The following is a 144179-nucleotide window of genomic DNA, read 5'->3' as shown; positions in this document are numbered from 1 at the left end:
TTTATAACCCTTTGACCCGGCCACCCCTCTCTTAATTAATTAATTTCCCTATATCACGGTTCAGGTTCTTACAACCTCCTCTCCTTACAAAAATTTCGTCCTCGAAATTTGCAATCTCTCATTCCTGAACTCATTCATGAAATCAATTACACACTCGACTTTAGGAAGAAAATCGGAGACTAGTATAATGCAGCCCCATCACAACATATACATACCCTCACTTATGGTGGAGGAATACCGTGGTTACAAACATAAATCGTCTCAGGAGTTCATAAATACACACACTGTAGAGACCCAAACCTATATAAGCTGGGTTCGTTGACGAAGGGTCACGTTCGTCGACGAAGTCCTTCAGATCCTCGCCTACGAAATTCAGAGCCTCGTCGACGAGCAAATACCGAGTGGATAAGAGAAATATCCAGAACTTGAACTCGGCGACGAAGGGATGGCCTCGTCGACGAGCTGTGTGGTGGATTCGTTGACTTAGACGCCGCCTCGTCGACGAGTTGGACTTGGTCAAAGGCCCTATCAATATCCATTGTTAGTTGCTTAGAAGCTAAGTTTGTTTTCAAAATCTCTCTCTCTCTACCAACGAAATTCCTCTCTCTCTCTCTCTCTCTCTCTAAGATTCTTCACTGTTTGTCGTCTATTTCCAAAAACGGAGGGTATTGCGTGGATCAGAAGAGGAAACTCTACAATCTTAGTGGATCGTAGTTTCGGAGATTTTCGGAGTTTCCCAAAAAAATCAAGGTAAGGATCTGATTTCAGTTTTGATTGGATATTTGGATAGTAGTAGAAAATATAGTAAGATTATATTATGTTGTTTTTAGGTTTTGAGGATCCCGAGTTGTTGATTTGGACTGTATTCGTACGAAGTTTCGTTTTGAGTTGAAGGTAAGGGGAAATTGATTACAACAACATTTTTGGAAAACTAAACCGCTAAAAAGCTAATTTATATTTATATATATGATTTAACTGCTTATTTGTTAAATTCTACCGAGAAGAAATGCCGGTTTTACAATTTTACGATTTTTGGTAGAAACGAAGATTTTGGCATATGATCTCCAAATTTTATGAAAATCATTTGTTTGCACTTATATTGTAGTAGGAGATGCTTAAATCCTTTACTTTTTCATTTAAATGATGTTTACTAAATTTTATCATTTGGCAGATTTTTGGACTAAACTCGTGTGATATACGTTAAGATGGAAATGTACGAATTTCTATACCATTTAATGTTGATTATGGGAACAGAGTTCCAATTTTTTTATACTGAGTATGTGAAAAACAGAGGTCGGTGATACACCGAGCTGTATCAGTAAACAAAAATGGGTAAACTGAGTGGAAAGACACCGGTTTGAACCCAATGTGATTATCTGAATTTATGAAAATACTGAAATTACATAGATTACTATATTTTGTTATAAATTGTATATATGATACTGGAACCACAGCTTGTGACCAAAATAAGTTGAAAGAAACTTTAGAAAAAGAAGTTGAAAGAAACTTCAGAAAAAGGGGTTGAAAGATACTCCAGTTCGGGGGTTGAAATAAACTCCTAGGGCTAGGTACCAATGCTGGTAGTGCAACCATACATGTTAAAAATCAGTATGAGTATATTAGATGGTTGACCTACGAGGAGTTAGTAAGCTGCTAGTAAAAATAAACCAGGGGGCGGTCGAACTATAAAGATGCTCGGTTTTTTCTGCACGAACAGGATACTATTAGAGGCAATCAGTGCACAACCCGTGCCACGGGGTAAACAGACAAATTGTCATACCAAGCTGGAGGTGTTCTAATAATCATATGCATGATTTAAATACTTGATGTGCAGATATATGTTACATGATACAATATTATAAACAAATGTTTCAAACGTATGAGTTTGTATGAAAATGTGCATATATGCAGTCACACACTGTTGTAACACTTTCTTCCTTACTGAGAGGTGTCTCACCCTATTATATAACCTTTGTTTTCAGGCCCATCAGTACATCGGTCTTAATAGCTAAAGGGCTCGGGGAGACCATTTTTCGTTTAGCTTACGTAAGCCTTTGAATCCTGTATTAAACATAGATGAAGTTATTTTTTGAAGGATTGTAATAAAAAGATTTATTATATGTCTGGATTTATGTAATTGTGGATGTATTAGTAAGCTCTGGTATAAAACTAATAGAAATCCCAATGGATGTTTATGTTTTTTCGCGACATTTACATCGATATTATGTATGATTTATACCCGTATGTCCCTGGTTAGGGTGGGTCGTTTACGTATCTTGAATAGATACATGTACTTAGTACGAGTGAGTGACACCTGGGTCCGTATAAAGGGTCGGGTCGTTACAAACACTCCTCAAGACCAACCACCTATTCCAATACAAATTAGGGTAATGTACGTAACTCAGAACAACTGTGGATACTTCCGACGTATTTATGCTTACAATTCCCAAGAAGCTTCCTCAACCTCGTGATTCCGCCACAATACCTTCACCAAAGATATGTCCTTGGTACGTAGTTTCTGAACTTTATGGTTTAGAATCTGAACAGGTATCTCCTTATACGCTAAAGTATCCCCAATCTCCACATTCTCGTAGCTAGTAACATGTGAAGGATCCAACACGTACCTCCTCAACATGAATACATGAAACACATCATGGACCCTCGAGAGTGTTGGGGGTAGTGCAATCATGTAGGCTACCAGACCCACTCGCTCTCAAATGGTCCGATATACCTCAGGCTCAGCTTGTCCTTCTTTCTAAATCTCATCACCCCTTTCATCGGAGCAATCCTCAAAAATACCTTTCCCCCCACCTCAAACTCCAACTCACGGCGGCGAACATCTGCGTAGCTCTTCTGCCGACTCTAAGCTGATTTAATCCTTTCTCAGATCAAACCTACCTTCTCAGATGCCTGCTGCACAAGTTTAGGTCCTAACACCTGATGTTCACTAACCTCACTCCAATACAGAGGAGATTGAAACCTCCAACCATACAGAGGCTCGAACGGTGCCATCCCGATACTAGCCTGGAAGTTGTTGTTATAAGCGAATTCTACTAGTGGCATAAATTGTATCCAGCTACTGCCGAAATCTAACACACAAGCTCGCAACATATCCTCCAAGATCTATATCGTCCTCTCTAACTGTCCATCAGTCTGGGGGTGGAATGCTGTACTAAAAGTAAGCTTCGTCCCCAATGCTTCCTGCAAGCTCGTCTAGAATTGAGAAGTAAACCTCGGGTCTCGATCTGATACAATGGACACCGGTACCCCATGCGTTCTAACTATCTCATGCACATACATGTCTACTAGCCTACTCAAAGGGTAGCAAACCTTCATCGGTAAGAAGTGAGCAGATTTTGTCAACCTGTCCACAATCACCCAAATAGCATTCTTCCCGTGAAGTGCTTGCGGCAATCCAGTCACAAAGTCCATGGAAATATGCTCCCATTTTCACACTGGAATAGATAAGGGTTGTAACGGCCCTGCCGACTTCTGATGTTCAGCTTTCACCTATTGACACGTCAGACACTGCTCCATGAACTGAGCAATCTGCCTCTTCATACCACTCCACCAGAAAGTATCGCGCAAGTCCTGATACATCTTTGTACTACCTGGATGTACCGTATACAAAGAGCGATGCGCTTCCTCCAGAATCGTCCTTCTAATCTCATCATCGTTCGGAACACATAATCTGGTCCCAAACCTCAACACAACTTCCTCAGAGATGTTGAACGTTGTGATCAATCCCTACTGTACCTTTCCCACAACCTATGTCAACTCCGCATCACTAGCCTGCACGGCTTTTATACACTCAAACAAAGTCGGCTGGACCACCAAACTAGCAAGGAAAACCTGATGATCACCACACACTAACTCTATACCTGAGCTCTCCAGATCCTGTATGATGTGATGTTGAGCTACAACTACAGATACTGCCACGTGATCTGATTTCTGACTCAACGCATCAAGTACCATATTAACTTTTCCCAGGTGATAACTGATGGTGCAATCGTAGTCCTTGATCAACTCAAGCCACTGTCTCTGCCTTATATTCAACTCCTTCTGCGTGAAAAATACCTGAGGCTTTTGTGATTAGTGAAAATCTCGCATTGCACACCATACAAATAGTGTCTCTAGATCTTCAGTGCATATACAATAGCAGCCAACTCCAGATCATGCGTAGGGTAATTGTTCTCATAATCCTTAAGTTGTCAAGAAGCAAAAGCTATTACCTTACCCTGCTGCATAATCACGCAACCCAAACCTTTTAGAGACGCGTCATTATAAATCACAAAACCGCCATCCCCAGAAGGAATGCTTAACACTTGAGCAGTAACCAGCCGATGCTTCAACTCCTGAAAACACTGTTTGCAATCACTAGTCCATTCAAACTTGACCCCCTTCCTAGTCAATCAAGTCAGAGGCCCAGACAACTTAGAAAACCCTTCCACAAACCGACGATAATAACCCGCCAGTCTCAGAAAACTCCGAATCTCCTACACACTCTTCGGCCTCACCCAGTTGACCACAACTTCGATCTTACTACAACTGAAATATCGTCTCCAGACACCACATGGCCTAAGAATGCAACCTGATTCAACTAGAACTCACACTTATTCAGTTTAGCATACAACTTCTTCTCCCGTAGAATCTATAATACTAACCTCCAATGGTTCTCGTGCTCCTCTGAACTCTTCGAGTACACTAGAATTTCATCAATAAACACCACTACGAATTGGTCCAAGTACTAATGGAAAACCCTATTCATTAGATCCATAAATACCGCTGGAGCATTTGTTAATCCAAATGGCATGACTAAGAACTCATAGTGGCAATATCTAGTTCGAAAAGCAGTCTTCGCCACATCCTCAGATCGAACCCTCACCTGATGACATCCTGATAGCAGGTTAATCTTCGAAAAGACCTGAGTCCTTTGCAGTTGGCTGAAGAGATCATCAATATGAGGCAACGGGTAGCGATTCTTCACAGTCACCTTTTTGATGTCACGGTAATCAATGCACATACGCATTGACCCATCCTTCTTCTTCACAAAAAGTACTGGAGCTCCCCAAGGCGAAACACTAGGTCGAATGAAACCCTTGTAATTCCTATAACTACTCCTTCAACTCCTAAAGTTCTATTGAAGCCATCCAGTACGGAGCTTTAGAGATCGGTGCCTTACCAGGCAGCAACTCTATCGCAAACTCCACCTCATGATCTAGAGGTAAATCGGGTAAATCTTCTAGAAACACGTTTAGGAATTCACTGACTACTCGAATATCCTCGAGCCTCAACTCATCCCGTGGAGGTTCCCTTACGCAAGCTAGGTACCCTTTATATCCATCCAAGAGTAACCTCCTCACCTGTAGTGCCGATAGAACCTATGGCGTCGAACGCACACACAATCCCACAAATTCGTACTCTTGATCCGCCTCATCCTCTTGGATACCAGTCTCGATCACAGTGGCCTTATCCACCAAAATCAAAAACTCCCGGATCTGAAGCATACCCACTAATCTATGGATGTCCTTCCTCAGGTTCTTCTCAAACCTATGAGTCTTCTTGTACTCATTCGAGATCAAACACGGCACGAATTGGGATAGCTCTATATACCGAGCAGCATACCCCTACATCGTCATACTCCCTTGAGTCAGCACAGAAAACTCATCTGCCTTAGCGTCACGTACAGAAGCCGGGAAGTATCTGTCAAAGAACACTTCCTTGAAACCACTCCAAGACTTCTCCACAGGACCAGCCCTCTACTTCTCCAGCAAACTCACGGTAGTCCACCATCACCCTGCCTCCCTAGATAATTGGAAGGTAGCATAGAGGACTCTCTGCCTATTTGCGTAGTGTAAGACCTCCAGAATCCTCTCGATTTTCTCAACCCAGTCCTCAACTATCATCAGACCAGGCCCTCCTAAGAACATCATAGGATGCATGCGTGTGAACCTTTCAACGGTGTTCCTCACCGCAGTAGGAAAGCGTTCGCATCTCCTGACACTCAGCCCGATCTCCTGTAGGACTTGTCCCGTCATTCCTCGAGGCACAGTAGGAGACTCATCACTCTCCGTATCCTTGGAGCCACTTCCCAGGTTGTTATCCTTGGGCTCCATTCTGAAAGTACAATAGGAATCTATCAATATCCCTACTACATGTACCGTTGACACAGTCATCTACGATTAAACATGTTAACTACCACCCCACGGGTCCAGGTCTGTCCTATCACACCGACACAAATATCATCAATGGTTTGCCATGATTTTACTGAAATCGTCATTCCAGGAAAAACACAGAACACCGCCAATAAGTCCCTGTCTAGCAATAAAACAACCCTCGACCTACTCTACCCATTCCCAACATCCTGTACTCTGGTATGTACACACAGCTATGCCTAACCAAGTCTGCAATACCTAGCAACCTGGTCAGCTTTGATACCAAGCTGTCACGCCTTGAACCCTGTAATGGGACGTAGGGGTGAAATAGTAATCTAACCTGTCCCTGTATCATACAAATCACCCAAAGATATAGTACGATGAATGAGGTTCCGACCCCGTGGAATTCCCAGGCACCCTATAAACATTCATATACACAATAAAAACACAGCGGAAGATAAGTCTTTCTATACACAATATGTACCATACCAGAGTCTGTACAAAGGAATCAAACTCCAAAAAATACAATACAACCCTGGGTGTCAGCCAATACCACCAAAAGACCACCTAGTACAGTCCTAGTACTTACCCAAGTACTTCTCGCAGTACACCGACCACTACGCTCCCAACAATAGGACGTTAGTTTCGGTTACTCGAAGGACCTAAAAAATATGTACGTACAGTAGGGGTGAGACACCTCTCAGTAAGGCAGATATAGGTTATATCGGTGTGTGGCATTTGAGTGTTATCATGACAGCAAAACATATACAGTTAAATGCAATTCCTATATTTTCAAAAAACGGTTCTAGTACAGTGCATACACGCACACACACACATGATCAACTTGGTGTTGTCACACCCTTCAGCCTGTAGCCGGCCCGCAATATTCAGCGTTGGCCCGTAGCTAGCCTACAATACATAGCGTCCCCGGCACATGGCAAGCCCCAGGCTCACATGGCATCGTACTGGTACAAACTGGTGGATCCATACCCTTCGGTGATCAGCCGGTAAGGCTCACGCCCTCGGATATAGAGCTGGACACTCTTGCCAAACATGGCCTAGTGATTTCATATGCCCATGGACATAGAGTCGGACACTCTTCCAGTACTCGGAACAACTCAAAACCCAGTTCCTATTGCATTTCAATAAAACACAACCATGTAAGCTCATATAACCAAACAAACCACACACAATTGGAAATCTAAAAATAATATTTTCCAAACATATACAGTTTAATATAAAGTCAAGGCACGACCATGCCTATTACACAGTATAAATCACCATATACTGCGGTTTTCAACAAAATCAGGGATGCAACCCAATACCCCATTTTTCCCAAAATTGTAACATGAAAAATCCATAATTTTACCCGTTAGATCCCCCAATATGAGTAACCAAAACGTACACAAGACCGTGAACCACAGTTCTACCGAGTCTGATTTCAAAAATAACTAACATAAACTGAATCCTCTTACCTTTCCCCAAATGACAAATTCCGAACTCCAAGACCCTTAAACAGCGAATCGAGTTCCAAAACCTACATACTACAATACAAAAAATGCTCACAAACCTATTCTTTACACAACTACCAGATCAGATTTGAAAATCGAGCCTTACCTTAATTCCGAGCCAAAACCTGAAGATTCCAGAATCAACGATCCGATCCATAGAACTTGTAGAGAATCCTTCCCTGATCCTTGTGGTAACGTCAGATCTACGATTCCCGCTACATACGATGAAGAAATTTAGAGAGATAGAGAGTAGGTTGAGTTTTTTTAGCTGAGAAGTAATGAAAATTTCTATTTATAACCAAATTTGAGTTTTCTTAGTTGAGAAGTAATGAAAATATCTATTCATAACCCTTTGACTCGGCCACCCCTCTCTTAATTAATTAATTTCCCTATATCATGGTTCGGGTTCTTACAGGTGCTCTGCCAAAATTTTTCAAAAACTTTCCAAAACTTATAATGTATAAATATTATATTTACACTTTGCCTAGAGTTGTTAATACTTATGGCCCTTTTTGCTGTCGCCAAAATGGTAGATGGAGAGGCAAAAATAATGGGGTTAAAAATTGATTTTCCTTAATGCATATTGATAGGGGAGCCTTCTTAGGCTATACTATATTTTTGCTTGATTTATTTGTCATCATCAAAAAGGGGGAGAATGTTGACCTTATAGGTCACGCCCGATTTTGATAATGACAAATACCTGTTATATTTAATGGGTGTTTGAGGTTATATGCAGGAATTCAAATTGGCAGATCATAATGCACAAAGAGAGAGTAAAGTTGAAGACCCAAGTTTTATTGTATTTCATTTTTATTCATAGGGTCTATAATAGTAATTAGGTTCTATGGTTTGTAATAATCACACACACATCACATGCATGATCTAATAAGTAAGCTCAAACAAAAAATAATTGAAATAGGACCAAGAAATGACCCTAGGACACTCACTCACTCACTTGTATGTGTTAGTCATTTTAATAGGGTGTTTGTTGGCTGAAACAGGACCGAAATGCACTAAATGTGCACACTCGGTCGACCGGTATTTCATGTACAATTTGCCCTCGGTTGATCGACCAAGGACCGGGTCAACTAGTTGACCACAGCCCGATCGACCGAACTTTGGCAGTTCATTTGACCCCGGTCGGCCGAAGTCCCCTGAAGTCAATTTTATTGACTTTCTGGTCGACTGAGCACATTTTGTATATCACCATCCTAGTCAATCTGGGAAATCAACGGTCTGGTCGACCGACCGACTCAGTTCAAAATGGTCCCGATCGACCGAACCTCGCAAAACTAGAAAATCGCATTTCGACATACGAGTCCGGTTGACCGAACTCACAGTTCATTTCATGCCCGGTCAACTGAACCCCAAGAACTTCGGTCAACCAAACTTGTCCTAGTCGATAGGTGCTCTCAGGTTGGTCCGAATTTTTTGCCACGGTTAACTCTGTTAAATGGGGTTAATTCAATTATATAATAGTAAATCTTTTCTAATAATTCCACTTAAGTCCTTAATGGTTATAATCCAGGGGAAGTCTATATATACCCCTTCATTTGGAATTGTGACGATCTGCTTAATTTCTTCATTTTTTTTATAATAATAAAATCAATATCACAAATCCCAGTTCAATAGATCATAATCCACCTGGACCCATGGGTATCAGGGAGACATCAGAACACATAACGGAAGCCTAAGTAGCAGGAAACATACAATCATATACATCTCATTATACCATACATCAAAATACCATAGTTACTACAATCACTATATACATATATACCCAACACTCAACCCAAAAAGATGTCATAGGGCCATTTTCACAAAATACATCCGACCCTATCAAAATACTTACCCTTCTGGAAGGGCAGACCAACCGTACTAGATTAGCGGGGTTTTACCCGCTCTCCTATCAAGGGCTCTTAAAATATTTATAAAATTTTGGGGTGAGACACCTCTTAGTAAGGGAAATAAACTAAAACCAGTGTGTGGCAACATGGGTATTCTGTGTTATACATATACCATATAGAACATATTCAATAACTATTTTGTCAAATCTGGGAAAACATATATATCATCAAAACATGGTAGAATATACTGCATTTTCATAAACATATTTCATCTCATATAATAATAATACAAAAAACATTCCTGGTAGGTTAGCTGGCTGTTGTCATGTATTACCCCCACATGACTGGGTTGTGTGGCCCGTAGGTGGGACCTGATAATGGTTGGCCGACCACTGCCAAGTCAAAAGTACAGTCTGTAAGTCTAATGGGTCTGCCAGACCTGGTCCATACACTAGGGGCGCTCACACACTTCTTAAAAACCACATCAACCATCTAATCTCACACCACTCTGTACAGCGGTGTTAACACAAATATCATGATCATGATGACCATGGACACATAGCAGCGGTACCGTGCAAGTGCTAGCCTAGACCAAGCCAACTAGGTTCTGATATCATATAACATATACTGAAACTGTGATACATGGATATCTCATATCATTAATTATCAAATCAATCATGTCATTTTGCATATATACGTATATCATGAAAATCATTGACTCGTATTCCGGTATTACACAAAATATATCCATAGCTTAGCCCGTACGCTGGCAAATCATACACATAGCACAACCCGTACGCCGAAAAAACATATAAAAATATCAGCCAGTATGCCGGTTTTCCATTATAAAAATCTGTATCATAATCACATTTCCAGAAAACAGTATTTCAAAACAATTTCTACTCATGCCACACTAACAGGTTTTCTGCATATTTAACATACCATCATTTTTAACAATATTTTCCCAAATATAAATCATATATAAACATATATTTATTTCCTGATATCAAATGCTATAACAATATACATATTTTTATAAAATATTGGCTTAGTTTATCCCCTTACATGATTCTTGAAAAGCCCTTAAGAAAATATGTCCTGCACCCACAGGGTTCCCTACTCAACTCCCTAAAAACAACATTCCCTAGAACTAAAGTTCAGTATTTCTACGTGTATAACACTTTCTATAACTGTCAAATAACCAAATACTGAGTAGAAAGCCTTACCCTGGATTTGGGATGGTTTCCACCTCAACCCCACTGACGATCCGCTCCGATAGACTTGCAAAGAACTTTTCCAAGAGCGTCGTAATGACCTTAGATCATCGATCCGACAAAGATCCGGCCCAAAATCGAAGAAAGAAGGAGGAGGGACCGAAGGGTAGGAGAGAGAGAAACTCTGCGCAAAAAATTCCGTCCAAAAATGAACTTTAGGCCTATTTAAACTGTGGCCTTCGTCAACGAGCCATGTCACCTTGTCGACGAGGTCAATACAAAATTTGTCGACGAACTCTCCCCTTCATCGATGAAATTCAGAAACCCCAAAATCATCGCCTTGGTATTTCCTCGTTGACGAGCCACGTCACCTCATTGACAAGCCCAATTATCTTTTCGTCGACGAACTCCAACCCTCATCTACGAGCTCCTGTTATACCCTCGTCGACGAGTCCCCTATATTCATTGACGAGGAGCTGAAAAATTCCTCGAGATTTATCCTTTTCAAAATGCAATGTCATCGATGAATGTGAAGCGTTCGTCGATGAAGTCGACTGCCTCCTTTTGTTTCCGGTTTTCATTTCCCTTTCTTTTATTATTTAAATACCATTATTCTTCGGGTCGTTACAAGAATAATTAGCAACGAGATTAGAAAATCAGATTAGAAAATTTTCTCTCAATTCCAAAATCCATTCTACTCATTCCTAAACTCCATACACTCGTTCTTACCTTCCCATATTGCCGAAAATCATTTGTAAGTTGATTTGAGTGTTAAGTAAGGTTGCTCTTCTAAGTGTTGTGTTTGTTTGAGACGATTCTTTTCGAGAGCAAATCCTTAAGTATTCTTAGGGGACTTTGTTAATAAGTCTCTCCTAAGAAGACTTCTATTGAACTTCTGAGTATTGCATACTTATTGCAACATTTTGAGAAGTTCACATTTGATTTTGGTTGCAAAAATTCTTTTCAAAGCATTTTCAATAATCTAGTGTGTTCTATCTTGATAAATCTTTGAAGAGATATTTGTTTTTGTGATAAAAATTTTTGTTGCTATATTCATTGATTTATATCATTTGCTGAATATAAAGATTAAACTCTTTTTGTAAACCAAACGTATACACTACTTGAGCATCAAACGACTGAGAAAATATGCTGATTGAAATATCTATATTGTTTGTTTGATATCTTTGTTTGAGCGTTTAGATTGAATACATCTTGTAATATAAAGATCATACTGGTTTGCACTCTCACACAATGATTACATCTATAGAAAATATATTTAAGAGTAGATATATTAAACCACATTAAGCTTACTTATTATTTCATTTGGTGGTGTATGTGATTGCACGTAACAAGGTACATATCTGCTTTACATGAAAGCACAATCACTGTAGCAATATCATTGTTGTAAAATTTGAGTATTTCCAGGCGTGGCTTGAGGGGGCGATAATCCAGCCCAGTAAGGATTGGTTGTAAAGGTTGAGGTCAGCTCTGTGCTAATTGACCTTGTTTGTTTAGGTGCCGCACCACCCATTTAAGTGAGCAAGTATAGTGGTAATCCTTGTGCTTGTTAGCCAAGGCGGGGATGTAGGCAATTAGCCGAATCTCGATAACATTTATGCGTGTCACTCTCCTTTACAACTTTCTGGTGCATGTGTTGTTGATTAAATTCCTCTACTTAATTTCTGGTACATATTTGACCATAGGGTTGTAAATATACCGCTGTTAGGAGATTTACCTAGGGATTAAATTTTAAAAGTACCAATTCACCCCCCCTTTTGGGATCACGGTAAAGCTAACAAATTGCTCTACTTAACAAGAAAGGGTCTTTATTCAGCATATTTTTTAGGAAATTTACTTCTTTACGAACTAGTGTTTGAGGGAAAGTTATTGGAACAATTATCTTTAGTTCTTCAGAAGCATTAGCATTAAAAGTTTTACCTGGTTCCTTGAAAATTAGACTCTCACCAATCTACTCAACCTTTTTAACGGGTGTACCGATTATCTTACCACTGTAGGGATTTGCTTTAGCATTGGGCTCTTTAACATTGAATTCAGTTGGGAGTCATGGTTCAACGGTTGCCAAGCTCTAAGGATGATGTACCATAGGTTGGTACTCCTTATTAATATCAGCCTCCTCATTAACTGAGGGTTGTAAATATACCGCTGTTAGGAGATTTACCTAGGGCTTAAATTTTAAAAGTACCAATTCACCCCCCTCTTAGGATCATGGTAAAGCTAAAAAAACTTGTCAAAATACCAGATAGTACGTGTACAGATCGACTTTCTTATTTTAACAAGAAAGGGTCTTTATTCAACATATTTTTTAGGAAATTTACTTCTTTACGAACTAGTGTTTGATGGAAAGTTATTGCAACAATTATCTTTAGTTCTTCAGAAGCATTAGCATTAAAAGTTTTACCTGGTTCCTTGAAAATTAGACTCTCACCAATCTGCTCAACCTTTTTAACGGGTGTACCGATTATCTTACCACTGTAGGGATTTGCTTTAGCATTGGGCTCTTTAACATTTAATTCAGTTGGGAGTCATGGTTCAACGGTTGCCAAGCTCTAAGGATGATGTACCATAGGTTGGTACTCCTTATTAATATCAGCCTCCTCATTAACTGACTGCTTCACTTCTAGGCCAGTCTCCTCTAATTTTTCTTGGACTTCATCTATTTCAGCCGTACTTTCAGGTGCGGGGACAACTGGTTGTCCGGCGATGAGCATCTCAGGTTGGGGAACTTTTTCCCGCTTCTTGAAGTGATGGAAGCCTCCTCTATCTCAAGAGAAACATCATGTATTTGTTGTTATGGCAGCTGGTATTCTTGAGAACTAGGCTAAAGTTCCACGGGCAATTTCTCTTTTTCAAAGATGTCCAACTGCGTGCTCATCGCATTAATGGTGTCCCGTAATTCATTTAAGTCTTGAGTATGCTGAGTATACTGATTGATCTGAATTCGCATGAACTGTTGGAGCATATTCACCATCTGTGTCATGCTATCATCAAGAAGTCCTGACGTTGCACAGCTCTGAGGGGTCTGTTGTGGCTGATATTGAGGAGGAAGATTGTTTGGGTAATATGTTGGCTCATATGCATCTCCACCACTGATTGCGCTGATGGGGTGTACTGTCATGGGTTCTTGATTGTATCGTGTATTCCACTGTGGGACACTTTCAGTTAGGTAATCAAAGAATGTTAGTACTTGATCTGGATCCTCGTTGAAGGGTTCTCCATTGCACATGGTCTGGACAAAGTGCTTGCAATCAGGGGTAAGAGCAGCATAAAAACAATTAGCTAACCTCCATGAGTCAAACCCGTGATGTGGACAAGTACTTAACAGATCCTTGAATCGCTCCTAGCAAGCCCAAAATATCTCGTCACCCTGTTGCACAAATTGAATAATTTGTTCCTACAAAAATTGAGTTCTCTGTGAGGGAAAAAATATATGTAGAAATCCGCGCTCCATATAAGTCCAATTAGTGATAGAGTGAGGTCTCAAGGAATGATACACATTTGTGCCCCATCCTGCAAAGAAGTAAGAAATAAACGCAGTCTAGCATGAGAGAAAAACATATTGCAGGTTAACTCGAACTTTGACAGGTGCTGATAAGGGCACTCAGATTCCGTCCCATAGAACTGGAGTAGTAATGACATCCTCTTGCGCTGCATCATAAAATCAAGCTCTTCATTAGGAAAAGTAGTGGAAAAGGGTGCAGTGGTGTATTCAAGCCGCAAAAGGTCCATTATCGTGCGCGGTGCAGGTGTAACCATATTTATCTGCTTTATTTTTTTTTTCAAAATTCATTTTTTTTCTTTTCTTGTTTTTTTTTTCATAAGACTAGTTAAAATGACGGGAAAAATGCTAATTTGATACTAAGACCGACATTCCCCGGCAACGGCCCCAAAAACTTGACTCACTCAAAAAATGAGCAGCTCGGAAGCTATCCCAAGTATAGAAGTTACATCATGTAATATTCAGCTTAAGGGCTAGATCGTCTCCTCAGGGAATGCGTTTTAATCTCAAATTTTACGTTCTCCCAATCGAAAAATAAAAGTTACTGAACTTAGTTCAGATTCGGGATTTTCAAGATTAGTTGAGATTTCCTTCGACAAATTAAACGAACACGCGAATTAAAACCCTAATCCTAGCATGCACTGAACTAAAGACGGTAACTTTAAACACATAATTAAAACATGCAAGAATGAAAACTCAATCAGACACATACACAGACAATAAAAAAAATGAACCTTTAACAAAATTTCGAAATTGAATCAAGCATCACAATTTAAACACAAACACTAACTCAACAAAAATTTAACACTCAAACAATAACGGAACACAATAAAAATACGAGCTTTAATAAAAAGGACCCTAAACTAAGTCAAGCTTCGACAAAAAAAATTAAATTTTGAAAAGAACAACTATTTTAATTCCTTAAAAACAAAAACACTTTTTTTTTTTCTTTTTTGTAGTCTATTTTTTTAATTTTATTTTCAAACCACTGGACTTAACGGAAGTAAATAAATCTACCACTAAATTAAGTAAAATAAATAACTACTGCAATAATAATAAAACATTTAAAATTCAAAATTTTCAAATAACATTAATAAATAAAAAGAAACAATAATATTCAACTTACTAATAAAAGAAAGAAAAGAAAAGAAGAGAGAAGGAGAGGGAGAGAGAGAGAGAGAGAGAGAGAGAGAGAGAGAGAGAGAGAGAGAGAGAGAGAGTCGTGGCTTTGCTGTTGTTTGCAGGAGGGTCTTCGGAACTGAGGTACTGGTGCTATCGGCTGGAGCTGGTGACCGTAGGTGGTATGAAACTAGAGTAGCGGTGGAGTGGCTCGGGAAGGTGTTGTGAAGTTCTATTGCTAGTGCGGTACTGGTGTTGGAGAAGATGGAGCTTCTGTAGGAGCCTTCGGCTGCTGGAGAAGATGGAGGTCTTTGAGACAGAGGGCTGTCTACCTGAGGGAGGAGCAGGAAGAGAGATAGAGAGAGAGACAGAGTGAGGAAGAGAGAATGAGAGAAAGAATGTAGAGAAGCAGAGGAAGAGAGGGAGACTGAAAGAGAGGGAGAGATTGAGGGAAGGTCGAAAACATAGAGAAAAAGAGAGAGTGAGGGAGGAGAAGAGGGGGAAAGAGTGGGAGAGAAGAGGGTGTGTGGGGGCACACTCCAGCACAAGGAAAAAAGAAAGGGTTAAATAAGGAGGGGGGAAAACAGCCCTATGACCCACGAGCTGACTCGACTTGGCCTGCATGGCCGGGTCACATCAAGTTGTTTTAATATTTTTTTTCTTTTTTTTATCTGCGAATACGGTCCGTTTTGGTTTTCTTGGAGCCCTTTTCTCTTGAAACTTAAACCATAGAATTTGTAGATAATCTTCTCATCTTTCTTTAGAAATTTGAATCGTATCGATTGGAGCTCGTACGGGAAAGTTATGCGCGAATTACGAATTGATGCCAGTTTTAGCTCCCGAGAATTTTCCTGTGATAAAAAAATGTCAAAATTTCATAAATTACTCAATAAAACTCAAAAATTATAAATAGGGCACTTTGTTAAAATATTGAGAGTAATTGGGTATTTAATTAAAATTATAAGCTCTAATGACCAGATTAAAACGCCTAATTACGCAATTTAAGCGCGTAATCATTTGATCATTAGGATGATTCTTTATGTACTTCTATTCTCTAGGTAGTTCATTAGCCTCATTTTCAATTTGATTAGTTTCAGCGGATGGTTCCTTAATTTCATTTTTATTTTCTAAATCATCTTTAATGGACAGTTTTTCAAATTCCTTATTTATTTCAATTTCATCTTCATCAGTCCTTTTAGAGAAGGGATTTGACTCATCGAACACTACATGAATGGATTCTATAACGGTTAATGTTCGTTTGTTATATACTCTATAGGCTTTACTATTTAAGGCATACCCTAGGAAGATACCTTCATCTGATTTCACATCAAACTTTCCTAAATGTTCATTGTCTCTAAACACAAAACATTTACAGCCAAAAACATGAAAATATGATATGTTTAGTCTATGGCCATTCTATAACTCGTAAGGAGTCTTATTTAGAGATGGTCTAATAAAAAATCTATTCAGAACATAACAGGCGGTATTTACTGCCTCAGCCCAGAAGTACTTAGGTAATTTATGTTCGTTAAGTATAGTTCTGGCCATTTCTTGTATAGACCTATTCTTCCTTTCAACTACACCATTTTACTGTGGGATTCTAGGAGCCGAAAAATTATGAGTTATTCCTAATGAATTGCAGTAATCATCCATGCTTTGATTTTTAAATTCTCTACCCCTATCACTTCAGATTTTAGTGATAGCATAACCCTTTTCATTTTGAATTTTCTTACACAGATTTATGAATTGTTCACACGCTTCATCTTTGTGACCTAAGAATAGTACCCATGTATATCTTGAATAATCATCAACTATAATGAATGTGTATGATTTTCCTCCTAAACTTTGAGTTGGGTTTGGACCAAATAAATCTAAGTGTAGCATTTGAAGCGGCCTAGTAATAGAGATTACTTTCTTTTTCTTAAAGCTCGTTCTTGCTTGTTTTCCTAGTTTGCATGCATCACAGGTTTTATCTTTCACGAATTTAGTCTTAAGCACTCCCTTAACTAATTCTTCCTTAACAAGTTTAGATATTAAGTCCATGTTTGCGTGTCCTAGTCTCCTATACTAAATCCAACTAATCTCATTTATAGCAAAAAAACAAGTACATGTTGAGAAGTAAGGTTATCAAGGCTAGTGATGTATACATTTTCATGACGATCAACAGTAAACAATATTTTGTTTTCAAATTTGTTCTCTACAGTGCATTTCTCATGTTCAAATGAGACTTTATAACCTTTGTCACATAGTTGACTTGTACTCAATAAGTTATGTTTTAATCCATCAACTAACAACACATTATCAATGACAAGTGAAGGTTCCTTACCAACTTGACTAACTCTAATGATTTTACCTTTAGAGTTATCCCCAAATGTAATGAATCATTCATCTTTGGATATGATAGATGTGAATTTAGCTTTATCTCCTATCATGTGTCGTGAGCATCCACTGTCCATATACCACTTGTCCTTCGAGGAGGACGATCTTAAGTACATCTGCAGGACATAATCAGATAACTACTTTTGGTACCCAAATTTTTTTGGGTCCATGGGGGTTAGTACTAGATTCTCCTTTGACTTTCTAGACTTTTTTAAGTTTGACATCTTTATTTTTGAAAGGAAAATTAAATTTTATGTGACCCAACCTCTTACATTTAAAACATGTAATATTTCTATGATAGTCTTTAGTTGGAACATATGATTTTGACTCTCTTACAAAATATCCCATGTAAAGATGTTTTTGTTTTAGATTCTCCTTTCCATTAAAACCAAGACCTTCCTTCTCTAGGGAATTTCTTTGAGCTCCTAGGAGTTTTTCAAAATTATTTTGACCTTCAGTAAATTTACAAATAATTTTAGTTTTATCTTTCAAATTCTTTTATAACTCCTCAATTTTCAAATCCTTGTCTTTCATGAGAGATGCATGAGATTCATTTTGACATTCAACTAACTTTGAAAATTCTTTCAATTTTAATTTCAAACCATAATTTTTCTTATTCATTTTCTCAAGCATTTTAAGGGTGTACAAATATTCTTGATGCAATTCATCATATGAAAGCATGCTATTTTCATTTTCTGAATCACTTGAATAGTAAGATGAAGTAGAACAAAAGGATTGTACCTTGTGGTCATTGTGTACCATCTGACATAGATTTGCCATCTCGTCATCACTAGATTCAGATTCCAAACTACTGCTACTGTGTGCGTCCCAGCCCACTTTTAGAGCCTTATTCTTCTTCTTCTTCTTAGACCCTTTCTTTAGCTGGGTACAATCCAGCTTGATGTGTCCAAATTCTCTACAGTTATAACACATGGGAGGATCATCTTTTTGCTTCCTTCTGCTAGACTCTCCCTTTTCTGCTTTTGACCCCTTGAATTTTCTGGTGTATTTCTTGTTCTTTCTCATGAATTCTCCAAATTTCTTAGTGATGAGTGCCATGTTGTCATCCGATTTTGAATCACTTCCCTCACTGGAGTAATGAGATAATGCCTTAAGTGCTGTAGTTTTCTTTGCTTTAATTTGCTCATTCTTCCTTTTATTTATTGTAAGCTCATAGGTGATGAGCGATCCAATTAGTTCGTCAATCGACATCTCCTTGTGATTTCTCTCTTATGCTATTGTAGTAGCTTTAGCTTCCCAAACTGGAGGTAGTCCCCTAAGTATTTTCATAATTAACTCATAAGTAGGGTAAGATTTACCAAGAGCATTCGTGATGTGAGTGAATCTAGTGTACATGGATTGAATAGATTCATCAGCAGTCATTTTAAATGCTTCATACTCACTGGTGAGCATGTCTATCCTACTATCTTTTACTTCCTTAGTACCTTCATATGTAACTTCTAATTTTTCCTAAATCTCTTTAGTAGAGTTACATGTCATTACCCTATTAAACTCATTTACATCTAGTGCACATAATAACAGATTCATTGCATTAGCATTTATTTGCACTGATTTCCAGTCCTCTTTAGTATACTCATCTTTAGTTTTGGGTACATTAACCTTATCAACTACTTTCATAGGGACATGGTTTCCTTTGGAAACAATTTTCCACACTTTCCAATTTACATTTAACAGATATATACTCATCATTCTTTTCCAGTAAGTGTAATTTACACTGTAGTAATTAGGTGGTCTAGTGGACGAGTGTCCCTCACCGAATGGAGTTACACCGATGTGTGCCATGTGATCTTTTTACAAATGAACAATTAAGTCTATGTGAACCCGTTCTAATACCAAATGTTAATTTAGGTGTAATCCCAAGAGGGGGGGGGGGGTGAATTGGATATTTTTAAAAACCTTTAATATTATTTAACACTTAATCCCTATTTTTATATTTAAAAAATTAATTGCAGGGGTTTAAGACTGATTTAAATTATCATATCAATTAATTCTTTTTACCCAATTAATTTTCAAGTGCGAGTCAGATTATTCAACATACACATGCAAGATAGATAATGAAATACGTTGCGGAAAAAAAAAAAAGAGTAAAGGAAGAGAGAAGGCAAACACAATTTTTATGAGGTTCAGCCAACACGACCTATGTCCTCGCCTTGAGCAATCCATTCAAGGATTCCACTAAATCCCTGCTCCTTTAACCGCGACAGAGCTTCCCTTACATCCGCTGCTTACAAGAGGCACAACTTCCTCCTCACCTGGTTCACAACCCGAACCGTGATTACAATATAGAATTTCAAATCTGTAAAACAACTTAAGATTTGCTTCTAACAAAGCTAGTGAGTACAATTGAAAACCTAACACATATTCATATGATGAAACTTGAAGTTCAGTATGTAAGTAACGATATAATCGTTATATGAATGATATGTTTCAACACAAATTCCCTTTTATCAAATCTCCTAAGTAATAATATAAGTAGAAGCTTTGGAGAAATTAGGGTTCTAGTTCAACTTACTGGATGCACGAATACTAAATGTGATCTTATTAAAAAAAATTGTCTTGTATATTATAAAGATCTAAATCAATAAGTTTTCTTCCAAGTATCCAAACACAATATGCTTTTTATACTATGCAAATATATATATACGATATGATTTCCAAATATCAAAAACCTAATATAATAATTTTAAGAAAATGTCCTTCAATAATATATATAGTTATGAACTCTATGGATATTTAATCAAGTGGTTTTGTAATATCGAAAATATGGAGTCTTTAACTGAATACACACTTGAATCAAAACCGTTTAACCAATGGCGAAAACTTTTCTCAAGTAGTGATCTTGTCAAAATAATTTAATATAAGCACACTCAAGATCAATCTCTCAACCAATATTCAATAATGGACTTTGAGATGAAAAACTCTTTGAGAATAAATATTAACAAGCAAATCGATTTAGATGAAAAGCTCTATAAGAGTGAATATTAACAAGCAAATCGATTTACCAAACCTCAATACCAAAATGAAAGCACAATGATTGCTAGATTGCCTTTTGAAGATCAAGATAACCTTAGCTCAGATTTGAGGTATAAAATTTGAAATCCCAAGAAAAAACTTCAGCAGTGTGTTCAAAGTTCTCCCAAGTTGTGCTAAACGTACAATATCCTCAATTGTATGCCAAAGGTTCGTTGTCTTTGGGGCACTAGGGTTTAGATGTTGATTATATAGGTAACCTTGCCCTTAGGATGATTTCTAACTGTTGGATCAACTAGATTGTGAAAATAATTCGCGTGTTCTCTCATTAAAAATCAAAATTTTAATCTTCCCGTAAGTTCAGACGACTAAGGATTAGAGCTCAGACGACTGAAGTTCCTTAGAGCTTCAAAAAATTAACTTGGACACAGGGTCAGATGTCTGAAGTTTGTCTGAAGTTTGGGTTTAGACTTCTAAAGTTGCGGGTTCAGATGACTAAAGTCAGGGTTCAGTCTTCTGGTGTGCTTCTGCCTATTTCTGTGTTTCTCCAATAATTCTTCAGATGACTGAACTTAATCTTCGGTCTTCTAAAGAAATTCTTCAGACGACTGAGCTTAATTTCGGTCTTCTGAAGTTAAATCTTTAGACGACCGAGCGTACACTTCAGTCTTCTGAAGTTGACACTTTAGTCTTCTGATCAGGGAGTTCGATCTTCTGAACAGAACATTTTTTGGATTTTTCTTTTTAGTTTCAAAAATTTGTTTTTGCTCCCTTTCTTTGCTATTTTATAAAATATTTTCTGGAGTTTTTAAAAAATCTCTAAGTCCATAAATATTCCTTAAAAATGTTCATGAGATGCATGAGTCCTAAGGTCATTCTAGGGTATATTTTGAGTTTCAAATTAAATCATATGAAATATGTAAATACATTCAGTTCTAAATACCCATTCCCATGACGATCTTGAACTTGCCGCTTGTATCTTCATTCTTCAACTCTTTTAATTCCCTGGATTTTGCCAAGATGGATATAGTTTAGTCTTCATGTCTTTCCATGACTTTCTATCCTTCCGTGCATGTTAAATATTGTTCCTATTCACAATCTCAATGCACAGATTAAATACCAAGTGATTAGTTATTATCAAAACAGGATTGGACTCATAGAGTCAACAAAAACATCTGTCTTGTTCAAACCAACTAGACTTACCTTCTTGACCACTTTGTTAAGTAGCGATGCTTCTACACTTAGGACCTTAGTCCACTTTAATGATATACTCCTATAAAAAAAGAACCATAAACTCTTATTTCAATTCACAATTTAAAGTTCTCACTTGTAAATCTAAAGTTATTTCAACCAATTGCTAGATACTACAATCAATACACAAGGGATTGAAAATATAGTATGAAATGAGGATCAATTAGACTAGTGCTCATCTGTTTCTTAGATATATGTATTTTTGAAAAAATCTTTAGCTTGAATGAACCCTTAGATAGACGTTCAATAGCTATTAATTTTGCACTAATGAACGACGATTACTTTTCCCATTTTTAGTTATACAACCCTAACAATAGCAACTTATCAAATCTAAAATTGGGTGAGTAGTTTTGCAAGGAAATTTGAAATTATTTAAGAATATTCAAAATTTTGATTTAGCACTAATCTAATAATTTGAATCTTCCATGTTTCCTATATTAACCTAACAAATATAAAGTATTTCTCATATTTAATCATCATAAAATAATATTACATAAACCATTTCAATACTCTTGCATTTGCATATGCATCCGACATTGATTCTATGATTGCATTTGTATATTCATTTATATCTGTATCTATATATGCAATTGTAATTGCACCTATGCTTGCATCTAATTGTACATCTATTATTACATTTACTGTTGCATCTGTTATTACATTTACTGCTGCATCTGTTGCTATTGTGTGTATATATATACACATGTATCATTATATTTGTGCATGCCTCCCGAAAGCTAGGTATGCTCCAATACCACTTGTCATCCTAGGTGTATAGAGTCAAGAGGGGGGGGGGGGGGTGAATGAATTCTTTTGCGTATTTACAACTTTCTCTATTAAATAAAATTCTTCGTAAGATGCAATCAATTATATCACAGTATATCAAATGTAAATCATGCACAAGACAAATAAATTAAAGAGTAAGGTAGAGAAGTTTAACACCAGTATTTTAACATGGTTTGGCACCAACCCTACGTCCATGCTTTGAGACCAGCTCAAGGATTCCACAATCCACTAAGGAACTCCTTCACTGGTGGAAAAGCCTTACAATGAGAGAAAAAATCGCTCAATGCTCACCAAGAGCCTTCACTCGGGAACAAATCCCTACCGCTCACCAGGAGCTGCAAGGTTCACCACGAAGCCTTGCAAATTGGTTCACCAAGAACCTTCACCAATTTGGTTCACAAAGAACCTTTTACAAGAAGATGGGTATACAAAAGCAAATGCTCCTCAAATGAGCTGATATCAAATACAAAACAATATCACACTATTCTCTCAAGGAATGAATTAAACATGATTTAGAGAGTAAGAGGGAATTGAGCACTTATGAATATGAACTAAGATGCAAAGTGTTTAGGGTTGATGTTCAGGATATGTTTTTCACTAAAAACTTGTAAACCCTAAAAGACTTGTTTAATCAAGTCTATCGACTTGTATTTATAGCCAAAGGGCCATCATAGCTGTTACCTAACTATTGGGAGTGATCCCCATTTGATTGGCTCGAGATCTAGTAGTTTTCTAGCCGTTGGTGTTTAGGTCTCGATTTTAATCATCAACAAGTCTACCCTCAATGTTCGATGAATCATGCCTTTTCGTCGATGAGTCACCTTGGTTGAAAACTCATTTTGGCTATTGGAAAAATTCGTTGATGAGTCAATACTCATTCATCGATGAGTCCCTACAATTCATCGATGATTCAATGCCATTCATCAACGATTGCCCTGTTTCTTAAACTAGTAAGCCTTTTCATGTTTTAAATCATTCTTGGACAAAGAATATGAAACATATTAAGTCTAATGAAGATTAATATTTTTCCAAAAGAAGTTTCTATCGAATATAAGATATCTTGTTAATGAAAACGCATTTGAAAGCTCATTTGATATTTTATATGCTTCTATGTCATTTTATAAAAAATATACTTGACTTTCTTGAAACTTCAAGACAAAAAGGCTTGTTATGACAAAATCAGGACTAAGTATGCAAGTGTTCATAAGTAAAAGCATTCTGTGACTCTTTTCTACAAGCTCCGTGGCCTTCAGCCCAATCATGCATAGTCCAACTTGCTTGCTTTGATATTTCCCATGAGATTAAAGCTTGCATTTTCTACATTCCTTTTGTTCTCGAAGGTTTTGTTCTTATCAAGTAGCTTGGTCTTCCTTTGATAGCTAAAATAGTCGAACAAAATGATCGCACCCCACTAACTTTACCCCACTAATTGTTAGCTAGGGTGGGTTGCATGCACGCTTGCATGTGCCTCTCATATTTTACCCTCATCAATGTGCTATATCATCAAATCACTAACTTTTTTTCATTTACAATTCAACCTACTAACTTACCAATTAAATATCCAAATATACCAACAAGTTAACCTATATATTATCTTGTTAATTTTGAATAGTTTATTTTTATAATATTAACCATTTTGGACAAAAACGTTTTTTTGATAGCCATATAATTATTCTTAAACTCATTTCTCCAATTAAAATATTCTTTATTTAGCAACTTGTATCAAACAAATTATGATAATATTGTGCTTTGCTAAAGATATTTGTCAAAACTCATGAGATTGTTCTTTTCTTTCCATGTAATAAATTGTACAAAATTTTGTTCAAGTTTGATATTAGTTTCACACATGGCCTGCGCCTGCTTAATTAAGAAATTTTTTAAATTTAAGAATATCTATAAAACTTGTTGGCCTAATGAGGCTTACAATTCTTATTTTGATGATAACAAATAAAATGATGTGTTTAGTATGTTTCAAGTAAAAGTTTTTTTTCAAGAAAACAATACAGCTCAAGTGTAAAGGGAGGTTTATGAATCACACAGAATCCTTGGAGTATACAAAGAAAGGCTTATGAGTTATAAAGAGCATGAAGAACAAAAGTTACATTGTGAAAAGTTCAAAGGAAAGATTGCAACCACAAAGTTGATGGAAGAACATATTTAAAGACTAAAAGAGTTATATTAAGGACATTCTAAAAATGTAAGTACTTCAAAGCTAAACTTAAATATAAAAAGATTTGAAGCTCATAGAAAAGTAAAAGAAAATATTTTTTTATAAATAAAAAAGAACTTAAAAAGAAAAGATTTTCTGAAATAATGAAGGGCCAGGCAACTGCTAAAATAAGGCAGACGACTGCCACATTAAGAAAATGATTTCTCACAAAGTCAGTAGCTAGACAAGCGACTGCCTAACTAGCTAGGCGCCTGCATGAACTTGCTAGGTGACTGCCTTGGTTCTGGCAGGCGACTGCCTGCATTCTGTGTTGAGAGTTGCTTTGTGACAGGCGACTACCAAGTCGTGGCAGGCGATTGCCACTCGAACGTTGGCAATAAATTTCTCAACAAGAAGATTTTTTGAACCACGTTTTTGAATATATTTATTTCCAAATATTTGGAAATGAATTTTAGAAAATTTTGGGAGTAATGGATGATTTCTAAAGTCTCTATAAATAGTCTTAATCTCAACATTTTAAAATAGAGAAAAAGAAAGCATAGAGAGAACATTCATGAGATATTCAAAAGAGTTTTGAAATTGAGCAATTTTCTAAAGTTTCCAGATCTAGTGATTTTCAACAAATTTTTTGATTCAGAAATATTCAAAGGCTTTTAGATCAAAGTAAGTTTTCAAAGGTTTTAGATCGACCTATCTTCAAGTATTCAAAATTTTGTTTTCAAAGGATCTAAAATTCTTTCAAGGATAAATCTCTGATCTGAAATTGATTTACATTTTGAAGCTAAGTTTTCCAACAATCAGAATCTTTCTTTTTCTTTTGAAAATTATTTGGTAATCCATACTAAGTATTGAGTTTGAAATTTCTTATATTTGAATTACTTTGAGGTATAAAATGAGTTGATCCTTGTACTAATTTACTCTATTGTGAGAGTTCTTTTTTGTACACAAATTTCTTTATTATCTTTCCTAAGTGATTCGGAGTTGTTGAATCATTGAGTCGAATAAGGGGTTATTATTTGGAGAGGCGGGCTCTAGCCTAATCAAAGGAGTGTTTTGTAAGTTGGTATTGTTCCACCAGGTAACGGAACTGATATAGTGGAATCCTTTGGTGTTTTTGCCAAAGGCGAGGACGTATGCTGTGTTGAAGTCGAACCTCATAAAAATTCTTGTCTCTTTCTCTCTGCTTTATTTTACATACTTTACTTGCTATTGTTATAAGATTTTTTAAGTGCAGGTTGCAGGATCTATATCGAGAAGGTTACAGAGACACTTGATAAATAGAAAGTACGTTTTGATTAATTGTTTGCAGAAATTCAAAAGGGGAGTACGTTGATTAATCTGCAGAAATCTTAATCAAGTAAAGTGTATAATAAAAGGCTTCAGGGAAAGTAACGAAAGCCTAAATACTTTTTGATTGATTGATTCCATTGATTGAATTATAATCTTAAATTGCAATTTTCTTAAGTGTGGTGATTGTTATTATATGATTGTGTTTTCTGGGTTATTAAAATCAGAAAGTCTTAAGAATTATTAAAAATTAAAAAGAATCCAATTCACCCCCCCCCTCTTGGGAAGCTATTCCTCATTTTAATTGGTATCAGATCCTAGTTATAGAAATTCCTAACAAGAACCTATAAAAAGATCAAATGACAAATATTGGAGTAGCACCTTTTGGTGAAGGACAATCCTCAACTCGTCCACCAATCTTTTGTGGACACAATTACACTTTTTGGAAGAAGAGAATGGAAATATATCTCCAACACATGGATTGGAAAGTTTGGGAAGTTGTCATGGATGGAAACCTTATTCCCTCTAAGTTAGTTGATGGAAAACATATTCCAAAAGAAAAGAAAGACATGACCAACTCAGATTATAAAATGCTTCAAATAAATGCAAGTGCTATAAACGCATTATATTGTGCACTTGATGCGAATGAGTTTAATCGAGTCATGACCTGCAAAACAACTAAGGAGATTTGGGATAAACTAGAGGTAACTTATGAAGGAACGATTGATGTTAGAGACAATAGGATAGACATGCTAACAAGTGAATACGAAGCTTTTAAAATGAATTCTGAAGAAACAATATCAAGCACGTATACCAGATTTACCCACATAATAAACTCTCTAAGTGCCTTAGGAAAAACCTATACTACATATGAAATGATCAGGAAAATTCTAAGAGGACTACCTCCTATTTGGGAACCAAAGGCCACAACTATCACGGAAGCAAGAAATCTTAAGACTATTTCTTTGGATGAACTTATAGGCTCACTTCTTACATATGAAATGACACAGAAATAAAGGAATCCCGAACCAAAGCATAAAAAATCCATAGCTCTAAAAGCATCTAGCCATAGTTCTAGTGAAGAAGAAAGTGAAACAAGTGACCTAGATCAAGATGAATTGGCATTTATTACTAAAAGATTAGGAAAATTCTATAGAAGAAATAAAAGGTTTCCTAGAAAATTCTATAAAAAGAAAACTGAAAAAGGAGATACAAGTAGAAAGGAAAATAAAGGTAAAAATGAACCAATCTGTTATCATTGCAAAAAGCCAGGGCATATTAAACTAGAGTGTCCATTATTCAAGAAAGACAAGAAGAAAAAGAAGGAAGCAATGAAAGCTACTTGGGATGATTCAAGCTCCAGCGAAACTAAAACTAAATCAAGTGAGCAAGAGATGGCAAATATATGCTTCATGGCAAACGATGAAAAGGAAAAGTCTTATTACTCTTCAACAGAATCTCAAAATGTGTCGTGTGATGAGTCATGTGATAGTTTACCTTCTTATAAGGAATTACAAATTGAATTATTTTCACTACATAAAAGATTTATAAAAGTGTCTAAAAGAAATATAACTTTGAAAAATCAGAATCAAAAACTAGCAAAGCAACTAGAATCATTCAAAGTTATTGAAGAAGAAAGAAATAATTATATTAAGAAGTTGGAAGAAGAAATAAAACAAGAGTTAGATAAAACTCATATAGATGGTTTGAATAAGAAAGAGTTAGAAATAAATGAACTCAAAAAGATAGTAAAGGATAAAGAAAAGATTATTTATAACTTCACTAAAGGTAAAGAGAACTTTGAAAAGATGATTAGACAGCAAAGGCTTCATGAAAACAAAGAAGGAATATGCTACAATGGTAAAACAAATAAAAAGAATAACAAGCTATACATGGGATACTTTAATAAGGAAGCTAGGTTCTATGCTAGCACTTCATCAAATAACAAACATGAACACACTACTTGCTATATGTGCAAGACTAAAGGTTATATAATGTTTAATTGTCCATTAAAGAGAAAATATGTTAAAGTCCAAGGAGAATGGAAGACAAATAATGGAACTAACAGTAAAACAATAAAAGTCAAAAGAATTTGGGTTCCAAAAAACTAACACTTAGTGTCCCTCATTATAGGTTTGCCTTAGGACAACAACGACAACAGACAAATGGTACTTGGATAGCGGATGCTCAAGGCATATGACCGGTGACAAGACTAAGTTCACTACCTTAAAACAAAAGGATGGGGGATACGTCACCTTCGGCGACAATGCCAAAGGTAAAATTGTTGGTATTGGTAAAATTGGTAAGGAACCTTCACTTACTATAGATAATGTGTTATTAGTAGAAGGACTAAAACATAATCTATTAAGTATCAGTCAATTAAGTGATAAAGGGTTCGAAGTAATGTTCATTAAAGAAAAATGTGTCATCCAGAATCCCAAAAATAAAGAAACCTTGTTTATGGCTCATAGAATAAATAATGTTTACTGTATAAATCTTGAGAAAATAACATATCAAAACATAACTTGTTTAACAGCCATGAATGAAGCAAGTTGGTTATGACATAGGAAATTAGGACATGCTAGCATGGACCTACTATCTAAATTATCTAAGAAAAATCTTGTAAAAGGATTACCAAATATTAAGTATGTAAAAGACAAGATATGTGATGCTTGTCAAAAGGAAAAACAAGTAAAAACAAGTTTTAAAAAGAAAAAATTCATATCCACCAAAAGACCCCTAGAACTCCTACACTTAGACTTATTTGGTCCAACTAGAACCTTAAGCTTAGGTGGAAAACAATATGCTTTTGTAATAGTAGATGATTTTTCAAGATTTACTTGGGTAATATTCTTAGCAAACAAAGATGAAACTTGCAATCAATTAATAACCTTATGCAAGAAACTACAAAATGAGAAAGGTTATAATGTAACGAGCTTTAGAAGTGACCAAGGAAGAGAGTTTAAAAATAAGGAAGTTGATAAATTTTGTAATGAATAAGGAATAACTCACAATTTTTCAGCTCCTAGAACTCCACAGCAAAATGAAGTTGTTGAAAGGAAAAATAGAACTTTGCAAGAAATGACAAGAATAATGCTTAATGAAAATAGTTTACCTAAATATTTTTGGGCAGAAGCTGTAAATACAGCATGTTATATTGTACACAGGGTATCAATAAGATCAAAAATAGACAAAACACCATATGAACTTTGGAAAGATAGAAAACCAAATATATCCTACTTTCATGTATTCGGTTGCAAATGTTTTATATTAACTACTAAAGATGACCTAGAAAAATTTGATGCAAAGTCAGATGAAGGTATTTATAACTACTAGAGCCACACTAAAAAATATTTGCAATCATTATGCTTTTTTATCCCAAGATGAACCAAAAAATATTGAAGATGTCTTAAGTGATGACTCTTGGATCATAGCTATGCAAGAGGAATTAAATCAATTCGAAAGAAGTCAAGTATGAGAACTAATACCAAAACCCAAAGATAAATCAATTGTAGGAACCAAATGGGTGTTTAGAAATAAGAAGGATGAAAATGGAGTTGTTGTAAGAAATAAAGCTAGGTTAGTGGCGCAAGGATATAATCAAAAAGAAGGAATTGACTATGATGAAACTTTTGCACCTATGGCAAGGATGGAAGCCGTTAGGATGCTTTTAGCCTATGTAGCCCATAAGGATTTTAAGCTATATCAAATGGATGTGAAGAGTGCATTTTTGAGTGGATATATAAACGAAGAGGTATATGTCAAACAACCTCTAGGGTTTGAGAATTCTAAAAATCCAAACCATGTATTCAAATTGACAAAAGTTCTTTATGGTTTGAAACAAGCTCCAAGAGCTTGGTAAGAGAGATTAAGTAAATTCTTACTTAAAAATGAATTTACAAGAGGAAAAGTTGATAGTACCTTATTCATTAAAACTAAAAACAAAGATTTGTTATTAGTTCAAATATATGTGGATGATATTATATTTGGAGCTACAAATAAAGATCTATGTAAAGTATTTGCCACATGTATGCAAAAAGAATTTGAGATGAGTATGATGAGAGAATTAAATTACTTTCTTGGATTACAAATCAAACAAGCAGAAAATGGGATCTTTATAAACCAAACTAAATACATTAAAGATATGTTAAAAGTTTGATATGGAAGAAAGTAAACCCATAGGAACTTCTATGAGTACTTCAACTAGTCTTGACAAAGATGAAAAAGGGAAACAAGTTGATACTAAGCCTTATCGAGGAATGATAGGAAGCCTACTCTATTTAATAGCAAGTAGGCCAGATATTATGTTTAGTGTATGTATGTGTGTAAGATTTCAGTCAGCCCTAAAGGAATCACATCAAACAGTAGTCAAAAGAATTCTTAGGTATCTCCTAGGTACATTTGAACTAGGTTTATGGTATCTAAAGGAATCTGGATTTGAAATGTTTAGTTATTCAGACGCAGACTTTGCTGGATGTAAAATAGATAGAAAAAGCACAAGTGGAACATGTCATTTTCTAGGACATTCTCTAGTTTCATGGTCTTCAAAGAAACAAAATTTTGTAGCATTATCCACAGCAGAAGCAGAATACATTGCTGCAGGAAGCTGTTGTGCTCGAACATTATATATGAAACAACAGTTAAAAGATTTTCAAATACAATATCAAACTATCCCTGTCAAATGTGATAACACAAGTGCTATTAATATTTTAAAAATCCAGTATCTCACTCAAGAACAAAACACATCGATATAAGACATCATTTCTTGAGAGATCATGTACAAAATGAAGATATAGTACTAGAATTTGTAAATACACATGATCAATTAGCAAATATTTTTACAAAACTGTTGTCGGAAGAAAGATTCATATTTATAAGAAGAGAATTGGGCATACTTCACAGTCGTGAAGTAATCTAGAAACTGTTCTGGTTGGCAGGCGACTGCCTGGTTACTGTCTTTCAAAATTCCACAAAGACAGGCACCTGCCACATTGAAGCAGGCGACTGCCTTGCGGCGGGTAGGGTTTAAAACCTTATTTTAAGTCATTATAGAACCCACCAGTCTCCTGACCATTCATTTTTCTCTAAGAAACCTTTCGTCTTCATCATTTTTCATACAAAAATCTTGCTCAAATATCAAATCCTTCTTCCACACAAAAACCGAGCTTAAGCTTAAAGTCTCCTTGATTTTTTTTTCTTTCAAACATGCCTAGATCAAAATCCATTGGTGTTAAAGGATCTTCCTCTTCCACAAGAATCAATAATGATGAAGTGGAGAAATGGTTAGTCACTCCACACGCCAAGCAACTTTACCGAAATCAAATTGCTTCAGCTGAACCGCTATTAGGTAAAGTTCTCAACGTAACATTTTTCAATACTGATTTTCCCGAAATCATGGAACTTTTCAAAAACGTCGGGTGGGATAAGTTTATCACTTACCAAGCTAAAGGCTATTATCCAAATGTTGTGCATATTTTTTATGCAAACATGGAGCGATGCGATAATGGAATCAAAACAAATTTGCTTGGGAAAGACATCCATCTAAATCCCATATCTTTGGGAAAGATTCTTCGAATTAAGCCAGGGGATTTTGAGATTCATATTATTGAGAAACAATGGATTATGGCTCAAGGTTTTACACCACAAGAGTTTTTGCCACTGGTTATGACTGACACTCTAGTAAATTTTGGTCATCCTCCACTTTATAAGCAACTTAGTTTGAAAGCCCTAATTTTGCACAAGATCATTACACACAATATTTTACCACGATCTGGTTCTCACGATCACATTTCATTTTTGGACTATTTTGTAATGTGGTGCATTTTGAAAGGGAAGAAGATGGATCTCTCGAGTTTGATCATACAGCGGATTATCATGAAAGTCGATGCTCCTTGTATTGTTTTAACCTATGCTGGAATGTTGAATATGGTCTTTGCTCATTTTAATGTTTTAACACCATCATTCAATTTCACTAGCAAGACTCACTATGATATCTTTTCTGATACCGTTCTCAAACGGATGGGGTATAAGAATTCTCCACAAGGGTGGTTTCATAAAGGCCATAGGAATGTCTCATCTGCTCCACCACCTCCTTCATTTTCTTTTTCAACACCTTCAGTTCAGCTTGCTCCAGACACTCCTTCATGGTTTGCTCCATTTTTTAACCATTACATGACATTTAGTGATGGTATGAAGTCTGGCCTCAGTACTTTACAAGAGAAGGTTATAGCAATAGAAACTCATTGTTCACAAATTGATAAGCGAGTTGAAAAGATTGAGCAACAGTTGACTAGTTCCTCTAAAGGAAAATCTCTAATGAGTATCAGTTCTACTACATCTAGTGAGGATGAATCTGCAGAACAAGAAGAAGGAGAGGATGAATTTGGAGAACAAGAAGAAGAAGGAGAAGATGACAGTGAACAAGAGGAAGGAAATCATAACTCTGAAGAACAAGAAGAAGAAGATGATGAAAGTGAAAGTATGGAAGCCTCAGACTGATGTGCCTTTACCTATTACTTTTATATGTTTATATGTGTTCTTTTCTGTGTTTTTATGGGTTTTTATCGGCTAAGCTATCTTTGGTGTTCTAAAACTAGTACTTTGACTTGCAGCATATGTTTTGTTTTTTGTTTTCTCCTTTTTGATTGATGTCCAAAGGGGGAGAATGTTTGAGAGGAAGTTGTATGTGCAAAAATATGATACAATATGAGAGTATGTATGGTTTGTGAAATTTTACATTGTTAATGTATTTTCCCTTATGTATACCTTTAAATATACCATGCTTATTGATAGGGGGAGCCATGAATATTAAAAGCTTATTATTTTTGCTCTCGATTTGTCATCATCAAAAAGGGGGAGATAGTTGGCCTAATGAGGCTTATAATTCTTATTTTAATGATAACAAATAAAATGACGTGTTTAATATGTTTCAAGTAAAAGTTTTTTTTTTCAGGAAAACAGTACGACTCAAGTGTAAAAGGAGGTTTATGAATTACACAGAATCCTTGGAGTATACAAAGAAAGGCTTATGGGTTATAAAGAGCATGAAGAACAAAAGTTACACTGTGAAAAGCTCAAAGGAAAGATTGCAACCACAAAGCTGATGGAAGAACATATTTGAAGACTAAAAGAGTTATATTAAGGACATTCTTAAAATGTAAGTACTTCAAAGCTAAACTTAAATATAAAGAGGTTTGAAGCTCATAGAAAATTAAAAGAAAATATTTTTTTATAAATAAAAAAGAACTTAAAAAGAAAAGATTTTCTGAAATAATGAAGGGCCAAGCGACTGCTAAAATAAGGCAGGCGACTGCCACATTAAGAAAATGATTTCTCACAAAGTCAGTAGCTAGACAGGCGACTGCTTAACTAGCCAAGCACCTGCATGAACTTGCCAGGCGACTGCCTTGGTTCTGGCAGGCGATTGCCTGCATACTGTGTTGAGAGTTATTTTGTGACAGGCGACTGCCAAGTCGTGGCAGGCGACTGCCAGTCGAACGTTGGCAATAAATTTCTTAACAAGAAGATTTTTTGAACCATGTTTTTGAATATATTTATTTTAAAATATTTGGAAATGAATTTTAGAAATCTTTGGGAGTAATGGATGATTTCTAAAGTCTCTATAAATAGTCTTAATCTCAACATTTTAAAATAGAGAAAAAGAAAGCATAGAGAGAACATTGATGAGATATTCAAAAGAGTTTTGAAATTGAGCAATCTTCTAAAGTTTCCAGATCTAGTGATTTTCAACAAATTTTCTGATTCAGAAATATTCAAAGGTTTTTAGATCAAAGTAAGTTTTCAAAGGTTTTAGATCGACGTATCTTCAAGTATTCAAAATTTTGTTTTCAAAGGATCTAAAATTCTTTCAAGGATAATTCTCTGATCTGAAATTGATTTACATTTTGAAGCTAAGTTTTCCAACAATCAGAATCTTTTTTTTTTTTTTTTCTTTTGAAAATTATTTGGTAATCCATACTAAGTATTGAGCTTGAAATTTCTTATATTTGAATTACTTTGAGGTATAAAGTGAGCTGATTGTTGTACTAATTTACTCTATTGTGAGAGTTCTCTTTTGTACACAAATTTCTTTATTATCTTTCCTAAGCGATTCGGAGTTGTTGAATCGTTGAGCCGAATAAGGGGTTATTATTTGGAGAGGAGGGCTCTAACCTAATCGAAGGTGTGTTTTGTAAGTTGGTATTGTTCCACCAGGTAACGGAACTAATATAGTGGAATCCTTTGGTGTTTTTGCCAAAGGCGAGGACGTAGGCTGTGTTGAAGCCGAACCTCGTAAAAATTCTTGTCTCTTTCTCTCTGCTTTATTTTACATACTTTACTTGCTATTGTTATAAGATTTTTTAAGTGCAGGTTGCAGGATCTAAATCGAGAAGGTTACAGAGACACTTGATAAATAGAAAGTACGTTTTGATTAATTGTTTGCAAAAACCCAAAAGGAGAGTACGTTGATTAATTTGCGGAAATCTTAATCAAGTAAAGTATATAATAAAAGGCTTCAGGGAAAGCAACGAAAGCCTAAATACTTTTTGATTGATTGTTTCCATTGATTGAATTATAATCTTATTTTCTTAAGTTTGGTGATTGTTATTATATGATTGTGTTTTCTAGGTTATTAAAATCAGAAAGTCTTAAGAATTATTAAAAATTAAAAAGAATCCAATTCACCCCCCTCTTGGGAAGCTATTCCTCATTTGAAAACTATTTCTAAATATATTTTAAAAATATTTATACCTACTGATAAATTAAATTTAAGAAAATCAAATTTTCTTCATTTTTTTTTGATATTTTATTTCAAAAAATTTCTTAAGATAAATAATGTAATTAATATAAAATTCATTTACAGTGGATTAAAAGATTTTTTTTTTTTTTTTCTGATTCACAAGCTTATATTTCTGTAAAGAAACTCATATAACAAGGTCAATTTTGTTGTGCAATTTAATAAGATTATTTCCTTTAAATTAAGAGTTAGTACACTACAAATCATCATAAATAAATAAATAATTTTATTTATTTAATTAAAAACATTGTGTTTGTGAAAACATATCTTAAAAATTGACATTTCATTTAAAGGTGATGGAACTAAATTTTAATAGACATATTCATATATAATTATATTTATAATTTTTATAAAATAATTAATAGCACTTAGACATAATTTTAGATTAAATTAGTAACTTCAAATGTCTAATAGATCTTTGTTAAAGGAATGACGGAAACTCAGAAAGCAAAATTTAGGCGATATTAATTGTTACTGTTAAAAACTTAAAATTGTGTTTGAAAATACACATTTCAAAACTTGAATTCGAATTAGTGCGAATTTAAACAAAATTAATTATAATTTTGCATTGCATTGTATTTAAACTCACAATTTTAAAATTGAAGTCCATATCTAAGCTTAGGATTATAATCCCTTAAACATGGCAGCCGATAAAATTTAACTATGTAGGTGCATAATAGCAAAACTGCCCTCCCCAAGAGCTTCCGCTTTAGATCCAACCCTAACTTAGTTTCAATTGAAACATCAACACACGGGACTCATGCGGCAGACATGTTTCAGAAAATAAGCTTATAATAAATTTTTATTTAAAAAAAAAAATCGAATTTCAGAATACTAAAATCCCAACAAGAATATACATATGTAGGCATGGCCCATTAAAATGTGAGACAATGTTTAGCTGCCGTCATCTCTTTGCATGCCAGTTTTTATCAAATTTGACACAACAATCTCCTGACACCTTAAAATTCCAGCTGCTCCCCCAGAGCACAGCCATCTCCCGCTGCCTTTGTTCATGTTCCATCTTACTCTATGCATTGCTACAATCTTGGGAGGAAAAACTTCCATCTTGGTTTCTTTCATCGGCATCTTCTCTGGACCTACTAACATGTCCTCGGACTCAAATTCCTTCCCAGCATCATCTCCATAGCACAGGGCTGCAAGAACTAGACAGCTTCATTGAAGTGCTTAATGAATTTTATTGTGTTTTATTTTTCCACAGAAAGAAGGGAACCAGAACATCTAAAAGAAACAAAAAAAAAAAAAAAACCAGAGAAACTTAAAATGATTTGAAAAACTAACTAAATTTACCTAGAGGTTGATCTGAATTTTGACCATTGCCTTTCAGTTCACTAGCTCTTTTTGCTTGATTTGACTCGTATATGAACCCACGAATTGTCCTAGGGGTGTTGCCCCACTCATTGAGCGATTGCTTCATTGGGAAAGGAGTACCTGGTAACGGAGTGTTGACTGTAAGGGCGGAATCCTCCTCCGTCAGTGATCCACATAGAAAATGTGGGGCCCGATATCGCGAAGGATTTTTCTCCACTGCTTTGTTTGTAAGCTGATCAGATAGATGACATTATCATGTTATGTAAAGCCCTAAAGCATCTTAAAACTCCGATAATTTGCTTAATAATATCTGCAATTCATATGACATATTTTTTCAGTCAATTATAAGACTTGGAAGTCAAACCCTTCTGAATGTGTTTTTATCACTGATATTATTCTGGCAACATATGTTTTTACCACAGAAGCTAATTTATGTTTTAAGAAGATTAATGAAAAAGTTTAAAAAAAAAAAGAGGGACTTGCATATGATATTTATTGATCTTGAGAAGGCATATGATAGAACTAGAGCACGATGGAGTAATGACTAGTGTAACGACTATAGATGGAGAAATTAGAGAATTTCCAATCACCATAGGTGTGCATCAAGGATCTGCTTTGAGTCATTGTCTTTTTACTTTAGTGATGAACCAATTGACTAAGAGTATTCAAAAGGAGGTCCTATGGTGTATGCTGTTTGCAGATGATATTGTATTAATTGACGAAATTAGGGATGAAGTAGAGGCTGAGTTAGAATTATGGAAAGAAGTTTTGGAATCTAGAAGTTTTAAGATAAGTAGAAAGAAGACAGAATATATGAAATGTAATTTTAGTAATGATAGGCGGAATATTGGAGACAAAGTTAAACTTAATGATGAAGAAATAAATAACACTTGTAGATTTCGATACCTTGGATCTAATGCAAGCTGAAGGAGAAATCGAAGATGATGTAATGCATAGAGTAAAAGCAGGTTAGGTAAAATGGAGAAGTGTTTCAAGTGTGCTTTGTGATTGTAGAATACCCTTAAAATTGAAAGAGATGTTTTATAGGACAGCTATAAGACCAACTATGCTATATGGATCATAATGTTGGACAATGAAGAAACATAATATCGAAAAAGTAAAAGTTGCCAAGATGAGAATGCTTAGATGGATGAGTGGTATAACATTGAAAAATAAATTAAGGAATGAACATATTCGTGGTAAGTTAGGTGTAATTCTTATAGAAGATAAGATAAGGGAGGAACGACTCAAATGGTATGGACACTTGTAACGTAGGCCACATAGTGCACCTACGAGGAAGAGTGACTTAGTTACTATGGGGGGTAGTAGAAGGGGTAGGGGTAGGCCTAAAATAACTTAGTAAGAGATAATAAATAAGGATTCATATAGCCGACCCCATCTAGTGGGACTAAGATTTGGTTTTTTTTTTGTTGTTGTTGTTGTTGTACGTTGCCTATCAGTGTCAAGACAGACCCAAGAGTTCTGGACTAGCAGTAGAGCAGGTGGTTTATGTGAAAGTGCTACAGAGGAACTAGATGAGATGGCCCCAAATTATAAGGTTTTCATTGTGATATCTATGGACCACAAAATTTAAACAGGTTATGGTTAAAATTAACCTAGTAGTGGTGGGTTCATAAACATTTGAGCATCTAAAAGTTTCAAGTATTAGAGGAACTGAAGAACTCCTTGTTGGGCCAAATCCATCTACTTCAAATCTATGTAATGACAGAAATGGTAAACACAAGGTTAAAGGCAATAGAGGTGAAAATGTAATTATATACAAGATTTTTCCTTCAGGAACTGAAAATAATATAAGCACAACAATCAATACAAGTAAGAAAGAAAATGTTAGGACAAGTTTCAAGTTGTTAAACCCACCTGAAAATGGAGAACAGAACCATCCGCACTACAATATGCAACCATGCCTACAATTGAAAAGGAAATTCAATAAATGATCAATGATTAAAAAATGAAGGGTTTCGGAATACAATAGTTCAATTCACCATTTGATAGGTTTCACGCATTATGGGATTTAATTAGGAAAAGTACTCTGTAATTGTTTATTGAAATTCTTATCAAATAGGTGTTCGCCCACAAGATAAAATACAGACAATAGGAATCAGCTTTCAGCTTTCATCCCAAATGATCAACAAGTAAAGCACTTATCAAAATCAATCAATGAGGATGAGAACATATAGCACATGATACCCAAATACTATAGTCATAAGGACCAATAGATCATATCCCAGTTGTCAAAATCAGGTTTTGGATAGTAAAATCATTCAATTTTTCCGTTAGGCTGAGTTCTATTCCGTTTTTTCTGAAAACAAGAAACAGAAGCAAAACCACTGTTTCTAGAGCATCAAAGCTGGCTTTTGGATCAAATCCTCAAAGAGGGTTTATATTTTGCATTGTGTTGTGGTAGCTCATTGCCTCACGGCTCATCTTCCCCCTCTCTGCTCCTCTCTAAGAGCTAGGAAGTCTGACCAGAATAGACTGATTTATGTCTCATTTGGAGGCTCCTCACTGCTTCAATTGTGCGTGCAAGTCTGAGATAAACAGCTTGGTTTTTCTTGATTCTGCATGGAAGACTGAGGTAAACAGAATTAAAGGATGATTTTGATTCGAACTTGATGCTGCAAGATTTTTTTTTGGGGGGGGTGGCGCGTGAGAAAAAATATATTTTTCTGCTGACTGCTTGATTACCTCTCAACTCCATGCATGCTGGGAACATGGAATGCTTACTGTTCAATTTTTTTTAAAAAAAAAATTTCCTTCATTTCTTGAATTTTGATTTCTATTACTGAGAATATTTTTCATATTCATGATGGTACAACTGCTTTTTAAGATAGAATTATAAGGGGAGAAAGGCTTTGTCATGATTAGAGGTTCTGTCTTCAACAATAAAGCGCCAAAAGAAGTTTTCAAAGCAGGACATTATAAGAGGTTCCTATAACAAAGTTTTGACTTACTAATGCTCATTAGGTTCAATACCTGACATGCATTAGGTTTTGTGCTGTAAATGGACATCATTCTAAAAAAAACTGCAGATGATAACAACTTTCTTTTAAAAAATTAATTTACCAAATCATTTACATCATTGCAAACTCATCGTAATTTTCTTTGCTTAAACCAACCTTCTTTAGAGATGATTAATTGAATTCTTTTCAGCAGCATTAGATAAAAATTCTACTATGATTATTATTTTTTAATAATAGGAAACTCACTGTAAAGTTAGACCAATAACTCTAGGTGCATGAACAAACCCTTCACCTTACCATGAAAGTGAGGCCAGGCAGCTTAGGTGGGATTTTGAATGTCCATGCATATGGCTCAATGCCAGCGTAAAACTTGTCAGATAACTATGATATGAATCCTTACCAATTATTTGCTAGGGCGTCCCCTACAAGTTATGCAATGCACTTACACCACCCAAGTGCAGCAAAAAGTGAGCAGGGTGGGTTAGGTCGTCGCCTCGAAGCAACATGCCATATCGGCACTTGACTACCATGTCATATATGTGAGGGTTCCGACATCATTCTGGATGTGGGCAGTTAAATAAGTTAGTTCAGGAGACTAGGATTAGATTCGCAACTTGGAATATAAGGACACTTACGGGTAAAAGCATAAAAATTGTGGACACAATGATTAAAAGAAAATTTTATATAATCAGTTATCAAAGAAACTAAGTGGGTGGAGGAGAAAGCTAAAGAATTTGAAAAATTAGGATTTGAACTTTGGTACATTGGAAAGAAAAACAAAAGAATGGGGTAGCAATTATTTTAGATAAAAGACTTAAAAATAGTGTTGTAAATGGCTAAAGAGTAGGGGATAAAATTATAAAAATTACAATGATCTTAGGCCAAGAGATAATAAATGTCATTAGGGTTTATGTTCCTCAAGTAGGCATTGTAGAAAACCTTAAGAGATAATTTTGAGAAGATATGGATAGTACTATACAAGGGATATCAAGAACTGAGAAAATACTCATAGAAGCATATTTGGATGGACACGTTGGAAGGGATAATAAAGGTTATGAGAGGATACATGGAGAATATGGAGATGAAAAACAAAAATGTTTGGAGAGATGATCTTAGACTTCGTCATGTCATATGATTTTATTACAATGAATACTTGCTTTAAAAAAAGAGAACATTTAATAACCTTCAAAAGTGGACAAAATAAGAGTCAAATAAATTTTTTTTTAACTAAGAGGGTAGATTGATCTTAAACTTTGCCATGTCATATGATTTTATTACAATGAATACTTTAAAAAGAGAGAAAAACGCTTAATAACCTTCAAAAGTGGACACAATAAAAGTCAAATAATTTTTTCTTAATTAGGAGGATAGATTGTTTATCCTGTAAGGATTGTAGAGTTATCTCAGGTGAAAGCTTAACCACACAATATAAGGCTTTAGTGCTAAATATACGTATTAAAAAAATGGAAGAGAAAAGATAAAATAAATTAGGCAAAAGAACTAGGTGGTGGAACTTAAAAAGAGAAAATATAATAAAATTTAAAGATATCAAAGATGGTGATTGGACTATAGAGAATGGTGTATACAAACACTCTTTGAAGTAAGATAGCTAACTTTATTAAAGAGATAGCAAAAGAGATTTTAGGTGAATCAAGAGGAAGATTTTCGGATAGCAAAGAAGTTGATAGTGGGATTAAGATGTCCAAAAAGTTGTAAAGATAAAAAAAATATTAGTATAAAACATGACAAAAATGTAGAAACATAGAAAAATTTAAAAAGCATAAAAAGGCGAGAAAAGATGCAAAAAGGCTGTTAGTGAAGCTAAAAATAGATCATTTAATAATTTGTATGCTAGATTAAATACAAAAGACCAGGAAAGAGACATATTTTAACTTTCTAGAGCTAGAGAAAGAGTAAGGACTTCGGTAATGTAAAATCTAAAAAAAAAAGTGAGGATGATATTGTCTTTGTTAAGGAAGAAGACTTAAAAGAAAGTGGCAAAGTAACTTTAATAAGCTATTTAATGAAAACCAAGTAGAATGCTTAAACTTAGAATCAACAAATATGGAAAAGGTTAAAAATATGAGATTTATTCGCAAAATTAGAGTTGGAGAAGTTAAGTCTGCACTAAAAAATGATAAAAAATAGAAAAGCCATAAGATTGGATAACATGTTAATTGAAGTTTGGAAATGCCAAGGTGATTATGGAATTATATGGTTTACTAATTTATTTAATACAATTATAAAACTAAGACAATGTCGAATGAATGGAGAAAAAAATACTTTAATACTTATATACAAAAATAAAGGATATATTCAAAATTGTAATAATTATCATTGAAGTAAATTTATGAGTCATACAAAAAAATTGTGGGAAAGAGTAGCAGAACAAAGATTGAGGTTAGAAATGAAGGTCTTAAAAAATCAATTTGGTTTTATGCTTGTGAGATTTACTAGAGAAGCTATATATATATATTTTAAGAAGATTAATGGAAAATTTTTAGGAAAATAGCGATTTGCAAATCATATTTATTGATTTAGAGAAAGCGTATGATAGGGTACCTAGGAAAGTTATATTGTGGGTTTTAGGAAAAAAATAAAATAAAAGTGTGTATGTAGCAGGTATATTATGTCATTAAGAATATTTTTATGATAAAATAATGACTAGCATTATGATTATAGGTGGAGAGACTAGAGAATTTCCAAACACAATAGGTGTACATAAAAAATTTACCTTAAGCCCTTATCTTTTTACTTTAATGATGGATCAACTAAATAGGAGTATCCAAAAATGAGGTTTCATGATTTATGTTGTTTGCAAATGATATTGTCTTGATATTGATGAAACTAGGGATGGAGTAGAATCTAAGTTAAAATTATGGAGAGAATCTTTAGAATTTAGAGATTTTAGGATAAGTAGAAATAAGACAAAATATATAAAAAGTAATTTTAGTCATAGTAGGAGGAATATTAGAGAAAAAGTTAAACTTGATGATAAAGAAATCAATAGCACTAGTAGATTTTTTATACATGGGTCTATTATGTAAGCTGAAGGAGAAATAGAAGAGGATGTAATGCTTAGGGTTAAAGAAGGTTGGGTAAAATGGAGAAGTGTTTTGAGTGCGCTGTTGATTATAGAATGCTCTTAAAATTAAAAAAGAAGTTTTATACGATGGCTATAAGACCAACTATCTTATATGGATCAGCATGTTAGGCAACTAAGAAACAACATACAGAAAAAGTAAAAGCTATTGTGATGAGAATGCTAAGATGGATGAATGATATGAAGTTAAAAAATAAATTAAGAAATGAACATATTCATGGTAAGTTAGGCGTAACTTTTGTAGAAGATAAGATATGGAAGGGACGACTTAGCTGGATTGGGAACTTGCAACATAGGTCACATAATGCGTCAATGAGGAAGAGTGAGTGAGTTACTATGAGGGACAGTAGAAGGGGTAGAGATAGACCTAAAATAACTTAAAATGAGATAGTGAGTAAGGATTTTAAAAGCCCTGAATTTGTCGAAAGAAATTGTCCATGCTTAAAATGAGATAGTGAGTAAGGATTTTAAAAGCCCTGAATTTGTCGAAAGAAATTGTCCATGATCACATAGATTGGTGGAAAAGGATTCATGTAGCCGACTCCACCTAGTGGGACTTAAAGCTTGTTTTGTTGTTGTGGTTGTATTGCAGAACATACCAAATTAATAATCTAAATGTACTCATATTGCAATTGATGATTTTGATCAACAGTCAGCTCTCCAGAGGATTTTGACAATCATGGAATTTTCTTCTATATTTCAGAACTAACCTGCTTTTCCTCCATACTTTGCAAACAGAGAAAATTGCATTTAACTAAAATGTCAAATACTCAATGATTTGTGACTGAGTTTCAAATCAACCATCAATGGCCTTAGAAGCTGCAGCATAGCAGCTGTCCACACTTGTGCACTGTCATACCTTAGAGGCAGGCCACCCTAAACACTAACTGCCACAACATCCTTTCACTTTATTTCTTACTGTATTGCATCCTATTATACAGTTTGTACCTGATTGCATCCTATCATATAGTGTCTTTATCTAAAAGACAGATTCAAATCTCAAAGCAACTCATAGGTTTACCCCACTTGGAAGTTGAACATTGTTATCTTGGATTACCTCTAAGCTCTTTGTGATCATTTACGATGTGTTTTAGCAATGAAACAAGGGCAGTAGGATCTACCTCTCAATGTGCTGATTAAGCATATTAGAGCTATTTTAAATTATACATGGAATATATATATATGAATACAGATAGAGGACCACAATAATTTGCTATACAATGATTGAAGATGACCAAAAAACGAAAGAATAGAAAAAGAAATTAAAAAACAAAATGGTAGAATCATCTATAAGCTATCTTAAGTTACACTATGGGAGATGGAAGCCTAGTGAGTAGGGTATAGGAAAAAGGCGGATTGTGATGGGTCTATAGTCTGCAACCTTACCTTGCATTGCAAAAGACTGTTTCCACGCCTTGAACTTGTGAACTTCAAAGCAAACGGCGAAAACTCTATTATTGCTTCAAGGCTGAGCAAAAGTAGTAATAATAATCAAATATAGAAGTGGCTGAGCAAAATTTTGATGGAGATTAGCTCTAATATTTATGAAACAACGACAACAACAAAACCAAGCCTTAGTCCCACTAAGTGGGGTCGGCTATATGACTCTTTCTCCGCTAATTTATGCGATCATGGACTATTTCTTTTGATAGATTCAAGGATATTAAATCCTTACTCACTATATCCTCCCAAGTTATTTTAGGTCTACCCATACCCGTTTACTGCCCCCCACAGTAACTAAGTCACTCTTTCTCACAGGTGCACTATGTGGCCTACGTTGGAAGTATCCATACCATCTGAGTCGTCCCTCCCTTATCTTATCTTCTAAAGGAGCTATACCTAAGTTACCACAAATATGTTCATTCCTTAATATATCTTTCAATGTTATACCACTCATCCATCTAAGCATTCTCATCTCGGCAACTTTTGCTTTTTGGATATTATGTTTCTTCGTCGCCTAACATTCCGATCCATATAGCATAGCTAGTCTTATAGCTGTCCTATAAAACTTCCCCTTCAATTTTAAGGGTATTCTACTATCACATAGCACACTCGAAACACTTCTTCATTTTACCCAACCTGCTTTAACTCTATGCATTACATCATCTTCAATTTCTCTTTCAGCTTGCATAATACATCCAAGGCATCGAAATCTACAAGTGCTATTTATTTCTACATCATCAAGTTTAACTTTGTCTCCAATATTCCTCCTATCATTACTAAAATTACATTTCATATATTCTGTTTTATTTCTACTTATCCTAAAGCCTCTAGATTCCAAAGCTTCTCTCAATAATCCTAACTTAGCCTCTACTTCGTCCCTAATTTCATCAATTAATACAATATCATCTGCAAACAACATACACCATGGAACCTCCTTTTGAATACTCTTAGTCAATTGGTCCATCACTAAAGCAAAAAGATAAGGACTCAAATCAGATTCTTGATGTACACCTATGGCAATTGGAAATTCTCTAGTTTCTCCTTTTATAGTCCTTACACTAGTCATTACTCCATCATACATATTCTTAATGACATCGGTATACCTACAACATACACCTTTTTTTTTTTTTAAACCTACCATAGAACTTCCCTATGTATTTATCATATGCTTTCTCAAGGTCAATAAATATCATATGCAAGTCCCTCTTCTTTTCCCTGAACTTTCCCATTAATCTTCTTAAAAGATAAATAGCTTCTGTGGTAGATCTCCCAGGCATAAAACCAAAGTGATTTTCTGAGATCTTCATTTCTAACCTTAATCTTTGTTTAACTAGCCTTTCCCATAGTTTCATCGTATGACTCATAAGTTTAATTCCACGATAGTTATTACAATTTTGAATATCTCCTTTATTTTTGTATATAGGTATTAAAGTGCTTTTCCTCCATTAATCTGGCATTTTCTTAGTTTTTACAATTGTATTAAATAAATTAGTTAACCATATAATTCCTTTATCACCCAAGCATTTCCAAACTTCAATTGGTATGTTATCTGGTCTCATAGCTTTCCCATTTTTCATCTTTTTTAGTGCAAACTTAACTTCGTTAACTCTAATTTTGCGAATAAATCTTATATTTTTAGTCTTTTCCTCATTTGACAATTCTAAGTTTAAGCATTTTATTTGGTTTTCATTAAACAACTTACTAAAGTAACTTCATCATCTTTCCTTAATATCTTCGTCCTTAACAAAGACAATATCATCCTCACTTTTTATACATTTTACATTTTCTAAGTCATTGCTCTTCCTTTCTTTACCTTTAGCAAGTTTAAATATATCTCTTTCCCCTTCTTTTGTACCTAATCAATCATACAAACTATTAAATGATCTATATTTAACTTCACTAACGGTCTTTTTTGCATCTTTTCTTGCATCCTTATATTTTTCAAAGTTATCTCTTTGTTTCTACATTTTTACCACATTTTATACCAAATTCTTTTTGTCTTTATGATTTTTTGTACATCTTTATCCCACCACCAACTTTCTTTGCTATTCAAGAATCTTCCCCTTAATTCACCTAAAATCTCTTTTGCTATCTTTTTAATAGAGCTAGCTAATCTATTCAAAAGAGTTTTTGTATCTATCCCATCCTCTATGGTCCAATCCCCATCTTTGATCATTTTATCTTTAAATTTTATTATATTTTCTCCTTTAGGTTCCACCATCTAGTTCTCTTACACTGATTTATTTTATCCTTTTTCTTCCATTTTTTAATACATATATCTAACACTAAGACTCTATGTTGTGTGGTTAGGCTTTCACCTGGAATAATTTTACAATTCTTCCATGATAAACGATCTACCCTCCTAGTTAAAAGAAAATCTATTTGACCTCTATTTTGTCTACTTTTGAAGGTTATTAAGTGTTCTTCTCTCTTATTAAAGCAAGTATTCATTATACTAAAATCATATGATATAGCGAAGTCTAAGATCATCTCCCCAGACTCATTTTTGTCTCCATATCCATATCCTCTACGTATCCTCTCATCATTTTTATTATCTCTTCCAACGTGTTCATTCAGATCTCCTCCTATAAATATTTTCTCAGTCCCTGGTATGCCTTGTATAATACTATCCATGTCTTCCCAAAATTGTTTCTTAAGGTTTTGTATTAAGCCAACTTGAGGGGCATAAGCACTAATGATATTTATTATCTCTTGTCCTAATACCATCTTGATTTTTATAATTCTATCCCTTACTCTAGTTACATCCACAATGCTATCTTTTAAGTTTTTGTCTATAATAATGCCTACTCCATTCTTATGTTTTTCTTTTCCAGTGTACCAAAGTTTAAATCCTAATTTATTGATTTTTCTAGCTTTCTCCCCCACCCACTTAGTTTTTTGAAGGAAAATTATATTAATTCTTTTTCTAATCATTGTATCCACAATTTCCATACTTTTACCCATAAGTGTCCCTATATTCCAAGTTGCTAATCTAATCTTAGTTTCCTGAACTAACGTCTTTACCTACCCACGTCCAAAATGATACAGGAACCCTCGCATATTTGACACCGTACCCGAGCGCCGACACGGCGCGTTGCTTTGGGGCGACGACCTAGCCCACCGTCGCCCACTTTTCGCTACATCAGGGTGGTTCAAGTGCAACGCGTTGCTCGTAGGGGACGCCCTAATAAATATTCGGTAAGGATTCATATCATAGAAATCTAACAAATTTTACGCTTGCTGTCAGCTACCTAATGCAACCCTCCTCCTTTACCTGGGCTTGGGACCAGCTGTGTGTGAAAAAATTAGGACATTAAGTGCATCATAGGCGGAGTAAAATTTATGAAAATATAATCAAATTCCAATGATTGAAGATGACTACAAAAATAAAGCAATGAGGATTTATTTGAGATAGCTAACAACAAGGTGTAAAATTTTGATTTCAATAGAAATTGGGGTCTCAAGATACCAAAATTTTGATTTCCACAAAAAATTTTGATTTCAATTCAAAGAAACGTTGGAAACCTAATCAAACTTATAGTACATTCTGAAAATTATGAACAAAGCTTTTGGGAGCTATTAAGATAGATGATAGTGAATTAAACTAAATGACAAGACCTCAATTTGTTTATTCACTATATAAAAACAGAAAAATAAAACAGAAAATAACAACAATAACCTTCACTATATAAAAACAGAAAATAACAACAATAGCAAACAGACCCTTAAGCTTTTAGATAAATTAGTAATCTAACATGGTATCAAAGCTGCTTTCTAGGAGGTCCTAGGTTCTAGTTTTCTTGCTCGCATTTATTGTGTGGCATTTAGAAGTTATTGTATCCTCTATAATAGGTGTTATTTATCAATTGTTTCTCTCTCCACATGTTGTCGGGCTGCACATGGGGGAAGTGTTAAAGTTTAATGTACATTGTTGGTCCACAACCTAACAACTTCTTCTTTTAGGTAAAGGGGTAACAAACATATTCAGATATTAGTTATAAATAATTATAATAATTCAGTACTCAGATTCAATGACTAGTTCGAGTTAAAATTCAAAACTGTTTCACAAGTCAAATTTGAATTTGGTGTCCGCATTAACATTTAAGTTTACAGCACTTAACACGCCCTCAATGAAGAAAATACAGCACTTAGGGTTAGAAATGGAGAAGAGAAGAAGATAAGAAGAGAATAGAGGGAGAAGGCCCAGTTAGCTTGGAGCATACATACAACTCCAGACCTGCCCTCTTTATACACTCATAATAAAAAACCACGGGCAACAATAACCCACACTCGCACAACCTAAATACTAAAATAAGATACTCTTCCATCACCCACCCTCAAGTTTAAAATAAACCAGTGTAAGAGAACTAGGTGGTAGAACCTAAAATGAAAAGATATAATAAAATTTAAAGATAAAATGATCAAAGATAGGGATTGAACTATAGAGGATGAAAAAGATACAAATACTCTTTGGAGTACATTAGCTAACTCTATTAAAAAGATAGCAAAAGAGATTTTAGGTAAATCAAGGGAAATATTCTCAAATAGCAAAGAAAGTTGGTGGTGGGATAAAGATGTACAAAAAGTCATAAAGACAAAAAGAATTTGGTATAAAACGTGGAAAAAATGTACAAACAGAGATAACTTTGAAAAGTATAAGGAGGCAAGAAAAGATGCAAAAAAATCCGTTAGTGAAGCTAAATACAGATCATTTAATAGTTTGTATGATAGATTAGATACAAAAGAAAGGGAAAGAGATATATTTAAACTTGCTAAAGTTATAAATAGGAAGAGTAAAGACTTAGGAAATGTAAAATGTATAAAAAGTGAGGATGATATGGTCTTGGTTAAGGATGAAGACATTAAAGAAAGATGGCGAAGTTACTTTAGTAAGTTGTTCAAGGAAAATCAAATTGAAGACTTAAACTTAGAATTGTCAAATGAAAAATATGAGATTTATTCGCAAAATTAAAGTTAACGAAGATAAGTTTGCACTAAAAAAGAAGAAAAATGGGAAAGCTATAGGACCAGATAATATCCCAATTGAAGTTTGGAAATGCTTAGGTGATAACCGAATTATATAGTTAACTAATTTATTTAATACAATTATAAAAACTAAGAAAATTTCAGATGAACGGAGGAAAGACACTTTAATACCTATACAAAAATAAAGGAGATATTTAAGATTGTAATAACTATCGTAAAATTAAACGTTTGAGTCATACGTTGAAACCATGGGAAAGGGTAGTTGAACAAAGATTAAAGTTAGAAACAAAGGTCTCAGAAAATCAATTGGGTTTTATGCATATGACATTTACCACAAAAGCTATATATCTTTTGAGAAGATTAATGCAAAAGTTTAGGGAAACTAAGAGGGGCTTGCATATAGTATTTATTGACCTAGAGAAAGCATATGATAGGATACTTAGGAAAGTTCTATGGTGGGTTTTAGAAAAAAAAAAGGGTGTATGTAGCAAGTATATTGATGTCATTAAGGATATGTACGATGGAGTAATGATTAGTGTAAGGACTATAGATGGAGAAACTAGAGAATTTCCAATCACCATAGGTGTACATCAAGGATCTACTTTGAGCCCTTATCTTTTTGCTTTAGTGATGGACCAACTGACTAAAAGTATTCAAAAGGAGGTTCCATGGTGTATGTTGTTTGCCGATGATATTGTATTAATTGATGAAACTAGGGACGAAGTAGAGGCTAAGTTAGAATTATGGCGAGAAGCTTTGGAATCTAGAGGTTTTAGGATAAGAAGAAATAAGACAGAATATATGAAATGTAATTTTAGCAATGGTAAGAGGAATATTGGAGACAAAGTTAAACTTGATGATGAAGAAATAAATAGCACTTGTAGATTTTGATACCTTGGATCTATTATGCAAGTTGAAGGAGAAATTGAAGATAATGTAATGCATAAAATTAAAGCAAACTAGGTAAAATAGAAAAGTGCTTTAAGTGTGCTTTGTGATCGTAGAATACCCTCAAAATTAAAAGGGAAGTCTTATAGGACAGCTATAAGACTAGCTATACTATATGGATCAGAATGTTGGGCGACGCAGAAATAGAAAATTCAAAAAGTAAAATTTGCCTAGATGAGAATGCATAGATGGATGAGTGGTATAACATTGAAAGAAAAAATAAGGAATGAACATATTCACGGTAAGTTAGGTGTAGCTCCTATAGAAGATAAGATAAGGGAGGGATAACTCAGATGATATAGACACTTGCAACGTAGGCCACATAGGGCGCTAGTCAGGAAGAGTGAGTTAGTTACTGTGGTGGGCAGTAGAATATGTATAGGTAGGGATAGACCTAAAATAACTTGAAAGGAGATAATGAGCAAGGATTTAATATCCTTGAATCTGTCAAAAGAAATGGTTTATGATCGCATAAATTGGCGGAAAAGAATTAATATAGCCAACCCCACCTAGTGGGACTTAAGGCTTGGTTTTGTTGTGTTGTTGTTGTACCAAACCTTAGCTTCTTGCAATAATTAGACAAGGCAGGTTTAAATAAAGCCTTCATGAAAATATCACGTGACTAATCTACTTGTAACAAATTTCACAAATGGAGTCCTTCAACACAACATCCCCTACAAATTGATATTTCAACATCAATGTCCTTTGTCCTCTTATGAAGCACCCATAGCTTGATTATCACAAAGCATATCTATAAGCTTTGTTACCAATATTTGACATGAAGAGACTTCAACCGCATAAGCTCAATACCAATATGACCCATGCCTAGTATCTTACCATATTACTAGATCTTGCTACAAATTTGTTTCTTGCTGCACCAGGCAACAAGATTACTTCCACAAATTTGCAGCATCCAATAGTAGACATTTGATCTTTAGCTAAGCTAGCCCAATGAGAGTATTTCACGATCTTACAATTTCTATTGCATTTATATATGAATCCTCTACCAAAGAGCCTTTTAGATACTGCATAACCCTACAAACTGCATCCCCTGTGACGGATTTTTCCATAAGCCAAGTCACAACCCCACAACAAAGGATATGCCAGGTCTAATCAGTCAAGTACATCAACTTGCCAACCAATTGCCTATATCAATGTTTATCTCCAAAGCTTGGTCCAACATCCCTAGACAACTTCATGTTGGTCTATAGGAGTATTAATAGGACAACTTCCTACATAACAAGCTCATTTAGCAAGTCTAGTATATTTTATGGGTTCAACCCTTTCTTGCACCATGCAATCTCAAAACCAAGAAAATCTCAATGCCAAGAAAGTAGAGCACTCAAGTCCTTGATTTGAAATTTTTCTTGAAGTCGCTACTTGGCATTTGCAACCCCATGAAGCACATACACAAACATGGATGTCAGACAAGATATGTGTCAAACATTGTGGCAAATCAAATATTAGAAATTCAAGATACGACATGGCAAGGACAAGATGATGACACACACACACACACACACACACACAAATGGACAAACACACACATAGATTGGCATCACTATGTTAATAAGACATTTTGAAATTCAAATTTGATGCTTAAATAAGTAGTAATAAAGCATCATTAAATTTGCATCTAATGTTGATAATTTGTTCCGTTAGATTTTTAGAATTTTTATTTACTGATGCAAGTTACAAGTTTTAGCTTAATTTAGACACTATATCTTTTTCGAAAATATAAAAAAATAATAAAAATCAAAAATCATAATTTGATAATATTACAAAATAGTTCGTAATATTTTTACTATTTTTGTTTTTATAATAATACACGATGTGCCATGTAAGTTTCAGACAATTTAGATGTTCTGTCCAACATGTGTCTACAAATAAAAATAACTCCAATACTCCTAAGAAGTCTTAGACGCTTGTCGGGGGTGTGTTAAGAAGCATTAGTGCCCGACACGCATCAGACACGACACTTACCCCTTCTTTGAAGTGTTGATGCTTTAGAGCTTCAATCCTGCTCTAGCAACTATCATCAACTTAAGTAGACAACCTACTAGAAGTAACACATTTGTATCCGTTTAGGGATGAAGACTGAATGATCAAGATGCATTGACCACCATATTCAATTTTCCAAACTAGGCTTAAGGAGACTACTTAAGTCCATATATGGACTCATGCAACGTATATACCTTACCCTCCTTCCCTAGAGAAGTAACATGCCTAGGAGGCCGCTCCATATATACCTCTTCATGCAAATCTCCATATAGGAAAGCATTGTTCATATACAACACATATAAGGGCCCTTTATAATTAGTTTCCAATGAGATCAATACACAAATAATCTTTTGTCAAACAACAGAGAGGTGGTCACAAAATAATCAACAGCAAATGTTTGGTGGTGCCCTTGTCAGTCAATCGAGCCTTAAGCCATTAGTTGTCAAAAAGATATTTGATGGCATAGATCCAACAACACCTAACCAACCCCTTTATCAAGAGAAAGATCCATTAAGTCCCATGTCCCTTGAGTGGTCAAAGCATCCATTTTTTCATCCATTGCGTGTTTCTGCTCAGGGTCAGAAAGCGATTCAACATATGAGAGGCATATAAACAGAGGAAACAAACTAGGCAAAAGAACTCAGTACGAGGAACTGAAACATAATGAGCAATAGGACTATTAATTACAAGTTCGAGTACCTTAACATAATAACTTATTGAACAAGCAATTAATGACTACTAATTACAAGTCTACGTGCCTTTTCAATGAGGAAGTGGAAAATCCAAGTCACACTTAGATGGATCTTTAGAACTAGATGTGGACCCATGGTGGTATTGATGTCTTCATTTTCTTTCCATCATTCATAAACCCTAAATTGTTTCTCCGATTCAGTAACTAATGGATTTAAAAGAGTGAAAGGGATATGGGAAGGAAAAAGCTAGCTCGTGGTAGTAGAAGGCGTAAAGGGAGACCTAAATAACATGGAATGAGAAAATAAATATATACTTTTTCCGTTCAGCAACTCCAGAGGTATGCACAAAAAATATTTGCTAAATAACCCCTTTTGCCAAGCAAGAAAACTAAACATTTTGAACAAATTCTAGTGCATTATCGGATTCAAAATTTAGCATACAATGATAAAGTGAGTTTTTATTCACCAATAGAATTGAGTGAATACATTAAGAAATTTAGACCACTCAAGGTCATACACAAAAAATAATTTATAGAAGACCCAAAATATTAATCACTAGTCAAATTCTTGACCTCACATGGACACAACAGATTTGAATGAATGGAGAAAACAATGATTTACTATGAGACTTGACTCCAGGGCTATACGGAAAAGAGGTCCTAATATGCTTTCAAAATTGATGCATAATGCTCACACTAAAAAGCAAACTTGAACACTGAATAAATTTATCGCAATTTTTGAAGGAATAGATGACTCAAACTAGCATGAGTAGAAAAATTAAGAATTCATTTGACAAGAACTAGATCTATCACCACCACCATCAAAATAGCACATTTGTACATGCCATCTTTCTCACCCTTGACCAATTATCTTCCTCCTCTAGAGATCCTAAATAACACAATGAAAAGGAAGAAAGTTACAGAGTAGCTTAAAGCTAAGGAAATTTAGGCACATATAACCAAAGAAAGAGGAATAGAAGGAAATGAAAGAATATTGCCACACCATTAGCAAAAGTAACCTTATAGTGTAAAGTAGCGGGTTTTGAGGACTAAAATAAACTAGGAGTATCAATCGAGAGAAGCACTGGAATCAATAACCCAGGGTGAGGATGAAGAGGTGAGAAGACCAACTCTGCATAAATGGGCCAAAGTAGCACTAGATGTAGAAGACTAAGTTTGGAGTTGTTAAACCATGCGGACAAGATTATTATAATCCTCTCAAGACACAATAGATCATGTTTTGAACTCCTCAATAAAGTGACCAAGTACACTTGATGTGTCAACAATGTAATCACCTATGATAATAGACTCATTGGCCCTAGTTGGATTCCTATACAGATCCCAAAAAGAAGGGTACTGGGCACAATGTGTACAAATGTGCAAATTTCCATGACGAACTCCTTGTCCTAATATACTAGCTCTACCACAGTTGCCATCCAAACCTCACCCTTATCCATGTCTTGTCCTCCTAACACTTCCCGTACCATGGTTAAAGGAGTGCCAACCAAGCTAAACTATCAAAACAAGAAAATTGAGATAGTCATCTTTGGAGATCTGTTGGATTCTATCATATGCTTCATTCACGTATGGTATTGATTCACCAACAAGAATCAGAATATGAATAAGTTAAACTTCCGAATCAAACAAAAACCTGGCAACCAAAAGCAACTCTGTTTTTTGCTACTTAACCATCTCAACATTGGAAGTTTATAGACATTGAGTTCCTTCTATATACCCTTCAAAGTGCTATAATGCTCATTGATGGACCAATATTGTTAGTCATAGATGAAAAAATTCTCGTACAAGTCAATAAACATGAATTTAATTTATATCTTATGAGAAGCTTTCATGAAGATCACCCCACATGGCTTTGGCTGTTGCATAGTATAACGCATTAACAATAATTTATGGCTCCATGTTATTCCACAGCCACACAATAAATGTGCCATTCTCTTTTATCCAATCTTCATAATCAAGTTTAGAGACAGAGAAGAAACATTACTATGAACATGCACTAATTGGAAGATCCAACCAATTTGATGCTTGGGATTTGTATGTTAATAGTCCCAACAACTTTCTTCGTAGAGACCATTAGAACCCACCCTCAATACTACACAATCAGCACAAACTAGTATTGGGAACAAAGAACACAACAAGATGTAGAATCAGGCAGCACACGCTAGCACAAAACAGCAGTCTAGAACTTCGAGAAGCAACTACAACCATAGAACTAAAGTTTGACTATCAAGGAGGAATGACAAACTTAAATAGTCTCTCACTCATCCTACCAAAGTTGGCTTTTCACAAAGAACAAGGCAGACCACGCATTGGCCACACAAGATCACTTGGAACAACTTATAAAAATATACTTCTCTAAAAAAGTACTTAACTTGATAAGTATTGATAACAAGTAAACTAGAAATGAGCTGAAAGTCATAAATACTGTTTGGTTCGCTTTTATTATAAGTATTATATGAATTTATTTGGGAACTCACTTTTATTATAAGTATCACATGAATTTATTATTATAATAACATTATACTGCTCATCATTTAACTAATATTACAAGTTAACAAATACTATTAGATTAATATTAATATTATTAAATAAACTAATTTTTTAGTTAATTTTTATTAAAATTTTAAATATTTTCAAATTAACTGTTTAATAAATTTAGGTTAATTAACATTTTTATTTAACATTTTAATGTTTTCTATTAACTAAAAAATAATTATGATTCTTTTCTAATTAAAAATATTATTATTATTATTTTATGTCTACAATATTGCTAGTTTTATAATATTTTTATAATATATAATTTTAATTCCTAATTCATAAAATTAAAATCCAATAAAGGAGAAGGGCATTGGGGTCAGATATCTCGCTAAAGAGAATTAGGGTCTTGCCAAAACGACGCCTTTTCAGTGCAGGAGAAGGATAGATCCACCCAAGTATGAATCTAACTTTGTAAGGATTCTTCACAAAAGAGATTGGCATCAATGGTGACATTCGATGGGACTTTGAGCTTTGGATGTTTAGAGAGAGAGACGAGATGAGGGTGGCAACCAGTGGAGAAGGAAGGAGACAATGCGGCATAAAAAGAGATCGGGAAAAGGTCAACGAGGGCAAAGGAGGTGATGGTAGTGAAGAAGCAACTAACTCAATAAGTTACTTGGGAAAGAAGGAGAAAGGAAGGAAGTTTTTCAACATGTACGAAATTGCCATCAAAATTTGTCAAAATTACAAGTTTGCCACACCTCTCTAAAGTAACCACTTATAATGGTCAACAAGCAATCCCTCATTACTTCTCAAAAAAGTAGTTATATTTCCCTAAAGAAAGGTAGTTGAAAAAGTAATTTTGGCAATAAGTACTTATTTTGGTTCAAGCCAAATGTAATATTTAAGTACTTATTCCTGACACCCAATTTTTTCTTGGGTCATTTCAATTAAAATTTAGAAATCACTCAACTAATTTGGCAAACAATGGACAAAGAAGACTAGGAAACAATTAATTGAGGGTCATCTCCCTCTCTTTCTATACCCTTGCTGACATGTTCAAAGTTTGAGGCTATGTTGGGGCTTCAATTTTGTATTTTTGAGGTTTAAATCACCTTTATTTTTATTGATATAGGAGGATATCCCTAGCCTAGTTAGCAGTTTTGCATTAAGGTGAAACTAATGCCCAAACACCCTTATAGGACAAGGAAAGGATATTCCCTGAGCTTTAAGGGCATTCTTGGAAAGGTTCTATTAGGGCAAAACATAGCTTTTACACTTTATAAAAGGAGCCTTGCAGGCTCTCTAAGGGGGCCACAAGGAAAACAGGTTTACTCTATTGGGAGCATATGTGGAGAGAGAAGCACATTGAAGAGGCTATGAAGCATACGTTGAGGGGCAAGGAAGGAAAATCTTAGGGGATTACATGTTTAAGGAGGAGAAAGCAAGGCTTAAAAGGTTTATGGTTGGAAAATCATACGATAGCGGGGATTTGTTGTTCTTCTTTTGGCTTCCATTGATGGGCATGCTCCTTGATCCTTATTCTTTTATAATATATACATGTATGTACATACTTTGTGTGATAGTTGTGCATGTGATTGCATCTTCTCAAAGTTCATATGAAGTATTTGGTATAGATATGATAGAATCACTAACTTTCTGTGAAAGCTACAATTTTTACCTTCTTCTTCTAATCTCTCTCGACTTTTCCTCTTTATGCTTTGTTGACTTGTTTATGACATGTGCATGGATTCTAAAGAGAAGAAGTGATGAATGAGAGAAAGTTCATCCTTTGAGTTAAGAAAGAAGCCTAAAGAGAACACAACTGTGTGTGTGTGTGAGAGAGAGAGAGAGAGAGAGAGAAGAAGAAGAAGAAGAAGAAGATGAAGAAGAAGAAGAAAGGGCTGAGAAAATTAGCATGAAGCCATAAAGGAGCTTTCTATGCTTTTCTCACCTTGGCACTAGGAAACATCAATATGACTGAGGAATCATACTCCCCTTTTTAGCCTAGGGAAAAACTATCTCTGAAAAATAACCCTACACTAGTATTTACATGATGGGAACCCATTCCAAATGCACGAGACAAGCGATCACAGGCAAGCATAATGCCCTGAACAAGCTCGGCTCATGTCGCCCCCCCCCCCCCAAAAAAAAAACTTATGCGTTCAACTTCTTCATAGACTTTGATGCTAGGTACACATAAACTTTCTCTACAAACGGTTGCATATCATCTGCAAAAACCCAACTGATTTCTTCATTGCCGCCTTTCCACTTCAATAAGAACTCCTACCGCTTCTTCCTTAAGGATGTGAACTTTCTATCTGCAAGGATGTCTTTAATTTCTCGTCTAACGGGTTGCACTGTCTTCAATTTTGCTCTAACTGATTGACTTCTGCTTGGATCTTCGATGTCGGCGTTGAACGGCTTGAGGCAGTTGACGTGAAAGACAGGATGCACTTTCATCCAAGTCGGAGGGTCAATTCTATAAGAGACCTTCCCAACTTTGGACAAGATGGAGACTAGTCCTTTAAATTAACCAGGTTGGTTTGATTCGGCTAGGTTGATCAGGTTGGTTGGTCTTCTTATTTTTATTTTTATTTTAATTTAATTTTCTTTTTAACTAGTTCAAAATTAAGGAAAAATCTATAAAAATGTATTAAAATCAAGAAAAAATTATTTTCATTTTAAAAATATTTTCTGATTTTATAAATTTCTCTTTTTTATTATTATTATTCTTATAAATATTATTATTATTATTACTATTATTATTATTATTATTTCTAAATAATTCAAAAATAAAATAATAGAAAACAAAAAAAAAATATAGTTTATACCTTGGCTTATTCCATTATCTATAATTTTTTTAATCAATATTATTAGTAAATTTTGTCATTTATCATTTTTAATTAAATCATTAGAATTCCATTGAAATGATTGTCAAAAAATTCTCCAAAAGTTTTAGGGTACTTTATAGGGTTTCTATAGTTTCTAGGTTTCCTTTTTGAGATATTTTATTAAATAATTAGAGTTTTAAGCGCATTAAAATCCAAACAATTAAAAAAATAAAAAGTAAAATGTAGAAACATAGAAAACCTTGAAAAGTATATAGGCAAGAAACGATGCAAAAAAAAAAACCATTAGTTAAGCTAAACATAAAGCTTATGATAATTTATATACTAGCCTAGATACAAAAGATGGCAAAAGAGACATATATAAATTTTTTAGAGCTAGAGATAGAAAGTGCAAAGGTTTAGGTAATATAAAATGTATAAAGTATGAGAATGATAATGTCTTGATTAAAAAAGAAGACAAAAAAAAAAAAGCGAAGTAGCAAAATACTTTAATAAGTTGTTTAATGAAAAACAAATTGAAAGTTTGAACTCAAAAGTGGCAAATAAGGAAAAAGACTAAAAATATGAGATTTCTCCGCAAATTAGAGTCAGTGAATTAATACAACATTAAAAAAGATGAAAAGTGGGAAAACTATAGGACCAGATAACATCTCAATTGAAGTTTGGTAATGTTTAGGAGATATTAGAAGTATATGATTAACAAATCTATTCAACACTAATATAAAAGCCAAGAAAATGTTAAGAGGATTGGAGGAAAACAACATTAATACTTAATACCTATATACAAAACAAGGTAATCTTCAAAATTGTAATAACTATCATGAAACTGTGGAAAAGGGTAATTGAACAAAAAAAAAAATTATAAACAAGGGCAAAACTTGCGAGGTCAACGATAGAAGCTTTTCATCTTTTAAGAAAATTCATGAAAAATTTTAAGGAAAAGAAGAGGGACTTGCATATGGTTTTATTGACCTTGAGAAAGCCTATGATAAAGTACCTAGGGAAGTCCTTTGGTGGGTTTTGGAAAAGGAGGGAGTATGCAGCAGATATATTGATGTCATAGGATATGTATGACATAGTAACGCCTAGTGTTAGGACTGAAGGGGGAGAGTCTAGAGAATTTCCAATCACAATAGGGGAACACCAAGGTTCTACTCTGCATCCTTATCTTTCTCTTTAGCGATTATGAGATCACAAGGAATATCCAAAACAAGATCCCCCATGGCGCATATTTTTTCGCAAATGATACTATTCTAATTTATGAAAATAGGATTGTAAATGAATATAAGTTAGAACTATAGAGATCAACTTTAGAGTCTAGAGGACTTAGGGTAAGTAGAAATAAGACTGAATATATGAAATGCAACTTTAGCCACGTAAGGGGGAATATTGGAGATAAGATTAAACTTGATAATCAAGAAATTAATAGCACAAGCAAATTTCGAAACCTTGGATCTATCATGCAAGCTAAAGGAGAGATTGAAGAGGATGAAATATAGAGAGTTACAGTGGGTTGAGTGAAATGGAGGAGTGCATCAGGTGTGCTATGTGATCATAGAATAACCTTAAAATTAGAAAGAGAATTCTTTAGAATGGCTATAAATCCAGCTATTCTATATGGGTCAAAATGTTGAGGAACTAAGAAACAACATATAAAAAAATAAATAAAGGTTTCCGAAGTACAAATACAAAAGTAGATGAGTGATATAACATTAAAAGATAAATTAAGGAACAAAAATATTAACAATAAGTTAGGCTAAAAGATAAGATAAGGGCGGCTTAGATGGTTTTAGCATTTGAAACACAGGTCAAGTAGTGCACCAAAAAGGAGGAATGAGTTAGTTATTATTACTTGTGAAGTGATAGAGGTAGACCTAAAATAACTTGGAATATGATAGTGAGAAAGGATTTAATAACTCTGAAGCTAGTTGAGGAAAATGCCCTTGATCATGTGAATTGCTGGAAAAGGATTCATATAGTTGACCCTACCTAGTAGGACTTAAGGCTTGTTGTTGGAATTCTGCCAATGTACATAAAGGATTGACCTCAATTCCTTTCTTCTTCTTTTTTTAGTTTTTTTTTTTGGTTTAATGGAATTACATACCTCCTTATTGAATAATATTGCTCATGTGAATCTCATGTTTGTGTATGCATAGTCACTTAGTAAGTTGATTTGTTTGCATGTGCTTAACTTGGTCATTTTGACATCACGAGTTGATATGCATGTTTGGTGAGTTTTGTATTCTATCTTTAACCATGACATGGATTATGGTTCTCTTGAAACATATTTGCATGTATAAACTTTGTAGGTTCTTAAAAATACATAACTTAATTAATATGATGACGAAACCCGAAAGTGGCATGATAACGTCCTCTTATGATACTTGAGGCTGCGACGTCCTATACTCCAATGTTCTTAATTGGGATTCAGATGGTCATAAGGGTGGACCAATACTTAAGGGAGGTAACCTAATATCAAAATGAAAAATCAAAGGTCATTCATGATTCACGTTTTAAATTCCAAAATGATTATGGTACTGTTCGTGGAACGAGCGTGTATAGGACACTAGTACCTTACCCTCACATAACTGTACTCTCGAACTTAACTTTGGCACGCAAACCTTAGACTATTGGTTTCTTTGCCCTAAGGATATCTAAGAGGCCAGATAACCAATAGCAATTAATTAGGTGTTCTAACCTCACCTCGGATAAAAATAGGTTAGTAGCAACTCCATTGACTTATTTTAGACCCACATCGTATCCCCATTTGGTATTTCTCATCTCGAGTTCACCATCCAGGTCGAGGCAGTTTAAAAATTCACCTAGCAGGTGGTGGCCCTCTAGCACATTGCGGCACTTACTTTAAGTATTTGCAATAAAAACTTTTTTTAATTGGTTCCAAACAGAGGTCTTAATAAAGAAGCTCATAACTAAGCATTGCAAGCACTCATTGACCAATCTGGCAGCATCTAGAAGCATGTACAGGCATGGAAACATCAACCACAACATCATAACAGTATCGTCATTCAACCATCAGTCACAGGAAGCATCACAACAGCAACAGCAGGACACTAGAAACAGTAAATTTCTATCTTTACATAAGCAAACTACCAGGAGCCACACAGCAGCTACAACAATGGCTCATGGTTGAGATAAAAGGATACGAAACCCTAAACAACTCTCAGGCAAGACAATATATGTGTGTGTGTGTTTATATACTTTGAGTTGACATGGGAGAGAAATAGAGAAAGGAGGAGGGCTGCAACTGCATCAGATTAATCAGGTTTAGAGAAGCTTAGTGCTCTGATACAATGTTGTAGATCTAAAAAAAATTGAAATTTCAACTGATTCAACAAAGAACTTAAGGTTAGACATGGAGAAGAGAAAAGCAGAAGAAAAAAGAAGAAATTAGAGGGAGAAGGCCCATTCAGCAGTCTCCTGGAGCATACAGCCCCAGGCCTGTCCTCTTTATATACTTATGATAAAAATAAAAATAAAAAAATGAAGGGAAAAAATAGCCCCACTCACACCACCTAATTACTAAAGGAAGATATTCTCTATTAACATGGTCTATTCAAACTTTACATGGGCAAGAATTTTTTGTCTCATATAAGATGCTGTAGGTACAATGTCTCACTTGAATTTGCAGAAATCAGAGGTAGTAGTTCAGATATTTAAATGGAAGCATCACAGATTAAATAAAAAGTGCATCTGCATGGTCCACTACCCTTTACATCAAGTAATACCATTCTATAAAATAGAAATTGGAGAATTTATCCAGACTATTTACCAGTTTGCATAATTTGGAAGGGAGAAGAATTTCGCTCAGTAACTAATCAGCAGAAATATATAAAAGCATAGCATCAGAGGAGCAGCCTATAAAATTAACCTTTTTTTTCTTTCCTGGCATGCTTAAGGTACTATTCAAAAGGGCTTGCAAAATTGTGTCCAGATTAGAAACCACTGCAGCACAGCAGAAGATATTACAAATTTTCACAGTTTTGCGTATCATTACTCTGCGCCTGATCATGTTATTCCTTTTTGCCCCTTCCTCCAGAAAATTCCTCACTTATCAAATAAAAAATAGCAAAAAATATGAATCATGATTTATATCACAATGATGATCATACTGAAGCACTTCTGTTCAAACAGTTTAAACCTTGACAGAGACAGATTCAATACAGGAGAAGTATTAACAGAGGTTGCTAGACAATTAGAAAACAAAATACACCATGCACCAGTATACTGCACGGCCTTGTATATGCCAATTTTTGCAAAGCAGTAGTATGAATAATTTAATGACAAGAGCATATAAAAGAGAGGGTACCTGTTCGTCGGGACACTTGCACACTCCAAATAGAAAATGATGAGCAGTAATAACTGCTCAATCCTTGCTGTTGTGTCCCAACAAAAGGTTTTCCTGTAACAGGGATATCACATGCTGCCTTTGCCAAACTGAGGACCCTCAGTGTTCCATCATCAAAGGATAAAATAACACACCTAGTAACAGAAACAGCCAATAAACGAACAGTGATTGGGTGTGGATGGGAGACTAATCAATTATAGAAGCTTGACTTGTGTTTTGCTCCCCTAGAACAGATCAGATAGTACCTTGGATTTGGCAGCCAGTCCAAACTATATATGATCCTCCGGACTGGATTGAGGTCCCATAAGGGTCGGAATGGATCACTGCATGCAACAAGACGAGTTCATACTCAGAATCAGAAAGTAATAAAGCTATACAACAAGAAAACCTGTGGATTAGGTATATACTCTGTAATCTGTATACACCTTTTTGACTCTCAACTGAGGACTCCTAGCTCAGTATTTTCTTTTGCCCTTGAAAATCAACTTAAGTCTAGTGGAGGTAAAAATTGATGTAAAATTAAATATTTTCCAAAAAGTGGCAGTATTTAAGCCAATAACATGTCAACTTTAATTTAGCATTCAAACAAGTTACAAGACTGATGTGGAACAGATTAGAGAATGACCTGCCTATGTGGCTTAACTGGGCAAGGGATAGGAAAAATAAAGGATTTTAGAGTTTCGATTATGGTATTTGTTTGCCATTCAATCACAAGAACTGGAACAGATGGAAAAGGTAGCTGAAAATTTTGAGCAGCAAGAAGACCAGGAGTTTATTTTTTGGGAAAATTGAGGAAATAGGAATGGAACAAAACTAAAAAACAGAAACTGATGGTAGAAACTAGGAAATTCACCCAGATAATAAAGTGATAAAGAAATTTTATTTACAGAGAAAGGGAGAAAACACATCCTCAAAACTGAGAACATAAAAACGAAAAACAGAAAACCAAAGCAACCTGCTCAAGATACCCTTCTTCGAACCCATGCTGTCACAGTTAATGGTGTGAGAGATGTCAATAGTCACCTTTTGACCTAACAACTTTTAACCCAAATGAAGATACAAAAATTCAAGGAAATATAAAGGAAAGTACAACTTTTTCACTGGGCAGTCGACTAGTCCCTTAGAGCGGTCAACTAGCCTTCCCTCCAAAACTAGCTGTTGATGCCACCTACAGACGGTCAATCGGCCTCGAAAGGCAATCGACCAGTCCAGCCATTATTCAATCTTTTGAGTCGCATGCGATTGGTTGGAGATTTTAGGCCAAGAACGTGTCCCATTGATGTCACATGTCAACTTCCGACATTGACAATTAATGATATGTAATTATAGGTAGTTATTTTCAACTTTGAAGAAATTCAAATTCAAAAGAGATTTTTCCTCCGTTCCATTGAAGGTTTATAAAAAGACTTCCTATGGAACACTTTAGGGCACGTCCAAGTGGGGCCAAGGTGACGTTTTAAAGACAAATCATGGGTTTCAAGGGGACTTCCATTTGAAGGAGAGAAAGATGAGAAACTACAATCCACTTCTTTTGAAAGGGACTTTGGGAGTGCGATTTGAAGTGGGGGACCTTCCACTTCATCTACGAAGGGTTTTTCTTCAAAGAGGTCAGTGTCAAACCCTTTACTTCTGTTGACTTTATAGGTCATTCCCGATTTTGATAATAACAAATACTCTTTGTATTTGATGACCTTCAAGTTTGTGTGCAGGATTATATTAACTGGATCATATTGATGGAATGCGGCGACTTGAAGAGAAGCAAAGACCCGACATATTTATTCGTTGTATTTTTCTATTTGGGTCTGTAATTTTAATTAAGAAAAGGTCTGTAATAATCTGCATATCATGCATGTAGCATCTATAAGCTTAAGACCTTAGAGAAACCTTAGAGATCACCCTTCGGTCGACCGACGCCAGGTCTTTTTGGCATACTTAAAAAGGCCTTAGAAAAGACCTTAGGTCCTCCAACAAATGCACAAACAGTCCCCATATCACTTACATAATCAGGGGAATCAATTGGTTTAAAATTGGACTTAAAGAAGCAAAATATGTGAGAGGTCGGGCAACCAAACCCTAGGTGTTCAAAACACCTCAGGCGCCCGAACCGCTGGGAAGTCAGCGAGTTGACCTAGACTCGGGCGACCGAACCAGTAATGAACGTATTGCCCTTGGGCGACCGAATCCCTGACCTGACACCTTTTCACCATCCCGGGCGACCGAACTTAGCGTTCAAAATGGCCTGGGGCAACCGAACACATGAGTTTGGTCAACCAAACTTAGACCCGGGCACCCGAATCGCGGACAGAAAGTTTCTATCTTTTATTCAACCAACCGAACCTGACTTCGGGCACCCGAACCTCAAACCGGGCACCCGAATCTCTCGGATGAAATTAATTTTTACCGAAAATTAAAAGGGATAAACTGGGTTAATTTTTCTAAACTTGTTTTAATCTTTTCTAAGTATCCCCATTGAGTCCCCAACGGTCAAAAATTTCCCCTTGTCTATATATACATGTTCATTTGCTTAGATTAGCAAGGATTAGCAAAAATAATTAAAACCAAATTCTCTCAAAATCAAAAATCCTATTTTAGCCTATACTACTCCCAAACACTCTAGAACTTCATTTTCCTTGATCTTTCAAGTGTTGTAAGTATATTTAGAGTGCTTGTGCTTAATCCTCATTTACTCATACTCTCATTGTTGTGCTTATTGTTTGATTTTATTATTGAGGGTAAAGCTTAAAGTTCTGCCACTGATTTTATTTGATAAATCTTGTGTGGAAAGACTTAAAAGGTTGTGGTTCTTGCATTGTCATTGCAAGACACCTAAGCCTATATTTTGTGTGCAAAATCATTTTTCAATGCTTGCATTCAAACACTCCTTGTGCTTAGTATATTGAGAACATCTTGTTAAGTTTGTTTGAATCATCTTGCTTAGCATATTTGAAACCTTGATCTAATTTTGTGATATTCACATACTGTGTTTCAAATTTTGCTTTGATATACACTCTTGATCTAGATTGATTATCTATACTTATTTGAGTGTTTAGCACACATTAGAGCACCAAGCTTATAGTTCATACATCATTGAGGTGCATTGATTATATTATGCGTAGTGGTACATATCAGCTTATGTAAGAAGCGTTTGTACGTAAAATTTTACATCTGTTGTATTCCAGACGTGGGCCTGAAGAGGGAGACTCGCCCTATTGAATAGTCTTGGATTGGCTTTGACCCGGTTAGGAAAGTTAGGTGCACCATCCTGGTAAGGTGTAGGTTGAGGTCAGTCCTGCTAATTGACCTGGTTGTAACCAGTACCGCTCCACCCGTTAAGTGAGCATTAGTGGAATCCTCGGGCTTGCGAGCTAGAGGCAGGGACGTAGGCAGTATTGGCCAAACCCCGATAACATATCGTGTGTCTGTTTATATTTCCGTACTTTATAGTTACCGCACGTGTATGTTATATTGTGAATGCTGCGCATGATTTAATTTCTGCATATCATTTTCTACGCAATTGTTGTATGATTAGAAAGACCCTAAGTTGTGTTATACGGCTATCTCGTTTAACCTAGGAGATAAATTTTAAAATTCCAATTCACAAACCCCCCCCCCCCCTCTTGGGAATACACCAAAGCTAACAACTTCGTTCATTTCCACACACTTGATTGAATTTAGCATGTTCATGTTTACTTGAATGTTATGAATTGTACCACATGATTTCTTTACTTTCTTATGTCAAAAATGAATGTCAGATGTTGTAGAACATGTTTCTATCATGGTTGCATAGGAAAAAGCATACTAGAATCTCAAAAATTCATGTTTGTATTGAAGTTCATGTTCAGGTGTTTAAACGGCCATTGCAAGCAGTCACCCAGCCTCTCCTTCATTTGAAAATGTAGTTGTTGGCTACAGGCGGTCAACCAGCCCTTGCAAGCAGACGACCGCCAACTCCAAAGAGTGCTTGCACTCTCACTTGATTTCCTTTAGGATTTCAAGTATGTTAGTGCTTCTACACATGGTAGAGCACCTGTAATTAATGTTGATTTATTCTGTCTTTAGAGTTTTCATGGTTTCTCTACAGAAAAAAAAAAAAACTTTGTCATCAAAACAAATGGATTTGCATGATTTTTCTCCAAAATATCAATGATTGTTGCAAAGTTTTCAAATTATTTGGGGTCAAACATCCATGAAGCAACATCTGGGAGCTCTCCAATCTTTTCAAAAGATAGTCAAGTGGGGTTTGTGACTCTCCTTCCAAAAACCCACACTTTTTCAAAATGGTTTTTGTGGTTTTATCCTTAAATAAACCAAAACATCTTTTATAAAATTTAACTTTTAACCATTCATGATGCCGTTATTGAATGAATTAAGAAGCCTCTTTAATAGAAGATAACTCAAGGAATTTTAAGTTGGGTTTTATGGTTTTCCTCCCAAAGAAACAAAATCAAGCAAAATCAAATGTTTTCATAAATAACTTTAAAAAGCTTTTAAACTCAAATTAAAAATGTTTTTTGGAAACTATAGATGGCTTGATTCCTATTTTGAGGATATGTAAGTAGTCTGCTTTGTAGATTCAATCATACCAAACAAAAAACCAAAACACCTCCTTCCTCTCTTCTCCATTTCTTCTTCATTGTTTGTTAATTTGCATATGTTGTATGTTCATTTTGATTAAGCATTAAAGTAGAAGGACCTTCATGAGTTAGTCCTTTCTACAAGTCCTACCAAAGCCTTTTCAAAATGGTAAGGGTTGAACACTTTTTGAAAAGAACAATCAAAAAGGGGAAGCGAAAATGCAAAGGGCGGTCGACCATCTAGTTTTCAAAGTTAATTTCTTCATTTAAAAAAAAAAAAATCTTCAAATGTTTTTTTTTTTTTTTTTCAAAAGTTCATTCAAAATGGGATTGTACACACACACAAGGATAGTAACCATCTAACAGAATGAGTGATTTAGGGTACTGACACTTTGAATTCTAATTAGAATGAATTTAAACTGTTACCTTCCCTATTCAAAATTATACTCCCGGACCTAATCTCTTTTAAAGGCTTTCCTTTATTTTACCTTTTCAAAAATTAAAATAAAGTGGCAACTCCGTTTTCTAAAGTAAAAAGGACAAGTTAAAGGACCAATGGTTTGATACACTATATTTGCTTGATTTCAAAATGGTCACCAAACGTTGGCAACTTGTTGTGAATTATGGCTCACATTCAAAAGGAAAGCATGAATGGAATTTAGAGTACAGCGGTTCAAAGTTGCAGTATTTCAGTTCTGTCTGAAACCGTCGACGAATTTTCTAAACCCGTCAAAGGTTTTGTTCTGGGCAGTGAGACTGAATTCAAAATTTGAAAATGAACGTGAAGTTGGTTGGGTTTTGGGGGGAACCCTCCAAAGGAAACTTTATTTATACACTCGTCTGAGTGTATTGAAAAAAGAAGATCATTGTGAATTGTATTGTATTGTCTCCTTTGACATTTACATAGTGAAAACCTTTTCCAATTGCTCCCGTGGATGTAGGCATTGTCGAACCATGTAAATCTTCACGTTGTTATTCTTGCCTTCAGACATACTGCATGTTTTTTCTATATTTGTCCTTCATTGATTGTTGTATTTAGATTCCGCTGTGCAAATATGAGTTTATACACAACAATTGGTATCAGAGCTTTGTTGTTATGGCATCGGGCACTTCATCTGCAAAATTTGACTTTGTCAAATTTGATGGAACCAGAAACTTTGGTTTATGGCAGAGGAGAGTGAAAGATTTGCTTGTGCAGCAAGGGATGGTGAAGGCCTTATATGGTATTCAACCGAAAGGTATGGATGAGGCTAATTGGAAAGAATTAGAGGGAAAGGTTGTTGCTACAATACGATTGTGTTTGGCCGACAAAGTGCTTTATCACGTCATGGAGGAAGAATCTTCTGCGGTTGTTTGGCAAAAGCTTGAAAGCCAGTATATGTCCAAATCCCTTGCTAACAAATTATTTCTTAAGTAGCGTCTTTATTGGCTTAAGATGGTGGATGGTTCAACCTTAAACCAACACATCAATGCATTTAATCAAATCATAAGTGATTTAACGTAGGTTGATGTGAAATTTGAAGAGGATGATAAGGCGTTGATGCTACTGAATTCCTTGCCCGCGACTCACACATATGAGAACTTAGTTACCACTCTTACATGGGGGAAAGAGACCCTAAACTTGGAAGAGGTGACAAGTGCTTTGTTGGGATTTCATCAAAGGATGAAAATCTGTGATGAAAATTCAAACGAAGAAGGACTTGTGGTGAAAGGTAACCATAATTGTGGGAAAGGAAAATTCAGAAATGGATCGAGTCAAAAATCCTGAACTCAATCCAAGAAGAAAAAGGATATCCGATCTTACAAGTGTGGTAAAAAGGGGCACATTAAACCGGAGTGTCAAGATTGGAAGAAAAGAAATGCTGAAAAGCATGAAGGAACTTCAAAATCAGCAAATGCAGTTCAAGAAGAAAATTCAATTTGCAGTGATGGTGACGTACTTTTAGTTTCATCGGGGTTGGATCGCCTCACGGACTCATGGATTCTAGACTCGACATGTTCTTACTATATGAGTTCAAATAAGGAGTGGTTCAGCACTTACAGGTTGGTAAATTCAGGTTCAGTTCTTATGAGCAATGATGTCTCTTGTAAAATCATTGGCATAGGAAGTGCTAGAATTAATAAAATGTTTGATGGTGCTGTGAGAACCTTGAATAATGTAAGACACATACCGAACCTAAAGAAGAGTCTCATTTCACTTGGCACTTTGGATTGCAATGGGTTCAATTATAAGTCCGAAGGGGGGATTATGAAGGTGTGCAAAGGTAATCTAACAGTGATGAAAGAGCAAAAGTTAGATGGAAATATTTATACACTGCAGGGAACTACTGTTATAGGTGGAGCTACAACTATAGATTATGAATTTGATGAAACCGTTTTGAGACATATGCGGCTTGGGCATATGGGTGAACATGGTATGAAAGAACATCACAAGAAGAAACTCTTGAAAGATTTGAAAACATGTAAGCTGAATTTTTGCAAATTTTGTGTTCTTGGAAAGCAATATAGGGCGCAATTTAAATCAACTATTCACAAAACGGAAGGCATTCTTGATTACATTCATTCTAATGCTTGGGGGCCTGTTAAAGTGGCATCACGGGAAGGACATATTTATTTTGTGAGCTTTGTTGACGACTACTCACGAAAATTCTAGGTATACTTCATGTGGCACAAGTTTGATACGTTTGCCGGGTTTAAATTGTGGAAAGCTAAAGTGGAAAACCAGACTGGGAGGAGAATAAATGCCTCAAGTCATACAATGGCACCGAGTACGCTGATTCTAGGTTCATGGAGTTTTGTGAGCAGCAAGGGATTAAGAGACATTTCACTGTTCACCGGACACCTTAGCAAAACGGTGTGGCTAAAAGGATGAACCGAACTCTAGCTGAAAGAGCTTGGTGTCTTAGGCTTAATGCAGGGCTATCGAAGAACTTCTGGATTGAGGCAGTTAGTATGGCTTGTTTCTTGGTAAACCGATCACTAAGCGCATCATTTAGATGTGAAAGAAGAAGGAGAGGTATGCACGGGAAATGCAGTAGACTATTCCGGATTGAAAGTATTCAGCTGTCCAGCCTATGTTCACGTATCTAGTGAGGAGAGATCGAAGCTTGACACAAAGTCTAGACGCTGCATCTTTTTGGAATAACAAAAGAGTGTGAAGGGGTTCAAGCTCTAGTATCCAATGGCAAACAAGGTGGTGATCAGTAGGGATGTAGTTTTTGATGAGAAAGTTATGGTGAAGCGTACTCAAGTTGATGATGAAAAGAATCAAAAGCCTGAAAACTAGAGCAAAGACGAACATGTTGTGCAGGTGGAGTTAGAAACTCAGGGCAATGATAATGATCTTGGTCCTCCGGTTGCAAGGGGTTCTAACTCGGGAAACCAGCAAGTCGACAATATTCCTATACAGAGATCCAAATGCACTATCACACCACCGCCAAGGTATGGATTTGAAGAGTTAGTATCTTATGCTTCCATTACTAGTTGCAATGATCCAACTAGGCAGTGCACAGCCAAGAGAAATGTAGGTGGATGGGTGCTATGATTGAGGAAATGGAATCGCTACATAAAAATCAAACTTGGGAGTTGGTGGAGCTTCAAAATGGGAAGCGGGCAATAGATTGCAAATTGCCATGTAGGAAGAAGGAAGCAATTTCAGAAAAGGAATGAGAGAAATTCAAGGCACGGTTAGTGGCAAAAGGGTACTCACAGAAAAATGGAATAAATTATGATGAAATATTTTCACCTGTGGTCCGACACACTTCCATCAGGGTAGTGTTGGGGTTAGTAGCTCATTATTATCTGCATTTGGAACAAATGGATGTGAAGACGACATTTCTTCATGGTGACTTAGAGGAACAAATTTATATGGTACATCTGGAGGGATTCAGTGAACCAGGACAAGAGCATTCAGTTTGCAAATTGAAGAAATCTCTTTACGGGCTAAAACAGTCTCCAAGGCAATGGTACAAAAGATTTGATTCCTATATGATCAGGATAGGCTACAGAAGATGTGAGTATGACTGTTGCGTGCATGTGAAGAAGCTTGATTATGGTTCTCTTATTTTTTTATTACTGTATTTCAATGACATGTTAATAGCTGCGAAGGATTTAACTAAGGTAAATCAATTAAAGAGTCTGTTGCACAAAGAGTTTGACATGAAAGATCTTGGTCTAGCCAAGAAGATACTTGGGATGGAGATTCGATAGGACAAAAATGCAGGGAGGTTGTGGTTATCTCAAAGTGGTTATGTGGAGAAGGTGTTGGAAAGGTTCAACATGGTTGATGCTAAACCGGTATGTACACCTCTAGCGAGTCACTTTAAATTGTCTACTGTTGAATGCCCAAGTACGGATGATGATATCTAGGACAGGTCAAAGGTCGCTATGCTAACGCCATGGGGAGTTTAATGTACGTCATGATGTATACAAGACTAGACTTGGCACATGCAGTGAGTATGGTAAATAAGTCTCTCTCTAATCCGGGTAGACAACATTGGGAAGTCGTCAAATGGATTTTCAGATACTTATGGGATACTTCTAGTTATGGCATCATGTTCGATAAGCAACAGGATAGTCCATCAGTTGTAGGGTTTGTTGATGCTGATTATGCAGGGGATATGGATGACAAAAGGTCTACAACGGGTTGTGTATTTACCCTTGTGGGAGGACCTATATGTTGGAGGTCTATGGTACAATCCTTGGTAGCATTGTCTACAACAAAATCTAAATACATGGCAGTTGCCGAAGCTGCAAAAGAAGCCTTATGGCTTACCAATTTGGTCAAAGAGCTCGATATACAGCAAAGTGGGGTTGTGCTACGTTGTGACAATCAAAGCACTATCTACTTGGCTAAAAATCAAGTGTCCCATGCTAGAACCAAGCATATTGATGCAAGGTTCGACACGGTCTGAGAATTGATTACTTCAGGCGAACTTGTATTAGAGAAGGTTCACACATCTGAAAACACAGTGGACATTTTGACAAAAGCAATTACTACTGAAAAGTTCAAGCATTGCTCGAACTTGATTCATGTCTCCAAGTGCTAAAAGGGGGACGGACCCAACCTAATGTTCCAAGTTCAAGGTGGAGCATCGGGTTTATGTTTTTCGGTTTCTCCTAAGGGGCGTATGTTTGCCAAGGTGAAGTTTGTTGTGAATTATGACTCACATTCAAAAGGAAAGCATGAATGGAATTCAGAGTGCAGCAGTTCAACAGTTGCAGTATTTCAGTTTTGTCTAAAACCGTCGACAACTTTGTTCTGGGCAGCAGGATTAAATTCAAAATTTGAAAATGAATATTAAGTTGGCTGGGTTTTGGTGGGGAACCTCTGAAGGAAACTTTATTTATACACTTGTCTTAGTGTATTGAAAAAAGAAGATCATTGTGAATTGTATTGTATTGTCTCCTTTGACATTTGCATAGTGAAAACCTTTGCCGATTGCTCCCGTGGAAGTAGGCATTGTCGAACCACATAAATCGTGTTATTATTCTTGCTTTCAGATATATTGCGTGTGTTTTCTATTTTTGTCCTTCATTGATTGTTGTATTTAGATCCCGCTGTGCAAATACGAGTTTATACACAATATAACCCAAACGGGTCATCAAAACCCGATGTCAAAAACAGATATTCCCTAACATCCAACAATTTTGCAGGAATCTAAGTTGAGAAATAAGTTCTTAAAAAGGTTAAGAATGCAAGACATATAATCTATAGTGCTTAATTCCTTTTTTCTTTTAGTAAGGCATAGTTATTAATTCTTAAATGCTCCAGTTATATAATTGCCAAATTTGCATAGAGCATCTAGATATGCTAGCTTATGATATGCCTACCTTCTTAGAGTGACTAATTGTCACTTGTGTAGGGAACACTAAGACAAACACGAAGGTGCTTTTTAAGAACAAGTACGCTAAGCACGACAAAAATAAGAACAGCGAGACAAAATTAAGAATACCTAAAGAAATTTTATTGCTCATCAGTTATTCTAAGTTTACAATAGATTGGATTAACTCAAATATATATATATAGTGGGTGTACAACATGGGATCTATAATTAGTAAAGATTGCGTCATTATAATGCAACTCTAAGAAGTCCTTGGCTAAGGGGAGAAATGAGGATTAGAAAGAAATTTATTGGATCATTTATTGAGACATATTCATATAGTTAGAAGAAATGCCTATGATCTAGGGATTTAACCGTAGTTCCATACCTTAATGTCATGTTTAGGGGCATTAGTTGACATAGATATATATCACATGGAGACTATAACTGAATTAGAAGGTGGATTTTGCCACAATTTGCAAGGTGTCACTCATGGATAATGGACATCCTAAAGAACATCCTTTCCAAAAATTAGAAGGTCACCTAATTCAATCTAAATAGAGAAAGTTCTAATTGAGATATTAGTCTGACTACCAACAATTCAAATGAACCTAAGGGGTAAAAAATAATAGGGGTAAAATGTAATTAAGAAGAAAATAGAGGCTATTGAATCAAATACATAATAGAGAGAATAAAGTGAAAATATTAAGAATATTGGAGCATAAACTTCGCAGATTTCTCTCTAACTATTAATTGAGACATTACCCCGATTACTAAATTTGAAAGAACCTAAAAGGTCACACTTTATGGGGTAAAATGTAGGTAGGAATAAGACTAGGGTCTCTAACCGAAACATTATTCTGATAACTACATTATAATGAATCTAAAAAATACACATGATAGCAATAAAAGATAACTAAGAAGGAAACAAAGGCTTATTGCATGAGATGCATGATAGAGGGAATAAACTGAAAATATGAAGAATACTTTAGCAAACCCTACCAGGAGTAAGACTCCAATCCCCAAGTATAACAAAAAGTTGGTACGATCAACCCCGCACCCCCTCCCCCAAGTTTTGTAATAAAAAAATGAATGGATCTATAGTTCGTAAGCATGAATTTCTTTTTCGTAAATTTTGCATGCTCAATATTCTTTCAAATGGGGCACATCAAATTATAAAGTTCACTTTTCCCACTCTTACTTCATCCACTTCCCAACCCTCAGCCCTCCTCCCCCACCCACAGTTGGGAAAAAAAATATTCAACCTAAATTCATTACCTTTAGACAGCCAAATTCAAACACATTTTTTATCCACAAATCATTGAGGCTCAATGTTTTCTTCATTCACCCACTGTCTAGATAAATGGGTGTTGGTGAAAAAAATACCATCACCATTTATACCATAATCTTGATTCCTATGAGTCTGACCAGAGCCCTCAACAAATTAGCCCCTATCCCAATTAGTAGAAAAAATGCAAACCATGTCCTAATTCACATAAGGGGTTTTTGATGCATTAAAAGCACCCTCCAAAGACAAATACAAATTATTTACATACTAAACACAAGTTTTGTCCAATAAAAAAAAAACCCAAACTCTGACTCATCTCGCTTCTTTCCTAACAACTCCGTCACCACCAAAACCCATGCCTAAAACCAGATCACACTCAAGAGAAAGGCTCCCATCTCCATTTACCGTAAGAAAATCTTTTTCCCCGCTCTGTTCAACATAATCACTTATTTCCATAAAAATTTATGCATTCCAATACTCATTGGAATAGTCCTCATAATAGCATCTTCTGTACCCAAACAGTTAACTTCTGAACAACCACCAATCTTCAAAGCAATGTCCTAGGGATTCTTTTGTATAACTGCCATTATCTGACCATCCACTACAACAAGATTCACTTGACACTTCCTGAAATCACCAAGACCAGAGTCTCCTCATATGTGCAAACATCCTTTTTCCTCAGAGAATCCATTTGTCCAGTAGGCGACTGTTGCTCAAACCAGTATCATTTGATACTTTCTGTCGAAGAATTCCATCACCATCATCATTGTTTTGTTTTCAAACGCAAGGGATGCGAAAACATTGCCCTTGGGCTTCTTACCAATTTGGATTGGCTCAAATGTGCTTTATTTACATCTTGGAATTCGAAAGCTTCTTGGGCTGGAAAAAAATTAATAATTTCATTGGCAGGAACAAGATTAGCATAGGCATTAACACTAGTAACTCTTTGTTGGGCTTTGCCACTTGTAAAAGGATCATAGAATTTAGCCCAAATACAACAGTATTAACAACATTGGGAGCATTCACGAGACTTTCACTACATCATCCATCGTGTAATCCAAATCTCAGTCAATATATCAACTTCGAAATTAGCTTTCTGTCACTCTGCAACAGTTTCAAAGCCTCCACAAACTGTCTCTCATAGTTCCCTTTCAAACCCCAAGGAACATAAATTGAATCGCTTATCCCATTCATACACAATTGCACATATATTAACTTTCCCTTGCCAGTAGATCTAACTAATATCAATACGAAAACCTCCTGTGTCTCCTACAAATCCATGCTTCTGAAAACTGACTCATTGCAACAATTTTGCAGAGATTGCTCTCTGCTGTGCCAATTTTTACCACTTTCCAGATCAAAACGAAAAACTCAGGTCATTTGTTTCATCTTCCCCAACTCACCTGCCTCCAACCCAACCCCAGCTGTGGCTACCTGACACTGGCTGCACTACCATGGCTGTGTGTCCATCATTGCACCTGTCCCACTGCCTTATCACTGCACCTCCACCAAGCAGCTCTGTCCCTCTTGATGCCAGCGCATTCTATGCCTCTTTCATTGGGCGTAGGATCTCCTATGGGTTCTTGTTCTACATAGATCTCATTATTCTTGCCTTCTCTATTTCCTGCTAAGTTATTGTCCTTGGTCCCTGAGTGTTTTTTTATTTCATTTTCAGACAAAGATAACAATTTTTTTCCCCTCGTTCATTTTTCCAGGTCTTGTTCTTTTTATTCTTCTGTTTTTATATGAAGATCTTGTAGGATTTTTATTACAATTGAGAACATTTTAAACTTTTTTCTGGTCTGAAAACATTTACAACATGTTTAGAACTTGGTAGCTATTAAGAAAAGGAAAGGAAAATAGATTCCAGCTTTTCATTTTTGGTTATCAAGGAATGTGAGAAGGAAATACACACACACACGCGCACATAATCAATGAACAAAAATTTGATTTTACACATCCTTAACATTTAATTTTTCTTAATTCTTAATTATATTATAACAATTTTAACAGCATTTGATATAGAGAGAAAATAAATGGAAAATGAATTTCCTTTTTATTTTCCTTTCCCCAAATAAAATCCTTGATCAAAACTATCTCTTAAGGATGTGTTTAGGTGTGAAAAATAGTTCTCCTTTATATTTAGTTTTCCAAATAATTACAAAAAACTCAACTTACTTTTCACTTTTGCAATATTTTTTTTTTTTTTTTAAATGGAAAACAATAAAATTTGGCACTATTCACTAGTGGAAAATAGTTTTATTTCTCATTTCCAATTTTCTAAGTTTGTATAGGAAAGTTGGAAGGCACTTTTTATTGTTTTCTAAATTTTTAATTTCTTATATAATTTTTGGAAAATAGGAAAGCAATGTGAGATTTTGTAATTATTTGGAAATCTAGAAATGAAAAAATGAATGTTATTTCTGCAACTAAACAAATCATTACTTTTCTATTTTTTTTTAAATAACAAAAGAAGATATCATTAATAGACAAAGAATTTACAAGAGTAAGATTGAGATATCTCTCAAGACAAATTGAGACATTCTAAAACTAAACAAATAAAAATACCCAAGAGAAAAGAGATTATCAAGTCAGCATGTTCCTCCAATATCTTTGACACTCCTGGAAGCTTACAAAATCCGTAACGGACACCACAGCGAGGCCAAGTAAACTTTTTCCTAAACCAGCATCTAAATTAATTTTTTCCCAGAAAATATTTGAGTATTGTGTTCCATCCAAAAACCCCATAATACTGCAAAAAAAGCACACTTCTAAAGTTGTCCTATCCTTCCTTCTACCATGCCTACAAAGGATATACCTAAAACATCTTCCACCAAAGGAGGACAAACCCAGCTTCCTCCCATGACGCCAAAAAGCATATTCCATATACCCCAAGAAGATTCACATTGCAAAAGAAGGTTAGAAGTTGTCTCAGAGTTCTTATAACAAAGCATGCATTCATCGGGAGAAAGAGCCTTCATAGGTCTCCTAATTTGCAAAAAATTATTAGTATGTATCTTATTAAGCACAACCAAGCAAGTGAAAGCCTTTATTTTTGGGGGGAACCTTAGCCTTCCAAATAGTATAGAGCAGGAAAGAAGAGTTGGAACAAATCAAAAAATCAAAATAAAAGATTTGCAAGAAAACGCTCCTAACTAGTCCAAAGACCAAAAACAAATTTCCCTCTTTGAAGAAAGGTTACTCCCATCCAATAAAGATAACAAATATGACAATTCCACCATCTCCCTATCGTTAGGAGGTCTCGTAAAGTGGAGATTCTGAAAAACCAAAGGACCGCTCAAGTCACCAACAAAATAAGAAATGGCTTTAGTTTGCTTAGAACTTGGATAAAAGAGACGAGGGAAAGAGGTGGAAAATGGTGCATTTCCCAGCCAAGGGACTCTCCAAAAATGAATATGAGAACCCCTTCTCACCTCAAGTTTAGTGTGAAGGGCTCATGGACTCCCTAAAGAGCATCTTAAATTAGCATTGATATCCCACCCTTTCTCATCCATCCCAAACTTACTTCTTATTACTTTATGCCAAAGGACGATTCTTCTAGTGGGAAGTGTCATAGCCATTTAGCTAGAAGAGCAGTGTTTTTAGAAACCAGCTTACCAAGACCCAAATCTCATCCCCACCCCCCCACCCCCCTTTTAGATCTACAAACCTTAGTCAGCTCACTAAATGGTCCCTTTACTCTTCCCCACCCCACCCCCCCAAGCAGACTACAAAAACTCTCTCATAATTCTCTCAAGCTCGCTAGCAATCCCCTCTGGAATCTCAAAAACAGACAAGAAATATGATGGGATGCTAGCAAGACAAGTCTGAATCAAAGTTATTCAACCCCCATGAGAGAAGAGCGCTCCTTTCCAACCATCTAATCTCTTGGTCACCCTTTCCACTATCAGGTTCCCAAAATCTGCCGCTTTAGGGTTACCCCACAAAGGAACACCTAAGTAAGTCAAAGGCCATTCCATAATACCACACCCGACTTCATTAGCCCACTCCCTAACATGCTTGACTAGGACATTCATAGCCGCTAAACTGCTCTTCCCCATATTAAGTTTAAGCCTGGACACCCTCTCAAAAATATGAAGAATACCCAAGATTCTCCTAAAAGAAAGACTGATCATCTAAAAAAAAGATGGTGTCATCAGCAAATTGGAGATGAGAAACCAACACACCCTCTCTCCCCACTTCTTGGCCTCTAACCAAACCCCTCTCCATCGCCCTATCCGCCATCCTACTCAAAAAATCTACTACAAGGACAAACAAAAAAGGGGATAGAGGATCTCCTTGTCTAATACCCCTAGAAGCACCAAACCAAGATTTAGGCTCACCATTCACAATTACCAAAAACCACACATTAGACAAACAACCCCTGATCCAAAGATGCAAATGCACACCAAAACCCTTTCTCACAAAAACTCTATCCAAGAAACTCCAACTCACTCTATCATGTAAGTTTTCTCAAAATCTAGTTTAAAAATGAAACCCCTCTACTTATTCCTACAAATATCCTCCACTACCTCATTAGCAATCAAAATAGCATCCACTATCTTCCTCCCACCCCCCAAATGCGCTTTAAGCGCTAAAGATGGTATCAACAAGCACCACACTCGACCTATTAGCTAAGACTTTAGTGATAATCTTATACATACTAGAGACAAGACTAATAGGTCTAAAATCCACCCCTTTAATAGAATTTGACTTCTTTGGCTCTAAGGCTATAAAGGAGGAATTAATGCTCTCACTAAGAACTCCATTTTCAAAGAAAATCCTTTACTATTTCCCAACAATCTTGAAAGAACACAATGTTAAAACCATTTGGTCTTGGAGCTTTATCCCTCTCCATCCCAAAAACCATCCCCCTAACTTCCTCCTCATAAAAAGGTCTTTCTAACCAACACATCTGATTAGCAAATATAAGGTTCCAATCTAAGACTTCTATCATCGGCCTACAATGATCCTACTCCAAATACAAATTCTGGAAAAAATTTGTGATAATAGAAGCAATCTAGCATTGGTTATAAGACCCTATCCCAACCCTCATATCTATGTATCTAACTCCTCAATCAAACTCTTACTTCTTTTCCCATTAGCTAGCCTATGAAAGAAAGAAGAGTTCTAGTCACCATACTCAACCCATCTGAATTTATTCTTTTTGTCTCCAACTCCTCATTTCTTGAAACCTCTTCTAGCTCGTTTTTCAAGGAAAATCTTCTAATCTCCTCACTATCTTGAAGATTACAATCCTACTCTTTCCTATCTGGAGATGTTAACTCACTCAAGATGTTAGATTTTCTAATTTTGACATCACCAAACACCTCCTTATTCCAAACTTTTAACCTCTCCTTCAAGTGTTTCAACTTTCTCATGAATCAAAATCCTCCCCAACCCTTTTCCAGTTCTTCTCCCTAAGAATCCCTAACCAAAGGCTTGAAGGACGCATGATCTAGCCACATATTCTCAAAACTAAAAGGCGTAGGACACCAAGACACCTTTTTCTAGATTCCAACAAAATTGGAAAATGGTTAGATGTAGTCCTAGGGAGAACACTATGAGAAAGGTTCAGAAATTCGTCCTCCCACCTGCTGCAAAACAAAAACCTATCTAGTCTACCATCCACCACTCTAGCCCCACCCCCCCCCCCCCCCCCACCTAATAGACCAAGTGAACAAAGCATTCCCCAACGAAATATCTCTTAACCCACAATCCTTGATAAACAAATCAGAATTTGGTATGCTAGCTGTAACTCTTACAACCCCTTGCTCCTCACTAGAAATCTCATTACATTATAATCATCTCCCACAATCCACCTAGGGGAGCAAAAACCAAAAGCATAACACGGCTCCTCCCAAAAAGAACTCCTAAGAGCTGGTCTAGTAGGCCTCTACACAAAGGATACCCACCACTGACCTCTCCCTCTCACTTCAAATAACATAGAAAGGGAGAAAAAACCCAAAAACTGTCAAATTTGGAGATATTTTGAGAATCCCATATAACTAAGGTACCACCTGAAGAACCGCACAAGGGTAAGAATTCCCACTCCCTACAGCATCCCCCCTCCCCCAAATACTCCCCCAATTAACCTCTTCTAGTTTACTCTCCTGGATAAGGACAATATCTAATGAGTATTTGTCCAGGACTTCCTTTATCAAACTCCTCTTCCTAAATCCCCCTAGTCCTCTAACATTCCAACTAACATGCTTCATAATGTAACTCGCTTACGCCCTTTACTAGCCCATTTTCTGCACTCATAATTAATCGAAGAAACCAGATTTTTAAGCTCTTTCTGGACTTTCTTTTTGCTCCTCTCATATGTCCTATGACTTAGGCCCACCTTCACCGAATTCCATGTAGGATCTACTAGCTCCAATCCTACATCCCTGAGGGGTTTTAGTGCGTCTCTCACCACCCTCACAACTAAATCCACAACTCTTCCTCCTATTAGAGTCCTCCTTAAGGCATAAATTTTCTAAGGAATGGGTTGGGTAGGAATAGGTAGAATACCTTTGCTAATTCTAGACAAACAAGGGTCCTCCAAGAGAAGATCTCCCTTCCAACCCCTGCCCCCCAAAAACATCACAAGAAGAACTAATAGAATTATCCACAGGAGAAAAAATGAGCCCAAGGCCAGTATTAGAAGGCACAGGCCCCTCAGCATTTACGACTTTCAAGTGATCAAAATTGTAATTAATGAGATTAATACCTGCTTGATCATTTTCAGGATACGGTTAAAGCAATTCTTTCCAGCTGCTGTGATACCATTACTGACTTGACATTCTTAGCCATCTACTCCCCTTCAATCTCTTTAACTTGCCGATTGACCTAAATAGGTAATTCTATACTCTGTTTCCTAAGAGGTAACCTCCTGCCTCAAGTTTTCACCTCCATAACATTCCAGGCATTCAGAAATCTCTGATTTTTCCAAAGCTACCAGTCTTCCAATTCAGTGTCAAACTCTTGCAAAATGCATCTCTGTTTGGCCCCACAAAGTTTTGCTGTATTTTCCACTATTTTGAAGGAAATCACTCTTTTAACCCCTGCTTCCATGTCTGAAAACACTAAATTTTTTTTTCTGCCGCCCTCTCTCCATAATGTGAGAGATCAGCATCAAGCTTTTCTTTTGCTTGCAATACTGACTGTGAGTCTCCCTTGTTGGACGGAAAACAGCAAGATTCCATCTTGTCAGCAACTGGTGCCTTCAGAAAGTGAGATTCATGTTTTTCAAATGAATCTGATTCTGCAATCTGTCGCTTGCCCAAAAATATCATATTATTGTGACTTTCCCTGTATGCACTTCCTTCTTCCACCTTCCCTTGAGTCTTTAGCAAACCCCTGGGCTCCATCTCACTTAGGACCAACTCTCTTGAACCCCCCTCCAGTTAAACGAGACCGCTCAGTCATTCCTGGGATCTTATGCAACCTGGATTTTTCTTTGTTTACGTCGTCCTGGCCAAAAGAAGTGACATAAAACTGTTTGTCCACTTTCACAATTCTTGGCCCACTTATCGATGAACAAATTTCGAAAATTTGAAAAGTAAGCTAGTCTTTTTATAAGTTTGTCTAAAAATGAAAACTGAAATTGTTTCTCCACAACCTCCTTCAACAACAGCTGCGGTCTCAACCTGCTGACCCGCCCAATCCACCAAACAGCTTGAATATTGGATAACTGCTTAATCCATTAATCATCTAACTGACTTTACTCAAGCTGATTCTAGTGGTTTTAGGATGTTAATCAGGTAGACTCAGTAAGGCAGTTCAAGATAACTGACAGGTCATTTTGGATGTTAAATTGTCAAAAAACAAACTCTATCCGACAAGTGAACACCCTGAATCTTCTGAGTACATCATGCAAAACAAAATCCAAATAAAGTTTTCAAGAATAGCCTATACTGCCTTGAAGAAAGATAGACCACAGCTTTTAAGTTTGAGAATACAGAGCAATGAAAGTTTTGAAAAACTTAAATAACTGCTCACACCTATGTCACGAGACAGAAATATGTCCTATGATTATGGTCACAAATAGAACTAAAAATCCTAGACAGAACTCTAATTTGTGATATTTATGAAGTCAAATTCTAACACCATCACTCCTTCCCCAAAAATCAACCATTCCATTGGAACATATAAATCCACATTCAGTGCAATGAATAACAGCTCCTTGAAAGAGTAATCACAGTATTTTAGCTTTCATGCAGCCTATACAATGCTTACATTATCAGACCAGAACTCAAACAGGATGAACAAACTCTTGCAAAGAGAGTTATCACAAATTCATCATAACTCTAGAGCCAACAGCCAGGACTTCCCCTTCTAGATTAACACTGTTAAGAGGACTACTTTACTGAAATGCTTAAGCTGTTAAGTTGTGGACCAACAACGTATATCAAGCTTCAACATTTCCCTGCACATGCAGGATGAACAAAAGATAAATTGACCCCCATTACAGGGAATACAATAATTTTTAACTACCACACTATAAAACATGGGCAACAAGACTAGAACCCAAGATGTCATGGCGACCATGGCTCTGATACCATGTTAAGCAACCACTTTCCTAAAAGCTTAAGCTGTTAAATTGAGAGCCAACAATACGTATCAAATTTCAACAAACACAAATTGCATCTCAAATTCAACACCAGTAGTAGACCATTGATTTGCCAAGCAGATAGAGATCTCCCTTATCCTCGTGTTATCAACATTAGATTGTGGAATCCAAATACACCAAGATCCTGTCATTTTTTGTTAAAAGATCCTGAGATTCATATTTTATTAGAATATTCTTTGAATACTTTTCTCCATCTATTCTCAACCTGCTACTCCCCATAGTTATTAGTGAGCATCTGGTGCAAAGCATGGGGTTCAATATGTCAGTGTCAAAATGCAATAGGGAAAAGGATTCAAGGCTTTCTACATAATATCAGAAGTAAAAGTAATTGTCAGTGATAATAACATCAGAAATAACAAATTCAATGACCCATAAATGTTTGTGGCTTTGAGCAGGTTTTCCCTCAAAGTAATGAGCATCAAGCCTGTGAGAAATATTTTGATGCAGCCTGCCAGAAGTAGGCCTGGGTTTCTGTTGACCCCTAAGGCCATAATCCCCTTCATTTGTGGGCTCTGGCACTTTTTCACATGCCTAGACTCAGCTGCCTTAATGCAGAGTGTGCAGTACTTTTGATAAACAATCCACATTCCAGAGTTGTCTCATTATTGATTGTGTTATAAACACAATAATTAACCCTCACAGCCCATATATTGAGTTGTTCATACTCTCCCAGAGATAGTTAAGAACCATTGAAGCATTAATATCACAAGTACCGTATATCCCAGAACTTTAAGCCTTCATGTCCTGCCGTGGCTATTACATTTGCACTATCTGGATCACTGAAAATAATAGAATTCGGAGTTAGAGAGAGAGAGAGAGAGAGAGAGAGAGGAAAATTTGGTAATAAATGGAGAGTGAATAAATCAAGAGCATGAAAACACAATAGCATAGAGGAGGTCAACAAAAGCAGTGATTCAACCTGCATCATTTTTAATACTGCCTAAATGTGAAAATGGAAGATTTAATCAAAATGAATGGGCAAAAGTGGCATTTTAAATCATAAAAACCCCCTAAAATATACAATACAAAATTATTCATTCGTTGACATCCAAATCATTTCCCATTCCTAAAGATTCAATTCTGCATCCCAAACACATCCTAAGTTGACAGCCAAAATAGAACATTCATTCAAACACATCAAATATGATAGGTCTTCAGATCTATTATTCCAGAAAGTAGCTACATTATGTTAGGTGAGATTCTTGGACACAACACTCAAACTTGAGGATAGGTTCATTGAGCAACACTCAAATGTTATAATTATAACCAGCATCAGACACAGGTTTGCATGTTTGTATTTAAATCATAAAAAGGGGCAGGGGGTGGGGAGCTTCCACCTAAAACAAAACTAAAAAAAAAAAAAAAAATCTAGTTCAGAGTCCCCTCTTGGCTACTGCACACAGAGACCCCAGCTGCAAGCAGCAAACTGCCACAATCTCTCTCCCTCTACGTGCACCACTTGCATCAGCATGACCAGACATTAATAAGTGGTTCCAAGTTATTACAAGATATTTATAGTTCCTTGTGAAGGCAAGTGTTGGAAAGACATTGATCTTAAAACCATAGAAAGATTTCTTTTTCTTTTTTTTTAAGTACAAGCCTAAATTAATTGTTTTCCCAAATTTGGAACCTTGTGACTGGTGACTTCTCCTGTGAATGTAACTCTGTTGCGATAGATATTGTATATAAATATATTTTGTATATAAACTAGTATCTGGAGCCCAAGGAAAAGCAGAAGCTTTTTATATCTGTTTTCTATGGACCAGGTACTGGACACAGTTGAATTTCAGCAATTGATGGTGGCATTCCCTCTGCCCCAGGTATATGTATCACTTTCAGTCTATTTCTATTTTCATCTATAAAAGGTAGCTTCACTCGCTCAGGGAAAAAAAGAGGTAGTGCCACTTTCATATCATCATTAAAGTGTTGTCACACAAGTGGGACTTCCACCTGCAGATGCACAACTAGGAGTTAGTGAGGATATGACAGGATATTGTCGTCACCCCTAAAGAAAGCATTAGTTGGGATATTGATGTCATGGAATCTAACTAGTTGTGACTAATTAGGTCATGTGTGCCATTGTTGTCAATGATATAGCTTTAGTTGGAGTATTATACAGATACTTTATACAACAGTAATCTAAATGTGCTGTTTTAATCAAGATTTATATAACGAGAAAACTTATCGTCTAACTTTGCTCCAGTAACCAGGTTTTCTTATTCAGTTTTTCTCCATATCTGCCTCTATTTTTATTCTTATTCTTCTATTCTCATATTTCATCTACATAATTTCGTGATAATCGCTATGCAAACATCCATTTTAGACATGCAAGACACCATGACAAAGTTGCCCAATTATGTGAAAATAGATAAGAGAAAAAAAAAAGGAGTACTACACTAATCATTACAACAGAATTTCTCCAAGTGAAATTGCAGTGTGAGGTGCCCAAGAGCATCATTTTCAATAAGGAGAAAGAAACCAAGAACAAGAGATAAAACACAGAATGCCCACCCAACAAGAAAAAAAACAAAAAAACAAAAAAACATAATAAAGTTGTTAGATTGCCACTTTACCTAAAAGCTTAAGCTATTAGGTTGTAGGCCAACATTGTTTATCAAGCTTTACCACTCCCCCACATGTGTAGCCTGGCAGCACGTGGAGTGATACACACACAATAGATAACACCCATTACATGGAATACAATAATTTTTTTTAAACAGCACATAATTAAGGTGGGCAACAACACTAGTACCCAAGACCTCCTGGTAGTAACCAGCTCTGATACCATGTTAGAATACCACTTTACCCAAAAGCTTGAGTTATTAGGTTGTGGCCAACAATGTACATCAAGATTTAACAAAAGTGTCTTAACACTACCTACTTTTCAACTGGAGCCCAGGCCAAAGCTCTTATAGGAACTGTATCTGCACTGAAACAAAGCAAAGGCCTCGTATCTGCAGAAAAAGTAGGAAAGAAAAACAAGACATTAATCTCACACCATACGAAAGAGACAAGTACAGGAAGTATTTTACTTGTCCATTCTACATGCATGCCCACTATTTTTTAAAACAAAAAACATCTGATGATGATAACTACAAATAGAGGATAGACCTTTATGCATAATGGTAGAACTAGAAAGCCACAGATACACAACCCTCAACCTTTTGCATAAACCATATTTTGATCACAGAGGTCAAACGTAATATATTACCTTTAGATGAATCACCTGTACAAAACTTCCACAAAGCAACCTGAATTTATAGGCAAATTTGTTAGTTCTGATAATCTATGCAGATTCCAGATGACAAGGTTGTGGAAATTCCAACATTAAACAGTACAATGAAGCTAAGTGTACCAGGGATATTCAATCAAATGATATTACATACTAATAGAAAAGGTACCACATATTCTTTAACAGAGTAAATAACTTTACTGAGGGACAAATCTCCATTCCCCAAAGAATGCAGATGAATGGTAACAGTGCTTCATCTACAGGAGTAAGGTAAAATGTAAAAAAGCCAAATAAAATATATATGAGATGCAAATATTACCGTTCCGTCATGGCATCCAGCAAGTATTAAATCATAGGGGAATGAAACTGACCACTCCAATGTAAGAGGTATACTGCATATCAAAATAATGAACTCTAAATAAGCAAGTAATTAACAGTGTATGTGCATATCACATCATCACAATAAAAATGTAATGAAAATCCATGTGAAAAATCATGGATATTAAATAACATTTTCCTGATAGGGAAACCCCACAGAAGCTGTTGAATGACTTATCATGAAATCCATTTTTAATGTTATAAACTGAGGTAATCCCACCAAGACTGATGCACACACACACACACACACACTCCAAAATGGCTACTTTCAGAAGCATATGCTGATGCATCAAGGTCTGAAATAACTCGAACACTCAATGTGAAACTTACCAGTTACCACTTACAATAGCCGACCAACGTCACAACACACATTTCTTTCTTTTTTATAAGCTAAGATAATTACGTCAATACATACTGATACATACTCACTCCAAAATGCACAAAATTTTTGAGGTGTATGCCAATGCTTTATGGGCCTGATATAACTACAACTCACACACACTTGACGTGTGATATAACTCTCACACTCAACATGGGACTCACCACTTACCATAGCCTACCAATGTCACAGCACGCATTTCTTTCTTTTCTATAAGCTAAGATAATTACATCAATACATACTGATATATACTCACTCCAAAATGCACTAAATTTTGGAAGTGTATGCCAATGCTTTATGGGCCTGATACAACTACAACTCACACACACTTGATGACGCGCTTACCACTGACCAGAGCCCATCAATGTTGAGCATTTCTTTTCTCAATGTACCTACTATAAAATCATTACATTCTAATTATGATCACCTCTTTAAATCTGCTCTCTTCATTATGATGGGTTATTTTAATCAGTAAACGATATTTTATTAAGAGGGCCAGAAGCAGCAGCAAGTCCAAGCAAGAGAAACAGAAAGAAAAAAAGAAGAGTGCTGTACAAGAGAAACAGAAATTTTTTTAAAAAAAAAAAGTATCACTAATTTCACAGAGTGTTCAAAAAAAGTCAGGAACCATGACTGAATTCAAAGTATACAAGCATTAAACCAACTAGCTAGTGAATTGGGCCATCTATATGTTACAATCATAAGAGATCCTTCAAAGACTCTTCTAAAATGCACCCTTTCAAGGAAAGATTCTTCCATCCCATCACTGGTTTGAAATATGCTGAATTATTAAAGGCCCACTTAGTTGGGGAAAACAGTTTTTTATTTTTCTATGTTAGTTTTCCAAAAAAATACAAAGCAATTGGCTAATTTTCCAGTTTTACAACATTTGTATATAATAAATGAAAAAACAATAAAAGGTTTTGAAACTATTCTTTCCATTTTTATTTTTTAAATAATTACAATAAATGTCGCCTTGTTTTCCAATTTTCCTAATGAATATAGAAAGTTGGAAAACATATTTTTATTATTTTCCAGATTTCTGATTTCTTATCCAGCATTTGGAGCATGTAATTTGGATCTTGGAGTTGGATCTATATGGATTTAGACAACATATAGTTTAAAATTGAATTGAGTTTCTTTTAAATCCACATAAATCCAAATCCATGCCTCAAAATCCATGCTCCCAAATATTATCTTATATAATTTATGGTAAAAAATTTGAACAAAAAAAAGTTTTCTTTTTGTAATTATTTTGAAAAATAGAAATGAAAAATGAAAAATGTTTTGCACAACAAAACAAAATCTTTTTTGTTTATCTTTTTAATATGAATCTTGAAAAACTACAAAATAAGTTGAAATTTTTATAATTTTCAAATATTAAAAATAAACAACAACAACAACAAAACCAAGCCTTAGTCCCACTAAGTGGGGTCAGCTATATGAATCATTTTCCGCCAATTTATGCGATCATGGACCATTTCTTTTGATAGATTCAAGGATATTAAATCCTTACTCACTATCTCCTCCCAAGTTATTTTAGGTCCACCCCTACCCCTTCTACTGCCCCCCACAGTAACTAAGTCACTCTTCCCTTTCTCACAGGTGCACTATGTGGCTTACGTTGCAAGTGTCCATACAATATGAGTCGTCCCTCCCTTATCTTACTTCTATAGGAACTACACCTAACTTACCACGAATATGTTCATTCCTTAATTTATCTTTCAATGTTATACCACTCATCCATCTAAACAGTGTAAAAATAAAATAAGTAAAATGTTTTCCACAATTAAGAAGGGTCCAAAAAAAATTAGTATGAGAGCCATGCTGTACGAAACAGGGTACACAAAAACAATTAGGGCCCGTTTAGTTGTGGAAAACAGCTTTCATTTTCCATTTTAGTTTTCCAAAAAATAACAAAAAAAAGCTAGCCAATTTTTCAATTTTACAACATTTGTATGAAATAAATGAACAATAAACAGTTTTGACACTGTTTGCTTGCTGAAATACTTTTACTTTCCATTTCTACTTCAAATAATTACAAAATGCCACCTTGTTTTCCAATTTTCCAAATTTATAAAGAAAAGTTGGAAAATATCTTCTTTATTATTTTCAAGATCTCTAAGTCTTAATTTGTGTATATGGAGCATGAAATTGGATCTTCAATTTTAATTTGTGTGGATTATTTATCGAGTTTCTTCTAAATCCTACAGATCCAAATTCAAGCCCCGAAACTCCTTGATTCCAAACATTACCTTATATAATTTTTGGAAAATTGAAAAACAAGTTGTCTTTTTTGTAATTATCTTGAATTTAGAAATAAAAAATGAAAAATTGCATTGCACATTTAAACAAACTCTTTATTTTCTACATTTTCAGTACAACTCTTGAAAAACTAAACAAATAAACAAAACTTTTTATAATTCTTTGGAAAATTAAGAAGTGGAAAATGGAAATTTTTCTCCACCATGAAACGGACCTTTAAACTTATGTGTTTGATCTCCAATTGGAAACATGTCCATCAGCAACCCTTCGCAAGTCTCACTGTGAAGCTAACACTTTGGTCCCAACATATGAAGCTTTTAGAAAATGGACCAATAGAATAAACATGGTTTTGAGTCTTCCTGTTCTGCTTACTCATTCTTTTTTCGTTCTGTAACTTCATGTTTCTGTCTAGCAGGTTCCTCTTTTTCTCTTTTCTTCCTTCTTCTCTTCTTTTCTCTGTCTCTCCCTCAATTTTCTATCTGTTTCTGTTTTTCGCTGTCCTACATTAGATCACAGTAGATTCTAAAAAAGGGAAATTTTAAATTTCAAAGAACCCCTGGCCCTGAAGAAAGATTCTTGAAGGGAATGTGATTCCCCTTTCTTCAAAGAACACATCCTCAAGTGCTGCAGCTTCTACTACAAAACTTTCAGCAACGATTCCAGTTTATTGATCCCTCTTGATGTTTTACTGATGTTCTTGTATGAGTTTTAGTTTGGGTTTGGCCGTCGCTCAACATTGTAGCAAAGAAATTTGACATCTTGGACTCCTCCCGCCGCCCTCCGTTCTCTTCCTCTCTCTCCATTGTTCTGGTGTTCATCAAGGTGGTTTCTTTTACAAGTTTCTTTGTCATCTTGCTGAACTTTTCTCTCTCTCTTCTCTTCTTTTCTTCGCCATCCAACTTGTCTAATCTAAAATCTTGAGTTATATACACACTCTCACTTCCTAAATTTTATTTTCTTGAAAGTGAAGAAATCAAATCCTCAACTTTTATTTTTTATTTTTGTAATGAAACCACTAGCAATTGTAATAAATCGAATAAGATTGTGATGGATAATTTGATGAATTAATTGCAGAAGTAATGAATTACAGGGATGAATAGGATTCACTGCCTGCAATGCATACAAAGAAAATGGAAAGAGAGAAATACATGTTGGCTGGTTCGAGAGAGCCACTCTCCTAAAGCAACAGAACAGATTCCAATTTCTAGCTAACCCCCTATTCCTGCTGGCCACTACATTATACATAACAATCTGTAACTAATTGTACTGGAAAGCCCGCATGGGCTCTCCTTTCACTTGGGCCTCTAGTTGGCCCTCCTACACAAAGACAACAGTAAAAGAAACTAACTGGGTAGCAAAGACTCAAATGGGCTTCAGCCATAGTGCCTAGCCCACTTCCCACGGTCATGGTTCCCGACCCACTATGTCTCGACCCAGCCTCCATGCGATAATGAGCCTCAGCCCACGCGCCCGGTCTGTAAAGAGCCATCCATCAACGTCAGAGCTCCTCAGTTTGCGAAGAGGCGTCCGTCAGAGCCCTTGCGAAGAGGCGTCCGTCAGAGCCCCCCTGCGAGAACCACCCGTCAGCGTCGCCGTCCGTCAGAGCCGTCTATCAAAGCCATCCGTTAGCGTCAAAGCTCCTCGATTTGTGAAGGGTTGCCCGATCAACGAACGGACCCCTCGGTTTCCCCTCTTGCAACGTTCACTTCAGCTACTTGTAAATCCCTTAGGTCTCCAGTGTTCTCCCAACTCCCCCTCTAGTCTCTTCCTACCTTATTCTGTCTCAGCCCGTAGCAATACCTTCCCCTTCAGAGCACCTTGCCCACAAGGTGGGGAAACTGCTCCTGTACGCATAATACCACTCCCAAATCGCATCTTCCTTCTCCTATCCCTCCCACTGAACCAGTACTTCTGCGGCTAATATATTCCCCCTTTTCTTCATGCGCCTTTCTAAAATTTCTTTGGGTTCTAGTTTGAGGGTTTCTTGGGGATTAGTGGGTGGTAACCATGGGCTTACTTGAGTTGAAGCCCCCAGGTGGGGCTTGAGCTAGGATACATGAAAAATGAGATGAATTTGGGTCCCCACTGGAAGATCAAGCCTGTAAGCCACTTCTCCAATTTTCTGTAACATCCAAAAGGGTCCATAGAACCTCGGTGACAGCTTCAAATTCCTCCGGACAGCAACGGTCTTCTGTCGGTAAGGCTAGAGTCACAGGTATACCCAGTCACCCATTGCAAAATTTTGCTTTTTTCTCTTTAGATCAACATACTTTCTCATTCTGTTTTGTGCCTGCTACAAGTCTTAAGGAGACTTAGTGTTACCTCGCAATCTCTGAGGTAATCGTCGACCATCGCCACACTGGTGGTCCCCGGAAGGTAGCTCAATAGGTGTGGTGGTGGTACACCATAGACAATCTCGTAAGGGGTAATTTTAGCCGACGTATGGTAAGATGTGTTATACTAGTACTCTGCTAGTGGTAAGTTGGTGTGTCCCCCACAAAACACCTAAGATATCCTTCCAAACACTTGTTGACCACCTCGGTCTGACCGTCAGTCTGCGAGGGGTAGGCCGTACTGAACTTCAATTGGACTCCCTATAGAGTAAAGAGTTCCTACCAAAATTTACTTAGAAATGTGGTTCCCCGGTCCAAGAAAATAGTTCTAGGCATCCCATGTAGTTTGAAAATGTTATGCATGAAACTTAGGGCTACTTGGCTTGCTGTGAATGGATGACTTAGGGGTAGGAAATGAGCATATTTAGAGAATCGGTCAACCACAACCAAAATAACATCTTTCCCTCGTGAGAGGGGTAAGCCCTCTATGAAATTTATACTTAGATTTGTCCACACCTGTTCTGGAATAGGAAGTGGCTGTAACAAGCCTACAGGGTAAGTGTTTTCCCCTTTCATCTTCTGACATATAGGGCATTTCTTTATGAATTTCTTGACTTCTTTCTTCATGCCACGCCAATAAAAATCTCTTCTGGTTCTTTGTATTGTTTTTTCATATCCCTCATGCCCTGCTACTGCATTGCCATGAACTGTGTGTAATACTTGTTGCTTGATCTGTTCATTTCTGCCTATAAATAGCTTGCCTTTGTAAAATAATAACCCATCCCTCAAGGTGAAAACTTCTGCTTGTGAGCCCGATTGAATTTGCTACATGAGATTTTGTATGTCACTGTCATCTGCTTACGAGGCTTTTAAATCATCAATCCACCCAACAGTGGGGAATGAAATAACCATTATACTTGCATCGTTGTTTGCTGCATGATTGTTTGCTAGGCTAAGAGTGTCACTTTCTGAATCTTTTCTGGACAGAGCATCTACTACTTGATTCTCTTGTCCCTTTTTGTACTGTACTATAAAATCATATCCCAGTAGTTTTGTGATCCACTTCTGTTGCACTGGGGTGCCCATTCTTTGTCCCAACATGAATTTTAAACTCTGTTGATCTATTTTGATAATGAATGACTGCCCTAAGATATGGGGTCTCCATTTCTTAACTACTGTTACTAAAGCTACCTATTCCTTCTCATATGTTGACATGAGACGGTTTCTCCTTTTCAATGCTTGACTGAAGTATGCTATTGGTTGCCCTTGTTGCATGAGTATTGCCCCAATCCCCTTGTCTGATGCATTGCATTCAATTACAAATTTCTTTGTGAAGTCTGGTAGGGCTAGAACAGGTGGTGTGGCCACTGCCTCCTTTAGTTCCCCAAAAGCCTTCTCAACCTCCTCATTCTAGTGAAACCCATTCTTCTTAAGTAAATTGGTCAGGGGTGCTACTATGGCTCTATACCCCTTAATAAATCTTCTGTAATACCCAGTGAGACCTAGGAACCCTCTCAGAGCTTTGAGAGTCCTTGGTAGAGGCCAATTAATCATAGCTTGTAACATGGTGGGGTCTGCCCTCACCCCCTTACCCGAGATGCCAAATGCCCCAGATACTCCACCTCTCGACAGCCAAATTTGCATTTACTTCTCTTGGCAAACAGTTGTTGATCGAATAGAATTTGTAGGGCCATTCTTAGGTGCTGGAGGTGTTCTTCCATAGATTTGCTATACACCAAAATGTCATAAAAAAAAACCAGAATGAATTTTCTAAGATGGGGTTGAAATACCTCATTCATCAAGCCTTGGAACGTCGATGGTGCATTTTTCAGTCCAAAGGGCATCACAAGGAACTCATAGTGTCCTTCGTGTGTTCAGAAAGCTGTCGTAGGTATGTCCTTTGCCTTCACCCTAATTTGACGGTACCCAGACCTCAGGTCCAGTTTTGAAAAGACCTCAGCCCCATGTAGTTCATCCAACAACTCCTCAATAACAAGCATAGGAAATTTATCCTTTATGGTAACCTGGTTTAGGGCACAATAGTTTACACACATCGTCCATGTGCCATCAGCTGTCCTTACCAACAAAATGGGAGAGGATTAAGGACTATGACTTGGTCTTACAATTCCTAGCTCCAATAACTCCAGGACAATCCTTTCTATTTCCTCTCTCTGAATATAAGGGTATCAGTAAGGTCTTACACTTATAGGGGAGGTCCCCTCCTTAAGAGTTATTCCATGGTCACATGACCTAATGGGCGGTAATTCCTTAGGTTCTACAAATACTTGTTGAAATTCATCTAGCAAGGATGTTAGGGCTAGGTGAGTGTTGTCAGTTGCCATTTCTTCTATTTCTTCCAATGGTTGTAACAGAATACCCTTCCTCTCCAATTAAGAGATAATTTTCCCTCCATTTCCTCTTCCACTAACCCTTGGGAAGTGAGTCCTTGCAAACAAACAGCCTTGCCCTGGTGATGGAATTTCATAGTGAGTTTAACAAAGTCCCACATGATTTCACCAAGCATACTGAGCCACTGAATCCCGAGTACAATATCACAGCCCCCCAAAATCAGAGAGTAAATATTAGCTTCAAATCTAGTCCCTTGCACCGCAAACCTCACTGCTGGACACCTTCCTTCACACCATATTTCCTCTCCCTTAGCCACCTTCACCTTCTCTTCAATATTCGTGGCCAGCTTAAGTCTCTTAACCAACACTGGATAAATGAAATTATGAGTGCTTCTAGAAACAACCAGTATCACAAATGATTGCCCTTTGAAAGAACCAACCACTCTCATTGTTTTGGAGTGAGGAGATCTTGTTAGTGCATGTAGGGTGATTTCCACCCTATCCTCTCCTTCTCCCTGCTGTTGATCAAACCCTTCTCCCTTGGGACAATCATGCCACACTACCCCAGGTGGTTCCTCCTTTTCATTGAAACAGTTTAACTCGCTCCCTTCCAACAGGAAAAGCTTGGGAGCCCAACATTTATGCCCGGGGTGCCATTTGGCATCACAATTAAAACATAACCTGATGCAAACTTCAATCGACACACGTTAAGACCCAACAATCAATATAGGAATACTTGCCAAATGATGCGAACCTCAACCAACACGCGTTGAAACCCATCAATCAATATTGGAATACGTGCCCAAGAAAGCTAAAAGTAAGATTTTTGATAGAAAACTCCAACCCAACGTTTATAAATGAAAAGCGAACTGTAGGTATAAAGTAACAAACCTTGACCCAATGATTATAATTAAATCATGAATCGGAGGTATAAAGTAACAAACCTCAACACAGTAATTATAATTAAATCACGAACCAAAGGTATAAAATTTGAACGCCACAAGAAAGAAATCCTTGATAAGTTCACAAGTTCTCTAAAGAACCAATAGAAGAAACAAAACCTCACATTTTTATTCAATGTCCTTTTTTGTAGAATGTGGCTACAAGTCTATCTATAAACCCCTCCAATTAAATTTAAATTCAAATTCAAAAATCAAAATCAAATTCAAATTTAAATTCAAATTCAAATTTAAATTCAAATTCAAATTCAAATTTTAATTTTAATTTAATTCAAAGTCAAATTCAAATAACGTAACCCTAAACATCTATAACTAATAAACATAAAATAGGCCCACATGCCTATACTTATTGAAATAAAAAGTCTACACTAAACACTAGGCTATGTCATCCCCTGCTGTAATGGATTGCACCAATCCTTACATCGCTTCCTTTGATCTTCTTAGCTATTGACCTTGTGATTGGCCCATCTAGAACTTGCAATGGATCCTTTAGTGGTGCTTGTCAATTCTCATCATTCCCCCTCTCTTCAAAAGGATTCGTCCTCGAATCCATGTAGTATGAAACCAATACCAACGGCAAGAAAATATTATAGAAACAATGAATCAAAGGAAGATGACAAAAAAAAAAAAAAAAAAATTAACTTTGATAAGTATGGTGAATGTATCTGTTGCTTCAGTATCACCTTTTTTTTTTTTCTTTCTTTCTCTCGATTTTTTTTTCTTCTTTCCATTTCCCACTTTTCTTATTTTTTTATTTTTTTTTATAACAAAAGACAAAAGGATAGTAAACCTAATTTTAGAACCTAAGCTCTAATACCAAATGATGCAAACTTCAATCAACACGCGTTAAAACCCAACAATCAATATTGGAATACTTACCAAATGATGCGAACTTCAACCAACACGCGTTGAAACCCAACAATCAATATTGGAAAACGTGCCCAAGAAAGCTAAAATTAAGATTTTTGATAGAAAACCCCGACCCAACGTTTATAAATGAAACGCGAACCGTAGGTATAAAGTAACAAACCTTGACCTAATGATTATAATTAAATTATGAACCGGAGGTATAAAGTAACAAACCTCAACACAGTAATTATAATTAAATCACGAACCCAAGGTATAAAATTTGAACGCCACAAGAAAGAAATCCTTGATAAGTTCACAAGTTCTCTAAAGAACCAATAGAAGAAACAAAACCTCACATTTTTATTCAATGTCCTTTTTTGTAGAATGTGGCTACAAGTCTATTTATAAACCCCTCCAATTAAATTTAAATTCAAATTCAAATTTAAATTCAAATTCAAATTCAAATTCAAATTTAAATTCAAATTCAAATTCAAATTCAAATTTTAATTTTAATTTAATTCAAATTCAAATTCAAATAAATTAACCCTAAACACCTATAACTAATAAACATAAAATAGACCCACATGCCTATACTTATTGAAATAAAAAGTCTACACTAAACACTAGGCTCTGTTGTCCCCCATTGTAATGGATTGCACCAATCCTTACATCGCTTCCTTGATCTTCTTAGCTATTGACCTTGTGATTGGCCCATCTGGAACTTGCAATGGATCCTTTAGTGGTGCTTGTCAATTCTCATCATAACCCCTTGCTCTTCTTTTCTCTTATCTGTTCAGGAGAGTATTTGTGGATCTAGGGGTTGGTTTTGGCTGCTAGTTTGGTCACAGGATGATGATATGATGGGGTAAAGTGTTTAGGTAGAATATACTTCTTGGTTGCTAGAAGGTTTTCCTCTTGTATTCGAGCCTTGCCACAAGCCATAGGCAAAGTGATTGGATTCAAGAGTTTCACTACCCACCTTATCTCCTCCTTCAATCCCCCCATAAACAAACTGAGCCGATGATCCTCATCTAGGTTTCTGACTCTATTGGATAATTCCTCAAACTGTTCCTTGAACAAGGTTACCGTAGAAGTTTGTTTTAGGTTAGATACCTACTCCAATGGATCATCATAAGGATTGACCCCAAATCGGGTATGCAGGGCCCTTTCAAAAGCCTCCCAACTCATTAATAGACCAGACCTCTCCAAGTCTTGAAACCAGATTAAAGCCTTATCCTCCATGAGGAAGGATGCCAACAAAACTTGATGATGGGGTGGGGTTTCATGAAATATGAAGAAATGATTAACCCTATAAATCCAACCTTTCCAAACCATTAAATTTAGGAAAATCAACTCTCACAGTTTTAGTTTGAATACCTGCTCTATCTGTGATGTGTTACTCCCTATTGAAGCCCTCAAAGTGTTGATGCTTGAAGTCATGGCCAAATGTCCCTCCTAGACACTCCTGGTCGAGTTTCTGCTTACCGAGGAGTTTCATAGTCTCGGAGAGAGCTCCCAACTGCTGAGTAATAGTGGTAAGTAACTTTTGCTGATCTACTTGAGTGATTTGCATTTCCTGTTGAAATTTTTACTGATCTTCTTGTGATTTTTTCAAAGCAGCAATGGATTCCAGCATCTGGTTCATGCAAGTTCCCTCTCCCATGGTGGCAGGAACTTGTCTCTGATACCAATGGTAATAAACCCATTAGCAATTGTAATAAATCCAATAGGATTGTGATGGATAATTTGATGAATTAATTGCAGAAGTAATGAATTACAGGGATGAATAGGATTCACTGCCTGCAATGCATACAAAGAAAATGGAAGGAGAGAAATACAAGTTGGCTAGTTTAAGAGAGCCACTCTCCTAAAGCAACAGAACATATTCCAATTTCTAGCTAACCCCCATATTCTCGCTGGCCACTACATTTTACATAACAATCTGTAACTAATTGTACTGGGATGCCCACATGGGCTCTCCTTTCACTTGGGCCTCGAGTTGGCCCTTCTACACAAAGACAACAGTAAAAGAAACTAACTAGCTAGCAAAGACTCAAATGGGCTTCGGCCATAGCACCCAGCCCACTTCCACACGATCATGGTTCCTGACCCACTATGTCTCAGCCCAGCCTCCACGCAATAATGAGCCTCGGCCCACGGGACTTCAGCCCACACGCCTGATCTGCGAAGAGCTGTTTGTCAGAGCCATCCGTCAGCGTTAGAGCTCCTCAGTTTGCAAAGAGGCGTCCATAAAAGCCCCTCTATGAGAGCCATCCGTCAGCATCGCCATCCGTCAAAGCCGTCAGTCAGAGCCATCCGTCAGCGTCAAAGCTCCTTGGTCTGCGAAGGGTCGCCCAATCAGCGAACTGCCCCCTTGGTTTCCCCCCCTACAACGTTCACTTCAGCTACTTGTAAATCCCTCGGGTCTCAAGTGTTCTCCTAACTCCCCCTCTGGTCTCCTCCTACCTTATTCTGTCTCAACCCGTAGCAATTTTTTTGCACTTAGTATTTTCTTTCTCTAGAAACGCCAAATTTAGAGTTCTTCCAAAGGATTGAATCAATAGAATTATGACTAAAAATACGCAAGTTTGCACATTTTAGCTCAAGATTGTGTCGGGAAAAAAAAAAACAGCCAACTCTGATCAAGGCTATATAGGAGGGGGCGTGAGTCCAATGAGAGGTTATGTCGGCACCATATACTACTCAACTCCATTGTCAATCTTAAATTTGAATCTTGAATTTAGATCAAAGAATTCTTGCAATCCCTTGTTGCTTCAATATTCTTCGATTAATTTTCATTAGTAGCATCAAATTTCCAGTGTTAAAGGGTAGCAATATTATGAATCGGTTGTCATTTACCTTTTACTTTCAGCCACCGACCTCCTCCTCTCTCATTACTTCTTTTTTTATTACTAATATTATTATTATTATTATTCCAATAATAGGTTAGTAATGGTGATTTTGTGTTTATGATTTGTAGGCTCAATATATGCATTTTTGTGTTTTTGTGTTTTCCATTTGCAAATCTTGGAGTATAGAAAATTTTCAAAAAGTACTATTGCACTTTTGTTCTTAGCCTAGCTTGGACCTGCACCCAAAATTGTGTGCTTAAGATTTTTTAAATGCATTGTACTGTTAGTGTGGTTTCTACTAGTTGTATTGTGAGATTTAAAAATGAAATAAGTTTGCAAATAAAATAAATAAATAAATAGTCAACCGTGTACTTCGCCTATGTAACACAAATTATCTTCATACATACAACCAGTACCAAGCCTAGATAGAGGAGCAGGGTTGTGTTAGGTAGCTGACAGTCAATGTGAAACTTTGTTAGATCTTATTGTCATGATTTCTCACCAAATTCACCTAGGTCAAGAGAATAAACCGGGTCAATACAGAAGGGAGAGAGCCAATAAGTTAGCACAAGAAACTAAGATTAGATTAGCAACTTAAAATATAGGGACTCTTACGGGAAAAAGTATGGAAATAGTGGAAGTAATGTTTAGAAGGAAAATTAACTTAATCTTCCTTCAAGAGACGAAATGGATAGGAGAGAAAGCTATAGAAGTTGAAAAATCAGGATTTAAATTTGTTACACTAGTAAAGAGAAACATAAAAACAAGGTGGGAATTATTATAGACAAATACCTAAAAGATAATGTAGTATATGTTAAAAGAATAGGAGATAGGATCACTAAAATTAGGATAGCTTTAGGCCTAGAGATAGTGAATGTCATTAGTACAAATGGTCCCCAAATAGACTTAGCAAAAAAATCTTGAAAGAAAATTTTGCAAATACATGGACAATATTTTACAAAGGATACCAACATCTGAAAAGAAATTCATAGGAGTTGATTTGAGTGGACACATTGGAAAGGATAAAATAGACAATAAGAGGATACTTAAAGGCCATGGATATGGAGATAAAGATGAGACCAGTGATACAAGCTTAAATTTTGCCATGTCTTATGATTTGGTTATATTGAATACTTGCTTTATAGAAAGAGAAGAACACTTAATAACTTTCAAGAGTTGGTATAATAAAAGCCAAATAGATTTCTTCTTAACTAGGAACGGGTATCATCTATCTTGTAAGGATTGTAAAGTTATCCCAAGCGAAAGATTGGCTACATAACAAAGAGTCCTAGTATTAGATATACGTATTAAAAAATGGAAGAGAAGGAGTAACATAAATCAACAAAGAGGACTAGATAATGAAACTTGAAGGTAGATAATATAGTAAAAATTCAAATATAAAATGATCAAAGAGTGTGACTAGACAAATACTATCTAGAATAAAATGGCTAATTCTATCATAAGGATAGCAAAAGAGGTCTTAGGTGAGTCCAAAGAAAGATATTCGGGTAGTAAAGAAAGTTCATGCTGGGATCAAAAAGTCCAAAAAGTCATCAAGACATTAAATAAATAAATAACTTCGTATAAATATGAAAAAATTGTAAAAATATAGAAAATCTAGAAAAACATAGAGGCGAGAAAAAATGCAAAAAATAAAACTTAAAAAAAAATAATAATTATTAGTGAAGCTAAACATAGAGCTAATGATACTTTATATACTAGACTAGACATAAAAGAAAGAGAAAAAGAAATTTATAAACTTACTAGAGCTAGAAAAAGAAAATGTAAAGATTTAGGTGATGTAAAATGTATGAAGGACAAGAATGACAATATTTTAATTAGAGAAGACAACATAAAATAGAGGTGGTAAAGATATTCTGATAGGTTGTTCAATGAAAACCAAAATGAAAGATAGAATTGGGAAGTGACAGATGAGGAGAAGACTAAAAATAGGAGATTTATTCACAAAATTAGAGTCCTTAAAGTTAAGATGGCAATAAAAAAATGAAAGTGAAAAATTTATAAGGCCAAATAAAAAGAAGACAAGATAAAGGAGGGGTGGCTTAGATGGTTTAGGCATTTGAAACGCAGGCCTAGTAGAGCAACTATGAGGAGGAGTGAGTCAGTTATTGTTTCTAGCATGAAAAGAGGTAGGGGGTAGGCCTAAAATAACTTGAAATGAGGTGGTGAGGAAGGATTTAATAGCCCTTAATCTAGTAGAGGAAAATTCTCTCGATCAAGTGAATTGGCAGAAAAGAATTCATGTAGCCGATCCCACCTAGTTCGAATTAAGGTTTGTTGTTGTTATTGTTGTTGTTGTAACAATAGAATAAATTAGGTTACCACCCCACCCCCTAAAAAAAGTAGGCAGAGAATCAGATAATATCAAATAATAAATGGCAGCAACAAGGTTAGAACCCAAGACCTCTAAGAAACAAGCTTTGATACCATGTCCAGTAACCATTTGGCCCCAAAAGACTACAAGGAAAAGGACCAAGAATAATTATCAAGCTAAGAAACATTATCATATGCCATAATGATTCTACCTCATTCCAGGCAATTTGTTATGCTAAATTTTCGCCCTCAAACATTTTGAACATCTTCTGAATTGGACTAGAATTATCCCATTTTATTTACCTTAAGTTCACAAGTGGAAACAAATCCTTTCACTTAGAAATCTAACTAGCAACACAAACCAAAGAAGAGATCTGATTAGTATAGTGCTCAAGGACACTCCAGTAAGTCCATCTTGCAATAACTTGGAGAACTCTCTAATTTCTGTTTTAACAAGATATCAAAGCATCTATATCAAATAAAAACTATTTCTTAAAACTACCTCTGTTTATCACCGTTCTTCAACTTTGAGCATCTGAATACTGGCTCCAGTTTTACAAAGCGAGGATCGGTGCCCTCTGCATGAGAAGAATAAAGGAGTTTCATGGTGCAAGGAGAAGGAACCTCCCAGCTGCATTGACAAGAGAAATCATGAGCTAGGACCTTCATAGATCACTGCTTGTGCAGAGAAAAAAATAAAAATAAATAACTAATAATAAGAAGGAAATATGAAAGCTAGCAACAAAAAATGAATGATATCAATGGAAAGGCTAAACAAGAAAGGACAACCTACATAGGATATATTAATAAGAAAGGGGAATAGCCCAATAGAATGTAAATTTCAGACACTCTTTAATCCTTTCTGGTTAAAATTTGCACCCCATCGAAAACTGGGAGTAATTAATATGAGCAAATACATTTTAGTTTTGCCCTTAATAGAACAAACAAAAAAAAATCATATAAAACATTACTAGAATTCAATACAAGTTGTTCCAACCCAAAATTCTAATAACTTGGCAAATAATTCAAAATAAAGATTTGGCAACTCAAATAACAGCATATCAGTATCTGCATTAGAATAATCAAGATCAATATCCGCAACATGTTTCAATTAAAAATGATACATTACAGAAAACTAATCCAGAAAGCCAAATGTTCATCAATACAACCTGAAGAAGTTGTGCATGAAGTATTGTATGCTGGCCCATGTTGCAACGAAATCCCAGAACAGGAGGCCCACCTGTGTGACTTATGTTGCATGGGCTGAATTTTGGTTCTCCCAGGATTTGAGAAATTGGACCTGAGTGAACAGGCCCAAAAACACAAATGTTTTTTGAGGAGATCTGGCCCAACTTCCAGCCCAGTGGAGCTTGAATAAAAGCCAGTGGCCTCTTGAAACTCATATTGGGTTTACTGGCCAGGCTCAAAATTCTAATCGTCACAAAAGGGCAATGAGCCCACTATAAAGCCCAGCACAGTTAACTCTCATACAGAGATAGGTTTTCCCTTTTTCAGAATGGATTTAACACACTATTGCAGGAAAGGGTTTGCAAGCCATCCACTGTGCAACACAAGGGTATCAGCAGGGTGAATCAAGCAAGGAAACCTCCAACCAGGGATAATAGCACCTCGGTTAGTCCCTAGAAATTTACTGGTGAACCTATGCTTTTGGCTCGAGAGGGTTGCTGCCAGAATGAGGGCTTGATTAAGAAGTTGCCCTGAGCGTTATCTAAAGGAGGGGCTTTCACTAAGGTTCACAAAGAAATTTCAAGGGGGATAATTCTGCTAGGGAAGGAATTTCAAGAAGGTTTATGTTTGCCAGGTGGAGAAGTTAATTCTGATAAGAAATCTGGGAAAAATGTAATAAACAATGTTGAAAGCACTTCATGGACTTTCAAAAAGGGAGATACAAATGAGAGGAGAATTAAGGTGAGGAAAAGGAGAAATGGGGTAATGTGTCTGAGAATGATAGTGACAATATTAGTGGCTTTGCGGATGAGGGTGGTTTTCTTTTGGATGAGATTTGAGATCAGTGTGGATATGCTTCTTAATCATCTGATTTACTTGGGGATTTGTCATAGGTGACTCCTTCTCCGATGGAAAGTTTAGAGGGCACTTTTAGATGAAGATGGTTCGGGTAAGGAGCAACAATGCAAGGGATTCTGTCCACACCAGTTGTTCAGGTTGTGTCCAGGTTGATCAGAAAGGCGTAGAAGCTCAACAATTAATGGATGAGATGGGTCTATGGTTTCCAGTCCTGGAGGTAACAAGGTTCATTCGGATGGAGATGAGAAGAAATTGAAGAATGGGCAGCGTCAACTAGCAAATTAGAAGTGCTCAGTGAATCGTGAGAGCAAGGGCTTAAAGAGGAGGTTTCTTATGTGACTTGCTAATTAGGTCTTTTATTTTTTTTTTGTTTTATATTGCTTTAATTTTTATTTTTATTTATTTTCTTTTTTAAAGGGGATTGATTGTCCTCTTTGTCGTTGTAATCACATTTTTCTCTCTTAATATATCTTATTCCTATCAAAAAAAAAGAGTCCAATTCTACCAGTCCAGAAGTTATATCCATGAAAATGATGGTCCACCGACTTCCACCTTACACACAGAAAAGACATAAACTAAGATCTTTAACAGATTTAGTCAAACAATTGTACTTTGTGTGAATTCATGATACTATAAATGGCTATTACAACTATATCATTCAGAACATGCTGCCAGTCCAAGAACAAATTTTAGAAAATGAGGGAGTCCTAGCAATCAGCAGCTGTATCACATTCTGAGTCTCTGAAACAGGTATACGTTACGGCATCAAAATTTATTCCTCACTTTGCATTCTCAATATTCCACACTTCTCTTGCAGGTCATAATACAAGAATATAATATTCAGGGAGACCTATAAATTGAAAGGATGGGCTGACAAACTCCTGAGCCAATTTGTGCTTCATTGAGAAATGAAGTCTGCTGAGGATGACCAATATAGTCTACACGATGATTTATTATATCATCACCTCAACCAAGGTTATTGAAAGTTAAGAGATACAATCCCAACTATACCTAAAGCACAGCAAATGAAAAATTTGTAGAACCATTTGAGTAAAGAACTCCACAAATAAAACAAGAAAGATTTTGAAAATTCAAGGAGCCTTACACTTCCAGAGATCCATTCCCCAGCAAGACAGCAAGATAGCCCATCCGAGGCTTGCATTCTGAATCATTTAAATTGCAAGGCCGCCATTTCACATCCCATGCAACTTTTCCATTGTGCGCTAGGCACAGCATGATTCTTGGTAAAGCAAGATCCTTAGGAATAGAACATTCAGCCGAGCAAATTTCTAAGGAAAAATTATTTTCAGCATTCCTACTTGATATCATAGGATCCTGTCCAAAGCTGTAACTTGATTCAAGATTTGAAACAGAAGCTTCTTGGTCCCCATTTTGCATCAGTAATGGTAGACAATTACCATCATTAAAACACTGCATCTTCGTCTTATTTTTAGATTCAGATGCTACTTGGCCGGGATCTTTTCGTTTTCTACCAGATTGCTTCTGGGCAGCATGTTCCAGGGCATTAAAGGAAACTTGATCTACAACATCCAAGTCAGATGAATTTTTAGAGAGTTCAACAGAAAGAGCTTGAACAAATTGTTGTTCGTAGATTTGATCATTTTCATTCACTGGCTTCTTTCTAGGTCTCCCTCTTGGCCTCTTCAGTTCATTTGGATTCTTTCTAGGTCTCCCTCTTGGCCTCTTTGGTTCTGTTAATTTCTCCTTGATGTCAGGAATCCTTTTAGGTCTCCCTCTCCGCTTGTTTGTTGGAAGCTGCACCTCTTCCATCTCTGCAGTGACATTTAAAAGACACCATATCTGAATCAAACCTCTACCGGAGAGTGGGACACCTAACTTGTGATAAGAGGAATCGGGAGGATGAGCCGCAACAGCAATAAACTGAAAGATATGGTGCCAAGAAAAGATAGGACAATTAGGCTTCATTTGATACCTTTTATTGATAAACACTGAATTTGAATAGGCAGTGTAAATTATCTTATAAGTACAAAAGGGAAATAGTATCAGTCAAGAGTATTGTGTAAATTGGAATACTTTCCAACCTAAATACAATGATAAGTCTCTCCATCTATTTATAATGTACGTCACGTACAAAACAATGACTAACTCATGCTTATTAACACAGCAGTAACACAGACACAATACTAAATAACTGAAGTAACTGTAACACTCCTCCTCAAGTTGGAGCATACATATCATATGCTCCTAGCTTGTTACAAATGGATTTAACACAAAAATTCCCTAGGGCTTTGGTGAATAAATAAGCGAGTTGGAATTCAAACTTCACATGAGTTGTAACGAGCTTCTGCAGAACTTTCTGCCAAACAAAGTGACAATCAACTTCATTGTGTTCATCTGCTTATGGAAGACTAGGGCATTGAAGGCAATATGAATAGCAGCTTCATTACTACACATGATAGTTTTTAAACCTGACGAGACTGAACAATGGCTTGCCAGTCTGGGCACATGAAGATTATTAAATTTGAATTGAACCAAAATCAACTTTCAACTCAGCCAAAAGACTGACCAAACCTAGTGGAACGGCGAGTTGACCCAGCTGTAAAATTGCGAAGAAATGTAAGAACAGGTTAGAGGCAGGAATCAATCTTCAGTCTCAGTTCAGGGAAGGAGTATATTACTGGGGGATCAACCTTTAATTGATGTTATAATAAGGAATATATTAATATTTAAATACTTCTTGATATTTTACATGTCTTATTATTATTATTACTGCTATTATTATTTACAAAAACAGGAAACTATTAAATTCATATATTTTAAAATTGCTTTTATACATAGACATGTATGCAAATATCAAATTATGTCTTACTTTGTGATAATGCCACCGGTTTGATCACCAGGTTAACCTGCAACTTCAATTGGTCAAACCAACCTAGTGAGCTCATTGGGTTGGTCACCAGTTCGGGTTTTGAAACCATGTGATGTAGTAATCAGTTGTTGATCTTATGGCAAAAGGTGACCCAGCCCAATTTGCAGGTGTATATTCTTGAACATAACTATGACCCCAATTATGATATAAGAGACCTCTCCCAAGTGCACTTTCAATGTATCTCAAAATATCAATGATTGCACCCCAGTCAAGAAACTACCCAACACTTTTTGCGAAAGGTACACTTGGTCAAGTGACTATGAGATAATTCAACTTTCCAACAAGTCTCCAGTATCTTCCAAGGTTAGCCAACAAATCACCCACACCAGCACTAATTATTTTCTCTTAGGATCCATAAGCATATGAACAAGTTTGGATCCCAACAACTTGATCAAATCTAAATGGCCTAGAACATAATTCCTATATGACAAAATGGTCCTATACGAAATCTGAGACTTCCACGCCCCAAGAAGTATTTCAACGGCCCTATATTTTTTGTCTACAATTTAGTCTTCTATAAAATGCTTCAAGTTCTGGATCTCTTGGTCATCCTCACCAATAATCACAATATCATCCACATACAGTATACACAATGAGAAAAATCCTCCCAAAAGCATGATAAAATAAAAAACTCTACTGCAAACTGTTAAAGACCAAACTCAAGTACTTTGGCATTGAATCGACCAAAAAAAAAAAAAGGTATTTCTTGAGCCAATACATTAATCTTGACTTCCTTTGAGCAACAAACTCAGGTGGTTGCTCCATGTAGACCTCCTCCTAAAGATCACCTTGTTGGAAGGCATTCTTCGCTCTAACTGTCTAACAAACGCAAAGGCCAAATACAGGCAGTTCCTAAGGAAATTAATAAATGAAATAAGGCACATTTGGTGACCAAGAGAATGTGAAAAAATAATCCAAATGTGAAAAAATAATCCAAAAATACACTTGAATATATTTTTTAGCAACAAGGCTGGCCTTAAAATAAGTAACGGAACCATCAAGATTGACCTTCACAATATACACTGAACGACAAGCTAACAACCAGCCACAAACTCATCAACACAAAGAGTTACCAAATCCTAAGTGTCATTATCAAGTAATGCACACATCTCTTTTACCATTGCAGTACTCCCAAAATGGATTGAGTGCTAACAAAAGAGTAACATGAGGATAACAAAAAACCATAGCAAACAATATTAGAGATTGGATACCAAGTATAGGTGCATTTACCTTTCCAAAGAGCAATAAGAAGATCAACATCATAGGAACTAGGATCATCAGGCAAGGAAACAAGAGGAATAGAAATAAAAGTTGGGTGGGAGCACTCCTCCCTTGAGTCATCATCATGTGTGCACCTGCAAATTAGGGTGATCCAAGTGCTGAGAAGGACCTCAAATTGGATGAAGATTGAAGATGCAAGAGAATTGGCAGAGACAATAGGTGACAAACTACAAGGCTGGATAGAGAAAAGGACTCGTCAACATTAGTAGGGCTCAAAGTATTATACTAGTATGGTTTACACTCAATGAAGGTAACAAAAATCAATATAAAGTATGGGTATAACATCAATATCCTCATTGAGTACAAGAATAGCAACCCCCTCCCCCCCCCCCGCCCCAAAACCCAAAATAAATAAATAAATAAAATTTGATAGCAACTTATCCATTCCTGGAGTTAATTAAATGGGAAAAGGGCACAAGATCAAATATACAAGGATGAAGTACGAACATAGGAGCCTTTGGAAAAATAACTAAATATGGCATTTTACAACCAAGGACAAAGGACAATGTTTTATTCATGAGAGCGCAAGTAGCAAGCATGGCATCACTCGAAAAACTTTGGGGGCATTCCTTTAATACAACAAGGTACAAGTGACTTCAAGAATATGCCTATTTTTCCTCTCTACAACTCCATATTTTATGGATCATACTAGAGTTAGGCTTAGTTTGGCCCCCTTGTGGCTTTTTAGAAGGACCTCTTAAAAAGGATTTGATGCAAAGGAGCTTATTGATATTTATTTAAAAATTGTTTGACCCCCTATGAAAAAGGAGTCGTTAGAAAGAAAAAGCTAACTTTGATTGTTTGGAAAAAAGTTTTAAGGTGTCTAAAAGTATTTAAAATAACTAAAATGGATATATATTTTTACGAAATATAATTAATGCATTGATAGTTTTTAATATTTGAAAAAAAAAAATCTAAGGACAACAATGGAATAGAATAATTTGTTGGAGAAAAAGCTAGCTTTAGCATTTAAAAGCTTCAAATTCACAAATTTTAAAAGCTCCCCAAAAAAGCCAAAAGCTGACTTTTAAAAGCTGAAAAAGCTATTTACCAAACATGTTAGACCCAAATTTTGCTTTTAAAAGAGGAGAAGCTAAGGCAAAAAAGAGAGGGCAAACTCACCCTTAGTCATGTAGGGCACTTAACTAACCCCTACCATTATTACTACAAGTACCCTAACTAGTGCATCAAACTAAGTCCTTATTTGGGAGCAGAAAGGAAAAAAAAAAAAAAGATAGTAAAAACCTTCGAACTATCTTTGTTAAATAAAGCTAAGTTGTTGACTTTTTGAGTCCAATCCCTGTTTTGATGCTGACAAAGTACAAGTATCTCATGTGTGCATTTAGTGTTTTTGAACAGGTTCATGATTCAGCACACACATGATGTAAAGGACATGGAAACCTGAAGGAACATAAAGATCATATTTTCCGACGTATTCCATGAAATCTGAAGAGCAAAAGACGAAGATGTTCATTTTAATTTGTATATGCATTTAATTTTTATCTTTGGTCTGTAAAAATGCATGCATCTGCATGATATGTTTTAAATGCTCAGATGACCATAGAATGACCATAGGGACCGAATGACCTTAGGGCACCCTTCAGTCGACCAATGCCGATTTTTTTAGGGTTATTTCTCAAAGGCCTTAGACTGACCTTAGGACCTTGAATATTGCATAAAAATGTCCCCCATAGTCTTGAAAACAAACATCATATAATTAGGGACAATTTAATAAAAGGAAAAAGACAGAAATGCCCAAGGATGGCATGTTCGGTCGACCGAACCCTTATTGGGTCAATATGTTGATCACTCGGTCGACCGACCAGAAGTATATAGGCAAGCCCTGGTCGACCGAACCTGCCTGGGTCAACATATTGACCACTCGGTCGACCAACCAGAATTATATGGGCAACGCCCTGGTCAACCGAACCCCCACGTGGGAAATGCCAACACTCCGGTCGACCAAACCTCGTAGTTCAAATTGACTTGGTCGACCGAACTGCACGGATTTGGAAAACCGCCCCTAAACCATGCAAGTCTGGTTGACCGAACCTATAATTCAAAAATTCCCTGGTCGACCGAACTTAGCTCCGAACCTCAAGTTCGGTCGACCGAGCCTCTCGGGTTGTTGAATTTTTTACCTCGGTAAACGACATTATTTTTTAATTAAACATCATTAATCTTTTTCTAAAATGACCTCTGTGTCCCCAGCGGTCATAATTTTCACACACTCTATAAATACCCCATCATTACTCCAGATTAGTAACTTTGATTAACTTTAAAACCTCTCAAATCAAAGTTCCCCCACTCATATTTTCGTCGTAAAATCTTTTTGGGGTTACAGTTTATACTCTCGAATCTCTTCCAATTATTATTTTGAAAATCATTTTGAAGAGAACATTTTACTTTGGGCATTTATTTTACACTCATTTACATTTACTCTCATTTCCAACTTCATTTATTAAAATTGTTTTTTTTAGAGTAGCTTTAATATTTTCTTCCGGTTATTTTTCTAGATAAACATTTTTCTTGGGAGAAATTATTTATTGCACAAATCCTTTTGAACTTAAACTTCAGATTCTCCAAATACTTTTATTTGCAAATATTTTGTTGGAGAACATAATAATCATTTTATATATTCATATGTTTTATTTGCGAATTAATTATTTAGATAAGCACCCTTTACTCTACTGAGCTCAAATCATATCATAAGAGAGTGCATACATTTTTATGAGCTTAATGTATACATCCATACTTGTATTTAGAAATTTTTTTATTTGTACAAAAATGTTTTTATTGTACTGGTTGGGTTCAGCCCGTTAATTGAACTGGGAGTCTCAGCCCAGTAAGTGAGACTAGTTCGGCTCAGCTTAGTAATTGAGCTGGGGTTTTCCTCGCCCCATAAGGAGAGGATGTAAAAGACTTCTGCTCCACTCATTTAAGTGAGCAGGGTTAGTGGAATCTTTGGGGGGTATGCCCAAGGCAGGGACGTAGGCAGTATTGGTCAAACCTCATTAACAAATTTGTGTGTCATTCTCTCTCTATCTTATTTAAATTTACGCACTTAAATTTCAGCATGTGTATGAATGTTTGTTTAATGTCATAATTATTTGCATATACACTTTTGATTTAAATAAGATTTACTACGCACGTGTATGTTTACTTTCACTGTTAAAATTATTTTACATACACGTGTGTACATTGAATGGGACATGATACATGGTGAATCGGCATAAATGTTTAATTTAGTTGAAAAGTTTTTAAAACTCAATTCACCCCCCCTCTTGGGATCACACCAATTCCAACATAAGTCATCCTAGGATAGTCATCAAGAGCAAATATTAGAACCCAACTTTGATGTGACATGACTAGGGCCCCAAACATCATAAGGAACTAACATGAAATGGTCAACTGCCTGTTTATATTGACTTGGAAAGCAAACGGAACATGATGGTTCTTTCCCAATTAACAAGGCTCACACTCAAAATTATACACAAAACTCAAACTAGGAACTATTGTATTAAAGTGCCCAGCAAAGGATGACCAAGGCAAGAATTTGAAGTGGTGTAGCAGTAGTGCCAGCAATAGGAGGAGAAAACGACTCGGTAGTAAAGTCCACCAGCCTCGCTTCATGTGTTAACCATCTTCTTTGTCTTCAGATCCTCAATAACAACAAAATTAGGAAAGAAGGTTAGAACAATTTAGCGACCTCTTAATCTTACTTACAAACATGAGATTGAGGGACCATTACAAATATACAAGTTGAAAGAAAGAGAGATTAAGAGAGTGGGATTTACTCTTTCTATCCCCTTAATTATAGGGGTGGACCCATCAACAATGGTAATTTTGGGTATGTTTTCAAAATACTAGAGTGCATAAAAAAGGTTGGTGACACCTCTTCATGGTAAATGGCAGAATATTTGATGACCCAAGGATAGTGGGAGTGGAATGGGAGAGATAATAGATGACATGCTGGCTATAGTATTACTTTGATGCAATGTGACAAGGATGCCTAGTACTACAGGAACCTCAAATATTCCTCCTGGGAGACAGTTATAGTACGTTGTTTCACCAATGGTTAACAAGTGACTAACGAGGGAAACAGACTTTACGATTTATGGACTCTATCCTAACATACACAACCTTGACTATAGGATTAAAAACCACAAACAAACAATGAACAAGATAATTATTAAAGCTTGATACACATTGTTAGCCCACAACCTAACAGCTTAAGCGTTTAGGCAAACTGGTTGTCTAATATTGTATTAGAGCTGGTTACTATGAGGTACTGAGTTCTAGTCCTACTGCCCATGTTTCTTGTGTGGTGTTTAAAAAATTGTATTCCCTGTAATGGGTATTTATTGTTTGTTTACCTCTCCATGTGCTGTCAGACTGCACATGTGGAGTGTAAAAGCTTGATATATATTGTTGGCCCACAACCTAACACCTTAAGCTTTTAGGTAAAAGTGGTTGTCTAACAATAACCAACAAGAGCATATCACAAAAACAGAAATGTACGTTGTTTCAGCCCCAATAAACTCAGTAAACACCAACAAATAGACTCTAATCATTCCCGGGATGCTGCACAGGAACAACCAAAAAGTGAGATCTTGGACAAAGATCCATCACCAGAAGCTCAATATTATGGTCTATAGAGGGATTCAAACAATATTAGATCAGTTCAGACCAAAAATATGGTTGTATAAAGCCTCACGTGCACAGCTGTGGGATCAGTGTCTAGGGTGCATGAGGGAAGCTCTGCAGAGTTCAGCAGTTGACAGATCAGCAGTCTATGCATGGCTATGGTGTTGGTTTTGCAAGATAAAAAGGGGTCCGTGTCCCTAAATTGGCAACGTCATCCAAGGGATTTCCAGCAACTACTATGTACCAGCAGCTGTTGGCTGGTTTTCAGGCCTATGGTGGTGTCAGCAATTCTCCTCAATGGTAGATATGTAGAGGATTTTGGATTTTAAGTGTCGGTTTGATGGTGGCTGTGGCACTTAGGGTTTAGGTATCTGGACCATGCTTTGATACCATGTTAAGCATATTGTATAAGTTGGAAGACCTAATCACAATGATAGGTCTCTCCCTCTAATTTATAATATGCCAAGTACATGACATAATACTCTTACTAACTCTTGCACAAACTCATAGTTACTAACACAAAAATAACAGACATCCATAATACTAAATAACTAAAGTAATTAGTAATAGTATTATTTGGTTGTGCAAGAAAATAATAACTGATTTTAAGCACTTATGGAATAAGTAGTATTTGGTGGCTCACAAATAATATAGTATTGAATTTAAATAAATTAATAAAGGAGTTTTCCACTCAAATGATCCCACACATTGAAATTATAAAACATTACAAAAAAAAGAAAAAAAAAAACCAATTATTTAAAGACTCCAACACAATCAAGAAAAAATTCAAAGTATCAAGCTTTTATCCTCCAAGGTGATTGGGAAAATATTTTTAAAAGTACCAATAACTTTTTGGGTTCCAAGATGGTCATAGAAAATATTATAAGAAAATTCAAAAAAATCAATTTTTTAGTCACAAGGTTATCAACAAAACATCAATAAAACAAAAACAAAAGCCCATCAATTTTTGAGGGTTCATGAGGATGGCACAAATATAGAAAGGCAAGTCAAACCCAAGACATAGACCTGTAGCCACCAATTCAAGGGGAGAACAAAATCCCATCAATCTTGTTTCAGAGGAGAATATAGCACAAATAAAAGAGATTCAGAACGGTCTTTATCTGCCATCATCTCCGCAAATTATCATCCAATAACCCCTCCACACGGGACCTCTTGCAAATCAAAATTGCTTAACCAAGCCAACAAATCCAACAGCATCCTCATGATTAACCAACAGCGCTAATTTTCATCATTGCAATCTAACACCTCTATGCATCGGCGACATTGTTAAGCTGCCACTTGCAAACATCCTCAACGACTGATTCCTATTCCTGCAAAGCACCCCCATCTTGCCAATAAACCCAATCCCTACAACAGTTCTCTTTCCATTCACAGTGAAATAGTTTATCAAAGGAAAAGGAGAGAGTTGATCTTACCAAAGAAAAGAATTCTTTGATGGTCCAAGAGTTTGGGATGCTCCAACTTTTGACACTTTATCCCATCAAAACACTCAAGCTAAAGTGTTTCAATTGAAATAGCCTCACCTCCACGTAGTAACAATACTAATTGAAAGTGGCACTTATAAGTTGCCAAGCCATCCATGAATTACTTATAGAAAACCTCTTAGATACAAGGTTTATCACAAGTACTATCTCCCTCCCCTAAATTACTTATAAAAAACCTCTCTGATACAAGGTTTATCACAAGAACCCCACACCCACCCTCCCTCCCTCTTAGAGTTACAGCACTCGGCGCCACCATTCAAACCCTCCGGAAATGGATTGATTTTCTTGGGAATTCTCCAAACTTCTCCTTTTTTAACATCGAGAGGCGGTATAATCCTTTTTATCAGCATTTCAACTGGAAAAGGTACAATGTCCACCTGTCCAAGAGTGACATTCCTAGGTACATAATGATAGATCTAAGATTCAATTCCATCGTGGGCCGCTGTTTTCAACTAGAATTTAAAATCTTTGAGCTTTCTTCCAATGATCAAAATGAAGAGGTTTGTGTCATAGAGAGAGGACAAGGAAGAGTTACATAATGATAGATCTAAGATTCAACTCCATGGTGGGACGTTTTTTTAAACTAGAATTTAAAATCTTTGAGCTTTCTTCCAATGATCAAAATGAAGAGGTTTGTGTCATAGAGAGAGGACAAGGAAGAGTAAACTGATTGCTATTAACTAAGGATCAGTTAATATGGGTGGCAAACAAATGTGAATCCATATAAGGTAGACAAGGGGGAGTGAGATTCAGGGGTCAAGCTTTTGTTTCTTTCAGTCAGATCTGTTGATTTTAAAGAAGAAAATAATTTTGTTATTTTTTAATGATAAATGTACAGCTGTATATAATGGGAGGAAGAAAAGTTCCTTTCACTATATTCGGTAACGAGATACTAATTACCACAAAATCAAGAAACTAGCCAAATATAGGAAACTATAAAATAGGAAACAAACTAATAGAGATATCAGGAATTTTCCATAATCTCTTTATTCCTAAATTAACATAGTCAACTAATAATAAAATCAGAATTGCTGCAGCGGTATCCCTAAAAATCAGGGATCAAGTTTTTCCACACTCCCCCTCAAGCTACACGTAGATGTTAATCAAGCCAAGTTTGGTACTCAAATCTTCAAAATTCTTCCTTGGTAGAGCTTTAGCGAGGATATCTACATTTGCTGACTTGTCGGCGTGTATAGCAGACTAACTGTCCCATTTTCTATCTTCTCCTTTATGAAGTGGCGATCTATCTCCACATGTTTTGTCTTGTCGTGATGCACCGGATTCTTTGCAATGTTAATAGCTAACTGATTGTCACAAAATACCTTCATTGGTTCAGAAGTGATGATTCATAATTCCCTCATTAGTCTTTCGAGCTATATTCCCTCACACATTCGGAGTGCCATAGCTCTGAACTCCGCCTCTCCACTACTCCGAGAAACTACTGGTTGTTTCTAACTTCACCATGTTACTAGGTTTCCCCACAAATACATACAATAACCAAATGTTGACCTTCGGTCAGTTATTGATCCGGCCTAGTCAGCATCAGCGAACACTTCAATATCTTTACTTATGTTTTTTCAAAAGTACAAGCCTTTACCTAGTGTCATTTAAAGGTACCTAAATATCCAATTGACAACTTCCATATGTTCTTCAATTGGATCATTCATGAATTGACTAACTACACTAACCGATAACCCAATATCAGGTCTAGTGTGCGAGAGATAAATCAGCTTCCCAACAAGTCTTTGATATCTGCCTTTGTCCATTGGAACACTGTCCTTATTAGCTCCAAACTTAGTGCTTGATTCCATGGGTGTTTCAGCTAGTTTGCACCCAAGCATTCCTATCTCTTTAAGAAGATCTCATCTAGTACATACATCCGTTGTGACATTGAAATTTTCTTTCTTAACCGAGCTACTTCCATTCCAAGGAAGTATTTTAGGCTCCCAAGATCCTTGGTTTCGAATTCTTTGGCATGTAAAGTTTTAAGCTTGATCAATTCGTCTTCATAATCACTTGTTAAGATGATGTCATCTACATACACAATGAGAATCACAAATTTTCCTTCGGTTGAGTGTTTGATAAACAACGTGCGATCTACTTGACACTGAGAATACCCATACTTCTTCACTGTTTTGTTGAACCTATCAAACCAAGCTCTCGGGGATTGCTTCAGTCCATAAAGGGATTTCTTGAGCTTACATACCTTATTCATAGTTGCTTGTGTTTCAAAGTCAGGAGGAGTGTCCATGTAGACTTCTTCTGTAAGGTCTCCATTGAGAAAGGTGTTCTTGACATCAAGTTGGCGAAGAGGCCAGTCAAGATTGGCAGCCACCGATAGTAGTACCCGAATGGTGTTTAATTTGGCTACTGGAGCAAACGTCCCTTGGTAGTTGATGCCATAGGATTAAGTGAACTCTTTTGCAATTAGTCGCGCTTTAAATCTGTCGACACTTCCATCAGCCTTGTATTTGACAGTGAATGTCCATTTACATCCAACTAAATGTTTCCCACTCGGTAGGTCTAAAATCTCCTAAGTTCCATTTTTCTTTAGTGCCTGCATTTCTTCCCATACTACAGTCTTCCATTCCGGAATTGAAATGGCTTCTTGAAGAGTTAGGAACCTGCACTTTCTTCAGATTTGCCACAAATGTTTGGAAGCTAGGTGACAACCCTTTATGAGAGACAAAGTTGTAGATTAGATGATTGGTACATGACCTCCTATCCATGGTCTTAAATTTCCACGAAATTGTTGAAATTTCTGATTTTCGTCACCTTCAAAATCGAAATGGTATTTGATTTCCATCGTGCATAATTTCCGTTGAAATCTCAACGAATCATCCAAAATTTATCAAAATCTCGATATTTTAGCAAAACTTGTTGAAATGAGAGATTTAGGAGTGAGTGAAATTTCTCTCTTAATTTACTTTATTTATTTTTATCGAAACAAATGATTATTACAAGTGCTTTTGAAATTATATTAAAAAATAAAATTACAGCAACATTTTATCATTATATGTATAATAAATAATATTTAATTGATTTATGAATTACATTTGAACTAATTGAATGTGTTTAATGAACATTATTTTACAAATATGTTTGTTACACATACTATATTATAACTTTTCCACCTCATAAACAACATGGATGTATTTATCTTGCAATATATTAGTCGTAAAACTTACATTATTATGTATGTTAATGATTTCTAAAGGTTCACAAAGAATTCCATGTTTTACTTTTGATTTCCATTATTTTTTTCAAAATTGAAATTGAAATTGACATCGAAATTGAAATTTCCATCGATAAATCGCACCCCACAATAAATATAAAACTCTTCAGCTCCCTACCATTCAAATGAATGCCAGCCAAGCCACTTTTAATAAAATTAATTTTCAAACATGAAATATTCTCAAAAATTTTGAGCAATGTGAGTACCTTACAAAATTTCTCAATACTGGTCTCTAAAAAGAAGATAGTATTATCAGAAAATTGCGAGTGAGATGCCTCCATCTTCTCCCTACCTACCTCCAAACCCCTAATCACACTATTTTTTGGGCATGGGCACAAGCATGCGACACAAACCTACTCAAACCATCGACAACCAATAAGAACACTAAATAGGAAAGGATATACTGGATTTCCTTGTCTAAACCCCTAGATACCTTAAACCACTCCCTAGGCTGACCATTAACAATCACTTAATTATAGGCCAAACTAAGGAACCCTTTCATCCGCTTGCACCACAAAAGCCCAAAACCCTTTTCAACCATTGCTTTATCCAGTGAAATTCACCATATCACAAGCTTTCACAAAATCTAACTTGACAAGAATGACCATTTTTACTCCTCTTAACATCCTCAACCACCTCATTAGGCGCCAAAACTACATCCAAAATTTGTCTATAAGCATGTTGCCTATTAAATTTTTTTTAAATTCAAATAAAATTAGCCAAAATACATTTAAAATCATGGTTTACAATATTAGATGCATATTCTTCAATTTGGGCATGGTTGTGCATGCCAGCCACTTCTCTCCCATCCCACGACACCCGTCACCACTCTTATGCAACCTACTTGCAACCACATTTTAAAACAATGGCACAAATACCCTCCCCTCAATATATCCATTCGTACCATTTGTATGGCACCCTTGGAAGGGTTCCATTGTCGAATTTATTGTGATCAAAAAATTGGTTACTATCACAATCTCTCAAAATATCCAACACTTCTAGTTAATTCTCATATTTGACCATAGTGCATGATTATTTTCCTTACAAAAGTTGTTGCTTCCAAAACTCTCAAGGTTACCTACCAACATGAATGCTTTCCTTAATATTAACCCCACCATGACCATACTCCATGGCAAAGTTGTAATGTAGGCCCCACTCTCACCTTGGTGGGGCCCTCATTATATAAACTGAATAATATAAAATTTATCAAAACTGAATTCTCTAATGCTAATCTAAGCTTTAAATAATAAATAAAAACTTAAAAAGTAATTCCTACTTTATGAAAAATAAATTGCAAAAATTGAATATAAAAGAAAAAGTTACCTCCATAGTTGAGCACTCTATATGCATGTTTGGTACATAGGAAAGGAATCGAATTGAATGTTTTCACTTAATTTCATCATGCCCTCTTCATTCCATTCATGTCCTACCCCATTCCACTCAACAAACCAAAAATGTCATATATGCACTCTCAAACTCCCAAGGCATCAAAAGTTTAATCTTAAAGAGCTCCTTTCACTAAGGATGGCCCTCTTTAATGTGAAAAGGAAAACACACCTGAACACATAGGCAAGGGAAGAGGGATAGCTTTTGGTTCCCAAGCAATGTGGGACAAAACTTCCTAGATTACTATTCATTCTACCATGTTAATGTCAGTCAGATTATATCAAGCCATAACTAGCCTATAATTAGCCTATCTATTTATGGCATGATTCTTGTACTATAGTTGTAAATACCATGTAATTAGCTGCAGCCAAGTAACTGCCATGTAATTAGCTGTAGCCATGTAACTGCCATGTAATTAGCTGTCATGTAACTGCCATGTAATTAGCTCAAATGTTGCTATATAATGAGAAGAACCCTCACAAAGAAGGGATTCAATACAATTGATATGGTATCAGAGCCTAAAACTTGAATTAGGTTTTTTGGGTCAATTTCTTTCATGATTGTGAGGGTTGTTGAGTCACCTTAGGCAGTTTTCTTTGGTTTCGGGAATCTTTGGGCATTAGAGGTTCATTGTGGTGTGAGTTTTGTGGCTATCGGTAGTGTCTGGGCATCATTGTGGTGCTGCCAAGACATTCTTGGGAGAATTTTGTGGTCAATAGTGTCTGGGCATAATTGTGGTGGCTGGTTGTGCTGGACATATTGTATTGCACACACGGTTGCTTCTCTTTCTAGGGCAGGTAATTGTTTTGGGCTTGTTCTCTTTGTGTTGGGCTGTTTGGGCTTTGTTGGTTGAACTGGTTTTCACCTGCTTCTAGTGTATTAAGCAAGAGGGGTTATTTTAAGTCAATTGTTTTAGGGCTGCATTGGGCTTTATGGGTTAGGCTGCTTTGTGCTTTGCTGGTTGGTGTTTTTCACATTTTCTGTCTTGTCTTTTATTGTAGTGTTATGGGCATCATAACTACCAACTCAGATTCTTGTGGGGGTGTGCGCTTCACGAGTAAAAATTATGGTACTTGGTAATTTCAATTCCGCATCTTTGTTATGGGGAAGGAGTTATGGGAGTTATGGGACCATATTGATGGTAGTGACCCGACTCCAACTGAGCTTCCTAATTTGGCTCAATGGAAGGTCAAAGATGCTAGAGTAATGTCATGGATCTTAGGATCTGTTGATCCTCGGATTGTTCTATATCTGAGGCCGTACAAGACTGCTAAAAGTATGTGAGAATTTTTGAAAAAAGTTTATAATCAGGACAACACAGCCCGAAGTTTTCAGTTGGAATATGAGATTGCCAATTACACTCAGGGCGATCTCTCCATTCAAGATTATTTTTTTGGGTTTCAAACTTAAAGGGTGAATTTGCTAGCATGGTTTATGCTAAGGTGTTGGCTGCATCTCTCTCTGCTATTTAGGAAGTTCATGAACAGAGCAAGAAAGACCATTTTTTTATGAAATTACGGCCTAAATTTGAGGCAACTCACTCTAATTTGATGAACCATGATCCTTCTCCTTCATTGGATGTGTGTTTTGGAGAATTAATTTGGGAGGAGCAGCATCTTACAACACAAGTCATTTTTCAGCAAGATAAAATGACATCTAATGTCGTTGCGTATGCAGCTCATAGGAAAGGCAAGGGTAGGGATATGCAGAAGGTTCACTGCTTCAGTTGCAAGGAGTATGGGTACATTGCTGCTCACTATTCAAAGAAATCTAGCAATTACTGCAAGAAGTCGGGCCATATTATCAAAGAATGTCCTATTCGTCCCCAAAACCGTCAAGCTCATGCCTATCAGGCTGTGATTGGTCCTTCTTCTTCTTCTGGTTCCCTTACTCCAAAGATGGTTCAGTAGATGATTATGTCAGCATTTTCTACCTTAGGGCTCCAAGGTAATGGTACTACTGCATCTCAATCTTGCCTTGTTGATTCTACTGCATCCAATCATATGACTAGATTGTCCGACACTCTTTGCAATGTTCGCCCTTATCATGGTTCCTCCTAGATTCAGATAGCTAATGGGAGTCATTTAGCCATTGATGAAGTCGGGGATATTATTCTTCTTTCAGAGATGTTTATGTATCTCCTGAACTTTCTACTAGTCTTATCTATGTTGGCCAGTTAGTTCATAATGACTGTGATGTTCATTTCTCCCGTGATGGCTGTCATGTGCAGGATTAGTTGTCAGGGAAGATACTCGCGAAGGGGCCTAAAATTGGCAAACTTTTTCCATTGCACTTTTCCATTCCTAGTTTATCTTTGGCTTGTCTGACAGTTAATTCTCAGAGTGAAATATGGCACAAACATTTGGGTCATTCGAACTCTATTGTTTTGTCTCATATGTTAAGTTATGGTTTTTTAGGCAATGAAAAACATGTTTCTAAAGCTTTGTCATTTGATTGTCCGGTATGCAAACTTGGAAAAAGTAAAACTCTTTCATTTCCTTCTCAGGGTAATTGTGCTGCAAAATGCTCTGATATTGTGCATAGTGATGTTTGGGGTATTTCTCTTGTAATTTCTCATGCTTGATACAAATATTTTGTGACATTCATTGATGATTTCAGTCGATATACGTGGATCTATTTTCTTCAGTCCAATTTTGAGGTCTTGTCTGTTTTTCAGATCTTTGTAGCATATATTGAGACCCAATTTTCAATAGGTATTAAGATTTTGTGGTCTGATTTGGGTGGGGAATACATGTCCCACGAGTTTCATGATTTCTTACACCACAAAGGCATTGTGCCTCAACGCTCCTGTCCTAATACCCCACAACAAAATGGAGTGGCCAAACGTAAGAACCGACATCTATTGGACGTTGTTCGCACCTCATTTCTTGAGTCCTCTATTCCTTCTAACTTCTGGGTTGAGGCATTATCTACCGCAGTTTACTTAATTAATAGACTGCCCTCTCAGGTCTTGAATTTTGATTCTCCTTATTTTCGTTTGCATCATCAACATCCTAGCTATCTTAATTTGCATGCTTTGGGATGTTTTTGTTTTGTTCATTTACCTTCTCATGAACGTCACAAACTTTCTGCTCTGTTCGTTAAATGTGTCTTTATGGGTTATAGTATTTCTCACAAAGGCTATGTTTGCTATGAACCTAGTTCTAACAAATTTCGTGCTTCTCATCATGTTGTTCTCTTTGAAAATCAGTATTACTTTCTACCCATGTTGAGCCCTTGCCTGAGCTTAGTGTTCTTCCGTGTTATGATGAATTACCTCCTCTTCCTAAACGGTTCAAACCTGGAATTGTGTATACTCGACATCTACCAACTTTGCCCTCTATCAAGCTTGACTCTTCCTCCGCATCTGATCCAACGCTGTATGTGCCTCCTAAGCCTGACATGACTCCTACACCTAGTCCTCGACACTCTGCACGAGTATCACGCCCTCCTGATCAATATGGTTTTAATACTACTTTAACTTCTATTCCCATTCCTACATGTTTTTCTAAGGCTATTAAACAAGAATGTTGGAAGAAAGCGATAGATGAGGAACTTAGGGCTCTCCAAGATAATCTTATATGGGATGTGGTTCCTTGCCCATCTAATATTAAGACCATCGGTTGTAAGTGGGTTTACTCGATCAAGCTCCACTCAAATGGAACTTTGGACCAATATAAGGCACGGTCGGTTGCCCTTATGAACAAGCAAGAGTATGGGGTGGACTATAAGGAGACTTTTGTTTTGGTAGCCAAGATGACTAGAGTTCGTACGGTTATTTCTATTCTTGCTTAAGGCTGGCCACTTCATCAAATGGACGTCAAAAACGCATTTCTTCATGGTGATCTCAAAGAGGAAATTTATATGGCCCTCCCACCTAGTTTTTCCTCCTCCTCTTCTTCGGATGTATGTAAGTTGAAGCGATCTCTCTATGGGCTGAAACAGGCTCCCTAAGCACGGTTTGACAAGTTTCGAACTACCTTGCTTCAGTTTTCATTTCAACAAAGCCAATATGACTCTTCTTTGTTCCTTTGCAAGACATATGCTAGTATTGTTCTTCTTCTAGTTTAGGTTGATGATATTGTTCATGGTTTTAAATAAAGGCCACGACCGTTACGTAACGCCGTTACGTAAAGGTTTTTTGGGTTACCGATACCGTTACACACCGCGAAATCGGTGGGAAGAAAAATCACGGCCGTAGCAGTCGTTACGGACCGCGACCGTTACGTAAAGGCCGCTAAGTAACCGCTACAGGACTGTTACACCAAAAAAATATTTTATTTGTTACTTTTTCTTGTCATTTTTTCTCTCTTTTATATATCATTCTCAATATACCAAGTGGCAAGAGGGGGAAAAGATTATAATGAGGATGACAATGATACAAAATTTACTATTTCTTTAAATACTCACAATAGATGCATTAATTAACAATTTCAAAATACTTACTTGTTAGAAAATTTTTTTTTTAATAATATTAGTAATGTGATATTTATGTTCTTTATTTTTCAACTTCAACCTTCTTTCTTTTCTAGCTATTTTATATTTATATTATTCGTATGTCTTATGTGTCTAATAGATTAATGGAGTGTATAATGTATTTTATTTTATTAATTCATTTAGCACACATAAGAATTTATCACAGATAAAAACAATGAGAAGTATAAATACCCGCGCACACGTAATTTTCTATCAATGATGGTTTAAAACAAATGCAAACTTGTTGCCCTTACTAAATAACTTAGTTACTCGAACTAAAGGTCCAAAATACACTAAAACCCTTTCTAAGAATGGCTAAAAGCTTAAAACATGCAAGTATGCTAATATGCATAAGGTTGTGCGTGCTTCAAAAAAATTCACAGCCGTTACACCCGTTTCCCGTTATGTAACATCCGCTACTCCTGCTTCCCGTTACACCCGTTACCGTTACGTTACGCTACCCGCTACCGCGATTTAAAACCATGATATTGTTATCACTGAGACCGATTTTGCCTTGATTGATCGTCTCCAGCAGCATTTTCACACCTCTTTTCATATGAAGGATCTTGGTCCTCTTACGTACTTCATGGGATTGGAAGTTCACACAACTCCTTCGGGCATCTTCCCAAATCAACATAAGTATACACAGGATTTAATTACTTTGTTTGGTCTTCAGGATACATCTTCTGTGGATACTCCTCTAGAAGTCAACATGAAGTATCGTCGTGAGGAGGGTGATCTCCTTTCTGATCCTACTGTGTATCGCCAACTAGTGGGTAGCTTTAACTATTTGACTATTACTCAGCCTAATATTTCCTTTGCTGTCCAGCAGGTTAGCCAGTTTATGCAGACTCCACGCCATTTACACTTAGCTATCATTCGTCGTATCATTCGATATCTTCAGGGGTCCCATAGCCGTGGATTGTTCTTTCCTACAAGCTTTCCTCTTCGTCTCGTTACTTATAGTGATGATGATTGGGCCGGTTGTCCTGATACTCGCCATTCTGTCATGGGCTGGTGCCTCTTCCTTAGAGATTCTTTGATTTCTTGGAAGAGTAAAAAGCAAGTTTGTGTTTCGAAATCTTCAACTGAATCTGAATAACGTGTGATGTCTGCTACTTGTTCTAAGATTAGTTGGCTTCGTGGGCTTCTTGCTGAGCTAGATTTCTCTCAGCCTGATCCCACTCCTCTCCATGCTGATAACACTAGTGCTATTCAAATTGCAGCTAATCCCGCTTATCAAGAGCACACGAAGCATATCAAGGTGGATTGTCACTCTATTCAGGAAGCACTGGACACTCATTTCATTTCTCTTCCTCACATTTCCACTGACCTCCAGATTACTGACATCTTTACAAAAGCCATGACTCGTCAGCGCCATCAGTTTCTCGTGGGCAAATTGATGCTTCTTGATCGACCGGCATCAATTTGAGGGGGGATGTCAGTCAAATTATATCAAGCCATAATTAGCCTATAATTAGTCTATCTATTTATGGCATGATTCTTGTATTATAGCTGTAAATACCATGTAACTAGCTGCAGCCATGCAACTGCCATGTAATTAGCTGCAGCCATGTAACTGCCATGTAATTAGCTCAAACGTTGCTATATAATGAGAAGAACCCTCACAAAGAAGGGATTCAATACAATTGATAGTTAATTCATTATTTTTCCACGTGACTAACCCAACTATGAGAAGTTTCTTGATTGGAATTAAAAAAGAAAAAAGGCATTGGAAAGCTTGTGCGATAAACTACACTTGCAACATTAATGTGCACCCCAAGAAATTAGTGAAAATGAAAATTAAAGGCAATTAAATTTGATTACTCACCATCATGGGGAAAAAGGCATATTGAGTGCACATGTGCACATCATGACTAACATAAGACACCAAGCGTCAAAAATTTAATCTAATTTTGACCTCATTTTTTCCACCCAATAATCCACTTTGAAAGATATGCACACACACTCCAAGGTTAAAAAAATTTTGAATTTTTTAAAAAATAAATTATTAATTGAAAAAACTAGATATTCAAATAAGGTCTGACAAAGCCTGGAAAGGACTCACATTTACCCTTAAAAAAAGGAAGTTGACCGAAATGAAATTACGTACTAATATGACCACCATCCCAGAATTTTGCATCCAACGAGATCATTTTTCATGATTATATGAAATTTTTTTAGAAGAATATTAGCCAAACAAATTGGGGAAAGAAAAAAAAATGAAAATGAAAATGAAAATTGGAATGTTGAAAAGAATGGGGAACATGTTGAGAATGGTAAAAATACAGAGCTGAACATCCAATAGATATACAAAAACACATAAAGATACAGGGCCGGCATTGTTGGCAATATAAATCAAGGAAAAAGAATGTTGAGGTCTCGCACGCAAAATTAACATTGCATAGGAACACAAATGTGCAAATTGAAGACTACATACCCAAATATAAAAGTCATGAGATTAAGGGGTAGGGCAATAATACATGATACAATTTAAGTATCAATAGAAGGAGAAACCATGATTGGTTTACAAAATTCATAATTGAACAAAAAAGAAATGTTGATGACATATTGTCCAATTTAATTTTCAACCATAAGATATCAATTGGAATCCAACAAATAAGTTCTTCACAATTAAAGATGAAAGACTATTTTTACAATTTCAATATTACAGAGCAGATAAAGGGAAGGGAAAAAAATACCTCACATTTAATTTGACTTTCAGACCTCTGATGAACTCTAGGGCACCAATCCAAAGCCCAAACAGGGCCACCAACATACAACACAAAGTCATTGCTGCAACAAAATATGGCAAAACATTACTCTGGACATCAACATTAAAAGGTCCAAGCACTCTTGTAGTTGGATTTGCTGATAATAAAAGCCAAAACATCCAATAAACCAGCTACATGCTTTTAAATATATATATATTAAAAGAGAGAGAGAGAGAGAGAGAGAGAGAGAGAGAGAGGAAACAAAAGCCAAAAACTAAGACATTTAAAACATCAAGTAACCATCCACATAATTTTTTGCATAGTTTTATCAGGTAAATTGCACAGTTAGTCACTGAGCTTTGCACTTAGTTGTTTTGAGTCACATCCAAATTCAATTTCTTGCAATTTAACCATTAAACTAAGAATGTGTTGCAATGTCCCATTTCCATTAACGAGCATCAATGTCTAACATGGAGGGCCATGGTGTCAAAAGGACTGCACCTCTACAATTCACCTGCGATAGACTCCATTGGGCTGGAAAATCACATCGCTTCAAGGCTGCCATCCCATATAAACCTGTTAAAAGGGAATATGTTATTTTAATAATTAGGTTGTGTTAATGGGGGTATTTTGTCCTTAAGACTTAATTCTTATTAACAAATATAAGAAGGCAGATCTGGAACTGTACGTAACTCCAGGAAACAGTCGCTCAGTTTTTTGCTCTCTTTCTCTTCTCCTCCTCTTCTCTTCTCTCCTTATCTTCTTCTCTCCTCCATCCCTAACTTTACAACATGGTATCAGAGCATTGATCTCCTTCGCATCTGATTTGTCTAAATTGGTTTTGATACTCTGTTTCTCGTTTTTTCTTATTATCTTCCCCTAGTCAGTCCTCAAATCTGATTTTTTTTTGGTTGGTTTGAGAATCATTTAAGGACACCCTCCCTCTGGTTTAGGTTGTGCAGCATCCTTGGCAGGAAGCTGTGTCCTTTCATGGTGATTCGCTCAAGTGAAGTCAGTTATACTCTGTTTCTAGTATGCTGCTGCTGCTGTTCCTCTGTCACTGTGTGAGTTTTGCTGATGATGCTGTTTTGATGACATGCATTGGTGACTGATTGCTTCCAATCTTCTTCCGTTTGCTGGTTGGTTTTGATTAATGCTCTAATATTTATTTTCTGTTCTCAGCATTCATTTCCAGTTGCTGCCTGCTGTAATGCCTGGAGCTGCTGCCAGGTTGTTTATTAAATGCCTGCAGTACTTTGCTATGGTCTGTCCTGTTCTTGATGGTTAAGTAATTCCTCCTAAGATATTGTAAGCTCAGTTCTGTACTCATAGCTGCCTATTGAAGTTCTGGAATTTGGAGAGTTTGAAGTGTTGTAAGTTTTGGTTTTTTGAAGCCCTAAGTGTTGTTTGTGTTAGTGTGTGCTGCCTGACATCTCAAGCTCCTTCCCGTGATAAGTCCCATGGATACTAAAATCTAACTGTAGTAGGGAAAGTTTTGGAAGACGAGGATGAGGTTTGGATTGTGGTCATGGCAGCAGTTGTGTAATACGACAAGTCCATCACTCAAATTCTTGCAATTGCACACATAGTGGGAAGGAAAATCATACCATTGATTGCTGTTGGGATCTCCTTGGAAACCAGCTCAGGCCAATAAGTCTCTTGCGAAGGGCGATTCTACTAGTGACACTTGAAACGCACCTAGCCACTCCACTAGGGAGTTGAGTACATCATCCACTGTGTCCCGAGAGGAGATTAACAATCTTATTTGCATGTTTCAACAACTCCAAACTCTATCTTTTACATCTATGGCCACTATGGCGCATTAATGTCACCCAGGCTTCTTGCCTCTTCATCCTCCTCACCTTGGGTAATAGATTCTAGTGCCTCCCCTCATATGGCAGGCATCCTAATTTGTTTAAGCCCTTGAACCACACTACTTTACACTCTAAGGTTATTCTTGCTGATGGTTCAGTTACACTAGTTTCTAGTTCTAGCAATATTCTCTTAATTCCTTTTATTCCTCTTTTGTCCATGTTACATGTGCCTAGATTTCCCTTGAACCTGCCATCAATTAGTCAATTAACTAAGTCTCATACTGTTATTTGATCTTCTTTCCTTCTCATTGTGTTACTCAGGATCTCCCGACGAAGATGAGGATTGGTGAAGGGCTTGAGAAAGATGGTATGTACTATTTCAAAGGTGGTCATGGTGGGTCTAATTCTTGTCAAATGGCTTCGTCAATTTCTACTCATGATGCTTTTCTTGATCAGTGGCATGCTCATTTGGGTCATCCGTCCCTTTAAAAACTACAACAAGCTTTTCCCATGTTCAACTCCATTTCTTGTTTTGACTGTTCTGTGCGTCTTTTCCGTCTAGAGTTGAGTCAAGTAGTAAATCATTGTTTTCTCTTATTCATTCAGATATTTGGGGTTCACATAGAGTCAAGAATTTGATTAGTCATCAATATTTTGTGTCCTTTGTGGATGATTTTTCACGTACGATTTGGATCTATTTATTAAAAGATAGGTCTGAATTTTTTAATGTATTTACTCAAATCTACCAAGAAATAAAAACTCAATTTGGCATCATTATTCAAATTTTTTTATCTGATAATACATTTGAATTTGTTCAAAATAAGCTTCAACCTTTTTGCTTGGCCAAGGGATCATTCATCAAACATCATGTATACATACCCCTCAGCAGAATGGAGTAGTTGAATGAAAAAACTTGACATTTACTTGACATAGCACAATCTCAAATCCATATGTATGTTCCTAAAACCTTTTGGATTGATGCTCTTCTTACAGCATGCTTCTACTCAATAGGATGCCCTCAAGTGTTCTAGGGGGGGCAAATTCCCTTTTATATCGTGTACCCAGAAACATCCATGTTCTCTATTGTGCCTCGTGTCTTTCGTAGGGATGGGCAAGAAAAACCAAAAAACCAAACCAAACCACAAACTGGACCAAACTAAACTAAAAAATCAGTTAATCATATTACTCAATTAGGTTTTGGTTCACAAAACTTTGGCTCAATTAACCATTTAGGGGTATGGTTCAATTAACTGAACCATGCCTAACCCTAGTATTTGGGGGCACCTGTTTTTTTCGTGTTCCATATACTAGTCAAGACAAGTTCTCTCCTCATCTGCTAAATGTGTCTTTGTTGGGTACTCAAAAACTTGAAAAGGATATAGATGTTACGATCCCCACACTAGTAAGAAATAGGTTAGCGCTGATGTCACCTTTTTCGAGTGGACGCCCTATTTTTCCAGTGTCGGTCGTCCTTGGATGAATCTATTTTTTCATTCCATAAATGATTTATAATCCCCCCATCTTGTTTTGATCCTTCTGTTCATGCCCTTATTCCTCTTGAGAAATCTTCAGCCCCTTTCTGAATCCATTAGTTACTGACCCATAGAAACAATTGAACGTTTATGAATGACGGAAAGCAAACATAAACATCACTACCACCATGCGGATGTCTCCTCTACCCATCACTATTTCGACTTCTAGTTCTGGAGATCCATTCCAATGTTACTTGGATTTGCCCATTGCTCACCTTGAAAGGTACTCGACCATGTGCTCAGCAATTCTTATTTGCTTATCCTATTGCTCACTATGTTTCAGTTCTTCACCTTCCTAATCTTATTGTTGACTTGATTGGTCACACCCAGTTTTGATTATGACAAATACTCTTGGTACTAATGGTTGTACTGAGAATTGTATGCAGGATCACCTTGTGCGCGCTTCGGGACTAAAAGACTTATTATGATGGCGTGCGGTGTTCGTGTCGATGAATGAAGAATCTTGTGCTACATTTGTATTTATTTTTCAGTTTCTTCATTCTGGGATGTAATTTTATTATGGACTGTGCACTCATATGGCTTGTAATAATTTGCATCATGCATGATAGGTAGGTATGCTCAAATTGACCTTAGATTGACCATAGGACCTCCAAATAACATGAAAAACTTTTGTCATAAAATGCCTAACTTATACAAAGGTTTTTCAATGGTTTAAAGTTAAAAGAAGGCAAAAACTAAAATTTTCAAAGGGGTCGGTCAACCGGCCAATCGACCAAATGTTAGAAATGAGAAATTTTCTCACTCGATTGGATCTCATATCAAACCATGTTCAACATGAAAATTGTGGTATTTTACCATAGCTTGGGTTTGATACCAAGAACATCCAAATTGGAGTTGCACAGAAAAAGTTACGTCCAAAACACTGAAATGTGTTCGTAAGAGAAAAACTCCCTTCATGTTTCTTCCATCTCATTGATAAACATTTTTCTCAAGCTAAAAGTCATTATCTGAAAATGTGTTCAACATGAAAGTTGTGGGATTTTCTCTTACCTTTCTATTGGTATCAAGAACATCCAATTTGGAGTTGTATAGGAAAAGTTATGGTCAAAACACTGAAGAGTGTCTGTGCAGAAAAGTAGAGGCCGGTCGACCGAGCCCTTACAGTTCATTTGTCCCCGGTCGACCGAACCACCTGGGAGTCAATATTTTGACCTCCCGGTCGACCGAGCCTTCACTACGGTCGACCGAAACTCGCTGATTTGAGCCCCGGTCGACCGAGCCTTCACTACGGTCGACCGAAACTACTTTTGGTCAACATTTTAACTACCCGGTCGACCGAAACTTGTAGTTCAAAAGGCCCTGGTCGACCGAAACCCTCCTGAGTCAACATTTGACCATCTGGTCGACCGACAACCTTTGTACTACAACTACCTGGTCGACCGAAGGGTTCTCGGGAGAATTTTCAGCGGTCTGGTCGACCGAGCCAAGCAGTTCAAAATGTCCTGGTCGACCGAAACTCGGAAAATTGGCAAATCGCCCTCTCCGGTCGACCGAGCCTTTCAGTTCAAAAGTTTCCTGGTCGACCGAGCCAATTGAGTCCTGGTCGACCGAAACATTTTTGGTCGACCGGACCTCTCGGGTTGCCCTGATTTTTTACCGCAGTTAATATTTTTTAAACAGGGTTAATTATTTTAAAATGATTTAAAACTTTCCTAATAATGCCCAATAGGTCCCCAACGGTCAAAAATACCTCCTTGCCTATATATACCCATTCATTTATCATTATTAGCAAGGATTAGCAAACTTGATTAGGGCAAAACTCTCTCAACTCTTAAAACCCTATATTAGCCAAAAACTTCTTGCAAACACTCACATACTCTTCAATCTTTATTTCTCTAAGCATTGTGAGTATTTCTATAAGGCTGTTGTGCGTAATTTTTCTAGCTAATACTCTCTTTTGATATAAAGGTTGATTGATTTTATTTAAGAGTATAGCCTAAAGTTCTTCCACGGATTTCATTTGATAAATCTTGTGTGGGAAGACTTTGAGGGTTGTGGTTCTTGCATTGTTGTTGCAAGATACCTAAACCTAGATTTTATGTGCAAAATCCTTTTGTGAAAAGCTAATCTTTCAAACAACTCCATTGTGCTTTAGAAATTGAAATATCATATTGAGTTTGTTTGATTTATCTTGCTTAGCATATTTGAAACCCAAATATGATTTTGTGATATTCGAATATTGAGTTTCAAATCTTGCTTAGATACACACTCTAGATCTTGATTGATTATCATACTTGATTGAGTGTTTAGCACACATTAGAGCACTGAGCATATCTACATATCATTCGTGCTTGCTTTATTGATTGAACTGTATTGGTGCACACATCTGCTTTACTAGAAGCATATTTTCGTGTACAAATTTTATACACATTGGTTGTATTTCCAGGCACGGGCCTGAAGAGGGAGACTAGCCCTGGAATAATCCCGGATTGGCTTAGACCCGGTTAGGAAAGCTAGGTGCATCGTCCTGTTAAGGCGTGTAGGTTGAGGTCAGCCCCACTAATTGACCTGGTTAAGGTTGAGGTCAGCCCTGTGTTAATTTGACCTGATTGTAAACGGTGCCGCTCCACCCTTAAGTGAGCTGTTAGTGGAATCCTCCTGCTTGCGAGCTAGAGACGGGGACGTAGGCACAGTTGGCCGAACCCCGATAACATATCGTGCGTGTTCTTTACATTTCCGCAATTTACTTACTGCACGTGTATGTTATATTGTAAATGATTAGATTTACATTTGCATAGACAGACCCTAGGTTAAGTAATACTGCTTATCTGGTTTAACCTAGGTGATAATTTTTAAATACCCAATTCACCCCCCTCTTGGGATTGCACCAAAGCTAACACTTATGCATTCTTTTGCCTTGCTATTTCCTCAGCTTCTATCCCTTCCTCACATGTTGAGGCACTTGCTAACCTTGCATTGAAGCATGCAATGGATGTAGAAATGGATTCTTTGACCACATTTGTTGGATCTTCCTCCTGGTAAAGAGTTGGTTAGGTGTTGTTGGGTCTACACCATCAAATATCTTTCCGACAACTCTATAGAATGGCTTAAGGCTCAATTGGTTGCCAACAGGTACACCCAAACATATGGTATTGATGTTTTTGAGACCCTCTCTCCTATTGCTCAATTAAATTTTGTTCTATATTTATTTCACTGGCAATTAATCTTGATTGGTCCTTATATCAGTTGGATGTGAAGAATGTTATCTAGCACAAAGATTCACAAGAGAAGGTATACATGGAGCAACCTCTTAGATATGTTGCTCAAGAGGAGGATGGTAAAGTATGCAGGTTGCATAAGGCCATATAAGGTCTTAAACAATCTCCTCGAACCTGGTTTAAAAAATTTGTGTTCTAGTCTCTGCATTTGGATTTCTCCAATGCTACTCTGATCATTCTATTTTAGTCCGCGAAATGGAGATAGGTGTGGTACTTCTAGTAGTTTATGTTGATGATACCATCATCACTGGCAGCGACCATAGTAGGATTGCAAATGTTAAGCAATGACTTCAAGCAAAATTTCAAATCAAGGACTTGTGTGTTTTTACATTATTTTCCAAACCAGCACACTGCAGTGAGGCCAAAAACTGAATTTTATCCCAAACCAGCACCCAATTTTTAATTTCTTCCCAGTGAATATCCTTGCATTATGCTCCAACCATAACCCCCATTAAATTGCAAGTATTCCATACTTCCATAGAACTGCCTTTTCCTTCCTTCTAACAAAACCTGAAAAAGAAATAGCTAACAATTCTCCCACTAGAGAAGGGCATACCCAAGCTCTCTCCTATAATACCAAAAAGCTAATTCCAAATCCTCCAAGAAAACTCAGTGCAGAAGAAGGTGAAAAACTGTTTTGGAATTTTTGCATCAAAGCACACAAACAATTGGGAGAGAGAGCCTTCAAAGGTCTCTTAATTTGCAACAAGTTATTATTAATTTTATTGAGCACAACCAACCAAGTGAAAGCCTTAATTTTTGGGGGAGCCTTGCCCAAACAGATGAAATGATAGAGTGAGAAAGAAGAATTGGAGTGAGTCAATAATTTGAAAAAAAAAAATTAAAAGAATAAACTCCCGACTGATCCAAAGACCATTACCAAACATCCCTCCCCAAAGAAAGATCACTCCCATTCGATAGAGACAAAGAAGAAAACTCCACCAACTCCTTATTGTTAAGCCTACCCTAACTTTTGAAACCCAGTTCTCACTTTATCCTGAACCAACCCTTGAAACCCAGTTCCCCCTTCTCATCCTATACCAACCTTCTCAATCCTTACCACAATTGATAGTCACAACCTAATTTTTTCAACTTCTTCTCTTACCACACTTTCCAACATCCCTTCAAATTCAACCCAGAAGATCACAATAGAATATGATATTGATGCCAAAATCATCTCTTGTTCAACAGCAAAAAAAAAAATAAGGCAAGAACAAACTCATGGTGTGTTACTAAAACAAGCAAACACCGTAGGTTCTCAATATGCTTTTCAGATGAGGCACGTCAATTGCTAGCTAAGGAGATGAAATTGTTTCTCCTTTAGAAAACATTGAACCCACGGGTGACGACTTTGAGGGCTCCAAATCATTTCATTTTGGTTCAGTTGAGGGCCAATGCTTATGAAAGCTTCATTTAGACATATAGGATTCCAGTCAATGGAGCCATTCAGAGGATCTGTATATTGGATGGTAAGGAGAAGTTGGGTTGGAGGAACTTTTGGGAAGCAACTCATAGGGCAGAAAAGGAAGATAATCCAACCAATCTCCACCCAAAATGGTGATGTCTTGAGTGGGTAGAGTAAAGACTGTTTTAGATTGGAAGCTATGTTGGCAATCAATGGTGGGAGTCCAAAAAGTTTGATTTTGGAGAAATGTTAGGAACGATGAGGGGAGTCAAAGTGGCAGATGTTTGCCTAATTGGATTCAAATTTAAATTGCACATCAAGAAGGCTTGGACCACAAAGCTTGGCCCATTATTTTTTTGGGGGGGGGGGGGGGGCATTGATGGAACCCAGCAACCCCGTTGAGAATATAGGTTTTAAGGAGAAGCCAAGAAGGCCCAATGAGCAAGTATCAAAAGCTCAAAAGTTATGCCACCTCACCTACAAGGAGGTGCTCGTGAAAAATCTCCCTAAGCCCAAAGGCGAAGCCTCTCTAAGAGCCCTGACCGCTAGAGCTCAGATTAATCATAAGAAGACACTTGGAAGCAAAAACACCAGAATACAGAAAAAGTAAGCAAGTTTTCAAAAGGTGAGGGGTGAGCAAACCGGACATGATCAGATGTCGAATAAGACATTGAATCAATAATCCAAGGTTTACAAGAGGATGAAATCAAAGTTGGACACATAAAATCAGGAAGTGTTTGGCAACAGAAACAAAATAGAGTCTAAAGGTGAAGCGTATGTTCCTTAGGTTTTGAAGATGAAGTCTTTTCACTCTCTTTGTACACACATGAGAATCGAGAGCCATTGCTTGAAAACCTGAGAAGGGATAGAAATGCATCAAAGGACGATTTGGAGGAAAGCTATGCGTTAGAAGAAGGAGAGTCTAGAGGGTCTGCCAAATCTGATAATGAAGGTGGTAATCCTATTCAAATAAATGCAGAGCAGATGCTATCCTAAATTGAGAGGACCTTGACCTCTCCCCATAGATTGAAGTCCAACCATCACCCGATACCTCTATTGCCCCTAACTCCAATCAATATCCATCAACACCGCACCGTGGAAATGAACAAGATAAAGCTCACTGGGAAACCAAACTTGGAATAGTTTACACCTTCTTGATTAGAATCATAAACATGGATTCAATTATGTAGATGTCATTGATGTACTTGGAGAGTCACTATGACCAGCGGTTCCAAATAATTATAAAAATAGTGTTCTTGGTTAAGGAAAGTGTGATTCTTCATACCCACAGATGGTTCTTCAAACAAGAAGAAGAATGGTACGGAAAGGAGACCTTAAGGGAAACACCAACGGCAGGCTCTTGACATCCTTGAGGGGTGTCTTAGGCTTCCATGTGGGCTTAGGAGCTCTATGAACGAGTCAAGGCAACCTATTGTAGAATGGTGTTAGCATCATTATGAGTGTCTATAGTGGGCCTTGAGTTTGCCCTCAAGCAGTACCACCTTTTACCAATTGGACTATCAAGGGATAAGGAACCTTCATATGTCTGTCACAATTAGTGTAAGATGTCACTTTCCTTAGCTCCATGGGTATTTTATGGCAAGTCACGTAAACAAGGATTTTTTTTTTTTTTATAATAAAAGAATAGTTCATTAATAGATTAAGAATATGCAGCTGGGAGAATTCTCCTTAACAAAGTCTAGAAAATCTAGATAACAAGCACAAAGGAACAAACTAAAGACTAAAGAACAAAAGAGAAAAAACCAGCAACTAAGACAACTTCTTCCCTAGAAGAATACATGCATCACACTCCATTCACAACCCCCAAAAGACTGCTAAAAAAACCAAAAAAAAAAAACACGCACACACACACACACACATTTCCAAAGCAATGTCCTTTCCCTTTTTCCTGCCAAATCCAGCAAAAGACACTGCCAAAAAATCCTCCACCGTCTTAGAACACACCCAACATTCACCAAAAATACCAAATAACTTATTCCAAACACTCCAAGCATAGTCATAATTAATGAACAAATGCAATTATGATGCTGAACAATTAAAGCAAAGAACACTTATGTTTGGAGATATAGCCTTCAAAGGTCTCCCAACCTACAACAAGTTATTGGTATAAATTCTATCAAGTGCAACCAACCAGATAAAAGCCTTAATTTGAAAGAGGACTTTGGCCTTCCAAATTGACCTATAGAAAGGAAAAGATAAATTAGACCTATTCAAAAAATCACAAAAAGATTTGCACAAACAAATCCCTGAAGGACCCAGAGACCAAGAATGCCTATCCTCTAAAGAAAAACGATAGTTATTCGACAAGACTAGCAAAGAGGATAGCTCTCCCACCTCCTTATAATTTAACGATACACAGAAGTGGAAATCCCAAGAAGGCAAAGGATCGCCTAGATCAACAACAAAAGAAGAAATGGACTCATCCTGCTCTAAGCTTAGGCGAAAAAAGGCATGGAAATGAGGAGTACAAAACTACATACCCCAACCAAGGATCTTTCCAAAACTGGATATTACTAACTCTTCCCACCAAGAATTTAATATGGGCAATGAAGAAGGGATAACTCTACAATATAGCTTTCCACACACTCTCCGAAGAACATTTAAAATCTGAAATTAGTATCCCACCCATTCTCGTCAGAACCATACTTGCTTTTAACAACCAATTGTCATAGGGAGGAATTCTCTAGTGGAAACCGCCAAAGCTATCTCTCAAAATTACCCTTGATGCTTGTGGGATATAAGAACAACACCCTCATTGTTCGAGTCATGGTTCCTTAACAACCATCTCAATAGTGTCAAGGGCTGTCATGCCAAAATACTCGACCATGAGTGTTTCTATTATTTGGATGATGCGGGCAAGACTTGGTTTAGTCTTGTCATCGCATGGGCATGACTCCACATTTTGGTCTTGGGATTCTACCACCCCATGACACTAAGCACATGACTCAACACACCAACTGCTAGAGAAAAAGGGAGAGAGCATCCCCCTACCCCAACCTCATAAGGAACCACTCACTAAATTCACTAAGATAGACATAGTCACCATCCTCTAATACATCTCCTCCAAACCCCTCCACACCCCTTATTAGCCATCACTTGATCCAAAAATCAAAGTCTAATTTGAATAAAACACTCTTCTCTCCCCTTCTTCTCATATCCCCCACCACTCACTAGCTACAAAAACAGCATCTTAAATCTGCTTATCCTTACTAAAGGCAGACCATTCAAAGTAACTATACCCCTTAACACCTCCTATAGCCTCTTAGAGAAGCCTTAGCCAGGATTTTGTAAAGGCTAGTAACCAAGATGATTGGTCGAAGGTCTCCCACTTTGTTAGAGTGCTCTTTCTTAGGAACAAAAGGCAATAAAAGTAGAATTAATACTCTTTCACCACCTCGCTCCATTGAAACTCATGAAAAAACTCCATAATATCGTCCCAAATCACCATCATGCTCCCAGTTATCCTAAGAGAAAACCATAGTAAAACCAACGGGGTGTGGAGCCTCCCCGCTCTCCATCTCAAACACAGCGCCCCCCCCCCCCCCCCAAACCTCCTCTATTTCAAAAGGTCTTTCCAACCAAACAGCATAGTCCTCACCTATAGAACACCAATCAAAACCCTCTAAAATCAACATATGTACACAAATCTTAGTATACATCCTTGTATAGAAATTTGTAATTGCCATTCTATTCAGAGTCATGCACCACAACTTCCAAATCTAACTTCAAATCTGTAATAAGGTTCTTCCTCCATCCCTCACTAACCACCTTATAAACCAACTTGGTATGACAATATCTCTCCTTCACCCACTCAACTCTAAACTTCTGTCTCAAACAATACCTTAAAAGCATCAAATCCAAGTCATTAGCATGGTGATCCCAATCCCTATCCTTGTAACTAGCCAAACCACACTCCTCCCACCTTTCCAAACACTCAATTTCCAACAAGAATCACATTCCTTTTATCTTTTAGATCAACAAAAAACATCTTTCTTCCACAATTTCAAGTTGTTTTTCACAAACTTCAACTTATTCTTAAATTTGAAACCTGCCCACCCATGAAATCTACCCTCTCTCACCAAGTCCTAATAAACTCCTTGAAAGAAGGATGTGCCAACCACATATTTTCAAATCTAAACAAGGTAGACCCCTACTGGATGGGATTAGCATCCAATAACAATGAGCAATGATCCAATACAAGCCTAACTGACACCTCCTGAGAAACATTAAGGAAAAACTATTCCCAATAATTAGTAGAGAAGGGCTACCACCCGAAGCCACAAAAGTAAAATAATCATTAATCAAAGCTACATCCCTAGCCCAAAATCCCAAATAAAGGAATCAAGCATCCTCCTACTAATCATCCTAGAACACCCTACATTATTGCAAGCAACATGAATAACATTGAAACCCCCTCCAACCATCCAATGCAGACTAAAAAGGCCAAAGAGACCAGCCAACTTATCAAAAAGGGTAAGCCCCAATGGTAGATAGTGTGGGCTCATAATTAGACATGAACCACCAATTCCCAAAACCCCTCACATCTAAAAACTCAAAAAATAGAAAAAGGCTAAACAACGTAATCCCCAACAAAAGCTATCCTACTATCCCATACCATAATATACCACCAAATGCCCCAGAGGAAGGGCTAAGCACTCAATCTCTGAGTCTCAACTCCCAAAAAATCCTCACCAGAAAACCATCACTACCTCTACTGTAGATTCTTGTAGGAACAAAATAAGAGTCATGGGAAACTATTAATCAACTCTCTAACAACTCTACGCTTTCTAGTATTGCCTAAACCCCAAACAATCCAAGAGAGAAGCTTCAATCGTTACCACTAATATTACCCAATCGCCTCTCTCAAGATGGCCCATAAAGGAGGAGCAAAGATGGCTTGCAAGGAGCTACATATTTTTTTTATTCACCAAATCCCCAATCCGCAAGTGAAATCTTTCAAAGGAAACAAATCGTTTCATTCTGTTATGGTTAAGAGCAAATGGCTCTAGCCATTTCATTTCTCTCAACTCTTTCTATTTCTTCTATTTTCTATGTCCTTTCGAGTCCTACAAGGCTATAACAGTTAATAATAGACGTTTAGCTATATATTTATTCAACTAAACAAAAAAAATGAATGTTTACCCTCCATTTAGTTGGAGAAATGTGGAAAGTAAAGAAAAATTTTCCAAGTTGCTCTCTACTTCTCTTACTTGATTGGAGGAGAGGAGAAAAGAAGACCTATTTATGTCCTCTCCACTTCGCTTGTTTGATTTGTTTTACCAATGAAAAAATAAGAAAGATAAACTTAGCTTTCCCAATTGGTCAAAAAGAAGTGGAGAGAAGAGGATAGATAAAAAAGGAGAACAAAGTGGGTTTGCATTTCTCTTAAAAATATATATATATATATATAAAGAGAGAGTGAGAGAAAGAGAGAGAAATGGAGAAAGGGGGGGAAAGAAAGAAAGTATGCATTTCTTCTCCTCTTTTTTCTTCTTTTCTCTCCTCTCTCTATTTTTTTTTTTTTTTTTTTTTTTTTTTTCTTCTCTTACATGTTTTTTCTTCTTACCTCATCACTTCTCTTTAGATGAAATAGAGGGTTAAGGAACTACATTTTATTGAATAAGTTGAGGCACTTAATTCATAGGAAGCTAAGGAATTTTGGTGGGCTTAGAGCTTGTTTTAATAGGAAATAAAGAAATAGCAATCATTCTTTTGCCTTATTTTAACATGAAAAAATGAACTAGCCATCATTCTTTTGAATGTTCCAAAGAATGCATGCATAATATTATAAAAGGAATACAACTAGAAAAAGATGCCAAGAACTTATTTGCTGACCACCAATGCATATCAAAACAACAACAATAACAAACAATCCTTAGCTCCTACTTGATGGGGTCAGCTACCAACACGGAAGGCAAAATAATTAAGTAAAACCAGACTAGAGATTGCTTAAATATCTTCAATATTATGAGGTTGTAAGATCTTATCTTTATTATTTTGAGCTTGTAAGATAGTATTTTTACTGTCTTGAGGTTGTAAAATCTTATACTATATTATTTTGATGCCTTGTAGACAATTCCCATAACAATCTCACTTTTACACCATGTAAAAGAGTTTCAACAAAAGAAAATTTCAAGGGAACATAAGCCCCAAAATCTCAAGTTTCACACCAGCACATATTACCAGAAAAAGTTATTACTTGTAATTCTGGAGCTTTTTCATACTTAGAACTCTTATCAACAATAATGTTAAACCACATCCAACCAAATTACCTGAACTCTGAAGCAGGCTTGTCTAGAGATAGCCTCCCCTACATCAAAATGTAGTCAATAAATTGTCAGAAAGGCAGAATTATATGAGGCTTACAGCTTCAATTATTTGGAACATAACTAGGGCACAAAAAATACGATTGGAACTTTAAAGAATATGAACTTGTATTGCATACATGAGGAACCGTTGCAGATGAAAATTGAGTTAAGTTTATCCCACCGATAACATCTTTCCCCTGAGGGCTTCCCATTTCATAAGCAAACCTAATGGCTCTTGGTTTGTAATTAAAATACCTCCATTCTCTGTAAACATTGAAAACAAAAGTTTCTTTTACATTTTTTTGTGGAACTTTCTTGAATATATTGAAAGTAATTAATAATGCTCCCATATACTAGTCGAAACAACAATGGTCAACAATAGTCACCAAATGTAAACAATTCCAAAAATAGCAATATTTCATAAGCATGAGCACTTAAGCTACTTATAGCTAATGACAAGTTGAAACAACACAAATGACACAATAAAAACTAAAATTTGCCCTTTTCAACAGGTATAGCAAATGACTCAAATTGTGTATGCTTTTTACAAGCCTAGATTCAATGCTAGGTGTCATGAGGACAGGGACCTCACTCAACATATCAAGAGGCTTGTGGAGAACAGTAGCAGACCCATGTGTTGGTTAGGGGGAGGCTGGGAGCAAGTGTCCCCACTGAAAAATTGAAAATAAAGAGCCATTTTTGGTCATTTAAGGGGCCGCCCCACTGAAAATACTCAATTTCCCCACTCTCAAAGACAACAAACATGATAGACCAGGACTTCCAAGTAAAATAAACAAAATAGTGAGTGCTTCTTTTGGATTCTTTTGGTATATGAATGTAACTTGAAACAATTATTACTGGTCTTATATGTGAATGTATGTGGGTTTTAATTACATTTCATGGGAAATATGGATAAGTATTTATATTTTTTGGCCCCTTAAAAAAAATTTCGAAGTCCCCCTCGGGTGGAGAACAAGGTCAAATGCCCGAGACCAACTTTATATTTCAAGCTCTATTGCTCAATATGCAAAACTTAGAACAAGAAGTTCAATTAGGCTCATAAATAGGTGCAAAAAAAAAAAATCATATAATAGCAAACACATTAAAATAATGCATAACACTTGATGCAGTTTGAGAAGGAAGAGTGGGACATGGAGAAGAAGAAAGCAAGAAGAACGTAAAGATGTGAGAAAACACACAGTTACACTTCCAAGTCAAATTCACTAACAATTTGTTTTATAATAAAACTGCGTTCTAATTTATAGGAAATACTGGAAATGAAATTAAAAAAAAGCCCAGAAAACATGTATTCATGCACGAAACCCCATAATCACAAGCCTACTAATTAATTAAACCTAACATATTTGAGTTTAGGACCAAACAACCACTCGGCCCTATTCTTTTAGTTAGCCTCCAAATAGTGCCAAAAGAGATGCCACCTGCCCATCTATCAAGAGCAAAACTTGTTTAGGGCATTATGCTTGTCTTGTGTACCTGGGATGGGTAACCATTGTGTAAGTAGTAATATAGGTTTTACCCATTGAGTGTGTTTATGCTTTAGTGTAAAATGGGAGTATGATTCCTCGATCAATTTAATGTTTCGTAGTTGCAATACTAGAATAGAGTAGAAAACTCTTTAGGGGAGGGTGAGTGTTCATCGATTATTGTATAACTCACTAGCTTCTATACTTGTGTTTAGACTATTGGCCCCCTTCATTAAACACAAGTTCCCTAGAAAGGTGTTAATAATGAATTGTGTTGCTTATAGTTTACCAATGACTCTCATTTTCTTTCATGAATGTTTACTACTTTCACTTACTTTACATTTGATGGTTGTGAATTTGATTATGTGGTGAAACCGCAGCATACTTTCGGTTGACTAGTTAAGAAAGAGGGCTACAACTAGTGTCGCTGACTAGTTAAGCAAGAATGCTACAACAAATGTCGCACAGCCCTTCACAAGTTATGAAGTGTTTGACCCACGACACCACCCTACATCAACACTATAGTACTTACATAACCAATAAGACATGGTCAAGAATTGAATAAGCATTTTTGCAATGTAAAGACCTGAGCACTAGATTCGGATATGAAATTAACTGGATTGTGGCTACCAATGAGCCATATTAGTCGCCTGAAAAATCTTGATCTCATAAATCTAAACAGGATAAACTTGAACATCTATAACTCAGCATGTCGAGTTTGCTCAAATGCAATATAAATTCACTGAAGCAAAGCTTCAAAATTCGAAACTAGGCCAAAGCCAGCTAATTACATCCTAATTTTTGTTATTCGCATAAGATACACATTCAATTGAACCAAGGCGGATGAAAAGAAAGTTACAACCAACAAAATGCAATGCCACATTAGCCGGTATATTATCCTTAAAAAAAGCATAAATTTATGTGCCATAACCGTAGCAATAACAAAATTGTCAGATAAATCACATCCGTGACAGTCCTAAAAACATGGACTTAAAATCTGAGCAAACAATAACAAAATTTTGCGATATGTTTTCTTCAAACCCAGACTAGTCACAATAAACCTGAGCGAGCAATATGCACTACAATCTCGGGAACAAAATAAGCAATTAATGTGCGCAGATTACATGCAGACTTCGAGCCTTCAAAAACTGCCAACTGCTATAGGGAAAAAAAACGTAAAATAATATAAATTAAAAGCATTCACCTTAGGAAAGTGATCTTGCAGGAAAGCCGTTCGATCTCAGTATCATCAAAAGCATCACCCTCTGGCTCTCCGCAGAGCCGGGCAATTGTATCAATAGCTTTGAAGTGGTTCTCAATTGAAGAATCAAACATTGAAAGTTGAATCGCAGGAGCCTGTTGGTCCTCTGCAGAATTTGTCGGACTTTCTCCGTCCACTGCAACTGCCCCTCCCTCCTTTCTCATTCTCCCTTGTGTTTTCTCCCTTGCAGCGCCTACCTGCTTCTTCCGGACCAATTCATCGGCAATAGCAGAGTCCACAACTGCTATTTCCATTCGGATTTGGAGGCTGCCCCAATTTGAAACTATAGTTTGGAACTGCAAGATGGGTTTGGATTTTGGAATCGGAAAATTCTACAAGGCCCAAATCCACAAAAATAATCCCAAGCCCAGGACTGGATTTTCACTAAACCAAACCCAAGTGGATTACATTCCCTTCGACACCGCACCCGCGATGCCCGATGGCATTCATGAGTCCCCACTCCCCCACGATGGTAGACCTTCGCCAGACCCCACCTACCGGCAATGCTCTAGGCTCTCTCCCACCGTGGGAGTACGAAGAGAGAAGGCGCGCGAGCCGGGAGGCGTGTTTTTCGGCCTTTCCGTCGAGCAGTCCTGTTAGCGTGTTTTAATATTACTAATTTATCAATCGGATAAACCCAGTTACGCTTTCAATTTTTTAAAAATAACACTCCATTTTTGGAATTTTAAAAAATTATTAAAAAAATTTAAATTTTAAAGTTATTAATAAAAATGTACAAAAATGAATTTTATTCTTAATAAAATTAAATTTTAAAATAAAATTAGTGTTAGTAAATTAAATTAATTGATCAATATAATATTCTAAAAATTGATCTATTGGCTAATTTGTACAATTCACAACAAATACAATATATATTCAAATTAGGTATGTCATATCGTTCTCGAAACCCATAACACCTACTTTCACATACAAAAAGAATGAAATATTTTCAAAGTTTATGCAGTAAGATATGTTTACTTTACTGTAACATACTTGTTTCTACTTCTGACTTTATGATAGTACTGAATGACCATATTATATTAATTATTAATCTTACACTATAGCTTCAAAACGTCAACATAAATTTTTTCTGGATAAAATGATTAGGGGTGTGCAACCGGTCCATTCAGCCAATTTGGCCAATTAATTGAATTAACCAATTTTTTCTGGTTAACCCCACCCCATAACAGAACGGATCAAATTGAGCTATTTAACCGAACAGTACTCGACCAAACCGAATTGTCGAGTAATTTGGTTAATTGGATTTAACCAAATAAAATTAAAATTAATTATAGAAAAAAATATGAATGTATAATTTGAATGTCGAAATAGGAATGCCGAAATTTTAAAAAAAAATGAATGTATAATTTGTATACCGAAACTAAAATTAAAATTTAAAAATTAATTATAGAAAAAAATTATATTTAATTATTAATTAAATATAATTTGGGTAATTCGGTTAACCGAATTATATTTTCCCCATAACCGAACCGACTACCCAAATTTACCCCATTCTAAAATCGAACCAAACTAGAAATTAACCAAACCGAACCGACCGAATTATACTCACCCCTAAGAATGATAAGTCTAGTTTTATATGAAATAATATTATAATTTTGGGACTCAAGTGGAATAAAATATAACATTAGATTCACAAATAGTACAAAGTTTTAGTCTGATTTTTTTCTTAAGACATAGGATACACTTTTACAAAAATACCCATTTTAGTTCTAGATATATAAGAGTCAAATTGAGTGTTCTTGAAAAGATTTATGAGTTAGTTTTTAAATGTAAAGGACCTTTGTTGACCTCATAAGTCACATCCGGTTTTAATAATAACAAATACTAAAGTATTTGATGTCTATCTAGTTTGTGTGCAGATGTATATATTTGCAAAGTTGATGACACATGAAGTGAAGATCTGAAGACCCTAAAAACTATTTCATGTTGTATTGTAATTCAATCCTTCATATGAGTCTGTAATAGTAAATAGGAATTAGTCTGTAATAATCAAATGCATTACATGCATGATATGATAGGTAAGCTCAAAAAGACCTAGAATGACCTTAGGACCCACATGCATGCATAAACAAAAATGCTTATATGAATAAGGTTAATGTATGAGGGGATTAGAACAAAAATGCATTAAAAATGCATGTTCGGTCGACCGAACCAAAATGTATAAGAACATTCGATCGACCGAATCAGTCAAAGGTCAACGATTTGACCGCAATACGGTCTACCGAACCTTGCCAAGTTCATACAGTTTGGTCGACCGAACTCCCATCGGGTCAACAACTTGTCTCCTCGATCGATCGACCAAAAATATGAACCAACTACCTAGTCAACCGAACCCCCATGTGGGAAATGTCAACCGCCCGGTCGACCAAATCGCACGGATTTGAAAAATCGCCCTTGAACCCTTCATGTCCAGTTGACCAACTTTCTAGTTCAAATTTCTCCC

At 36.3% G+C, this 144179-nt stretch overlaps 1 protein-coding gene across 3 annotated transcripts; it reads right to left on the bottom strand.

Annotated features, from left to right (window-relative positions):
* Positions 1 to 35798: 35798 nt before the first annotated feature.
* LOC131149023 (uncharacterized) lies at positions 35799 to 142310 on the bottom strand. 3 transcript variants are annotated; one of them, XM_058099059.1, is made up of 15 exons: positions 141659 to 142310; positions 139108 to 139234; positions 138935 to 138972; positions 124640 to 124733; positions 103602 to 104398; positions 100953 to 101081; positions 86073 to 86145; positions 85733 to 85772; positions 85403 to 85475; positions 83235 to 83300; positions 62466 to 62543; positions 62182 to 62354; positions 38232 to 38278; positions 36333 to 36585; positions 35799 to 36178 (listed from the first exon to the last, which is right to left on the bottom strand). In XM_058099059.1, the coding sequence occupies exons 1-15, from the start codon at positions 141967 to 141969 to the stop codon at positions 35919 to 35921; spliced, it is 2559 nt and encodes an 852-aa protein (XP_057955042.1). In that variant the 5' UTR covers positions 141970 to 142310; the 3' UTR covers positions 35799 to 35918. The 3 variants fall into 3 exon arrangements, with proteins under 3 accessions (XP_057955042.1, XP_057955043.1, XP_057955044.1); XM_058099060.1 differs by lacking the exons at positions 138935 to 138972; positions 139108 to 139234 and having other exon boundaries at positions 141659 to 142303; XM_058099061.1 differs by lacking the exons at positions 35799 to 36178; positions 38232 to 38278 and having other exon boundaries at positions 36339 to 36585; positions 141659 to 142303.
* Between the last annotated feature and the right edge of the window lie 1869 nt (positions 142311 to 144179).

This window comes from Malania oleifera, chromosome 2 (genome assembly GCF_029873635.1).
Source record: "Malania oleifera isolate guangnan ecotype guangnan chromosome 2, ASM2987363v1, whole genome shotgun sequence".
NCBI lineage: Eukaryota > Viridiplantae > Streptophyta > Magnoliopsida > Santalales > Ximeniaceae > Malania > Malania oleifera.
Note: the sequence above shows the minus strand (reverse complement) of the source record. Positions and strands in the feature narration are given on the sequence as shown.

Excerpts from the sequence above, each read along its gene's own strand:
- LOC131149023 (XM_058099059.1), bottom strand. The coding sequence starts at position 141,969 with ATGGAAATAGCAGTTGTGGACTCTGCTATTGCCGATGAATTGGTCCGG. Across the intron at positions 104,399-124,639 it reads AAAGTCAAATTAAATGTGAG|TTTATTGCTGTTGCGGCTCA; the intron begins GTATTTTTTTCC and ends CATATCTTTCAG. Across the intron at positions 85,476-85,732 it reads TACAGGTGATTCATCTAAAG|ATACGAGGCCTTTGCTTTGT; the intron begins GTAATATATTAC and ends CTTTTTCTGCAG.